Genomic DNA, 144,179 nt, shown 5'->3' on the forward strand with positions numbered 1-144,179 from the left:
CATGTGTTCGTTGTATGAATTGGTAAATAACCCTTTTTCAAATCTTTATAGGAACTATTCTCAAAACTCGCCAGTGGTACCAAAGATGAATGTTGGTGAATCCTCTCAGTTCGGTGGAGTTGATCATTCTCCACACTATGACAGTGCTTATGAACAACAGTAAGTTCATCACCTTGATATTAAATCATCTATATATATATATATATATATATATATATATATATATATATATGTTCCGTGTAGGAGGAGGAATGCACTTGATAATGAAGATTTTTCAAATTATTATGAGTCACCATCAAGTGATGACGATGAAATAGCTAATAATTCAGAGGTAACTGATGATGTTGAAGTTGATATGACCAACAATATTCCTCAAAGCCAAAACCAACAAGAACCAATGCATCACCACGTGCCACCAATGATGGCGGAAAACCCAACTTCTGAAAGCCCAATTCAGTGGCATTCTAACAATATTTCTTATCTTGACAGCCTGCAAGTTCGTGATGATGCATTTGTCTTCACAAGAGAAGATGATCACAGTCGCCTAAAAACCTGGATTGAACCAAAGGATCTCAATAAAGATCCATGCTTTCTTGCAAAAGGAATGTTGTTCGCATCCAAAAAGGCATTGCAACGGGCTGTCAAAATTTATTGTTTTAAGGGCATGAGGGAGTTTAAGGTTGATTAGTTAAACACAAAGATATGGAGGCTAGTTTGTAGACGACGGTTTCAAGGTTGTGAGTGGTTGCTTTGGGGAATTGTTAAGCCTGATGGTATGTGGGCTATCACAAAATTCCGCCAAAAACACATATGGAAGACAATCGAGCAGATCATTATAATTTAGATACAAACATGATTGCTCAAGTGCTACTTAAAGACGTTGCTGAAACGGCAAGGTAACTTATCCTACCTAGTACATTATATGTCTTATATCAGTTAAAAGATCATTACTAAATGTTGTTTGTTTAAACTTGTGCAGGATCCCCATCAAAGATTGCATTAGAAATGTTCAAACCGCATATGGTAAAACTATAAGCAACAGAAAGGGATTTCTCGGGCGTAGACATGCTTTTGAGATGATATTTGGAAATTGGCATACCTCTTTTCAATCGCTGCCAAGGTATATGGCGGTTCTACAACATTTTAATGCTGGTATTGTTGTAGAAATGGTGAAGAGAAAGCTGGACTATTCGGGAATTTGAAAATAGAATCAGCGTCTTCTTCTTTCTCTTCTGATTTTTGGGAGTTTCGAGATCGGGAAGTCCGGACTTAGAATTTTTGGGTTGTTGGTGTTTGAATCTGATTCTAGGTTGTTTAATTGAGTTCGTTTGTGTTGAATTCTAGGTGAATACCGAAGAAATAACTAGTTTAAACTCGTGAAACCTCTATGAAAACACTGGTGAATAGGGTATCATAGGAGCCGATCACCTCTTTAAATAAATTATTTTGTTCTGCTGTTGATGTTTGGGCGGCTGTAGGTTGTATAATTATGGTTAAAGGAACGCAATAAAGCTAGGTATGACACTATGACAGGATTATCCATTTTTGATATGTTTATAGTCTATACACGTAGCGTGTCACCTCAAGATTATGTGAAGTGCTGAGACAAAGCTACTAAGAGTTGTAATAGCAAAGCTATTAGTAGAAAATAAAAATTAAAGCAGCAAGTTGGTAAAGCTACTATAGCTTGAAGTCAAATATTGCTGAATTGGAAAACTTTTTCTTCTTGTAGCTAGTGATTTCATTTGATAATCTTATTGCTTATTGGCAACAAAAGATGATGTGATCCTTGTTTATATTCATTTGATTTTCCCATTTCAATAATAGATCTTAATAATATTCTGGATGCATGAAGTATTAATGGAATTCTTCCTATAAATAATACAAGTCATGGACATTGAGAGGAGATTAATGAGTGATTTAAATATAATGCACTTTTTCTTTTATTCTTAGAGTTGTGGCATGTTAATTTAACAATGTGAAAGCAGTTGTGTGATGTCTGTGTAGTGTACTAGTGTGTACTCTGTCCTGCCAGTTTTGAGATTCCTTAATTATTGTATTCTTGTTTATTTTCTGCAGAATCTTGTTGGCAATCATTTTATATGATGCCTCCTAAGGGCAAAAAGCAACGTTTACCTCGTGATGTACTGAGCAACCTTCCTGAGAATGTAATCGATGACAGTTTAATGAGTTTGCCTTTACGAGATGCTGCGAGAATAAGCATCTTTTCGAAAAGGTGGAGGTATAAGTGGTGCAGACTTCCACAGTTGATGCTTGATGATACTGTTTGGGGAACTACCAAGGATGTTGTAGTTTACTGTAATGGCTTCAAACTAGTTTCTTTCCTATATGATGTATAATGAATCACGGGAAACAACCATCCAAATAGAGGCAAGATTGACGTCGTATTGTATTATAGGAATATATTCCAAATATATAGTATTTTGCATAGGTTCTTTTATTTTGGAATGACTATTAATCACTCTACTCTTTTCCATATATATATATATATATATATATATATATATATATATATATATATATACCGATTGATTGCTAATTTATTATTTACTTTCCAACTTATTTATTAAGCACATAATATTTGCTCCTTTTTAATTTTTCTGCTGATTCATTATATTATACTAGATGGCCTATGCTCGTGCTGCCCAACACTTCGGATTATAGTGTATCTATGTATATGTAGTTGTGTTTAGATAGTGATAATATATATATATATATATATATATATATATATATATATATATATATATATATATATATATATATATATATATATATACACTGCGTTCAAAATACGATTAATATAACATTGTAGTTTGTGCTCCGTATCTAAAACTTTATTATATTTATGTTTGCTACGAAAATTTCTTAATACTTTTTAAAAGAGAAGAATCGTTTAAAAGAAAACTATTTTCCTCTCTTTGAGATAAAATAATAGCAATATTTAAGCATCAGTTGATACTTTCAATTTTAATTCGATTAATTTAAAGGTGTAAAATACTTATTATTTTTTATCAAATTTTGACTTGGATAGTTCTAATTCAAATTATTAAATTAAATTGATTTTCTATTTAAACGAAGAAATGCTATTTTTTAATCTTTGGTAAATATTCTCGGTTTAGCTCATTTTACTTGTCATGTTGTCTTTTACATGGTTTTTTAAGGAAACGTGAATTAGAATTATAATTTGACTAATTTACCTTATTCATTATTTGATCTTCATTTGATATTAATTTCTTTTCACATTTATTAGAGTAAGAATGAAAATAAAAAAGTAATTAAATTGTATCTTATTTTTTAAATATATAAATTTTAAGTATATTTATTTTAGTAAACATAACAAATAAATGACATGGCGGAATAGCAAATACAACAATTAAATATTTCGAAGAAAAGTAATAATATGGGGTCCATGTTTTTTGCTTGCAATATAATTTCATTTGCTTCCACTAATGGGTTAATATGCATGTGGCAATGAACCCACTATTATTGACTTGATGGGGATACTTTGGGAATTACATGAATATTGTTTGATTTTTTAATATATGAGGTGCACGTTTTTTTTTTTTTTTTTTGACGTTGCCTTTTTTTAAAAAAAATATGGGATCCACTTTTTTTTCATGAGTTTGGAGAGGGTGGGGTCCACCTTTTTTTTTTAAGAGTGACTGACGACGAAGCATGGGTAAACCGATACTTCTATATAGTAGAAAAATAGAAATATAATAAAGTATTTCTATCTACCTTTTAGAAGAGTTTGTAATATAAAATATAAAACATCATTTTTTTACCCGTAAATAAAAAAGTGGGTGGGACGACAAAGGATTTTTTTGCCCTTAAATAAAAATGTAAGACCGAACACGGACGACGATCTTGCCTCTATAAACCGGCTCTTCTATATAGTAGTAATAGTAAAGTAATACATATAATTTTTTTATCAAATTTTGATTTGAATAATTCAAATTCAAATTATTATATTAATTTTACATGTTTAAAATGAAACAAAGTAGAAATTTGATTTTCTATTTAAATGAAGAACTTCTATTTTTTAATTTTTAGTAAATATTTTTTGTTTAACTCATTTTACTCGTTATGTTATTTTTTTACACGATTTTTTAAGGAAACGTTAATTAGAATTTCATTAATTTACGTTATTAATTATTTGATCTCCATTTAATATTATTTTTTCTTTTATGACATTAATCTCTTTTCACATTTATTAGAGTAAGGGAAAAATGAAAAAGTAACTAAATTCTATGTTATTTTAATATATAAGTATACGTATGTTGCTATACAATAATTTTATTTGCTCCCACTAATGGGTTGATAAGCATGTGGCAATGAATCCATCATTATTGATTTAATTGTTTGATTTTCTAAGCACTTTTTTTTTAACATTTTTTGTTTTTTTAATATGGGATTCACCTTTTTTTTTTTTTTAATCTTGCTTTATTTTGTTAATATGGGGTCCACTTTTTTTTCCCCGTGAGTTTGGATGTGGTGGTGTCACGCCCCGAACCATGGCCTGGGCGTAACACGACACTCGGGCCTTGCTTACATGTGTCCGAGCGAACCTCATGGCTTGCTTGTCAACATGGGCATCAAAACAATATAATCTATATGATGCAATTTAAATAAATCATGAAAATGTAATTTGCGGAATAAAGTCTTGAAATTATCTCATAGCATGAAATATCATGAAAACACAATAGTTTGCAAACATAAAAGCATAACTGACTCTGTGAACTAACATCTGTCTATGAAACCTCTAAAACATGTCTCAATACTAACTACCAGGACATGGCCCTGGACTACCATAAACTGAATACTAATGCAGACTCCATGTTGAACCCCGAGAGAAGTGGGGCTCACCAATAAGCTGATATCTGAAGTGATCCTACTACGCAGATGTATGCTCCTGAAAACCGGTATCTGCACCGTGAAGTGCAGGCCCCGGGCAAAAGGGACGTTAGTACATAGTGAATAGTACTAGTACGTAAAATCTGCTGAAATGAAGAACATGGCACAACATAGATATAGGATATGAACTGAAACTGAATGTAACTTGAACAAGAACATGAAACGTGAGTGAAGTCTTCAAACAGTAATCAATAGAAATACTTGTATATAAAACTACTTGTAACGTGGGGAATGCTATAGTATAACCGACAACATGGTCTGCTACTTGCGTCCTACCAGCAGAACACTCACAACCTTGCCAGGGTTATGAGATTTAAGTAATAATAAGCATGTAAGGATCCAAACTGCATAATGAAGGTGTTGTCTCCTTGCTGACAACCCTTATCCTACGGTGGCAACGTAGTTTTAGGCTATCTGAGCCTTCTCGGTTAACTAAGCAATTCCCAAAAACATGAACATGATATAGTTGGCTAAGAAGCCCATAATTTTTGTGAAATAACTTGTAATCATGATTTCACGAAATAACTTGTAACTTGGTTTCATGAAATATCTTGTAATATGGTTTCATGAGATAACTTGTCATAGTCTTGCAAATATGTTCTTGATTCATGATTAATAACAATAGTTCATAATTATATATATATATATATATAATTGACTTGAAAACATGCTTGTAACTTGCTACATAAAATCATAAAGTTTCATATAAACATAATGAGAATACATGAGGAAGAATTCATGATTCATGGATTAAGCTAGGGTTCCTAATAACCGTAATGGAAGATTAGAAATACAATAACGAATATAGATACAAAATTCATGTACATAAATACATAAATACGGGCTACCAATATGTTGGGTTTAATGCCCTAGGGTTTGAACTTCATGGATATCAAGAAACGGAGCATGGGGAAGAACGTAGAGATTTCCACATGTGGATGGAAGTTCTACATACCTTAATTGCTCCAAAACTTGAATTAAAAACTTGAGCTTTGAAGAAGATTTCCAAAATCTTGAATTCTTGAACCTTGAGATGGGTTTTCTTGAAAACCCTAGTTTTGGAATGATAATTTCTTGTTTAGATTACAAGGATAGGTATTAGAATCGAGTTGGAATAATTAGAGTAGGCTTACCTTGGTGTTCTTGATGATGGGAGAGGGTAGGAAGTCGTTCTAGGGCTTGAAGGAATGAAAAATAATGAATTGAACTGGTATGGACGAATATATACTGTCCTGGGAAATTATAGTTTACGTCCAGCACAGTGCTGGCCGTATTTTCAGTTTACGGGTCGTAAACTGAAATACGGGCCGTATTTTGCAATACGGACTGCACTGCGTCTCTTCAGTAAAATGGTCATAACTCTTTGTACAGATGTCTGTTTGACCCCCATAATATACCGTTCGAAAGGTATTTCAAAGCTCTACAACTTTTATCAAGGAAGTTTTCCAAAATTCCAAATACGTTTTGAAATACGGGCCGTAAACTGAAATACGGTCCGTATTTAACCATGTGACGTCAAAATGCCAAATTCCAGAATGTTCAGAAATTCTTGGTTTCAGTTTACGATTTGAAATACGGGCCGTATTTAACCATATGACATTCAACTGCCAAATTCTAGAATGCTCAGAAATCCTTGGTACCAGTTTACGACTTGGTTTACGGCCCGTAAATTGAAATACGTCCACTGTTCATGGGCGTAAACCACTATCTCACAACTGAACAGGAAATTTCCAATTCCCATATTCTTTATCTGATTTTCCAAGTCTAGGATCATGGTTAAAGCTTACGTTAAAAGTACGAGGTGTTACAGGTGGGTTCTACTTTTTTTCTGCTTTTTTTTTTAATACTGGTTGATGTTTAATATGGGTCCATGAAGAACTTCTATTTTTTAATTTTTAATAAATATTTTTTGTTTAACTCATTTTACCTGTCATGTTATTTTTTACACGATTTTTTAAGGAAACGTCAATTAGAATTAGAATTTCATTAATTTACCTTATTAATTATTTGATCTCCATTTAATAGTATTTTTTCTTTTATGACATTAATCTCTTTTCACATTTATTAGAGTAAGGAAAAAATGAAAAAGTAATTAAATTCTATCTTATTTTAATATATAAGTATTTTAAGTATGTTGTTGTACAATAATTTCATTTGCTCCCACTAATGGGTTGATACGCATGTGGCAATGAATCCATCATTATTGATTTAATTGTTTGATTTTCTAAGCACTTTTTTTTTTAACATTGTTTGTTTTTTTAATATGGGATTCATTTTTTTTTTTTAATATTGCTTGATTTTGTTAATATGGGGTCCACATATAAGTATTTTAAGTATGTTGCTGTACAATAATTTCATTTGCTCCCACTAATGGATTGATACGCATGTGGCAATGAATCCATCATTATTGATTTAAAAAAAAATATTGCTTGATTTTGTAAATATGGGGTCCACATATAAGTATTTTAAGTATGTTGTTGTATAATAATTTCATTTGCTCCCACTAATGGGTTGATACGCATGTGACAATGAATCCATCACTATTGATTTAATTGTTTGATTTTCTAAGCACTTTTTTTTTAACATTGTTTGTTTTTTTAATATGGGATTCACTTTTTTTTTTTAATATTGCTTGATTTTGTTAATATGGGGTCCATTTTTTTTTCCCGTGAGTTTGGATCTGGTGGGTTCCACTTTTTTTCTTCTCTCTATTTTTTTTAATACTGGTTGGTGTTTAATATGGAGCCCAATTTTTTTTTTAATATTAGTTGTTGTTTTTTAATATATATGGGGCCCATAATTTTTTTTTTTTAACTTGGAAGGGACGACGAAAAAGGAGCTGGTTGGACGACGAAAAAGGAGCCCAACCGGCTCTTCTAAATAGTTAGAAAATACTACGTGTCCGTTTGGATTGGCTTATGGCTCACTAAAAAAAAAGATATTTGGCAACAAATATTTATTTGTTGTCATAAATTGATTATTGTTGCAAAAAATATTTTTGGTAACAAAAATAATTATTGCATAAACTTTTCCCAACAGCTGTTATTGCAACGGCGTGCAACAACTTGTTGTCAAAAGTACTTTTTGCAACAAAATTAAATTGTTTGGCAACAAAAAAGTTCATTTGCCAACAATAAAACTAAGTTGTTGCCAAATATTAAATTTTTTGTTGTCATTTTTATACTTTCTTGTAGTGGCTTTTGGTTGTTTTGGCTTAAAACAAATGCTTAAAAATATTTTTTTATTTTATCCAAACACTACAAAAATACTTAAAAGTTATTTTGGCTTAAAGCACCTAAAATAAGTCAATCCAAACAGGCTCTACGTGAGGTGATTCCCGTGCTACGCATGTGTCCGAGAATTATTTTAGATTATTTTATAAAATCGCAATATTATAGACTGTCAATGATTAAGCATGTCAATTTTTTATAAATATATTCCTAGGGCACGATTTAAATTTAACCTACAACTGCGTGACTATGCCGAGACAGTGAGAATAATGATTTGACAATGATAGATCGACAGTGGAAGTGGTATAATAGTCAACAAAAATGCGTATATAGAAAAACAAATATTCCTCGTGTGCATCTCGATTACTCAATCCGAAAAGATTATACCTTTGTATGTTAAAAAGTACTTCCTATGTTTCAATTTATGAAAACATATTTGACTGATTATGAAATTTAAAAAAGGTTTTTTTTTTTAATTTATGGTGTTAAATGAGTTACATATATTTTGTGTGACTATAAATCATTGCATAAAGGTAAATTATTTTTAAATATAAAAAGAGCTCATTTTTTTGGCATGAAATATATAATAAGGAAATTGGTTTCCATAAATTAAAACGGATGGATTCATTAACTTTAAACTTCTTATTTTTAGTATTCTTAATGAAATGATTTATAATTAAACAAATATCTAAGTATAATTTATTTGAGGCAACAATTTTCGTAAAGAAAAAATCTTAAATATCATGTCTGGTCAAAATGCATCACATAAAGGGATGGAGGGAGTATGTTTTTTGTAACCAAAATCAAGTATAATAAAGTCTTATTCAATTTTCAAAACATATCTATGCAAGCCTGACAACCGTGTAAGTAAAATGTATATTGTTGTATTAATATGCCAACTTGTCTAGGGTCCTAACACGTGAGATTATCCCCAGTCTCGACACCAAGTTGTTGACAATACTGAGTATAATACTCAATCCTTCTAGCAACAGTCTGAGGGTTGCCACCATCACATTCAAGCTGACCGTTAATGGCTCGAATAGTTGGGCCAAAACCTTGGCCAGAAGTAATGAGAGAATGACAATTGTTCATCCAATACCACAAGGCTGTCTTGAAGGAAATAACACCATCTCTTGCCACTATGTCAGGGTCATTTAGGCCATCGAATCCAATGGCTTTTCCTGCAGGTCCGTAGTTGAAGTTCCATGATAGTTGAATGGGTCCTCGACCATAGTAATTCTTGCCTGAGACACATGGGTACTCTGTGTTGTTCTCATCACAATAGTCGCCTGAAGGACCATTTATCTCATTTATGTAGCACATGTCTGTGTGTAAAACGAAACACATAATTAGTCGTACGTTAATTAAATTAAAATAAAAAGTATGGAAAATGGTTCATAGATACCCTCCCTTCACTTTTTGGTCTAAAAATACCTCCAAGTTTAGGGTGGTCTTTAGGTATTCCGTCTATAAAAAAAGGTTAGACTAATTTGCATGAAAGTGTTATTTCGGGAGGTGAAACTCTGTATTAAAAATGATTTTGCAAATGTATAAGCCAAAAATTCAAGGAGAATGCGCGAAAAATTAAACAGTAGAGAAGCGGGTTTAAGTCATTTTGTCTCAAATTGATATTTTAACTTTAAGTCTTCCCAGACAAATGAAATTCTCCTAGGTAGGATTTAGACCTCATACTATGTAAATTTTTTTCGTATTGATGCGGCTTTGGTCTCTTCAACTAATCCGGAGTTATTTGGATTATAAGATATTGTCAGGTTGTTGGGACAAACAAGAGTTATACTGCTGGACCGGTAAAAATTATTCCGTAGTAGGCTTGAAACTCCTTAAAAGGAACGAGATATCTGCGCCTCAGCCTGAATATTTATTTATATATTTATTGTTCATTTTATATTTTCAACTATATTTTATTGTACTTTCACGAGCAAATTTTACAACAGGAATTAATGGAAAAGCAAGTAAGAAGCTTACGTCCAGTTTCATGGGTGACATGAGCAAAGAAAGCAGCAATCTCACGCTTAGAATCATCAGTAGAACCCACAGTTCCAAAATTAGGATAAGATTTAAGAGCTTCCAAGAACCTAGTCCTTGTATAAAACCCTTTTCCTTCACAGTTAGAAGCTGCTTGATCAGCTATTCCATTAAAGAATGCATCAGAGACAATATCAGAAACTGAACCTCCATTGCTTGATGGTGAAGTACTAAAACAAGGCCCTCCTTGACACCCTTGTCTACAATAATCATTTCCACTTCCACAATAACCCCATCTACTGCAACATAAATTTTCTGAACAGCCACAGTTTTGTGCCAAGATTAATCTTGGAACATCAATTACTATAGCTAATGCAAAAAGAAAAAAGAAATATGAGTAATGTTTTCTTGATGAAGAGAAGTTCATCTTTGTATGAATCAGTTGACAAGTGTGGAGGAAAGTCTAATAAGGCAAAGATATTTATAGGTGAGAAATTATTAGTAATTAATTATAGGCAAGCCACTATTGTTGAAATGTTCAAAATTATATTGGCCAAACTTTTTTTTATGGGCTGACTTCTGACTTTTTTGAGTCAAAAGGTCATTAATGTTAAGGATAGCTTTTTCTTTAAACTAGACGGCCTATGCCTGCGGCCAAACACTTTAAATTATAGTGCATTTATGTGTATGTAATTATTTTTGAATAGTGATAATATATATATATATATATATATATATATATATATATATATATATATATATATATATATATATATTATGTTCAAAACACGATTAATATAACATTGTAGTTTGTACTCGGTATCTAAAAATTTATTATATTTTGCTATGAACACAAAATCGGCAAATTTATTAATATTTTTTAAAAGAGAAGACTTGTTTAAAAGGAAACTATTTTCTTCTCTTTGAGATAAAACAATAGCAATATTTAAGCATCAGTTGATACTTTCAATTTTAATTCGATTAATTTAAAGGTGTAAAATACTTATTATTGTTTATCAAATTTTGATTTGGACAATTCTAATTCAAATTATTAAATTAATTTTACATGTTTAAAACGAAACAAAGTAGAATTGATTTTTTATTTAAACGAAAAATACTATTTTTTAATTTTTAGTAAATATTCTCGGTTTAGCTCATTTTACTTGTCATGTTGTCTTTTGCATGGTTTTTAAGAAAACGTCGATTAGAGTTATAATTTGACTAATTTACCTTATTCATTATTTTATCTGCATTTGATATATTTTTTTTACGACATTAATTTCTTTTCACATTTATTAGAGTAAGAATAAAAATAAAAAAGTAATTAAATTCTATCTTATTTTAAAATATAAATTTTTTAAGTATATTTATTTTAGTAAACATAACAAATAAATGACATGGCAGAATAGCAAATACAACAGTTTAATATCTAGATTAGATCTCAGGCTAATATAAAAAAAAATTGTATGGTTTGATTACTTAACCTTTTGAAGAAAAGCAATTTGATGGATTGACACGCACGTGGTAATGAATTCATCATTATTGACTTAATGAGATACATTGGAAATTACATGAATATTGTTTGATTTTTTAATAGGGGGTGCACTTTTTTTTTTGGACATTATTAATTTGCACTATTTTTATGCATATATATATATATATATATATACTATGTTCAAAACACGATTAATATAACATTACAGTTTGTACTCCGTATCTAAAACTTTATTATATTAGTGTTTACTACGAATACAAAGTCTACACTTTTTTTTTTACATTATTTTTTTTAATATGGTGTTCACTTTTTTTTTTTATATATTACTTGATTTTGTTAATATGGGGTCCACTTTTTTTTATCGTGAGTTTGGAGATGGTGGGATCCACTTTTTTTTTTTTTTTTATATATTGCTTGATGTCATTTAGTATGGGGTGCACTTTTTTTTTTTGACATTATTAGTTTGTATTATTTTTATGCATATAATATATATACATATACTATGTTCAAAACACGATTACTATAACATTGTAGTTGTGCTCCGTATCTAAAACTTTATTACATTAGTATTTGACACGAATATAAAGTCTGCACTTTTTTTTTTAACATTATATTTTTTTTTAATATGGGGTTCACTTTTTCTTTTTTTTATATTGCTTGATTTTGATAATATGGGGTCCACTTTTTTTTTCCCATGAGTTTGGAGATGGTGAGTTCCATTTTTTTCCCTTTTTTTTATTACTCGGTTTATTTAGTATGGGGCCCACCCCCCCCCCCCCCTCTTTTTTTTAAGGGACAACGGACGACGAAGCATGAGTCTAAACCCATGCTTTATATAGTTTCTTTTTTATTTTATTTTATATTGCTTGGTGTTGTTTAGTATGGGGCCCACCCTTTTGGACATTATTAGTTTGCACTATTTTTATGCATATAATATATATATATATATATATATATATATATATATACTATGTTCAAAACACGATTAATATAACATTATAGTTCGTGCTCCGTATCTAAAACTTTATTATATTAGTGATTGCTATGAATACAAAGTCTGCACTCTTTTTTTTTCACATTGTTTGTTTTTTTAATATGGGATTCACTTTTTTTTTATATTGCTTGATTTTGTTAATATGGAGTCCACCTTTTTTTTCCCAGAGTTTGGAGACGGCGGGTTCCACTTTATTTACTTCTTTTTTAAAAAAAAAATATTGGTTGGTGTTTTTTTTTATTTTTTAATATTGGTTGGTGTTTAATATGGGGACCACACTTTTTTTTTAAATGCTTAATTGGTTGGTGTTTTTTTGAATTTTTTAATATTGGTTGGTGTTTAATATGGGGACCATACTTTTTTTTTAAAGTATTTTAAGTATGTTGTTGTACAATAATTTCATTTGCTCTCACTAATGGGTTGATACGCATGTGGCAATAAATTCATCATTATTGATTTAATTGTTTGATTTTCTAAGCACTTGTGTATTTTAAGTATGTTGTTGTACAATAATTTCATTTGCTCCCTCTAATGGGTTGATACGCATGTGGCAATGAATCCATCAGGCTATATGGGCCCACAATTTTTTTTTTCAAAAATTGGAAAACGGATATATATATATATATAAGTATTTTAAGTATGTTGTTGTACAATAATTGCATTTGCTCCCACTAATAGGTTGATACGCATGTGGCAATAAATCCATCATTATTGATTTAATTGTTTGATTTTCTAAGCATTTTTGTATTTTAAGTATGTTGCTGTACAATAATTTCATTTGCTCCCTCTAATGGGTTGATACGCATGTGGCAATGAATCCATCATTATTGATTTAATTGTTTTATTTTCTAAGCACTTTTTTTTTAACATTCTTTGTTTTTTTAATATGGGATTCACTTTTTTTTTTTAATATTGCTTGATTTTGTTAATATGGGATCCACTTTTTTTTCTCGTGAGTTTGGATGTGGTGGGTTCCACTTTTTTTCTTCTTTTTTTTTTATTACTGATTGGTGTTTAATATGGAGCCCACAATTTTCTTTTTAAATATTAGTAGTTGTTTAAAATATGTGGGCCACAATTTATTTATTTTAAATATTAGTAGTTGTTTTTAAATATTAGTAGTTGTTTAAAATATGTGGGCTCACAATTGTTTTTTTAAAATATTAGTAGTTGTTTAATATGTGGGCCCACAATTTTTTTTGGGCCCACAAACGGACGACGAAAAAGTGCTTTTTACCTACCTTTCTATATATAATAGATGGCCTATGCCCGTGCTGCGCACGGGCCCAACACTTCGGATTATAGTGTATCTATGTATACGTAGTTGTGTTTAAATAATAATAATATACGATTAATATAACATTATAGTTTGTGCTCCGTATCTAAAACTTTATTTTATTCGTGTTGGTACGAAAATGTATTAATACTTTTTAAAAGAGAAGATTTGTTTAAAAGAAAACTATTTTCCTCTCTTTGAGATAAAATAATAGCAATATTTAAGCATCAGTTGATATTTTTAATTTTAATTCGATTAATTTAAAAGTGTAAAATACTTATTATTTTTTATCAAATTTTGATTTGGATAATTCTAATTCACATTATTAAATTAATTTTACATGTTTGAAACGAAACAAAGTAGAAATTAATTTTCTATTTAAACGAAGAAATGCTATTTTTTACTTTTTAGTAAATATTTTCGGTTTAACTCATTTTACTTGTCATGTTGTGTTTTGCATGGTTTTTTAAGGAAACGTGAATTAGAATTATAATTTGACTAATTTATCTTATTCATTATTTGATCGTTATTTGATATTAATCTCTTTTCACATTTATTGGAGTAAGAATAAAAATAAAAAAGTAATTAAATTGTATCTTGTTTTTTAAATATATATATTTTAAGTATATTTATTTTAGTAAACATAATAAATAAATGACATGGCGGAATAGCAATAAAAAAGTAGGACCGAACACGGACGACGATCTTACCTCTGTAAACCGGCTCTTCTATATAGTAGTAATAGTAAAGTAATACATATAATTTGTTTTATCAAATTTTGATTTAGATAATTCTAATTCAAATTATTATATTAATTTTACATGTTTAAGATGAAACGAAGTAGAAATTTGATTTTCTATTTAAATGAAGAACTTCTATTTTTTAATTTTTAGTAAATATTTTTTTGTTTAACTCATTTTACTTGTCATGGTTTTTTTTACACGGTTTTTTAAGGAAACGTCAATTATAATTATAATTTCACTAATCTACCTTATTAATTATTTGATCTCCATTTAATATTATTTTTTCTTTTATGACATTAATCTCTTTTCACATTTATTAGAGTAAGGAAAAAATGAAAAAGTAATTAAATTCTATCTTATTTTAATATATAAGTATTTTAAGTATGTTGCTATACAATAATTTCATTTGCTCCCACTAATGGGTTGATACGCATATGGCAATGAATCCATCATTATTGATTTAATTGTTTGATTTTCTAAGCACTTTTTTTTTAACATTGTTTGTTTTTTTAATATGGGATTCTTTTTTTTTTTAATATTGCTTGATTTTATTAATATAGGGTCCACTTTTTTTCCCGTGAGTTTGAATGTGGTGGTTTCCACTTTTTTCTTCCCCCTTTTTTTTAATACTGGTTGGTGTTTAATATGGGGCCATGAAGAACTTCTATTTTTTAATTTTTAGTAAATATTTTTTGTTTAACTCATTTTACTTGTCATGTTATTTTTTACACGGTTTTTTAAGGAAACGTCAATTAGAATTAGAATTTCACTAATTTAACTTATTAATTATTTGATCTCCATTTAATATTATTTTTTCTTTTATGACATTAATCTCTTTTCACATTTATTAGAGTAAGGAAAAAATGAAAAAGTAATTAAATTCTATATTATTTTAATATATAAGTATTTTAAGTATGTTGGTGTACAATAATTTCATTTGCTCCCACTAATGGGTTGATACACATGTGGCAATGAGTCCATCATTATTGATTTAATTGTTTGATTTTCTAAGCATTTGTTTTTTAACATTGTTTGTTTTATTAATATGGGATTCACTTTTTTTTGTTAATATTGCTTGATTCTGTTAATATGGGGTTCACTTTTTTTTTCCCGTAAGTTTGGATGTGGTGAGTTCCAATTTGTTTTCTTCCTTTTTTTTATTGCTCGGTGTTATTTAGTATGGGGCCCACCCTTTTTTTTTTAAGGGACAACGGACGATGAAGCATGGGTGTAAACCCATGCTTTATATTGTTTCTTCTTTTTATTTTTATTTTTATTTTTTATGTTGCTTGGTGTTGTTTAGTATGGGGCCCACCCTTTTGGACATTATTAGTTTGCACTATTTTTATGTATATATATATATATATATATACTATGTTCAAAACATGATTGATATAACATTGTAATTTGTGCTCCGTATCTAAAACTTTATTATATTAGTGTTTGCTAAGAATACAAAGTCTGCATTTTTTTTTGACATTGTTTATTTTTTTAATATGGGATTCACTTTGTTTTATATATATATTGCTTGATTTTGTCAATATGCGAAACTATGTTCAAAACACGATTAATATTACATTGTAGTTTGTGCTCCGTATTTAAAAATTTATTATATTAGTGTTTGCTACGAATACGCATGGTGTTTAATATGGGGCCCACAATTTTTTTTTTTAACATTGTTTATTTTTTTAATATGAGATTCACTTTTTTTTTAATATTGCTTAATTTTGTTAATATGGGGTCCACTTTTTTTTTCCCGTGAGTTTGGATGTGGTGGGTTCTAGTTTTTTTTTTTTTTTAATACTGGTTGGTGTTTAATATGGGACCCACAATTTTTTTTAATATTAATTGTTGTTTAATATATATGGGGCCCACAATTTATTTATTTTTACATTTTTTTTTTAATTATGGGCCTGTTTAATATGAGGTCCAAAATATTTTTTTTCATGGGAGGGCCCCACAACGGACGACGAAAAGCACCCAACCGGTGCTTCTAATATAGTAGTAAAGTAGTAATAATATGTTCCTCGTTCATTTCATGTTGAAGTGATTACTAAAGAATCGATCTCATCTCTTGTGAGATCGATTGCCCTGGCTTTAAAATTTTATCACCTATTTAGTACTGTTATTAGCATTTTTTGAAGAAAATATTTTGTAAATCCAATATATCTTCTAAACCAATATGCCAAATGGGAAGTACAAATTTCTTACCAAATCTGCATCAATTAAATTCAATTTCTCGGACTTCATAAGTAGCAAAAGTTTCGCCATAATGGTTGGAATCAAAGTAATGAACTTACAAATGTGAATCTCCCCAGATGGTGGAATAAAATTAATAAACTTAAAAATGTGTAAACTACTGTTTGGTTATTATTAATTTGAGATATAGATAATTTATTTACTTAATTTATTTTTTAAAATTAATTTAAGGTATAAAAACCCTCGTCCTAATTATATTCTTTTCCTCTACTATAATATTCTAGTTAGTTTTTCCATTAACTGATTTATCTATAATTCAAGATTTGTCTTAATTCCCAGGACATTCAATTTATTTACCTAAATATTAAAAAATAGAGAACATTTCCCACAACCTTTTTCCCGTCCTCTGTGAATTCCTCATTCCAAAAATTCGAAAACCCAACACATTTAAACAACCTTTTTCCCGCACTCGTTTGAATTCTTCAATCCATTTTTTTTTTCAAAGTGGAAACGATTAACCGCGCTATGAAAATTCCTCGACCCCGATTTTATCACTTTTTTTTATTTTGAAAAAATACAAGGAACGAGCTTAAACACATCACCGTAAACTTGCAGATTTGATCATTTTACTTTACATCTCCTCTCTTTTGAGGCCCCCAAAACTTTTACCAATGAATTCCATGGTTTAAGTTTCTCTTACATAATATTGAAAATTGTAAAAAGAAGTACAAAAAAAATTTAAAAAAAAAAAAAAAAATATATATATATATATATATATATATATATATATATATATATATATATATATATATATATATATATAAAGAAAGAAAAAACACTATCTGTGTTTTAAGAGCAATATTTTAAAACTTTGAACTAAACTACTCAAATATTCATATTAGTAAATAAAATTTTTACAATAACATCCTAGGTAATGTCTTTAAAACACATGGCTAATATCTTATTGACTTGAATTGATCCTCATTAATATAGATACTAATGTTACTATATGAAGTAAAAGACAACAAATATGAAAAATAAAAAAGACAATACTAATTTTTTTGTATATGGACTATACTTAAGGCCTCATATTTTATATATGTATATTTAAATAACCATGGGGCTTACGCCCTGTGTCTCGGGGCTTACGCCTCGCTGAGTCAAATGTGAAGCGCCCCGCCTTACACCCTCGACTTTTAAAACACTGTTGTCAACTTATTAAATATAAAAAGAGGCAGACATAATCAAAATAAGAAAATTTTTAACAACAATTGAGAAATTAAGGGGAAAAATAAGAGGAAAAGAAAAAAAATGGAGACTCACTAAGGAGAATCGCAGTTAGGGTCGCAGTATCCTTTGTAAAATATACAAACCATAAAAACTAACTACATTGAGTAACCAAAAATCATGTTGAGCCCCGTGCATTACACAGGCATAGTTTGTCGGCCCATTAAAGATATAGGAATTATTTCAATCACACATCATCTGAAGCATCCATGTTATCAGGTGCATCCACAATTCGACCGCGAAAACCATTCAACCAAATTCTTCCTGAACCAACCACTGCTGGAAGAGATGCCATTCCAGAACTCAACAATTTCCACTTTGCAACAAAATTATTCCAGCCTTCACTAGTAGATCCAGTAAATGCAGGCCTCATACTCTCACAGAAATTCAAAACCTGGTCCGTAAACGACATAAAATTCTTAATCATGTCCTCAAACAGAAAAGGCCTTCTACTAGTGATTTTCTCAAGCAGAAGACCATTAGAGAATATGGATCATGTGGAAAACGTATAAATGATTTGCTAAGGTATACCTTAGCAAATCATTTATACGTTTTCCACATGATCCATATTCTCTAATGGTCTTCTGCTCAATTAAATTGTAGTTGATCCAATCAAATAAGCTAGCATTTTATTCGTAACAAATTAAAGGGGAGAAAATGGCAATTGGAATTTAAAAAGATTTGGTAGATAACTTTGTCTTTCTATTTATCATTTTTTGTTTTAACTTTTGTGCTTTCTTCTCAATGCTTCATAAACACGATGAGTCTAGATAACAAAAATTCCAGAGGGCAGCGAAATATCAAAAGGTTGTATGTAGGGAGGTAACTAGAATCATGAAAAGTAGATGTTATGTTTCTGTAATTCCTGTTATACCCTATTTTAACCTAAGTCAAAATAGTTTACAACATTCCGGTAATTCCGGGGTTAATTAAAGTTGGGAGTCGCCACCTAATTATTTACGGTGAATTAGAGCACCTAAAGTTTATTAAAGTAACTATCTAGAGTTGATTTTATTAAAGTCTACGAAACCAAAAAGATTCTAGGTACGGGTTCAACTAACCAAGAGAGAAGGTATTAGGCATCCTCTAAATTCCATTAATAATGGTTAATCCGACCAGACTTATGATTAATTAGGCTAAGATGTAAATATAATATTTTGAATGTTTGGGAAATAGCTTATAAATATTGCTAAAGTTTTAAAGGAAAATGTAATAATGTTATTAAAAATAAGACCTGTAAAATATAATAATTTGTATGAAAAAAGATTTTAAGTATTATTGAAAGCGAATTTGAAAAGGTAAAGGTTTTCATATAGGCAGTAAGTTTAGCGAAGTTGAAACTTTGGATAAAATTGTGTTAATATAACAATGCAAACAAAATCTAACTTCATTTTTTATAAATATGATACAAAGGACATGAGTTTTCTTTTTATTAACTCTATTTAATTATATTCGGTTAAAAGTATGCATAGTTGGATAAATCATAAAAATAATGTTTATAAAGTATACTTGAATTAATATTTACATATTAGTGACGTTTTGAAATTTTTAAGATAGTAAAGTAAAGCATGATTCCTTTGACTCAAAATATATAGTCATGCCGTTTTGAAAATCAATTATTCTAAGAAAGATAAATATTAGGAGTATTATAAATAACTTAATATAAAGAGAAGAAAAAAAATGAAATTTATGAAATTAATTATTGGTTTCTATTTTAGACTAACCACCCATTATACTAACATTAACCTACTAATTCTACTAAGGTTCATTCTAGCTAAGAAAACTAAAACAAAGTAAAATGTTAGTTGTGTTGTAAATTAAGCTAAAAGAGTAACATAGTAAAGGATGAAAACAATAGAAATAGAGGGACAAGAGAGGAGAGATTTCTTATTCATCCAAAAATGTGTTCAAGTCCATTCCATATGAAAACTTATGCCTCTATTTATAGTGCTACATATGCATTCAATATATGAGATAATGGAAGAACCATTAAGATGGTGGAAGATCCATTAAGATGGTGGAAGATAATGGAAGAGGCATTATATTTGTGTAATGGACATCCATACTCTATATTTCATAACACTCCCCCTTGGATGTCCATATATGTGCCTCGTTACTCATTATTTGCTGCCTCGTTAAAAACCTTGTCAGAAAAACCCAATGGGATAAAATCTTGAACAAGGAAAAAAGAGTGCAGCACGTATTTTCTCCCCCTGATGAAAAGATCACTTTAATTCTCGAAGACGACGCATTCCAATCTTGTATATAAGCTTCTCAAATGTCGAGGTTGGTAATGCTTTAGTGAACAAATCCGCCAAATTATCGATCGAGCGAATTTGTTGAACATCTATCTCACCTTTCTTTTCAAGATCATGAGTAAAAAAGAACTTTGGTGAAATATGTTTTGTTCTATCTCCTTTAATGTATCCTCCCTTCAGTTGAGCAATACATGCAGCATTATCTTCGTACAATATAGTTGGAATATCCCTTTTCAAAAGAAAACCACACATTTCCTGAATATGTTGAGTCATTGATCTCAACCAAACACACTCCCGACTAGCTTCATGAATGGCTATTATCTCCGCATGATTTGAAGAAGTGGCAGCTATTGTTTGTTTCATTGAACGCCATAATATAGCTGTACCTCCATATGTAAATAAATAGCCTGTTTGAGATCGGGCTTTATGTGGGTCAGATAAATATCCTGCGTCTGCATAACCGATCATATCTGACTTGGATTCATAAGAATAAAATAATCCCAGATCAATTGTTCCTTGAAGATATCTGAATATATGTTTAACACCATTCCAATGTCGTTTTGTTGGAGAGGAGCTGAATCTTGCCAATAAACTTACTGCAAAATTTATATCTGGTCGGGTATTATTGGATACATCAATGCCCCAATTGCACTGAGATATGGAGTTTCATCACCAATGAACTCTTCATCATTATCCTTAGGTCGAAATGGATCTTTATTTATGTCAAGCGATCTCACAACCATCGGGGTACTCAACGGATGTGATTTATCCATGTAAAAATGCTTTAAAACTTTTTCAGTGTATGTTGATTGATGGACAAATATTCCATTTGTCAAATGCTCAATTTGTAGGCCAAAACAAAATTTTGTCTTACCTAGATCTTTCATTTCAAATTCTTTATTCAAACACTCTATAGCTTTTGAAAGCTCTTTAGGAGTGTCAATGATGTTCAAGTCATCAACATACACAGCTATTATGACAAATTCAGACCCATACCTTCTTATAAAAACACAAGGACAGATAGGATCATTTTTATATCCTTCCTTTAGCAAATATTCACTAAGACGATTGTACCACATCCGCCCTGATTGTTTCAATCCATATAAAGATTTCTGAAGTTTTATTGAACAGGTTTCCTGCGAACTTTTGTATGCTTCGGGCACTTTGAATCCTTCAGGGATTTTCATAAGAATATCTTGGTCCAATGAGCCATATAAATAGGCTGTGATAACATCCATCAGTTGCATATCAAGCTTTTCACGAACTGCCAGATTTATTAGATACCTGAAGGTAATTTCATCCACCACAGGAGAATATGTCTCCACATAATCAATGTCGGGCCTTTGCGAAAATCCTTGTGCCACAAGTCGTGCTTTATATCTTACGACTTCACCTTTCTCATTTCGTTTTCGCACAAACACCCATTTGTACCCCACTGGCTTGACGTCTTCAGGTGTTCGGACTATTGGTCCGAAAACTTCACGTTTTTCAAGTGAAGTCAATTCTGCTTGAATTGCGTCCTTACATTTTGGCCAATCATTTGTCTGTCTACATTCATCAACAGATTTTGGCTCAAGATCCTCATCTTGTTGCATTATCTCAACAGCAACATTATATGCAAAAGTATTGTCGACCACAATATCATTTCGGTTCCACCTTTTCCCCGTCGAGACATAACTTATCTAGATCTCTTCAGTATCATTATTTTGAAGTATCTGGACCTTCTCTGTGGGCTTATCATTTATTATGTCTCGGGCCTCTTCTTGAGCAATTTCCCTCACATGATGATCATCTTGATCATTTATTTCTTTTTTTTTCGAGGATTTTTATCGTTGGAACCGATTGGTCTACCACGTTTCAGACGTGGCCTGGACTCATTTGCATTAACCGTTTGTCCTACCGGGACATCAACTCGAACTGGAGTATTTGCAGCTGGAATATGAGATTTAGTAACTCTTGGAAGATTAGTAAATGCATCTGGCAGTTGATTTGCGACATTTTGCAAATAAATCATCTTTTGAACCTCTTGCTCACATTGATTTGTTCGAGGATCTAAATGAGATAGTGATAATGCATTCCAATATATCTCCTTTTCCAACTGCTTATGTTCTCCCCCTAATGTTGGGTATACTGATTCATCAAAATGACAATCAGCAAATCTTGCTATAAATAAATCTCCAGTCATCGGTTCTAAATATTTTAAAATTGAAGGAGATTCATACCCAATATATATCCCCAACCTTCTTTGGGGACCCATCTTTGTGCGTTGTGGTGGAGCAATTGGAACATATACCGCACATCCAAAAATTCGAAGATGGGAAATATTTGGCTCCTAACCAAAAGCCAATTGTAATGGGGAGAATTCATGATAACTGGTTGGCCATATACGCACAAGTGCTGCTGCATGCAAAATAGCATGTCCCCATACCGAAACAGGAAGTTTTGTCCTCATTAGCAATGGTCTAGCTATCAATTGTAGGCGTTTAATCATTGATTCTGCCAGACCATTTTGAGTATAAACATGAGCAACCGAATGTTCAACTGTTATTCCCGTGGTCGTACAATAATCATTAAAGGCCTGAGATGTAAACTCACCAGCATTATCAAGACGAATTTTCTTTATCGCATTATCTGGAAATTGTGCTCTTAACCTTATTATTTGAGCCAACAATCTCGCAAAAGCCATATTGCGAGTTGATAATAAGCATACATGTGACCATCTTGTAGATGCATCAATCAAGACCATATAATATTTAAATGGTCCACATGAAGGGTGAATTGGCTCACATATATCACCATGTATACGTTCCAGAAATGCGGGGGATTCAATCCCAACCTTAGTTGCTGATGGTTTAATAATCAATTTTCCTTGAGAACAAGCAGCACAAGAGAATTCCTTAAATTGAATAATCTTTTGGTTCTTCAAAGTATGCTCATGTGAATTATTAATTATTTTGCGCATCATACTAGAACCGGGATGGCCCAACCAGTCATGCCAAATGATAAAATCATTAGAATCATTAAACCTTTTATTTACTACAACATGTGTTTCAACCGCACCAATACTTGTATGGTACAACCCGGAAGAAAGTGCGGGTAATTTTTCATGCATAAACTTTTCCCCAGCTTTCATTGTAATAATATAAAGGTACTCAACCTTTCCTTCATTGGCAGTCTCAACATGATAGCCATTTTGGCGAATAACCTTGAAACTTAATAAGTTTCTTCGAGACTTGCTGCAATATAGTGCATTACTAATGGTCAATATTTTTCCTCCAGGTAGTAATAAGGTCGCTTTTCCAGAGCCTTCAATTAATTTTGAACTACCAGATATTGTATTAACACAAGCCTTTTTCATAACCAAATGAGAGAAATATTTCTTTTCTCTTAATATAGTGTGAGTTGTAGCACTATCCAAAAGGCACATATCTCTATTACTCATCTTGGATCCAATTAAAGACTGGGAATTTTATTTATCTTCATAAAACAAAAATACATCGTAAGAAATACGGAAACTAACAATATAAAACTTAATTACTAATCCAGAAGATAAAACAACATAGAGAACTTAAGTACTTCTCGAAAATAAAACAACATAAGGACAACTTAAAACACATAAATAAAAATAAGAACATAACGCATTCCCCAGTGAAACGATCAAATCTCAATTTTGATCTCCAAAGAAGTCTTCAACTTCCAAATGAGTAATATCATCAAACCCATCAAAATCATCATCTTTCAAAGCCAAATTAGCTTCAACATTATCATTATATTTTCGTGAAGGCCCTGCCTCATTGTTATTTTTAAAAGTCATGTGTGACTCCACCCGGGCATTAGCAGAAGAGGCACCACCTCTATTTGCCTTTCTTTTGAAGGAATTTTGATAAAGCCTGACAAAATGTTCAGGCGTCCGGCATTCATTTTTCCAGTGACCTTTCAAACCACAACGATGACAGTTGTTCCTTGAAGGATTGCCTTGATAACCCATATTGTTCTCCCTTTTATGGTGACCACCATAACGACGATTATTATATCGTCCCCTGCCCCTGCCACGCCCACGCTCATTATTATGGCCCCGATTATTTTGTCTTCTTTCAGTTGGGCCATGTGTTGCTACCACATTCGCTTCCGGGAATGGAGCAGTTCCAGTGGGACGGGCTTCATGATTTTTCAATAAAAGGGTATTGTGCTGCTCAGCTACAAGAAGACATGATATCAAATCAGCATGCTTTTTAAAACCCCTTTCACGGTACTATTGTTGTAATACCAAATTGGAGGCATGAAAAGTCGTAAGAGTCTTTTCCAACATATCATCGTCAGTTATATTATCCCCACATAATTTCAATTGGGACGTAATTCTATAAACAGCAGAGTTATAATCACATACAGTTTTAAAATCTTGTAACCGTAAGTGAATCCACTCATAACGAGCCCTGGGCAATACCGTTACCTTAATGTAGTCATACCTTTCCTTCAAACCAGTCCACAATTCAAGTGGATCTTTCACTGTCAGGTATTCAACTTTCAATCCTTCATCCAGATGATAACGAAGGAAAATCATTGCCTTCGCTTTGTCTTGACTCGATGTTGTATTATTTTGAGTAATCGTGGCACCAAGACCTTTGGCGTCTAGGTGCATTTCAGCATCGAGTACCCATGATAGGTAATTATTTCCGGAGATATCAAGTGCCACAAACTCAAGCTTTGACAAATTCGACATGATGATCAAAACTATCATAAAAATATTTGAGTTAGAAATAAAATAACATAATCTCAAAATAGTATTTTTATTTCCACGAACCAATAACCCTTTTTCTTCCACAAACAGTATGCACAACCAAAAGTAAAAATTACTCGTACAGTTAATATATCATGTGTGTTTTAATCCTCATAATCATTTTGCAATGTCTGCTGAAAAACATTGAAGCTTAGATATTCTCGATGCACAAACATCTTCTGTCCTATCTAAATAAATTAGGTGGGCTAAGTTTAGACGGGCTAATCCTTTCATTCGATTTTTTTTATATCGAAATGACTTCTTACTGCTTATTATTTGTCATGTGATATATGTAAAGCTAGTTATGTCCCTTGATGTCATCTTATAGTGATGTTGCAATTATCAGTTTTAAAATTGTCATGGTGAAGTGCTGGCAAGCCCGTGCTATGATATGTTGTCCATTCTGCATTCTCTATTAGTTTTTCTGTCTACTTTGACATTTCTTCTTGGCGTGGTTTATCTATATCATCGAGTACGGCTGTTGTTTTTAGATGTTCTAGTCACTGTTAATTTTCTTAGCTCAGTCTTGTCTATGTCACACAAAGATCACAAGCCACAAACCAAGCCACAAACCAAATGTAAGTATGTTTAAAACAAATAAATCTGCCACTAAATATTTATCGAATCTTAACAGATAAATAAGACTTCACCTGGAAGAAAATTGAACTCGAACTAACGATGCAAATAGAATTAGAGAACTTCGTGCTGATAACGTGTTGTAAATTAAGCTAAAAGAGTAACATAGTAAAGGATGAAAACAATAGAAATAGAGGGACAAGAGAGGAGAGATTTCTTATTCATCCAAAAATGTGTTCAAGTCCATTCCATATGAAAACTTATGTCTCTATTTATAGTGCTACATATGCATTCAATATATGAGATAATGGAAGAACCATTAAGATGGTGGAAGATAATGGAAGAACCATTAAGATGGTGAAAGATCCATTAAGATGGTGGAAGATAATGGAAGAGGCATTATATTTGTGTAGTGGACATCCATACTCTATATTTCATAACAAGTTGCACAATACAAGTTAGACACACAAAATAAAATAAGAGAGGGGCAAATATAATTAATGGGTTCAACCCATTTTGGAACTGCTGCTGCGTGTCACTGTTGGGCTTTGGCCCAGTTTCGTCCCTTTTTTTTTTTTTGCTGCGGTAGAGATTGACTCGAGAGATGCGTCGGGCTTTAGCCCAACACCGGTTGCGGAAAACGGTGAATCCCCTCAGACTCATATGCGATGTTCATGCATAAAAACAAAAGAAGAGGAAAGAATTAGTGTATGATGAGTAGGTAAGGCTAAAATAATGTAAAATCCGAAACAGGCAAATCAGCAAACTTGTGTACACATCTGAATATACATTGTTTCATACACATATATATATATATATATATATATATATATATATATATATACGCATAATTGAACAACAACACATTTGCAATGTAAAGTCGCAAAAAAAATGGACAGGCGGACACCCGAGATGCTTTACCGATCTGGTCTATACGACTAGGTCTTACACGTAGCAGTTCAAGAGTAGAAGACAGTTATTCAAATCTCCATAAGATATGTGTCAAGTATAGCAATCTATTAACCACTTAATAGCTTAATTAACAGTGAACTGCTTTAATTATCATATTAACAGATTCCTGAACAAATAGCTAGAAGAAGGAGACTTTCAACAAATGCAGCGGAAGTCATTTCATGTATACAGGACATTGTGAAAATTCAAGGTAACAGTGAATAGTGAATATATCTAAAGAGGCAGCAACTGAGGGACGATAGATTATCGTCATTTGTTCAAAAGAGAAGCTTCAAACACAAAGCAGGGCAGAGCAGAATGTTCATCAGGGAATTTGTAAGATGTTACACTGAGCATAAATCGTTGGCAAACTTCATTTTAAACCAACATTTAGTAACTACAGATTCAAGGAAAACTAAAAACACGTTTGCTCATTCTTTAACTGGATAAGAATAAAACCAGTAATAAACCAAACTAAAGAGGTAACACAAAGCCAAATTCATGTAGTTGAAATAGATATAGGACTAACCTTGGAAAACATGTGGCAAACAAATAAACCAAAAACTTGATCAAAGTACGTGAAAGGAGACTACTGTCTATTCTAAATTCGAGATCGCACTCGTAGTCTCAATTAACAAACTCACTCTATAACTGAAACTCTGCCTCTTCTTCAAACAGGATCTCAAAACAAAAGGGACCAAATTGATATTCAACTTAGAATTCTCTAAACTCTTGATAGTTATCAACCTTAATCGAGCATTTCTAAATCAAAACCAGAGACGCGTAGCTAAACAACTTAGACTAAGGCTAGCTTAGATTAATGAATCAAAAGTTTTAAAGCTAAAGTCGAAAATCAGCCCAGCCAACATGCCATAGTAAAGATGTCATAACAGCCACTCAATCACATTTTCAGTCGCGATTTCAACCAAACTAATAAATAACGCATATTTCAGTTGGAATTTCAACCACATAAAACAACAAAAATAAAATTGACGAAGAGTAATATTTTTAGGCTAATAACAGTAAAATAAAATCGAAGAGAAATGAGAAGTGATTTACACGAGAAGAACTCTAATTCATGATTTTATTCAAACGACAGATTCATTATACTAACAGTACCAAAAAATGAAGCTTCAAGTTTACCAACCTTTTGTAGGTGCAGTGAACGGGGTTTCGAGGTCTCGGATCTACGTTCGAACACGACGAACTCAACTTGAACAATCGAACTGAAACAGAATCCAATTTGAACAGAATCCCAGATTTAGAATAAGAAAGAAATAGAAATGTTAAGGGTTGTGAAGTATCCTTTCTGCCCTCCTTTTCCTCTTTTTCTTTCGGCTAAGAACTTAGCGATCTATTTATAGGCGAAGTCTAGGGTTTTTGATTTTGAATTTCACGATTTTTTGGCTCCAAACAGAAAACTAAAGAGCCGTTTGAATCCAACCATCGAATTTCTAAAGTCGATTTTGTTCAGAGAACTCAGAAAGTATGTTTCGGCCATTTGTGTTGACTAGTTCAATGAAGATGAGAGAGGAAAGGGTTTGCACAAAAATGAAGTGGCAAGGTCTGCCATGGTGAAAGAGAAACTGTCCTTTGCTAAAAATGGGGGAAAACGACGAGAGAGGGAGCAGAGGGAAAGAGAAAGAAGAGAGAAGGGGAAAGGGGTGCGGCTGTGTGGTTGAAAGAGAGAGAGAAGAGAGAGAGGGAGGCGTGTATTTTGTTAGGGCTAGTGAGAAGTGAGCACTGGGCCGGGTCGGGCAATGGCGGGTTTGGGCCGGAGCGGGTAGAGTAGAAGGGATAATGGGCCAGTCTGTTGGAATTGTTTAAGGGGTGTGGGCTGCTCCTTTTGTGCTGAATTGGGCTGGCCGATTTAGGCTTTAGCCCAAACGTTTCTTAAGGTTAATTACGGATTAACTTAATATTTTGGGCTTCTAAATTAGATCAAATATCTTATGTAGTAATGACAATAATAATAACGATAACAACAAAATTCCATAATTAGCGTTAATCTAGTAATCTTATCATTAGTGTATAAAATGTAAGTAAAGTATCAATAGAGTAAAATATTACTAGAGTTATCTCTTATGATCAATAGATAAGTAGCGATGTACGACATATTAATACTTAATAATATTAATATAGTAGTAGAAATTATAATAAAGTAAGGGTAAAAATAAGATATTGATTTATTAATTGGAATAAAGGAGGGGCAAAATTGGGTGTCAACAATTCCTATACCCATAACCATAGGCCTATACCTAAATAAACTTAATGAATTAATTAAGAAGATTCTTAGATTTGAATGGATCACGGTCAAAGCTGTATTTAGTTACCATTTAATTCAAAGGTTCTTTGTATTAATACATTCTTAAAATCCGAAAAAAACCGCAAAAATCGAACCAAACTGATAAAACCGACATAACCGAAACCGATAGAATTTATACTATAATGATTTGGTTTGGTTTGAATATTAAAAAAAACCCGACTTAATTGGTTTGGTTTGGTTTTAATCAAAAACCAAGTCAAACCAGACCATGAACACCCCTATTCTTCACTATGGCCCCAACTATTAATGATTTCATGTGTTTGAACCCTTACAACTTGTTTTCTTGTCGATCTAATATGACATAGAGATATAATGTACACACCAAGGGATGTCGAATAGGTGGGTTAGGTAAATTGCGACAAGTAAAGTAGGCTGAGTTAATAAATAATCGGCTTAAGATACTTGGGTTAAGATTGATCTGAACAATAGTCATAACTCAACTCGCTCAATTTTTACTGAGTTTTAATTTTATTGTTTCTTTTCTTACATGTTAGGTAAATACCAAATATTTTTTTTCCCTTTATTGTGTTTGTATCTAACATACGCAACTAACCCAATTGCCCTATTTTTAGATGTGTTGAATCGGGCGAGTCAAAATGCGCTGAGTTAATAACTAAACGTGAGAGTGGCAAATTGGACGAATCATGTATGTATTGGCATTTTATCATGTGTATACACACCTTATGTGGTGGGTTGCACTAACCTGGTGCAGCTTTTAGGCAACGAATTTATCCAAATTCAATATTATTTGTCCACTATGTACGTGTATTAGTATATTAATAATAAATATTAGATCTGAATAATTAATTTCAAATTGCAAAAGAAGAAATATAAAACTCGAATTCATGAAGTTTAAAATTTAAATTGAGAAGTTGCATCTTGCTAGACCAACCTTAGTGTAAGGACCCCAGGAGGGCCACCCATGCCCAATAATGGTGCGGAGCCAAAATAGCTTATTTTTGCAGCCATTAGACCAAAATAGGCTGCCTTTTTTTTTTTATACCACAATGGGTATTTCGTTGGTTATCCAACGAAATACCCACACAAGGCACTGTTCATAGCTGGATTTTTTGTTGCATTTCGCTACACTTGTAGCGAAATGCAACAATTTTTTTTTATTTTTATTTTTTGCATTTCGTGAGTTAATCAACGAAATGCAACAATTTTTTTATTTTATTTTTTTGCATTTCGTAAATTAATCAACGAAATATGTGTTTTTTTTTTTTTGCATTTCGTGAATAAAAAAACTAAATAGGAAATTATATATATATATATATATATATATATTGCATTTCGTTGGTATATCTACGAAATAGTAAAAAAAAAAATTGTATTTCGTTTATTAAAAAACGAAATATGAAAATAATTTTTTTTGGATTTTTGGATTTTTGTATTTCGTTTATATAAAAAAATAGGAAAATAATTTTATTTTCATTTCATTTATATAAAAACGAAATAGGAATACATACATATATATATATATATATATATATATATATATATATATATATATATATATATATATATATATATATATATATTTTGTATTTCATTTATATAAAAATGAAATAGGAAAATAATTATTTTTTTTCGTTTATATACCAACAAAATATATATTCATATAAAAAATAATATTTTCCAATTTCGTTTTTATATAAATGAAATACAATATATATATATAGTTTTTATATAAACGAAATGAAAATAAAATTATTTTTCTATTTTTTTATATAAACAAAATACAAAAATACAAAAAAAATTATTTTCATATTTCGTTTTTAGATGAACGAAATAAAAAAAAAATCTTATTTCGTTTTTTAATAAACAAAAAAACAAATAGTTGTAAAGTCAAGACATAACTTTATTTTGAATATAAATATAATTCTAAAAAATATAGGGAGAAAAACTAGTTGTAAAGTCGTCAAACTTTAGATGGTTATAACTTTGCGCTCGGACGTCCGTTTTACGCGTTTTTTTTTTTTAACTTGCGTATTTTTAAAAAACAGCTTTTATCCCATTCAATTTCAATTTTCCCCCAAATTGGCGTGAAATTTTCAGTTTTATTTACTTATAAGATGATGATACGCAATAGATTTCAACGTAAAAATCTCGGGGTAATGTAGCTATGAATGTCAATTTCACTTCTGCGGTTTCAATTTTTGAAAATAAAGCTGACTAATTTTCTCGACATATAAAGTTGACTAAAATAACCTTACAGTCAAACACTAAGTTTTTTCAAACAAAACTTACTTCGGCCGCCTTTTCAACACCTAAAATGACGATCCGAACGTCTACGTATCCTTGATGTATTGGGCCTACATTACTGTACGCAGAAAAAAATATCAAGTTCTATATAAAATATTGACGTTTCGGAGTTTTGACACACGACTAATGATTGGTCAAGGTATGGAGAAAAACATTAAGTGTTGCAAAAAATAAAGTTGGCCAATTTTATTTTTTTGTACTGTTTATAACACAGTATTTTACTGCGTTATAAATATATATATATATATATATATTCCAATTTCGTTTTGATATGAACGAAATAAAAAAAAATTCACATTTCGTTTTTTAATAGACGAAATACCAAAATATATATATAATGAAGTCCGACTTCATTAAAAATATAAACGATATCTTATTAATGTAAATATTCTAATCTTCGTCAGTCTCAGGAATGACGCTAATGCTATCGTATTCATCTTCATCCTCATCTTTCTCTCCATCTCGTCCATCTTAATTATCGAGTGAGCGATTTCCCCCTCCCATCCGAGAGCGTCGTAGTTCAAGCCCCACAGTTCACAGTGTCGTAGTCCAACTCCCCTCTCCTTTATGTTTTTTTTAAAACCATCCGCTGAAAAAAAGTTTTTTAGACATTAATGAAGTTAGTTAGTTTGAGATTTAGATAATCGAATACGATGAATATAAACGAAATGCAAAAAAAAAAAATTATATTTTCCTATTTCGTTTTTGTATAAACGAAATAAAAAAAAATTATTTCGTTTATACAAAAAACGAAATTAAAAACAATTCCTATTTCGTTGGTAGTCCAACGAAATAGGACAAAATTTTTATTTTTTTTTATTTCGTTTTTTTTTATGAACCAAATAAAAAAAATTAATGCTATTTCGTTAGTAGTATCACGAAATACAAAAAAAAAAAAAAAAATCCTATTTCGTTTTTGTATAAACGAAATTAAAAAAAAATTATTTCGTTTATACAAAAAACGAAATAAAAAAAATATATTATTTTCCTATTTTGTTTTCATATAAACGAAATAAAAAAAATTATTTCGTTTATACAAAAAACGAAATTAAAATAAAAATAAAAATTTGTCCTATTTCGTTGGTAGTCCAACGAAATAGGACCAAATTTTATTTTATTTTTAATTTCGTTTTTTGTATGAACCAAATAAAAAAAAAATTTAATGCTATTTCATTAGTAGAATCACGAAATACCAAAAAAAAAAAATTTGGTTGAAATTATTCCGGCCATGAACAGTAAATGCTGGGTATTTCGTTGGATAACCAACGAAATACCCATTGTGGTATAAAAAAAAAAAGAGCAGCCCATTTTGGGCTCTTTGCTGTAAAAATAGCCCATTTTGGCTCCGGACTCCATATCTAAGTCAATCCGCAGATATTTAAGGAATACCAACTACAAATCTGATAATTTTTTGAATAATAGTAAAATATACAAATGGTATTTCTTTTTTCATTTCATACAACTTAAAATTGCAGTGATACGTATTCCACTTTTGTTTCTAAAGCAAGGAATGAACTATTATCCACTACTTTTACCACATGGATACTAATTAAGATTTATACTCATCTAATAAACGTACAGTGTGTGTTTTAAAAATAAATTGTTAGCACTTAATTATAAATAATAAACTTCTATTGTTCCTATAATTTTATCATATGGAGGTCGAGGATTAAGGTAGAATGTTAGAAGGTAATTAAGTGTTGTCGACTTGTGTGTGGGGAGGGAGAGGGCGGGTCTCCTCCTCTCCTCTTTTCCTTTTAGTAGTAGTATATCGGTATCACGTAGTTTCTTATTCCTTGATGTGTATTATTATCTGTTGCCACATACGTTCTGTATTTTGTTATTTTGCTATCTCTTTTCTCACATTATTGTATCAGATACTTTTTTCTGAGACAACCTCTCTGCCTTACAAAGGTAGGAATAAAATCTGCGTACATCCTACCCTCTCCAGACCCAACCTGCGGGATCACACTGGATTTGTTGTTGTGGTTGTTAGTTCCTATAATTTTATCACTAATCATGGTACATTAATGAAATTTAATGTGTGGATTGGATTAGGATCCAAAATCCAAGACTGAGCAATGTTTCTAAAACAATGTTTCTAGGATAGAGACTGACCATTTTCCTGATGCCAGCAGGTTATTCTCAAATATATCATCACAAAACATGTCCGCCGACCTCTCACTCTGCAAAATGTATTAAATGGAAGTCAATCATTAGATAAAGAGCCCGTTTGGGTTAGTTGAAAAAAAGTGGTTTTTAAGCATAAGTGCTTAAAGTACTTTTAAGTGCTGAAAGTTATTTTATAAATAAGCAGTTACGTGTTTGGATAAAAATGCTTAAAGGATTTTTAGAAATGAGGGTAATATTGAAATTAACAGAAAATAGAAAATATAAGAAGTAAGCATAAGTGTTTGGATAACTTCAGTGTTTGCAGTTTTTAAGTTTATTTGAGATGAGATATTGGAGCTTTCACAGTGACTTTTGGCTGAACTTCTATTTAAGATGTATAGTAATTATGTATAATTATGTCTGGGATGGTGGGATAGGAACAATGTTCAGTAAAGAGCAATGAAGGACTGATGTTTTCTTGCACTGGATTAGTTTAAAATTTTACTTTGACAAGTGCGACTGGTGATTCTTGTATCCGAAGTAGTCCTTAAACGTCAATCACATCTGAACAAGTTATGACAAGTGAAGTGCAAACGTATTTGGAACTTGTCAAGTTTACTCTAGCACAACAACAAACATCAAGTTCACGTGTCTCATCATTTTTTTGTTATATATGGGTCAAAGAACCATGAAGAGAGTCTAGAGAAGAAAACTTCAATTTTATGTGGTCCATTCACATCTGATAAACCAAATTGGGGTGGGTGCAAACACCTCAAAATGCACACTTGCAAGGGTTGGTAATCATCTGAAGGGTTGCCAACAACCTGCGTCAAACGTGGGGGAAATTGGCTTCTTCTCCCCTTGATAAGTGCTATACGGGGTAGGTAGCTAAGAACTTAGCTCTAATTTTTAGCTAATTCCTTGTTGTTCCAGTACTAAGCACTCGTTCCTTGCAGCTCGAAATTACTGAAATAGGATAGTCTTTACATGCCAAGTTCTAAGAGTAATTCCTCAACTTCCTGATTCGATATGTGGTCTCCAATTTTGTGCCAACCAACCAACATAATTAAGCTGATGAGCTACGCTCTAGATAGTGCTTCGCTTCATGTGTGCTGCTATGGTGTAGGTCAAGTGGACTTGGATTAAATGGGGTTGGACGTTCGTTAACTTTGAAGTCTTTAAACTATAATCATGATATCCAACTTAGTCACCTGTTTTTTTTTTTTTTTTTGATAATTCGTGTGGTTTCCATTGATTGGTTCCGGCGTTCCAGTTCTAGTTAATAGCATTTCTGATTTTATAATGCTAGGAAGCCGTGGTTTATGATATAATGGTACTGATCTAATCTATCTCACATTTTAGTTTCCTTGAATGAAGTACACAAGGAGATAAAGTTTGTTTTTCTTAACTCATCATCCTATGTAACAAGAATCCAATGGCAAGTGAGACACATGCGAACAAGATTTCTTTTGTCTCTAATGATGTTTAAAGTCCAACGGAGATGCAACAATTATCTATGCTTATCCACTATAGATAAATTCTCTATATTCATTCCACTCCATTTGGTTTTAAAGATGACTCGTCATAAATTGACCAGTTTTACCCTGGTCATCAACCTATTGCAACCATTATCCTTTATCCGGGTTCGGGACCGGCCAATATGAGCTCACATAGATACATAAGATCATCCAAATGCAATAAGAGATGCACTTCGTGAGCCTAAAGAAATAATCGTTCTTGGCAGGTATCTGTGGGAGTTTATCCTTGAGTTTACTTAATGTAAGCTTTCTTTGGATTTAAGATTGGCTTGCTTTCTGGTTGGTATTGGAGGTATTAGTTTTGGATTTTTGGAATGTGAATTTGGATTTGGTTTTGAGAAATATTTGTTCTGAAACATATCACTCAAAATCTCAAACACACATTTTGAATGCTATCACGCTGGAGAAGACATAATTAAAACCGTCTAAACATTTTTATTTTTTACTAAATGTACTTTCAACTATCTGAAAAAAACAGAAAGAAAGAGAATTGCCATAAACAAGGCAAGCATCATGTCACTTTGTTTCCGGCCTTAGCCTGGTTTTTGGTTTTGACCAAAACCAACTAGAGTTGGTTCCTAAGGTCAGCTTTCCAAAACCATTGCGCCTGGTTTTAAAACTAAACACAGCATAACTCTGTTTGCTTCGCCAATGTTTCGTGGTCAGATGATTCCACCGGGATTGGATGGGTGGTACCCTTAATCCTTTGTCTTACTCCAAGATATTGTTTTTTTTCTCACATTTTCATCTACTACACGATATAGCATGTAATCTTGCTAATTTACCAATATGCTTCATCAAGCACATTATTAACTGGTTATCCCTTTGAGCTTTCCTCTCCTTTCATAATTTTTTGATTCTCTTAAAACCCGTGTATCTTATACAGTCATATCCTTGAACTGGAATGGCCGTTGCCTAGTGGAAAGTTTTTTCTGTATATTTCCCTTCTTTCATGTCTTCAGTTTTCTCCCTCTCTTTCTTTATCTTAGTTTTTGAGTTTACGGTACGCTAACTGTTGGTAGAAACAGATAGAATAGCTACTGGAATTGCTTCTTTAATCATGTACAAACGTCTGACTCTTATTTTTGGTTATGTACTAAGACCCTGCTTTGAAGTTTAAACCTAAGCAGTATATGAAGTTTCATGATGACTCTTTTGAGACCCCTGTTTCCTCCACTGCCATTTCCTTAAACTGGAAAGGCTACTGCACACAGAAAGTTTTTTCTGTATATTTACCTTATTTTCATATCTCTAGTTTCTCCCACTTTTTCTTTATCTTTCTATATCATTTTACTATAATCAATACTATTCTTCATCACTCATAAGATAAACAACACCACATGATCAGCAAACATATTTATTTTCTCCGTGCACTTTTACTTATTCACTTTTGACTTTTCACATTCTTTAAAAATTAATAAATGAAGTACTCCCTCGGTCCCATATTACTCGGCCACATTACTTAACTTTTTACGTTCTTTAATAAGAATTAATAAATGATTGTGGAAGAGGGACCAATACAACATTGACTGCTTGTACCAAAAGCTTTATAAATTGTACTGGCAATAAATGCTTGTACCAAAAGCTATATAACTTGTACACTTTAACCAACTATTTTTTTTATCCCACGTGGACATATGTCATAGTAGTTAATATTTATTCCCTTCTCATGTATAGATGTTTGCACTTCTTTTAATTCTCCGACACATATTTATTTCCTCTGTGCACTTTTACTTGTTCACTTTTGACTTTTCACGTTCTTGCTCAATATCTATTCTCTTCTCATGTATACATGTATGCACTTCAATTTTAATTCTCCGCCACACATTTACTTTCTCCGTGCACTTTTACTTGTTCACTTTTGACTTTTCATGTTCTTTAAGATTTAATAAATAAAGTACTCCCTTCGTCCCATATTACTTGGCCACATTACTATACTTGACTTTTCACGTTCTTTAAGAATTAATAAATGAAATACTCCCTTCGTCTCATATTACTTGGCCATATTACTAAAAATATATGTATATTTTTCTATTCTATATTTTTCTTATTATACATAAGCGCCTAAGGTGGACGAACGCAGCAACATTAAGTTGTACAAAAAGCAACTGAAATTGTACTCTAAGCAGGGACAAGCATGTGTACATTTCAGAAGTTGAACATTAATTCTACCTCTTGTGTGTTTACTTTTTAAGTCATCACGGGTTTGCAGTGTCTTAATTATCCTTTCATTTCCTTCATTTGGCATATACTCCCTCTGTCTCAATTTAAGTGTCTACATTTGACTAGACACGGAGTTTAAGAAATAAAGATAGACTTTCAAATCTCGTGGTTCTAAATTAAAATGTGTATAATATAATAAAATATCCTTTAATTCTTGTGATTATCAACTTGTCATGTCGGATATTTGAATTGTCAACTTACCAAATATAAAAAGAGTCGGACATAACCAAAATAAGACAATTTTTTTTTAACAACAAACCCCAAGGTGGACGAACACAACAACAATAAGTTATACAAAAACCAACTGAAATTGTACTCTAAGTCGGGACTAACATGTGTACATTTAAGAAGTTTAACATTAATACTACCTCTTGTCTATTTACTTTTTAAGTCCCCATGTGTCCGCAGTGTCTCAATTGTCCTTTCGTTTCCTTCATTTTGGCATATACTTCCTCTGTCTCAATTTAAGTGTCCACGTTTGACTAGACACGGAGTTTAAAAAATAAAGATAGACTTTTGAATCTTGTTGTTCTAAATTAAAAATGTGTCTATATCCTTTGAATCTTGTGATTATAAACTTGACATGTAGGATAATTGAATTGTCAACCAATGTTTTAAAAGGCAGTTTCAGGACTCGCCCCAGGGCGAGGCACTGGCAAAACGCCTTGGGGCTCACGTGCGGGGCTTAGTTCCTGTGAGGCTTACGTCCTAAGCGCCCGAATGTACGCCCTAAACACACCTAACGCCCAACGCTCGAGGCTCGCCTAACAGTTCTTACACAAATTATATGTTAAATTCCTTAATTATAATCGCTGACCCTCGTAATTCTTTAATAAATGAATGATACTTAATAATTTTTCACATATATAAATAAGAAGATTGGGTGTAACTCAAATAATAAGTTGTAGTATTGCATATTTACTATTTGAGAACATCATGAGGGTGGATATCACTTAATATTTCTTTTAAAAAATACATAGCCGATTTGTACATTTTCACTTGTCATTGGTCTTTTGTCCTATGTATCAAAATTATCATATTTTACTATTTCGCTATTTGAAAGTAATTTTAATTTTATTCATGAAGCAATTACGTTTTACTTATAATATTGATAAAGTTTATTGATATAAAATGAACAACATGATAGTAATATTGTTTTGAGAAATTGTAATTTTTTCATTGTTTGAAAGTTAAGATGTCATAGTTGATTTGTATTCCATAATATCTTTTATTTCATTGTATTGTTTATATTTGTAAAATTATGTTATATATAATTACAAATTGTAAGTAAGGGTGACTAGAGGGTGAGGCTAGTAAAACTTTTTCTTTAGGCCCCTAAACTTTTGAGGCGCCCAAAACTTTTACCAATGAATTTTATGGTTTAAGTTTCTCTTACATAATATTGAAAATTGTAAAAAGAAGTACAAAAAAAAATAAAAAAAAATAATATATATATATATATATATATATATATTTTAAGAGCAATATTTTAAAACTTTGAACTAAACTACTCAAATATTCACATTAGTAAATAAAGTTTTTACAATAACATCCTAGGTAATGTCTTTAAAACACATGCTAATATCTTATTGACTTGAATTGATCCTCATTAATATAAATACTAGTGTTACTATATGAAGTAAAAAACAACAAATATGAAAAATAAAAAAAGGCAAAACTAATTTTTTTGTATATGGACTATACTTAAGGCCTTATATTTAATATATGTATATTTAAATAACCATGGTGCTTACGCCCTGTGTCTCGGGGCTTACGCCTCGCCGAGTCAAATGTGAAACGCCCCGCCTTACGCCCTCGACTTTTAAAACACTGTTGTCAACTTACTAAATATAAAAAGAGGCAGACACAACCAAAATAAGATAAATTTTAACAACAATTGAGAAATTAAGGAAAAAAATAAGAGGAAAAGAAAAAAATAGAGACTCACTAAGGAAAATCGCAGCATCCTTTGTAAAATATACTTCGTAGTTGATCCAATCAAATGTTGTGCTGCTGCAACAGCAGCAAATTCTGCCATAAGTTGATTAATATCACCATCATACTTTGAATCTATCAAACTTTTAAAATCAATCGCAAAATCTTCATCTAGGATCGTATTCCAAGGAATAGACACCTTAAACAGACAAGGCATTCCATCACAAGCAGCTGGTGAATTAGCAGAAAAGTATGAACAAAAACAACAAGTCATTTTTTCAGAAAAATTATTTTGAAATATGAGACAACTGCTCTTGAAATTGGGAAACGAATATTTATAAGAAACTTAAAGTGTCTTAACTTGGAGAATAAGCCACATAGTAAATCACGAATTTGAAATGGGACTGTATTGTCTTCAAATTTAGCTCTTCAAATGGGCCCAAATTCAAGACCAGCCCTCACGATGGGCAAAATTTAAATAACAGCCCACTTGAAAGGAAAAAAAATAAGACCCTCCATTTGAAGAGCAAAAAATTAAAGTCCTGCCCATATTATGTATAAAAAAATGCAAAAAATCCAGATCATATTGAACAATTATTTATAAGAAACTTAAAGTGTGTTACCTTGGAGACGGTCATAGTAAATCACGAATTTGAAATGGGACTGTATTGTCTTCAAATTGAGCTCTTCAAATGGGCCCAAATTCAAGACCAGTCCTCACAACGGGCAAAAATTAAATAACAGCCCATTTAAAAGGGAAAAAATAAGAACCTCCATTTGAAGAGCAAAAATATAATGTCCAGTCCAAATTATGGACAAGAGTAGGATTTTTATAAGCACTGAGAAAGAAAAAAAAAAAAAAACTTAAATTTTAAAAAAAATATATTTTTTTTAAAAAAATATATTATAAAAAATGATAAATGAAGATTCTTATATTTTATAGTCTTAAGTTTTGTAAATAAGAAAAAGTATAGTTATGTAATAAAGACTGGTAATTTATGTCATTTTTTCAATAATGAATGGATCAATTTGGGCTAAAGTAATGGACTGATTTGGGTTATGACAAATGGGTTAAGTTGGGTTAGCCCAAACTTAGCCCATTATAATTGTATGCCAGGCCCACACCCATGAAAATCTGGGCGGGTTGGGCGGGTCAATTGGGTTTGGGCCAAAATTGCTACCCCCAGACAAGAATGCAAATGACCCGGAAAAAAAAAATGACAAATGAGTATACTTAAGTATTATAAAAAAAAATCAAGCAATGGAAAAACTAAAGAAATGAAACAAAAAAATGCAAAAAATCCAGATCAAAGTAGATGTGAAATTTCTTGTGCATAAACCATTCCTCTTCTATTAAATGTACATAACTCAAGAAATGAAACAAAAAAACATGTACCAAGTCCAGATACAAAAAGATCTTAAATTTCTTTTGCATATTCGTTTCTTCTGTTATTAAATGTATATGACAGAGGATTGAAAGAAGTACACACTTTGAGAAATACAAGAAGATCAAGAAATGAAACAAAAAGCCATGAACAAGTCCAGATCCAAAAAGATCTGAAATTTCTTTTGCATATTCCTTTCCTCTGTTATTAAATCAATATAACAGATGATTGAAAGAAGTATATGCTTTGCTAAATACAAAAAACTCAAGAAATGAAACAAAATAACATGTTCAAGTCCAGATCCAAACAGATCTGAAATTTCTTTTGCGTAGTCCATTAGTCCGTTATTAAAAGTACATAACAGAGGATAAAAGACGTATATGCTTTGAGAAATACTCTTCTATGGACCACACTAGATTTTTACTTTTTCACCGGGGGTGTTCAAATGAGACCGAAAAATTGATCCGAACCGGTAAATCAAGTCAAACCGACTTAATAAATCGAAAATCGGCTTGGTTTAACTTGATTTGGTTTTAAATTTTAAAAAATCGATAACATTTGGTTTGGTTTGGTGTTAAACCAAAAAAACCCGAACCAAAATCGAACCGAACCGATAGATACAAACATATTTAAAATATTATATATATATATATATATCTTCTTAAAATTTTGGCTCATTCCAAGTCCAATACAAATTCAAATAATTAGAAAGAAAAGTGTAGCCCATTTAAGTTTAAGGTAAAATAAAAAGAAATTTGCTAAAGGTAAAATAAAAAAATTTCCTCCCTCTTTTACATGCCATCTGAATTACTACTAATGAGCTAGCATTTTATCCGTAACAAATTAAAGTGGAGAAAATGGCAATTGGAATTTAAAAAGATTTGGTAGATGACTTTGTCTTTCTATTTATCATTTTCTGTTCTAACTTCTGTGCTTTCTTCTCAATGCTTCATAAACACGATGAGTCTAGATAACAAAAATTCCAAAGGGCTGCGAAATATCAAAAGGCTGTATGTAGGGAGGTAACTAGAATCATGAAAAGTAGATGTTATGTTTCTGTAATTCCTATACTCATAACCATAGGCCTATACCTAAATAAACTTAATGAATTAATTATGAAGATTCTTAGATTTGAATGGATCACGGTCAAAGCTGTATTTAGTTATCATTTAATTCAAAGGTTCTTTGTATTAATACATTCTTAAAATCCGAAAAAAACCGCGAAAACCGAACCAAACCGACATAACCAAAACCGATAGAATTTATACTATAATGGTTTGGTTTGGTTTGAATATTAAAAAAAACCGACTTAATTGGTTTGGTTTGATTTTAATAAAAAACCGAGTCAAACCGGGCCATGAACACCCCTATTCTTCACTACGGCCCCAACTATTAATGATTTCATGTGTTTGAACCCTTATGACTTGTTTTCTTGTCGGCCCTGCCCTGGTCGGTCACTTTTCTGGGCCGGGATCGATAAGTGAAAGTCATAAAAAAGAAATCTTTCTCTTCGCACCCCCAACTATCAATGATTTCATGTGTTTGAACCCTTATGACTTGTTTTCTTGTCGATCTAATATGACATAGAGATATAATGTACACACCAAGGGATGTCGAATAGGTGGGTTAGGTAAATTGCGACAAGTAAAGATCCGGCAAAAAATTAAAGATCAGCCCATTTGAAAGGAAAAAATTAAAGACCAGCTCATTTGAAGGGAAGTCCAGCCCAAATTATGGACAAAAGTGCAAATGACTCAGAAAAACAGTCAAATGAGCATGGTCTGAGTAATATTTAAAAAAAATCAAGAAATGGGAAAATAACATGTAAAAGTCTAGATCGAAATAGATCTCAAAATTTCTTTTGCATGTGTTCCATTCTTCAGAGGATTAAAAGAAGTATCCAAAAAAACTAAAGAAATGAAACAAAAAAACATGTAAAAATCCATATCAAATTAGATCAAAAATTTCTTTGGCATATTCCATTTCTCTATTATTATATGTATATAACAGAGGATTAAAAGAAGTATATGCTTTGAGAAATACAAAAAAACTAAAGAAATGAAACAAAAAAGCATGTAGAAGTCCAGATGAAAAAAGATCTGAAATTTCTTTTGCATATGCCATTCCACTGTCATTTAATGTATATAATAGAGGATCATCAAAAGAAGTATATGCTTTGATAAATGCAAAAAACTCAATAAATGAGACGAAAAAAAAAAAGCATGTACTAGTCTAGATCCAAAAAGATCTGAAATTTCTTTTGCATATATTCCATTCCTATGTAACCTTGCTAATTTACTAATAAACATGCTTCATCAAGCACATTATTAACTGGTTATCCCTTTGAGCTTTCCTCTCCTTTCATAATTTTCTGATTCTTTTAAAATCCGTGTATCTTATACAGTCATATCCTTGAACTGGAATGGCCGTTGCCTAGTGGAAAGTTTTTCTCTATATTTCCCTTCTTTTATGTCTTCAGTTTTCTCCCTCTTTTGAGACCCCTGTTTCCTCCATTGCCATTTCCTTAAACTGGAAAGGCTGCTGCATACAAAGTTTTTTCTGTATATTTACCTTATTTTCATGTCTTTAGTTTCTCCCACTTTTTCTTTATCTTTCTATACGGTAAATGTTGGTGGAAATAGTCTGAAATTGCTTCCTTATTCTTATATAAACATCTCCTTGCATGAAATTTTCGTATTTTGAGTGATATTGTTATTACCATAAAGACTATTCACACTTCGTGGTCATTTGGTACGCAGACAAAGTTATGCTGGAATTGTAGTCTAGTTCTTTGTTTGGTTCATTGGATTAAAGGTGGAATATATCATTAATAATCCAAAGCATGTGTTTGGTTTGAAATTGGATAGAGCTGGATAAACTTTTCATTTCTAATTTTAACCTTGATATTCCAATGGCTTATTGTGCATAAGTAGAGTTTTGGGTTAAAATTGTCCCTTATCTATGGGAGTAGGTTCATTTTGGTCCCTTAAATATTACCCTGAGTATATTTAATCTCTTATCTATGGGAGTAGGTTCATTTTGGTCCCTCAAATATAACGCTAAGCATATTTAATCTCTTAACTATGCTAAAGTGGGGCACTTTTGGTTCCCCTAATAGAACCCGTTTAAAAAGTAACGGTGTTAAACCCATGTGACACTCACGTGACTCGTAAAAGACTAAACACATCGGACAAAATGCAAAGCAGAGTAATGGCATTTCTCTAAAAAATGCAACTCATATAAGATATTAGCAAAGCAACTCATCAAATTTGGATTATATGGTTGGTAACCAACTCTTAAACGGTAATCTCGCAACACACATGGAATCGTTCCACTTATTTTGGAAGCATGTGAATATAAAGTTATTTTTGTTAAATATTAAAAAAAAAAAAAAACTTTTTAACAGCTGTTATAAATTATCTTAATTGGTAGAACCGCTCCAATTTTTTTCGGAAGCATGTGAATGCAAATTTTAATATATTAGATAAAGTTTCTGCCTGTTTTAAAAAATCAGCTTCTTCTTCTTCCAGCTAATTGAAGCTTTCTACAGAGAGGCTAGGGCTTTTTCCGGTGAAGTGTTTCTTCATGTGAAGTTGGGGAGAAAGGCGAATGAGTTTAGTATTTTGTCCGATGGGTTTAGCCTCTTACAAGTCACGTGAGTGTCATATGGGTTTAGCACCGTTACTTTTTAAACGGGTTCTATTAGAGGAACCAAAAGTGCCCCACTGTAGCATAGTTAAGAGATTAAATATGCTTAGCGTTATATTTAAGGGACCAACATGAACCTACTCCCATAGGTAAGGGATCAAATATGCTCAGGGTAATATTTGAGAGACCAAAATGAACTTACTCCCATAGATAAGGGATAATTTTAACCCAAAACTCTGCATAAGTTGTACAAAACTTATGCAGAAAAATGCTGGAAATGTGCAGAAAAATGCAAAAAAGTGGGCGGAAAGCCAGAAACTGTGCAGAAAAACGTAAAAACAACTGCAGAAAATGCAAAAATTGAAGCCAAAAAATGCAGAAACTGTGCAGAAATTGTGCAAAAATGAGTACTATGCAAAAAAATGAAGAAACTGTGTAGAAATTGTGCAAAAAAGAGTGCAGAAATTATGCAGATAAATGCAAAAACGAATGCAAAAAATGAAGCCAAAAAATGCAGAAACTATGCAGAAAATGCAGAAACTGTGCAGGAATCGTGGTTAAGGGGTAAGATGGTCATTTAGAAAAGTTATCCCAAGATTATTAATACCGGTATTAGTTGTACCACCTTTCCAATGGTATTTATACCGGGACTAATTAATAACTCAAACCAAACGTGGTACAAATTTAATCCAAAAATTTAGTACCGTTATATCCTGTCTTATACCCTCTACCAAACGACCCCGAAAATGTTTTGGATATTTTACAGGTGAACGTTACAGCAGATCACCGAATTGTTCATGGGGCGGACTTGTCTGCATTCCTTCAAACATTTTCGAAGATTATTGAGAACCCAGAGAGCTTGACAATGAAGATGGAGAGTTCAGATTAACAAAGTCAAGAAAAATCTATACCTTTTTTGCGGCTAAGACAGGCTGGTATGCTATTGCAACCGATAATGTTAGACAAAGTCATTCTACATGTGCTAAAAAAATTGTAGTTGTTCAAAGTGAGTCTAAGAGTGCAATTCGGAACTTTCGGAAAGGCTCAATAAATGCCTTTTCATTTGCTTATTTTTTCTTAAAGAACTTGTATTTTGCTGGATTGCGTGAATTAAGCATGTTTCATGTATTCGTCCACACATGATCTATTTTTAAATAGTATTCTGCTATGGTTTATTCGTGCCCATCATTTCTTTTCCATACTGCTTTGCAATATTTGTTCTTATGTCGATGGTCTATCAAGAACAACCTCTCTGCCTCCCAAGGTAGAGTTAAGATCTGCGTATACTCTATCCTTCCCTAGATGTGGGATTTCACTGGGTATGTTGTGGTTATTGTTGCCTCTAATGCAAAAGCTTGAATTTCTTCATGCGAAAAGAGAGTAAAATGCAGTGGATGGTGAGCTCTTAGGCTGTCTATTGGAATTATTCAACAAACACATCTCTGCTGTAAAACTGCAGGGAGAACGCATAAAGAATTGTACAAGACTAGAAGCAGAAAATCTCAAGTTACATAACAAGGTTTCTGCTAGGAAAAAAATCTCCTTTTTGTTCTCATTGAAACTTCAGTTGTAGTTTCAAGAAATAAATCAAATCACAGATAGTAGTTTTGTGAGAAAAGGACAAAAATGGTCCCTTAACTATGATAGTAGGTTCAAAATAGTCCATTAACTATGCACTTAACGGTTTTAGTCCTTTAAGTTTGTTACAAGTTAACAAAAACGGTCCCTTAACTATGAGAGTAGGTTCAAAATAGTCCCTTAACTATGCACTTAACGGTTTTGGTCCTTTAAGTTTGCCATAAGTTGACGGTTTTAGTCTCGACAAAATATTCATCGAACTCTATTTGTTAGATTTGACGAGAACTATGAAAAAAAGGGAAAAATTAGTGAGAACTCTAGATCGGTCAAATAACTCGGGACAAAACCGACGGACGTTAGTCGGTTATAGGAAAAAACTGAGGAAAAACCTACAGACTTGATAATGTAAAAAAATAGTGTCTCAGAGCACAAAGACCGACGGATTCTGTCGATTAACATCGAGGGAGTTCATTCGCTAAGTAAAATACACTAGATTCGTTTTTACTGAAAATTAGAGAAAACTAAATACTTCCAGTGTAGTGATTCTTTTTTTTTAAATAGTTTCCGCACATTTTTCCTCAAAAATAACCGATGGACTTCCGTTGGTTTTCGTAAAAAACAATAAAAATTTTAAAAAAAAAAAAAAAAAAAAAAAAAAGTGTCCCTCGATTTTATCCATCGGTTTCCGTCCATCGTTTTTTTCGCTTGTTTTTTGTAGTGACAACTTTTTTAGTTTCTGCTATTTCTAATTTATTTCTAAAGTCTAGTGTATTTTATTTAGTCGATGGATTTCCTCAGTTTTAATCGATAGAGTCTGTCGGTCTTTGTGTTTCAAGACACCATTTTTTGACATTATCAAACCGTTAAGTGCATACTTAAGGGACTATTTTTAACCAACCCTCATAGTTAAGGGACCATTTTGTCAACTTATGGCAAACTTAAAGGATCAAAACCGTTAAGTGCATAGTTAAGGGACTATTTTGAACCTACTCTCATAGTTAAGGTCTCTCATAGTTAAGGGACCATTTTTGTTAACTTGTAACAAACTTAAAGGACTAAAACCGTTAAGTGTATAGTTAAGGGACTATTTTGAACCTACTATCATAGTTAAGGGACCATTTTTGTCCTTTTCTCTAGTTTTGTCAATTAAAAGTACAATCTGTTAGAAAAAAATGTTAAGAGAAAGAAAGAAGATTATGCAAAAACAAAGAAAGCAGGAAAAAAAATGCTTGAGGCGTGTGGAGTACTTTCTCAATATATTGATATCCTGACTAGTCACTATGGGGTAAAGATGTATTTCTTACAATTGCACCACCAAATCTCAATGGCCATTTGTAAAGTGAGATTATTGCTTTTTCTTAATTTATTACATAGGTATAGGGAAGGAAAATGGGAAAGGAATTACAATGTGGGAATTCAAACCCTCACAAACAAAGTGAACGTTTAGGTAACCAACCAACTGAACTACTCGATCCCTACAGTGAGATTATTGCTCATTAGTTTCTTGTTATAGTTTCTAGAGAAAAGACATAAAATCCTCCCTTAATCTGCACCGAAAACTCACTTTAGCAATTAAATTTTACTGACAATTCTTTACCCTCTAAATAACTTATATGTGAATTATACTCAACCAGCCTTTGTCCAGACCAGTTGAAAGCATGATGTTATTGAGCCACTCGCCTTGTGATTCGTCTATGTCATTTAATGAGCTTTTTTTTTTTTAATAATTTCGTCCAAACTAAAAAAACAATTATAAAATTAATAAAACCCCTCAATCCACCGTTGAAATTCCTCTTAGAGAGTGGAAGACTCTAATCTTTTTCTGGAAAAACAAATCTTTTCCTTTTATCTCCTTTCACCTCAATCTACCACTAGCATCCCCACCACTTCCCCGCTGTAACAACAACCTCCACCAGTCTACATCCCAAACCACAACAACGAATTTGACCCAACAACAAAACATAAATTTTATTTTAAATGCTTTATGAATTATGAAGAAAACTAATAAAAAGCCTATGCGAAAGTTACAGTTACGAGCCAATTCGACATGGAGCCACCACTTTATAACTTACATTACATCTTTTCTTAAAAAGCCACATTAAAAAGGTTTAAAGAATTTTTTAGACTACCTAAACTTCTTACCGTCATCGACTACTTGACCAGCTTGAGAAGGCGAAGGTCATTAACCTAATCACGGGATTCAAATTTCAACTGATGAAACCAAAATTAGGGTGGGGTGGGGTTAATGTACTAATGGGTTCGATAAATAACTGTGAAAATCACTAGGTGATCAAAGTAGAAATTGTTAAAAAAAATCTTGCTGAGGAAAGATGTATGCAAATGGTGCATCGTACCAGCCAGTTTTTGAGTCTGTCAGAGAAATAACAGGCGGATCTATGAAGAAGAAAGATGGAGAAGTCAGAAAATATGGAAAAGGAAAGAAAGAGAAAAAAGAGAAAGAAGAAGAAAAAGAAAAGAAAAAAAAAAACTACAAGGAAAAATGAAATATTAAAAAGGTATAATAAATTATCATCCAATTAGAAGAGGACATATATACAGCTGAGATCATTTTTTGTGTTTTTCCTCCTCCCACGTGCTTTTGAGAAATTAATCACACTTTCTTGCCATATCACCCGTTAAGGGGGTATTAATTTCACTTCAAATTAGTTTAGGGGGTAAAGAATTGTCATTAAAGTTTAATTGCTAAAGTGAGTTTTCGACGGAAGTTAAGGGGGATTTTATATCTTTTCTCTTTTAAATATTATCTTATTTAGATGCAATGCACATGCCTTAATTTTTAGATTTACTTTGAATACCAATTGATAGAACGCCTCTAATTTAGCAAACAATTGTTCTTAAATGAGAAAGGACAAATAAATTTTCATTCTCCTGATCTTTCTATAATCAAATAGGTTCTTGATGCAGACCAAATACCATCTGCACAAAAGGCTAATTAGTTCATGCATCTAGAGGAAATTAACAGAACCCCAAGAATAACACTAAACTCAAGGCGGGGTCAATTGAAAACTATTGATGCATAATTTTAATACTACAATTTTTTAACCTCACCTTGAAAAAACTCGGGCAACTTGCAAGATTGGCCTTCGCTGAGGGTGGTCTTTAATTTTTGGCCCTCAAATCGGTGGTCTTTAACTTTTATCCGTCGTTAAAAATATTTTAGTTGGATTCGAACCGTCACTCAGTCAAAAATTAAAAAAAAATCACAAGATAGAGTTTGGATTCATAAGGCAGAATTTAAATGGACAGAATTTTGTAAAGTTCTGTCTTGCAAATTCAAATATATGTCTTGCTATTTTTTTTACTGAACTAGGGTTCGAACCCACAACCTTGAGTATTAGGCGAAAAACAAAACTTAAAACCGTCAATTTGAATGACAAAAATTAAAGACCACCCCAAATGAAGGCCAATCCGCGCAAAAAAATGAAAAAACTCCTACAACCCGACCAAGATTTTCAACAAGCCTTTCGGAATTAGAAGAGCACCAAATAGAACTATAAGAAAAATTTCTTTTTACTCTCTCTTTCCCAAAAATATTGTCCTACGTTCCTTATTAATTTGTCTTACAAAAATTGATATTTTTATATATTTAGAAATATTTTAACTTTATGATGTAATTTATAACCACACAAATATTTAAAATTTATTTTAAATGATACATTTTAGAAGTCCTTTATTTCTTAAATTACGTGTCAATTTAAATAAGGACCATCTTTTTGGACGGAGGGAGTATATGTTTGCGAATAGAGAGTCTTTTCGAAATTCTTCTAGTTCATATTTTGCAGTGGATTTATGACCATCAGCATTCTCCATGGGCAAAGATGCTCAAGTCTTCTTGTCTATCTTACACCGAGGTTGTCGCTCCGTCTGCTTCAATGCCACCAAGTAAATGGTAATTTCACGTGAGATAAATTTCTTAGTCCAACAACGTATCGTAAAATAATGATCTCGAATAATGAAGGTTTTAGCCGTAGAATGGTGATGGAGGGCTTTTTTAGAGGGATTGTACGTGACTCTTAAGATGTAAATTGTCTTTAAAGCAACAAGATTATTTTACATCATATCACATGGGTGTGTTTGGTTTGAAAGAAAATGTTTTCTCGTGGGTTTCTTATTTATTTTTTAGTGTTTGGTAAGTAAGCAAAAAAATATTATCTCTAGAACATTTATATGTAATTTAGCAAAATAATATAAGGATGGATGCGGAGTGTGGGTTTCGGGGGGGGGGGGGGGGGGGGGGGGTCAATTGGTGGGGTTGGGGTATTGGGTGGATGAGAAGGAGATAATGAACTTACAATTTTCTCTACTCCCATTAGGGAACTCCTTTTTCTCATTTTTAAGGCATTTGTTTTCCTAAAGAAAATACTCTCCAAAATATTTTGACCCAAACATGAGAAAATTAAAAAATATTTTCCTCCATACCAAACACACCTTAAGAGTTTATGGACAAGTGCGTTTAGTTTGTTATAGAATAAATAGCTTTAGCTTGACTATGTGTTCTTTTTAATAACCGTGGTATTCGAGCCAACTTGCATGAACTTGCACAGGGTAACTTGCTACCCACCCGCCAACACAAGTTCCGAATAGCTCTATCCACAAAGGCTTGGATAGATTGAACTGAGACCTCATGGTTCTCAACACCCTTCTTTTAACAACTAGTCTACTCGCTTGAGTGCACTATGTGTTTCTTTCTTTATAAACAATTTTTATTTCTTCTTCTGGTTATGTGTCACTACAGAGTAAAATTTGCACTGGATGATAAACAGTCTTATTTGCATCTGGTGGATATATACATATGTATTCTTGCCAACACTAAGGTTCTTCAACTATATTGATGATTAATCTATAAAACTTATTCACAATGATCAACATATTGCACCTAAGAATCAAAGCAATCCATAGTTAGACAACATCAAGCCAGAATATCTTGAAATTTGTCTTTTCTCATTTGCAATATTCTGAATTCCTCATCCTTTTTCTTTTCCACAATAATCGTAAGACTGTTACCCCTTATTTAAACTCAAGGAAAGCCTCGGTCGATATGAGAGAAATACAAGGGCTTCCTATGCCGTAATAAACAGAACAAGTGGACATAAAGCATGTCCTTTCCCTAATTTTACCTAGCGGGAGAACTTATCTTAAATGGAAAAAGGATTGGAAAGTTCATACTAAGGAGGTGAAAAGGCCCTCGAATCAAAGGACTATTCTTTCTTCCATTTAAAAAGAAGCGTGAACGGTGAACCGGGTCCAGAATTCGGACTAGGAAGTGCTATTTTATTCTATGCTTTTAACTTTTCTAGCTGAAAACTAAAATAGTACTCAAAGAAGGTGACTCATAGTCTATCTTCGAGTATAATCATTCAATGCACCATTCCAAGGGTTCTCTTTGAGCAACTAGATGAAAGTAGGTCCATAAGGAAAATTAAGAATGAGATAAGCTATTATTTCTTTCTTTTTTAATTAGGAAGAATGAGATAAACCATTCTTTGTCCAAAAAAATTCTCTTGTTGCAATGCCCACTAAAATAAGTCCCATTTCTACTCAGAGTAAGTTTTGGAACTAAAACTGAGTTGGTGCACTTTAATATGTTGACATGTGGAATGACTTAACCACACAAACCTGCAAGGAAGCTTTATAGCTCCAACCTAATCAAAGGGCCTGATTCCCTTTGTATCGGCTGGGTTGCTGGATATTGGACTAAGTATTTTTATCAATGTGACAAGTTGTTTGGTATTATTAAGCGGATTCATAACTGTCTTCTCATTTCGGCATAACTTTTATCCATTTGCATTATGTTATGCTGAGCCTTGATAGTCATACCTGGAGTTGTGTGGCGACCTTGAAATGTCTATTTTGTCATAACTTTGACTATTTTGCCAATTTTAACTTAATAAATGAAGTAATTGATAGTGCTCTTTGTAAAACTTCAAATCTGGTCTTTATTCTGTTTCATAAGGTGATTAATTGCTTAAGTTGAGGATTTCCCTCAGGTTATGCTAACCTGTCAAAATCAATCATCAACTATAGATGTTTGCACCCGTTTCTCATATTCTTAAGATTGCTGACTAGCAATTTCATTTGTATAACCTATTAAAAGCAGAATTAGAATAAGCTAACTAAAATTAGACATATTGATGGTATTAGAAGGTTCACAATTTCAAATCAAAAGTTAATCTACCTAATGGTCATCTCTTATCTCAGTCATTTCTTTTATACATCTCCCTAAGACCTTACGTTGTAATTAGTATCTGACAGGACTCAGAAGAGTAAGGATAATTGGAAGTCATTGATTACTTTATCTAGGAAGGGATATCATTCTTCTAATCCTACTACGAGGGTTTAAAAGAGTTAATGTAGAGGGACGAAAACCTTGTCTTTTATTATCCTATTTTAACATGTCAATATGGCCTGCAAGTATCACGCCTACTAAATAGATTAGCAGAAGTTTCTGTAAGGACAAACTTGTTTGTGTAATATAAGCAGATAGATCTCCTCTGTAAAATGAAGTTCATTTTTTATGTGCAAAACATATAGTTACTCTTAAAAAATACCAGTTGTTTCTGAATACCTTGCTGGTGTGCCAAGAGCCCAAGAGCATGGTCACTCGTGGCCTTGATTCTCAGGAGCTTTCCTCAGATCATTGAAATAAATTCAGTATTAGGCTTATCTACATGACAAATACTAAAATCCTTCCCACCTTTCTGATTATCCCTGTTCTTTATCACATGTTGGCTTTCTCTCGTGGTATTTTTGTTAAAACATTACGTAACCTATCTGATCAACCAACTATACCCCTTCACTAGAAAAATAGCACATTTCTCCTCTTAAAAGTTTTTGGGTTGGGGTTCTGATGTGACTCATATAATATTGATTGCATCTTACGGTAGCTTGAGTCATGGTTCTAGGGATGGTACATCTACTTTTTTTATGTAGTTAGTTTTCTCATTAGTCACTGCAATCACTTTTGGCCTAAAAAATGTAAACTGTTACTGCCCATTTGCTGTAATGGTGGATTCAGTATGAGACTTCTAGTACCGACAAGCTCTGTAGATTGATTGCGTCTTAAGGTAGCTTGAGTCATGGTTGTTTGTTGCTTTCTGATGTTTTTCAAGTCAGGGATAGACTCCCTTTGGTGCCCTTTAAAACTTCTTATTTGCAGCTTTGATGTTATTAAAAAAGATTTGGCTGAATTAAGAACTTAAAAGCTTTTCAATATATCCAATAAAAAGGAAAAAGTTCTTTCTCTTCTGTTGCTGGTGCCTTATGGCAAAAAGTTCTTCCCTGTTTCGCATTTCAGTTTTTCATGCTAACTGTCATGGGCGGCTTTCCAGCCATGCCCCATGACCCCTTGGGCGCGCCCCATGGCGCCATGGCAAGCCTCTCAGCGCCTAGCGCCATGGACGGCCCCGTGGTCTCGGACGCCCCAAGTGACAAGGTTGCTTCTGCCTATGTCGCCCCATCAATTTCCCTCGCGCGCGCCCCTGTGCTGGCCGTGCCCCAACGCGTGCCCAGCGCCCAATGTCAGTGCAGCCCAGCTACAGTGCCAGCGCCCAGCACCTAGCGCCCGCGCCCCAGTGCGCGCGCGCACCGTGCCCTGCGCGCATGACAGTGCCCCGACCGAGGGTGCACATGGACCTGCTCTAGTTAGGTCTCTTTTGTTGTAATTATAGAGTAGTTTACTTTATGTAATTTTGGTTGTGTTTCTCTAGCAAAACCATGTCTAGCTCTATGACTTGGGTTTTTATTTTTAAAGCATTATTAGGGGGGATCAAACAATCAAAACTTTCAAGCAAGCAATCAATTCTCTGTACTGGTGTCTCTCCCCCTCGACACCGCTTGCTCTCATTGTAATCAATTTTCATTAATGCAAACAAGCTCTCTTTCTTTCTCATTCTCAATTCACTTTTCTGTTCTCTCAATTGTTCCTGACATTGGTTTTCCCACACGGCACTGACAGTCTCGTCTAGCGTGCGGAGGGGACCCCGGTTGCCGGATAGCAACTTTGGAATCTTCGGTTGCTTAGCCTTACGTCGCCCTTCCAAGAAGTCTCAGGAAGGCGCCGCGTAACAGTTGGTATCAGAGCTTAGGCTCGACATCGGACGAGGGAACACGTTGCTATTGTCATCATTTTCTGACCATGGTGAACCATGGAGACCGCCTCTTGATTTTGGAAACGGCGGTCAACAGATTTCGACCCGTGCCTGAAAGGGTGGAGGACCTGGACCGCAGGATGCGGCAGGCCGAACAAGACATTGTAAACATTGCTACTGACACTGATGCAGCCGCACAGGCGGCCGCCACACAAAGAGATGAGGACCTAGCCCATAGGACTCAGGAGGCAGATAGACTGACTGCCATGCAAGTAACCATCGACAATTTGACTAATCAGATCAATGTTGTCAATGCTGCCTTACAAGGCCTACTCCGAGGAGGGGGCAATCCCATTGGGGGCGCGGCAAACATTGCCCTGGCACCCCAGAAACTCAAGATTCCTGAACCAAAGCCCTACCAGGGTTCTCGAAATGCCAAAGAAGTGGAAAATTTTATCTTTGACATCGAGCAGTACTTTGACGCTGTGGGCGAACTGGAAGAGCCAAAGAAGGTCGCAACTGCTGCCATGTATCTACAAGGCGACGCCAAACTCTGGTGGCGTGTTAAATATGAAGCCATAAAAGCGGGCGAGGATGCCCTTGAGACATGGGAAGAACTAAAAGCAGCCATCCGCTTACAGTTCTTCCCCGAGAAGATCGAGTATAATGCACGGAGGAAACTTCGGGAGCTCAGGCAAACGAAGTCAGTCCGAGATTATGTCCGCGAGTTCTCTGCCCTCATGCTGAACATAAGGGACATGGGCGACAAGGACAAACTTTTCACGTTCATGGAAGGCTTGAAACCCTATGCCCGCATGGAAATACAAAGACAGAGGGTGGATACCTTGCCCAAGGCCATCCAAGCTGCGGAATGCCTCAGTGACTATCAAGTGGATGCTCGAAAAGATAAACCTCAACCACCAGCCCGTGGGGGATTCAAAGGGGGCCAATCCTACAATGCTGGCCCCAGCAGAAGTGGGGGAGATCGTAGTGCGACCAAATCAAAAGGTTCTTCCTCAGGCAGCAATAGTGCTGCGTCTCATAATAATGATCGGGGGCGGAAGCCCCCCTCAGGATGTCATCATTGCGGCGGACCACATTGGAACAATGAATGCCCACAGGCACAGATGAACGCCCATCAAATTTTGGATGATGGGACGGATGATGAGGATGATGCGGATCAGACAGAACCAATAGGTGCCTTCAATGCACTTGTTTGTTCCATTTCCAATGCTGTAGAAGGCACCAGTGCCGGCATATGCAAAAAGAAAGACCCAAGCTCAACTGCCAAGAAGGGAAAAGCAAAGGCAGGCAACGGGCCTCCTCCCAGAAAGGAGAAGACCCTGATGTTTGTCGACTTGAGAGTAAATGGCAAGCCTATTAAGGCCATGATAGACACAGGTGCTACGCACAACTACTTGGCCACCACAGAAGTAGAACGCCTTGGTCTAGTTGTTGGAAAGGGTAAGGGTCGTGTCAAAGCTATCAACTCGCCACCCCAATTGGTGGGCGGAATAGCCAAAGGAGTGCCGGTAAAGATGGGTCCTTATGAAGGCAAGTTCGACTTGCGGGTTGTGATCATTGACGATTTCGACTTGATAGTGGGGTTGGAATTCATGAGGCAAACTAACATCATTCCCATACCCTATGCGGACATGCTTCTGATGATGGGAGCAAACGGGGCCAAACCTTGCATTGTCCCGTGCACAACCATAAAGATGGCATCAGGAAATATCTCTGCATTGCAATTGAAGAAGGGGGTCCATCGACAAGAACCCACGTTCCTGGCTACCCTTTGCAATGAAGAGATTGAGTCTTCTTCAGGCCCCATTCCAACGCCTGTGAAGGAGCTCATGAAGGAGTTTGAGGATGTCATGCCACAAGACATGCCGAAGCGACTCCCGCCTAGGCGGACGGTCGATCATGAAATTGAATTGGTGCCTGGCGCGAAGCCACCTGCACCCTACAGAATGTCACAGCCCGAACTCACCGAGCTTCGGAGACAATTGACGGAGATGCTGGACACGGGGATCATCGTTCCCTCCAAATCACCTTATGGGTCACCTGTACTATTCCAAAAGAAACATGACGGTACCCTAAGGCTCTGTGTTGACTATCGAGCTCTCAACAAGATCACCGTGAAGAACAAGTATCCCATACCACTAATGGCGGACTTGTTTGATAGATTGGGCGGAGCCACAGTGTTCACCAAAGTAGACCTGAAGACAGGTTATTGGCAAGTCCGCATTGCTGAAGGAGACGAGTCCAAGACGACATGTATAACCAGATATGGCTCGTTCGACTTCCTGGTCATGCCGTTCGGCTTGACCAATGCTCCGGCCACGTTTTGCACCCTAATGAATCAGGTCTTTCGAGAATACATTGATGAATTTGTGGTAGTATACCTGGACGACATTGTGGTGTACAGCAAAACGTTAGGCGAACACCTGGAGCACCTGAGGAAAGTCCTAACTCGGTTGCGAGAGCATGAATTGTACGTAAAGCTGTCCAAATGCTCTTTTGCCCAAAAACAGATTGACTTCCTCGGGCATGTTGTTGAAGAAGGTCGCATCAAGATGGACCAACAAAAGATCAGGGCTATCACAGATTGGCCACCACCCAAGGATATCCATGCCGTGAGGGCTTTCCTTGGCCTATGCAACTTTTATCGGCGGTTCGTCAAGGACTACTCCCTCATTGCATTACCACTGACGGAACTCCTCAAGAAGATCACACCTTGGGATTGGTCGCCAAAGAGAGCAGACGCTTTCAATTCACTAAAAGCGGCTATGTCTAGTAGCCCTGTCTTGGCCTTGCCTGATTTGACCAAACCTTTCGAGGTGGAAACGGATGCCTCCGACTACGCCTTGGGCGGAGTCTTGCTACAAGAGGGGCACCCGGTGGCCTACGAGAGTAGAAAGTTGAAGGATGCAGAACGGCGCTATGCGGCTCACGAGAAAGAATTATTGGCTGTTGTCCACTGCTTGCGCCTTTGGAGGCACTATCTTCTGGGATCCCCATTTGTGGTGAAGACGGATAACACGGCTGTCAGTCACTTCATGACCCAGCCAAGTCTAAATGGCCGCCAGGCCAGATGGCAGGAGCTCCTAGCGGAATTTCACTTCAATCTGGAATACCGAAGTGGGAAGACCAACCATGTTGCGGATGCACTTAGCCGAAGGGCCGATCTAGCATCGGTATGCTTGCTCGCCACCCTCAGGGGGAGCGAAGTAGCTACCACCATAAAAGATCAAATCCAGGATCTTCTCACCAAAGACCCTTCGGCACAGTACTTGGTCGACCTAGCAGGTCAAGGGAAAACTCGCCAGTTCTACATGGAGGACGGGTTCTTGAAGGCAAAAGGAAACCGCCTTTATGTTCCTAAAGGAGGAGATTTGCGGAGAACTCTCCTAATGGAATGTCACGATACTCTATGGGCAGGCCACCCAGGAGAAGAGCGTACCATGGCACTGCTACGCCGTGCATATTATTGGCCCCAGATGGCAGATGATGTCGCTCAGTATGTGAAGACTTGCCTAGTATGCCAGAAAGACAAGTCCGATCGCTTGACACAAGCGGGCCTGTTGGAGCCATTACCTGTCCCAAAGAGGCCTTGGGAAAGCGTCTCATTGGATTTCATCACCGGCTTGCCCAAGGTTGGAGATCTCACGACTATCTTGGTCGTGGTTGATCGGTTTTCCAAATATGCTACTTTCATTGCAGCACCCAAGTATATATCAGCAGAGGAGACAGCTCGACTCTTCTTCACCCATGTTGTCAAATATTGGGGTCTGCCCAAGGATATTGTTAGCGATCGTGACTCTCGCTTCACTAGCAACTTTTGGACCCAGCTCTTTAAGTGCTTGGGGTCTAAATTGAGTCACAGCTCGAGTTTTCACCCACAATCCGATGGCCAGACGGAGCGGTTCAATGGCATGTTGGAGGAATACTTGCGGCACTTTGTTACCGGCTCGCAGAAGAATTGGGTGAAGCTATTGGATGCGGCCCAACTGTGTTTCAACTCACAAAAGAGCTCTAGCACAAACAGGAGCGCTTTTGAAATTATTACCGGGCAGCAACCGCTACTCCCACACACTGTGAATGCCCCAAACATGGCCAAATCTCCACGAGCAGCTAGCTTCTCGAAAGAATGGAAGCAGAATTTAGAGATAGTGCGGAGCTATCTAGTGAAGGCACAAAAGCGGATGAAGAGGCATGCAGATCAAAATCGCCGCTTTGTGGAATATCAGGTTGGGGACAAGGTGATGGTGAAGATCCCAAAGAGATACCTATTTGCAGGGGTCCATGACCCCCGCCTGTTGCAAAAATACATTGGCCCTCTGTCCATTGAGAGGCGCATTGGGAAGGTAGCATACCGGGTGGATACCCCAGCTTGGTGGAAGATTCATCCTGTGTTCCATGTCAGTCTTCTAAAGCCTTTTCGAGAAGACAAAGAAGATCCTTCACGTAGCCAGCTCACAATACCCAGTATCCGAGGCCCACAAGCAACCGGAAAAAAGATAGTAGAAGCCATCCTCAACGATCGAGTCATACATGCCTCAAGAAAAGATCACCAAGAGTTCCTGGTGAAATGGTTGGGATGTGATGCCGAAGAGAATACATGGGAGAGAGGCACCAGCCTCAAAGCCTACAAGCACCTGATCGATGACTATCTTGCAAACAAGGCGCCGAGGACGTCGCCAACTCAGGTGGGGGAGAATGTCATGGGCGGCTTTCCAGCCATGCCCCATGACCCCTTGGGCGCGCCCCATGGCGCCATGGCAAGCCTCTCAGCGCCTAGCGCCATGGACGGCCCCGTGGTCTCGGACGCCCCAAGTGACAAGGTTGCTTCTGCCTATGTCGCCCCATCAATTTCCCTCGCGCGCGCCCCTGTGCTGGCCGTGCCCCAACGCGTGCCCAGCGCCCAATGTCAGTGCAGCCCAGCTACAGTGCCAGCGCCCAGCACCTAGCGCCCGCGCCCCAGTGCGCGCGCGCACCGTGCCCTGCGCGCATGACAGTGCCCCGACCGAGGGTGCACATGAACCTGCTCTAGTTAGGTCTCTTTTGTTGTAATTATAGAGTAGTTTACTTTATGTAATTTTGGTTGTGTTTCTCTAGCAAAACCATGTCTAGCTCTATGACTTGGGTTTTTATTTTTAAAGCATTATTAGGGGGGATCAAACAATCAAAACTTTCAAGCAAGCAATCAATTCTCTGTACTGGTGTCTCTCCCCCTCGACACCGCTTGCTCTCATTGTAATCAATTTTCATTAATGCAAACAAGCTCTCTTTCTTTCTCATTCTCAATTCACTTTTCTGTTCTCTCAATTGTTCCTGACATTGGTTTTCCCGCACGGCACTGACAGTCTCGTCTAGCGTGCGGAGGGGACCCCGGTTGGCGGATAGCAACTTTGGAATCTTCGGTTGCTTAGCCTTACGTCGCCCTTCCAAGAAGTCTCAGGAAGGCGCCGCGTAACATAACATATGCATGTGTGTAAGCATATCGAGTTCGTTAATCTAAGCTCATTCGTTTACCCCGCGTAGAGTGCGGAGTACAGTGTTGTTTGGTTATATATGCATAAATTATGTCAATATTCCAGCTAACCTGAGCATTTGAATTTTGTAAAGGCATGTCTGCTGGACTTCCCAAATATGTACCTGTGAACTTGAAGGACATAGAAGAGGCAGGATTTCAAGAAGGGGAAGAGGTGTCACTTGAGCCCCTCAAGCAGAAGGGTTTAATAAATCCTTCAGGGAGAGAAAGGAGACTTCCACTAAAGGTACAATAAACATTTATCTTTCTTGCATGTTGGTCCCACAAAGAAGTTGTTCGTCATTTAATTGAATGCGGATCCAGACTTTTGCATTTATAGGTTTGCATTCTAGGCCGCTTGGTTCTGGATAAATTATTTATATATATTAATAAGTAAATTTCTTAACATTAATATAGAATTTTGGCCAAAAGTACTGAGTTCTGTTAAACCCATAATCGAAATTATCAAATTTTGTTAAACAGGTTACGTACTCTAAACGATAAACAATATGTTCATTTATCTAGGTCTCATGTAGCATGAATTCAAGAACTGTCTACCTACTGTGGTCACTGTTTACAAAGGCTAGGAAAAACACTTTGAATGTACCTTTGTAAAAACACTCTTTGAATGTATGAAATATTAAACCTTCTCAAAGGGGGAAAAAAATCCTGTTCATTTCTATGCGACACTGTTCAGAAGGAAGAAATCATTATAATGGGTATTTAGCATATTCCTAGATTTATGGGTTAATATATAGATAAAGGTGTAGTGCTTTCTTTAAGTAAAATAACTATAAAAGAATCAAGAGTATAAGTTATTAAGTCCTCTCTTGATGTGATACTATGTACGAATATTTTTTCAAGTTTTCCCAAACCATAATATCCATTGAACAATGTTGAGTTTCCTCTCATTGGTTCTCCTAGCTTAAGAGAGAATGAGGTATTGATGCTTCCCACAATAGTCTATTTCTTTAGTTGACCTGTTATTCCGCTAAGAGTAAGCTTTTAGTCATTTTTTTTTCTTTTTAATTATAAATAAAGTCATAATATTTCATATGAAAAACAATCACTTAACCACCCCTTGCCTGGATTTTGCAAGATAGAATTGTATACTTTCTTTGACTGTTAGAGCTCTTATCAATTCAACTCCCTGAAACCCTATGTTTCACCTAAAAGGAGATTAAATAACAAACTATGATGATTTGTAGGTTGTATAACATAGTTTCCGTCAGTCGAATGACACTGTAGTTCTATCGCCTATGAGCTACATTGCTTAGATTCTTAAAAAATGTCTCTAGGTGCCTATTGGATCCTACGGTGGGGCATGATTTTCAGAGAGTCCAAGCAATATAACTGATATCTAATAACTTCTATAATATATCCGGTTTATGTCCGTTTGCAGATCTTAGGCGATGGCGAGCTAAGCGTGAAACTCCACTGTAAGGCCCGCGCCTTTTTGTTAGCAGCAAAAGAGAAATTAGAGGCTGCTGGTTTTTCCTCGACTGTTCTACCAGGTAGAAAGAAATGGGTAAAACCATCAGTTGCTAAGAACCTTGCTAGAGCTGAGGAATATTTTTTGCAAAGAAAAGAGCAGCTGCATCTGACGTAGCTAACCCCTCTTCTGCTTAAGTCAAAACTTTTGTCAGCCACACAATTTTTGTTTATGTTGTCACCCCAGAAAGGGGTTGTAAAGCAACATTCAAAAGGTTTTGGATTCTTTTCTCTTTAAGGTTTCCAAAATGTGTTCTATTCTATAGCTTTTATTCCGGTATCGGACTATGATAATTTGTTTTATTCAAGCATTCAACATTATGACCTAGTGCTCACTGAAATGGGTGCAAACCAACACCCAGGGCAAAAAAATTACGTGTCGATTTCCTCTCATCTACCTATATCTTGGCGAGCAGAGTTATCCAATACATTTGTTGTTGTGAAGTATTTATTAATATCATGTATAGCTATCCTATGGTGTTGCTAAATGGATATCCTATTAACTTTCATGAATGATAAATTATAGATGGAACTACCAAATCGAGAAAAAAAAATGAGTGCTATCAGAAAGATTTGTATAATAAGTTCACGAATTGGAGATAAGTGGACTCGAACCAATGACATCAACTGCGTATAAATCACTGCCTCTTAGGTCCCCGCTTGATTCTACCATAGAGGCCAACGATGGACAGTAACTCCCCACAACCCACCTCCGAACATAGCTTTCAACTTCCATCGTAGTTTACTCTTCAAAGAGCAATTCTTCTTAAAATTCCACTCAAGGTGCTGAGTTGGAATCCCATCCTAATTAAGGAGATGGTATGGTCGAGATGCAGTTAAACTGATTGGATAATATTATTACAAAAAAATACTCCGGCCGGATCAAAAAAAATTCACTTAGCCATTTGTGCACCCCTTAAAAAAATACTAACTCCTAGACAAAAATAGATAACTTGACTAAATTATCCTTAATTAAATAGGCATTGGGATTTGATCTTATAACACTTAATAAGGACAAATATGAAAAAACAAAATTAGTTATTTCTTGATTTGCTAAGTGAACTTTTTTTTATCCAAAAAAAAAAAAGCTAAGTTGACTCTTTTTTTAATCTAGAGAGAGTAATGATTATTTGTTTTATTCAATATTGGCATGGTCCAGATGATAGGTACTGGTGAAAATGCAACCTTTCAAACTTTGGGAATATAATAATTTAACAGTATTAAAAATAGAAGTAGTTTTCTGACTGTTGCTGTCACAACTTTCATTTTCCTATTGTTTTTAATATATTATCTTTGCTTAGATGCAATGCACATGCCTTAATTTTTAGATTTACTTTGAATACCAATTGATAGAACGCCTCTAAACTAGAAAGCAATTGTTCTTAAATGAGAAAGGACAAATAAATTATCATTCCTCCTGATCTTTCTATTACCAAAAATTGGTTCTTGATGCAGCCTATACCATTTGGACAAAACGCTAATTAGTTCATGCATCTGGAGGAAATAACAGAACCCCAAGAATAACACTAACTCAAGGTGGGGTCAATTGAAAACTATTGATGCATAATTTACTACTACTGTCTTTTAACCTCTCCTTGAAAAAACTCCTACAACCCGACCGAGATTTTCAACAAGCCTTTCTGAATTAGAAGAGCACAAAATAGAACTACAAGAAAAATTTCTTTTTATATGTTTGTGAATAGACAGTCTTTTCGAAATTCTTCTAGTTCATATTTTGCAGTGGATTTATGACCATCAGCATTCTCCATGGGCAAAGATGCTCAGCAGCACTTAAAGTCATCTTGTCTATCTTACACCGAGGTTGTCCCTCCGTCTACTCCAATGCCACCAAGTAAATGGTAATTTCACGTGAGATAAATTTCTTAGTCCAACAACATATTGTAAAATAATGATCTCTAATAATGAAGGTTTTAGCCGTAGAATGGTGATGGAGGGCTTTTTTAGAGGGATTGTACGTGACTCTTAAGATGTAAATTGTCTTTAAAGCAACAAGATTATCTTACATCATGTCATTGGATGATGTGTTTTAGTTTCAATTATTTTGTTTTTCTCTTTGCCCTACACTAGAAGAAAGTTTGTTAGGAGTTAGGACATTATAGTCATGCCCACCAAAAGATTTATAAAGGACATAAATTTGTAGTGGCCAAACTTTGATAGCCTCATCTAACTTTAATAAATGAATAGGAATTGAAAATTGCACATTTAATTAGACTTTTTTTAACCTAACAATAAGGGGGAAAAAAAGGGAGCCAAACTTTATGCTTGCCTTGTTAAGGAAATTAAGCATGACTCAAAGGCAATGGCATGTGATCATTACTAGGCTATGTCCTTTCCCTCACCTAATCAAACCAGCAAAGGGCCAGACAAAAATGGCTCCTTTATCATCACACTCTCTTTCTTTATTAATCATTGGAATTTTCTTTTTGTCAAGAGTCTGTTTGAATAGGTATAAAAAATAATTTTAAGTTCTATGTTACTCCATATTTTTTTGAGATTTTTATCCTAGATAGCAGCCCAACAAGGTCTATAACTTAAAATAATTTTAATTTTTCTTTTTTTATAGATTTTAGCCAGTGAAATCTGTGTATGATTAGTGTCTCTATATTATACATTGACCATACATTATTATACACTTGTTATGCGCTTCCGATATTTACTTTAAAAAACTCTATTGGTGCAATCTTTAGTTTTATGATTAATAGTAGCATTTTTCTAGTGGAAAGAAAGTTATAGTTGATACTAACATCCTGAGCTTTACTTATTTCTTTATTTCAAATTTTTTGGATTTCATATAGAAGATATTTTGATATATTTTCTTAATTTTCCAGATCATCTCACTTCTTTTGTGAAGCTTAAATACTAAACTTAGATTTTATTTAATCATAATTTGGCTGGGGTAGAGTGACATAATAGGACAAATTTACATTGTGTTTCTCTTTTTTCTTTTTTGGTTGGAATTAAGTGTGACATGGTGTATCGTTGAAGATAACATGATAATGACTTAACATTTAAAAATGAAACATGAAAGAAACCACCAAAGTAAAATTTAAGCTTCTTGGCAATTTTTTTTTCTACTAGTTTAGATTGACAGTTCAAAAACAAACCGTTCACGTTGAGATTACATGAGGAAGAAAATTCAAACGTAATATAAATAAGAATTGAATTCTAAACCTTATCAATAAGTCCCATTTGCTTAGCCACGAGCTTAACAGTAGTAAATATAAATTTTAGGAAACAGTAATATACTAGTGTATTTGACTTACTATAGATACCAACAGTGCAAAAAAGTTACTAATACACTTCTAATGTAGTTTGACCGGTTAAAATAGTTACTCACCATCTTTTTCAATTACCAGTAGTATAGTTGTCAATAAAATAACATTCAACGACAACTATATGAATCCTCGTCCTCACTGACCATGTTACTTTATTTATCAACTTATGTTACTGGCAAATAAAAATAAAAGTGAAAAATAAGTTACTAAGCATATTACTCTATTTAAGTTCAACTTATGTCATCATCATATCAAATAAAAATGAAAAGTAAATTATTAACCATGTTACACCATTTAAATTCAACTCACGACATCAATGTACCAAATAAAATAAAAGTCAAAGTTAGCAGCGACACAGCAACAACGATAGAAAATAGGCGTTACTTCATCTTTACATAGAACGAGTTGACCAGTTCATTCAATATCCGAAGGACTCTTACCGCTAGGGCTGAAAATGGAATTGATGCCTGATTCATTTCTCACTCACAGCCCCTTAAGGATTCCACTCTCTTTGTATAGAAAAAGAAAGAAATTACAGCGGCAATAGTACTCCTATAAAAGCGATACATTCAAAATTAACGTACGATTAAAACATATTTTTGAATTATGTAGATATCACATACAGGGGTCTTTTTCTCTATCATGCGCTATCTTTACTAAGTTTGCATTAATTCCAAAAGTTGTAGATCTTTTTAAGGAGAAGATTGAAAAAAAATGTTGTACTCTCACCATCGCTTATTTAAAAGAATTGAATAGTTTGATAATTTGCATATACATAGATACCTTCCATATCAAAAGTATTCTTTAATTTTTTAACTTTATGCTCAATTAATAAAACAAATTCACATAAAGTGAGATGGACTAAAAGTGATTAAGGCCTCATTTGTTTTTATTAAGATTAAGACATTTGAATCTAGATATAAATCTGAGTATTAAGATATGTTTTAAGATTTAAATTTTAGGATCTGAATACACATCTGAATATTAAGTGGTGTATTAAGATTTGAATACTAAATAATTGAGACAACTTATTTTTTCAACATCTAAATGTATAAATTATTTCTTCGTTTAAAAATAATAAATATAAAGTTTAATAAAATACTAAATTAGTCTAATACTATATCAACATAATATTTTTTTAAAATTATATGACGGTTTGCGGTGGTGATGACTAGTAGTGGTGGTTGTGGTGCCGAAAAGGGAAGATGTTGGTAATGGTCGTTTTGTGCTAGTAGCTAGTGGTGTGTTGGCTACAGACCTACAGTAATGGTTGATGGTGATAGTTGGTGGTGTCGATCGACCTATAGTTATGGTAGATGATGGTGATAGTTACTGGTAGTGGTTATTGACGGTAGTAATTGGTGGTATTTATGATAATAGTGATTGATGCTGATGATTGTAAATGGTGGCTAATGGTGGTGACAGTTGATTATAGTAATAGACAGTGATGATGGTTGTTGAAGAGTGGTAGTTGATTATGGTGGGCGGCTGCGAGAGGAGTTTGATAATGGTGGCCGGTGGCGACATTAATTGGCAATGGTTGGCGATAGTGGTAACGATGAACGGCCGGAATTGGTGAACTATCATCTTTTGTATAAATTTTAGAATAGACATATAAAGGATATCAAGACTTTATTACATATCTTAATCATTCAGACTCACTAAATAATTATAACATTAAAAATTTAAACACAATTAATGATTAAAATTCAGACCTAAAAAATAAATAAATTTAAAATTGAAATCTGAATAGCTAAAAATAATATCCATATTTAAATGTAAATAAATGAGCCCTAACTAAGCAGTTACAATCGAAAGGCAGATCCCATGGACCACTATGGGGTGATGGCCCTATAGCACAGAGAGGTGTGCTTAAATTCCAAGATTTAAGAGAGGTCCACACACACCACAAGCACCAAAAATGAGTGCTGGAAAATGCAATTTGCTAAGAATGATGACTAGGTTTCTATATCTTCTTCTTCTTGTTTGCTGCCATTTGTACTATACTTTTCCATCAAAATGATAACAGGCAACAGAACATGTTCTTTAAGCTTTTTGGGGGCTCCCCACAAATCTCATTCTGATTTGCTTCCAAAATACTTCATTATGGGGTCCCATTCCTCATTAAAACTCAGTATGTTGCCTCTTCTAAGCTATTTATAGTATATTATATTATATTATATTCGAGGTGCTAGAACATAATTAGAACAAGTTGTTTTAACTTTATGCGAATAGGGGAATATTATAAAGTTATTTTAACATTTTTAGTCAACCAGTTGAAAAAAAATTCACTTGACAAGCCGTAATAATTTGTAACTTTCGTGTGTATATCAAGTGTACACATTGATTGTACACTAGTTATACGTTGGTTATAAAGTGCATATTTGCGAAATTTGTAAAAGTAAAGATAAAGGTTATTTTTCCTGTGGTCTTTGTTGTGTTGTTATGTAGTGTAAAATTTTCTTTTTGTTTAACCATCTAATGTTGAAACACATCGGTTTAATTATTTTGCTTTTACGTCACGTAGAACACGCCATTAAAGAGGAGACAATCCCTACTAGGAATTTATTTGTTCTTAGGGCTCAAATACAAATTATTTAATTAAGGATAACAGAATCACATCCATCCTACTACACCTTTTGATGGTGGGAATTTTGGATTTTTTGTCTTTGGACATTTTGGAGAAATTTTTATAAAAAAAATTTAGACAAAAAATATTTAAAAGTTTTTAAAAAGCCCAAGCTGTTTTTTTTTAATTTATTTAACTAGGTTTTTTTACATTTTCAATGCAAATCAGAAATGTAGGAAGTTCTTGAAATACATGGGACATCACACATGAGATAAGCGTTAAAGTGGGATTCGTCTAAAAGATTGTTTCTTTTTGAGTTAATAAATTGAATATAACTCGTTTTAGCAAGATTTGCCAAAAAAGAACTTGTTATTTTTATTTCGTATCATAATTATTTAAATTGCTACTTATTATTCATAATACAGTTAAATCATTGGAGAGGTTATTTATGTAGATTTCCCCCACATCCCCTTCCGCGAATCTACAAATAAAAAAATAGGTCAAATTCTTTCCTAATTTAAAATTTGTGCAAAGTTAGACTTCGCGAATTTAAAATTTTATTTTGACTTCCAAATTTTCTTTGATGTTTGTGCGCCATCAGCTAATTTCTAATTCATATAAGTGATTAATTAATAATTCTCTATCATAAACATGGGTTCACGTACTATGGAAAACTTGATTATCTTTTTATGTTTAGATCTAAACCAAATTCCATTAAATCAGGCAATTCCTATAACAGGTCCCAAACATGTTAGATCTCTGCTAGATTTAATTAGACATAATGATGTAGGCTTATATATAATTGCACGGTGTAGGAATTGAATAAACATTATGTAGTTTATGTCTAATGTAGATACAATCACACAATTTGAATAATTTGCCAACTTGCCTCACAGTTTTAGCAACTTTTAATATTCAAAATTTTCAATAACCAAATTTATTTGAATATTTGTTGTTCATTTCAAGTACGAAGACAGTCGTAAACAGCTCTACACTAAAGTTAATGGTCAATTAAATTGAATCAACTTGTAGCATAATAATTCTCTTCACTGTCCCATTAAAAAGAAGAAATAATTAACCAAATGAATGTTCCATGGGGTTACTATTTACTACTCTATTATTCTTTTCAACTACTAATTACCTCTACACTTCCATCATGAAAGCTAAAACGAAATATAATTCCTTTAACAAGTTATTTTTGTCGATGTTAGTGCAAATAAATCAGTTTAAAGTACTAAAAAAAATTATATTTGAACCCTTTAGCATTGACGTTCTATTTATGACTTAACTAATTGGAAACATTTCCATTATCCCTTTTTTCTTTTTGTTAAAAAGATTAGATAATTTTGTAAAGTCATTTTAAAAGAGTTAAAAAGATTTTGATAAGGTAAGAGACGAGAGGCGTTAGAAGAAAAAGCAAGCACAAGTGCCACCGAAGCAAATATAATGAGAAGTTTTGAGCGTTGTAGTTTGATTGGATATCAATTTTTAAATATAAAAAAGAAAATTATAATCTTAAATTTCATATGCGCATGACATATATAATACCATTAGAGCCTGTTTGGATGGACTTATGCCTATAAGCTGCAAACAGCTTAGCTAAAAAAAATAAGTTGGGGTAGTCTAACTATTTTTTTTGGCTTATAAGTTGTTTTCAGCTTATAAGTTGCTTTAGATAAGCTAAGTCAAATGGGCCAAATTATTTTTCTGAGCTTATTTTAAGCACAAAATAACTTTAAGCTGGCAAGCCAAACACTCAAAAAAACTGAAAACAGCTTATAAGCAACTTATAAGCCAATCCAAATGGGCTCTAAGCCTAAAGGGGTATATATTCTAAAACTGTTAAATACTTAAGAAAAAAGTGAGACGTGTGGACATAAAGATAAAGTGAAAAGGTTTAACTTACCCTAAACTTTGAGAAATATTTCAAATTTATCCTCCATTAGGAGTTTGTTTCAAATATACTCTTGACATTATAAAATTAGTCTAAATATGTCTTAATTTACTATGGGTGAAATCTATCCAACATATGACACTTTTTGTTATAAGGAAAATAGGTCAAATTTGCTTTTGAATATTAATTGTCAGGATATGCTTTTACCTGGTTCAAGAATAAATTTAATCATTTTCCTTATAAAAAAGTTTCATGTGCTAAAAAGTTTTTTACTGTGAGTAAATAAAGGTATATTTAAACTAATCTTTTAATGGTGAGATTATGTTTGACCTCAATTAATTAACAGGGAGTAAATTTGAATTTTTTTCGCAAAATTTAAATGTTAATTTAAACCTTTTTCCCAAAGGGAAAAAAGATAGACGAAAGACTAGAGTTGCAAAAAAGAAAAGATTAAAAGGAAAAAGAAGATTGAGATAAAAGATTGGAATTAAAGGGAGTGGTCAGTTTATCGTAAATCTAAGAAGTGGAGAAATCGAAACATGGCAAATCCAACGGCGTACACAGAAATAGAAAGAGGAAAGAAAAACAGCGTACAGCACCAAACATGTTCTTTCCTGATCCCCTTATGCCCCTCCACGTGATCCTTCTTTGTTTCTTTTTTTTTTTTTTTTTTTTTTTTTTTTTTTGATTTGATCCTTCTTTGTTTCTTCTTTCGTCAATACACCTAAGTTTTTTTTTTTTCCACTTGATGTTCTGATATCGGCGTTGGAGTTTGATTAAATTTGAATTCGCTCTGCGTAAGAATAATTGGAGGAACCGTTTTCTGTCAAGAATTTTGTCAGATCCAAAACTCGAATCTGAAATTTTGATTAACAAAAGAGCAGCCTTAATCGATGCACTACATATTTTTTATGGTAATTACACCTAAGTTCCATAATCCTTTAAACAAAATATCCAAGATTTAATAAAGTAAACTCAAAACTGGGAAGAACGTGGAGAGAAGTACGGTCCAAGCGTCTCATTTTGGAAAAAATTAGCTAACAGGATTTGTTGTTAAATAGTTTGAAGCTAACACAATCTTTTAATAACCCATCGCTAATTTGCTATTAATGGAACTAACGAGAAACTTTTTGTTGTTTAGGAGCAGAAATAATTTGTTCCTAATTTTATTATTTTCTTAGTTAAATCCCTTTTCATTTTATTTAACACTCGCCTAAATTGGATTATGCTACTATATGAGTAAGTTAACCTACTTCCAAATTAAATACATATCTTCATCATTAACTTTCACTATGAGATTTTTATGTACCCACTGGATCGCGGTGAGACGGATAAGATCTCTTTATCCTTAACTATGGGTTTTGAGTTTAAGCTTTGGATATTAAAAGAATCTTGTTAGAAAGCGCTTTCATGTTTATGCGACCCTAAACTGAATTAGTTGAAGCCCCAATGCAAATACGAAACGACGAGTGAAAAGAAAAGAAATTTCTATTTTCTGAGTCTGACTATTAGACATTTGATGTTCAGCTTTCATATGTTGACACTAAAAGCATTTTGCTAAGAACTTGGTGATATCTTACATTTTGTTCTTCCACTAGTAACTTCTATCAAGTTGTTGGTGAACTTTGGATGCACGAAATATCTTGAATTGTGCTTTTCGGTCATAATTAGATCCGTAAATCCTTCCACGTTAGGAACACATGCCGGCTTGGAATCTCAAAGTATTATCACCCCCCACTAACTATAAAATTATGTTTCTAAATTACGTCCTTTAATTTTGAAAGATGATGATCCTCAAAAGGATCATATAAATGATCAGTAAATCCTTTGCACAAATGAACCCTCAATGAAACGATTTTTCAGCCTTCACATTTTATGCTGAGATCCCAAGTCTCAAAGTGGACGATATTTTCTTTTTTAGAAAATTCTGCGTTCATCCATTCCGGTTTTGACATTAATAGGGAAAAGTCTTGCCTTATACAAGAGTGCTAGGAAAGAGATTTTGGTGGTGATCTTTCAATTGTTTTATGTGCAGTGAATTTTGGTTTCTCAAAATTGACCAAAACATTTGTACTTGCAAAAAGATCTTTCCGATGGACGGAAAGCCAAAGCCATAATGCAAATATAAAATTGCTGAATTGAGAAGTGAATTCATACATATTCTAATACATTATTCTGTCTGTTCCGCCATGTTGAAAGGGCATTCAACGGGAAAATTTATACTCTTCTTGTAGATTCGTGCTGTTAGATTGTGCATTTAGTGTGTACGGTACGAAGGAAAATGATTTTTAAAGAAAAAAAAGTAAGAAATTACTTTCTCCGTCTCAAAATACATGTTACTCTTTTTTTGGGGGAAAGTTAATTTGACCAATTTCGAAATTAAATTGGATTAGATTAATTCGGTATTTTAACATTAAAATTTAGATATCTAAATACTATACATGAAGTATTATAGCAAGTATAAGTTACAATTTTTTTATATCAATATGGTTAAAAAATACATTTTAAAATATTGATCAAAGTTCACATATTGAATCTCGAGAAATGAAAACTTTAATTCGGGTGGAGGGAATACTTATCTTTTGGTAATTGATAAGTAAATGGGAACTAGTAAACTATGTTCGTGTGATGCACGGAGCCCAACATAATTAATTTAATTACTCACTTTAGTTAGTTTTTATGGTTTGTATGTTTTGCAAAGGATACTGCGATTCTCCTTAGCGAGTCTCCATATTTTTTTTTCTCTTCCTCTTATTTTTACCTTTAATTTCTCAATTGTTGTTAAAATTTGTCTTATTTTGGTTTTGTTCGCCTCTTTTTATATTTAGTAAGTTGACAATTCAAATATTCTACATGTCGAGTTTTTTATAATCACAAAATTCAAAGGATATTTTATTATATTATACACATTTTAAATTTAGAACCACAAGATTCAAAAGTCTATCTTTATTTCTTAAAATCTGTGCCTAGTCAAACGTAGACACTTAAATTGAAACAGAGGAGTATATGCCAAATGAAGGCAATGAAATGATAATTGAGACACTGCGGACACGTGGAGACTTAAAAAGCAAACACAAAAGAGACATTATTAATGTTAAACCTCTGAAATGTACACATGTTAGTCCCGGCTTAGACTACTATTTCAGTTACTTTTTGTACAACTTATTGTTGCTTTGTTCGTCCACCTTGGGCGTTTGTTGTTAAATAGAAAAAAATTTATCTTATTTTGGTTATGTCCGCCTCTTTTTATATTTAGTAAGTTGACAATTCAAATATCCTACATGTCAAGTTTATAATCCCAAGATTCAAAGGATATTTTACTATATTATACAGATTTTTAATTTAGAACCACAAGATTTGAAAGTCTATTTTTATTTCTTAAATTCTGTGTCTAGTCAAACGGAGAACTTAAATTGAGACAGAGGGAGTATATGCCAAATAAAAGAAATGAAAGGACAATTAAAACACTACGGACACGTGGGGACTTTAAAAGTAAACACACAAGAGGTAGAATTAATGTTCAACTTCTAAAATATACACATGTTAGTCCTTACTTAGAGTACAATTTCAGTTGCTTTTTGTACAACTTATTGTTGCTGTGTTCGTCCACGTTGGACGTTTTTCTATTTTAAGTAATGTGGCCAAGTAATATGGGACGAAGGGAGTACTTCATTTATTAATTCTTAAACAACGTGAAAAGTCAAGTATAGTAATGTGACCAAGTAATATGGGACGAAGAGAGTAATTCATTTATTAATTCTTAAAGAATGAAGAGAGTAATTCATTTAATAATTCTTAAAGAACATGAAAAGTCAAGTAATGTGGCCAAGTAATACGGGACGGAGGAAGTACTTCATTTATTAATTCTTAAAGAACGTGAAAAATCAGAAGTGAACAAGTGAAAGTGCACGGAGGAAATAAATATGTGTCGGAGAATTAAAATTGAAGTGCATACATGCATACATGAGAAGAGAATAAATATTCAGTAAGAATGTGAAAAGTCAAAAGTGAACAAGTAAAAGTGCACGGAGGAAATAAATATGTGTCAGAGAATTAAAATTGATGTGCATACGTGTATAAATGAGGAGAATAAATATTCTATATTGCATATGTCCACGTGAGATTTATGAATTCTTAAAGAACGTGAAAAGTCAAAAGTACACAAGTAAAAGTGCACAGAGGAAATAAATTTGTGTAGGAGAATTAAAATTGAACTGCATACGTCTATACATGAGAAGAAAATAAGTATTCAGTAAGAACGTGAAAAGTGAACAAGTAAAAGTGCACGGAAAAAATAAATGTGTCAGAGTATTAAAATTAAAGTGCATACGTCTATACATGAGAAGGGAATCAATATTAAGTACTATGACATATGTCCACGTGTAATAAAAAAGTAGTTGGTTAAAGTGTATAAGTTATATAGCTTTTGGTACAATTATTCATTGCATGTACAATATCTAAAGCTTTTGGTACAAGCAGTCAATGCTATGTTGGTCCCTCTTCCACACTTATATATAATAGAAATATTATCTCAAAATATTTATATATGATTTTAGACAACAGGATGAATATGTGTGGTGGAATGGGATTTCTTTTCAGATCAAATTTGGAAAAAACTGTTGTGTTTTGGAAGGACGATGAGCTTCTTTAGACTTGGACAAAAAAGGGTTATTTAGATTAATTTTCAAATAAACACATGCAAAAATAAGTACCCTCACTGTTATGATTTAAACGAGTACGAAATTTAAGATAAAAATGAATGACTATATATATATATATAAATATTTGAAATATGCGATAACATTTGTATGATTATAAAAAATTCTCATTAAAAGTAACATGAGAAATATAATTTATTATTTTCAAATTTAGAAATATGTATTCTTTTTTAAACAGATTAAAAAGAAAGTGTATCCATACACTTAAATGAAGGGAATATTTTTTTTTCTACCTTCTTTGGTATAAAAAGAGAATTTCCACATCACTCTAATTTAATCCATTACCTACTAATCTCCAAATGGAAGTTAGAGAAAGCTTTTTCATTGCTCTTTTGATATTATCTGACCTGGTTTTGAGTATGAAAGGGGAAAAAAGTGAAAGGGGAGGTTGTCTTTAATTACTCCTTGCGGTGTTAGCTAAGGAAGGATATTTTTGTCATTATGTTAATGACGTAATAGGAGTGATTACTTGTTTCCTTTCCATATGTAAATGTTCAAAAGTAAGTGATGGGACATTATTACTACTGAACTACTTAAAGTAGTATTTATTTAAATCAGCAAATGTTTGTGTTGCAATTTTGTTTTTCTCCCGACTCGTGTTGATTTAAATTAAAATTTTGGTATTTAAGTTGATTCAACTACTAAGATAAGAATAAAGAAAATTCTAAATTTTGGAAACATATCTCTTTGGGCATCAAATATTACTTCAGCATTTCAAATGCTAAACTTCAGTATTTGTAAATTGCTCATCAAAAATTGCGAATACAAGGCTTTCGGGAATATTTCAAGTGAAATAAATGTTTTATTTCATAATCACAAAATTTGATAAAGAATATTTTTCTCTTTGATGAACTCTAGACGATGCATACCCAAAGTAATTATGTCAATTGACTACACCGGGGCTAAACTCCAATTATCCTAAGGGAGCGATATTTTTTGTCTCACAAGTAGCGACCTGCCCGAATAGTGTAATGATTGTCTTCTTGTCTCCGAAATGAATTAAAAAATAACTCCTCAACCTTGCGATTTAGAGCAAATATACCTCATGTTACAAAAGTGATGTATATATAACCATACTGTTCCAAAATGGTGCAAATATACCTCTGCCCTTATATAAATAGTGCAAATATACCATTTTCGCTAACGGATTTTTTTTCTAAAATCAGCTATCTTATTTTAATTTTTTAAAAAATGCCACGTGGCTTTTAAAAAAAAATCTACACATTTTTTTAGTATAGACATATTTTTCTAACACCATATGATAATATTTTTTTCTGATTCGTCGGGTCTGGTTCATTTAAAAAAATATCTCCGTGGCTTTAAAAAAAAAAAGTCTACTCATTTTTTTATACGAATCAGACCCGACCTAGCAGAAAAAAATTATCATACTGCTTTAGAAAAATATGTCTACTAAAAAAAATAAGTAGACTTTTTATTAAAGCCACATGATATTTTTTAATTAATAATAAAATAAATGATTTAAAAAAAAAATCGTAGCAAAAAGGGTATATGCACCATTTTATAACGTCAAGGGTATAGTTATACCACTTTTATAAAGGTTTATATTTGCACATTTTCCCAATTTTCTATGATGATGCGAAGTATCAAGACGGTAATATCTCATGCGCTTTAACTATAACTGCGACCTAACGTAATCGAATGTACAAAAACAATAAAAGGGGTAACACACAATGATCTATTTTGAAAAACCACTCTCATTTAAGAAGACCTAACTGCCATACTGAAATTTAGGGGATGGTGATAAAAAAAATTACAAAAATTTACTGAAGTGAAGGTAGGAAAAACAAAAAAGAATACCTACTAGCTTTTCAATTATTACTTCAAAAGGTCGATCTAAAACAGTTGGATTTTGTTAGATCTTCCGAGTTAAATAGGTGGATAGTTCCATTGTGCCGTCCAATTGAGTTTTACCATTTCGTTATTGTAGGCTATTTCGAACCTGTGGTAACTGATTAAACTGTACTTCATCTCTTTCTACATAAAAACAAAATTATTTACACGATTGTCTAGTGGATCCAACCATGTAATCATTTATTCTGCCGCATATTATTTTAGCACAACTTTTTAAAATAGATGTACACAATTATTGCTTTTTAGTTTAAGTCACAAATTATGAAAAAATGGGACTATTTTTTTTTTTTATTTCTTACCCAGTATCCGGTATATGCATTAGGGCCCAATTCGGATTGCCGGAAAGTCCCACATTGGGGTAAAGCGTTTCTTAAAAAAGATGATTACGTATCCGAGAGACTAGTTAAGAATGAAACAGTACTTACCACTTCACCATAAACCTGCTAGTAAAATTGGAGCAATTAACTATGTTTAGTTGTCATATTTTTATTTATTCTGTTCCCTGCATAATCCTAATAATAAATTTGACCAACGTAATAAAGCCTCAATTTCAATGCCGGTTTGCTAAAACGAACTGCCGGCCATAAACGACGTCGTAAGACATGCCACGTGGGTTCCTCTGACAGAGAGTACAAAGCTTAGGTACCCGTTAGCGGTTAGAATTGAAGTTAGGAGTACGGATAGGTTAGCTAAAAGGTTGATAATAAGAGATATATTTTTAATTCCTTTAAATATCAATAAATTTTAATTTTACTTTTATAATATTTAGTTAAATACAATTAATCAGTTTTTCTTGGTTTTGAAAGGGTGTCTTCACAAATCTCAATTAATACTCAAATAAAAAACGTGTACATCAGAAATAAAAAAAATGACGGGATATATCTCTATTTCATCGAACCACCAAAAAAAAGTCGTTCTATCTAAAGTGTAACCAGCTTGATTAGACATAATTAATCTTTTAGTCAAACGTGCACTTCTAATTTCTTTGCTTGTGAACATTTATACTTTTATCATTATTATTAACCATTTCAATGCTTAATTACTCATATATTATGTTAATTTTGTGTTATTACTTCATATTTAAGGGTCAATAGTTAGAGAAAAGTCTAAATACTACATATTTGTACGACTAAAAACACATATTTTAATTAATTGAATGTTAAATATACTTTCTCGAATATCGCACGATCAAAATAAGAATTTACAATAAATGAAAAAGGAATCTTAATAATTCACTGCTCGGGATGGCAAAACGAAGCAAAGATTAATTTATGTATTTTGAGATCTGAGAAGTCACGAGTTAACCCTACAAATGAAATAGGGATGGAAAGATAAAATATTCGCCCAAGTAACTAGAAAAACTACACTTATTATCCTCTTTTTAAGTTTTAAAATTTAAGTCGATAAGAATAAATGAAAAACAAAATAAAATTTTAGGTTAGGAGTGGGTACGAAAAACGATGAGATTTCGTGTGGGAGGCACCGCCTGCATGACCCATTAAAATATTATTAAAATAAAAAAACTATTTGTTTTTAACTCTGCCTTTATTTCCTTTTTAAAAACATTTTGCAGGTGTTGCAGATCTTGCCTCCCCATACGCTTCTTTTTTTCTTTAATAATAAAATAAAATAAAATAAATATTTAAAAAATTAATGATATTTTTCTCTCTCTCTTTCGTGTGTATATAAAGTGAAGGAACCCTTCCTTATCATCCTTCGTTGCTCGTCTAAAAGACTGACCGTTTCTTCTTTATCTCTCTTTAATTAAATTACAGTAATTAATTCTTCTTTGAAAATCCTCTTTTTAGAGGAACCAATTTTTTTTTCACTTTTCTGTATAGCTTGCTCAAGTAAGTTTCTCTCTCTTTGAAATTATTCAGTTTCGTTAATTTGAATATTTGTTTTTCTGACTTGCTTTTTTCGCAATTTTTTTTTTGTCTTAGTTGAAGATTTTATGATTTTGCTGAAGAAATTGCTTTTCATGTGTTGTATGCGTTTTTACGATTTTTTCTTTTTTGATACAAAAATTGCTTGTAAAATATTTGGAAAATTGAATAGTTTGAGTTGTTTTTCCGAAGTAAATTCAGCTGATGTTATTTGTTTTAAGAGTTTATGAGTTTTTTTTTTTTTATGATTTTGCTGAAGAAATTGCTTTTCATGTGGTTGACGCGTTTTCACAAAAAATAAAAAATAAAAAAATACCGGAGCTTATGTTTTGTTGCAAATATTGCTTTAAAAATACTTGTAAAAAAATGGAAAATTGAATAGCTGCGAGTGTATTGATTTTTATCGCAGTAATTTTTTTTTTTTATGGAAATTGCTTTCTAGGCTTGATTTGTTAAATTGAAAAAAAAATCAAAGAGTAAGCGTAGATCTGTGAAGAAATTAAGAAGATTTATGATTTTTCCAGTTGAATACATCTCTAATTCATCCTCAAAATTTTGAATTACTTCTCAAAACTCGTTTATACTCCATGAATTTTAGGTTGTTTTTGCGATTTTGATCTTCTTTTGAAGTAGCAATTAATTAATTAATCACATGTTTCAATATATCTTTGATTTTTCCTTTAATTTCTATTTTTGCTGGATTTTTCTTCGCTGTTTCAACGAAAAAGTTAAAAAACCTTCACTTCCGTGACTCCGTCTCACGATTCCTTTAATTATTTGTCCAGATCTGTATAAAAATAAAAAAAATAAAAAATAGAAACTTCAAATAATTCGTATAATGAAATTTATAGTTAGTATGTTCTTTTTATTATTAGTATTTTAATTTCTCTATTACTTCAGATCTGTAAAGTTTCTTCAAATATTACGTACTATAGAATTCATAATTAGTATTTTAATTTTCGTTAAGTCTCTATTACTTCAGATCTGTAAAAACAATTCTATGAGCTCTTACTTAGAATTTCAATGTTTTTTTTTTAATTTGAAACAAGAGAGATGATTTATAAATCTGTAAATTTTTTCTTCAGATCTATAAGAAATTTCTCTGATCTAACCTAATTTTTTTTTTCCAGAAACAGGCGTTTTTTTGTTCTTTTCAATTAGATTTTATATTATCAAGCTAGAAAGAGGAGGATGAATCACTGTGCAATTCAACAAGGTGCTTTTGCTGCTTGTGAAGATATGTGGAGTTCAATTTCTGATACTAAAAAGGATGCTCTTGTTTGCCCTAAGCCTCGACGTCTTGGCCTTTTAAACGCTACCATAAACGAACCTATTCGACCTCTCAGATGGCATGTTAGGTAATAACATCTCTATCCCGAATTACTTTTAGGGGTCGTTTGGTTCGCGGACTTAGAGCCTGTTTGGATTGAACTTAGTTTAACTGCTTTTAAGCATCACAAAGTAAGCCAAAACTTATATGAGTTTTGGTTTGTGAGCCATAAAGTTATAAGCATTCAGGGATTATAATCTTCGGACTAATTTGTTCCGCCTACCGTGTGGGTTAAAATAACACCAAGTTTTGATGAAATAAGGTGTGGGGGGATATTCCATGATTAAGTTTGGGATCTAATTTATACTTTGTGTGCTTGAAGGTATAAATTTATCGTGGATTTGTTGTAGTTTCAACCAAACGGAGTATTAAATCTAATCTCAAACTTAATTCAAGATATCCCAGCTTATCCCATGAGCCAAAAGACCCCTAAAATCACATATGTTTTCTACTATTTTTTATTGATTTTTTTAGTTCTTTGTTCAACAGCCATCAACAAGAGCTATGTGATTCAAGAGCTGGAGCTGATCTATTGGATATCATCCTCGCAAAGGTAGGTTTGGTCATTGCTTTTCAATTATTTGTGTAATATAATGGTAGTTTGGGGACGTGGAGTCCCATCTATTTGACAAAAATGAAGGGGAAAAAATTAAAAAATGAATGGGAAAAAGAGAGCCTTTTGTTGACGTATGTTTAAGGGCTTTTGTCCAAGTGTGTGGGCACCATGTACTTGTCAGTGTAAGGTGTTAGATTGGTGAATTTCATCTTACTCTCTAATTGAGTGGCGTAGAATGAATTGACATGTGTTTATTAATTTTGATCAACAACAACAACAAAATACGATCATGGTAGTGTGTACGCAGATCTTACCCCCCTTGGGAGGTAGAGAGGCTGATTCTGGTTGGCCCTTGGCCCGAAGAAAAGCAAATTAGTGTTTATTAGTTTTGATTAACTTACAAAAAGGCTTTTCAACTATTAAAACTTATGAGTTGTTTAAAATCAGCTAACTATCTATGAAACATATGCTGATTATTGGTTCTGAAAATTGTTACAGGGTGGTGGTGGTGCGGATCAATCATCTGCTGCACAGGTAGCCTCGTCGCCCCCATTTTTTTGTGGGTCACCGCCGAGCAGAGTCTCTAACCCATTAATTCAAGATGCGCGATTTGGGGATGAGAAGGTCACCCCAGTTTCACCTCGGGCAATTCCTATACCGTCCGGAATGGCTTCGTCCCCATCTGCATCAGCCAGGAAAGGCGGATGCGTGAGGGCGAATTTTGGCAACAATCCGGCTGTTAGAGTAGAGGGCTTTGATTGCCTTGACAGGGATCGTCGTAACTGCAGCATCCCTGCCCTGGCTTAATCGAACCCTTCAAGTCCATTTTCAACACTCAAGAGAAAAGTAAATATAGAGGTAATTTGAAGTTGTTACACGAAGGAGAGTAATCAAATCAAACTTTGGTTTTAGCATCAGCAGCAGGAGAAAAAAAACAGGAATTTTGAACATTTTCATCAACAACCTGAGGAAATGAGCAAACACCCTTTTGCCTAATGTAAATATGTTTAAAGGGTCTGTAATGAGTAGTAGTACTACGGTGTGTCTTGGTGTCTGTAAGTAAAATGAGAGTTGTGTTGTTATTAACCCAAGTAAGTAAATAATTATGAGATAAAATTAGGTGGTGGGTCATGAGGGAAAAAGCCCTCTTGAAATGGTGGTTGTAAGTAAGTATGAAGTTTAGACTTGGAGGAGGAAATTTTTAGGATTTGTGTCCATTTTGGGGTGGTTAAGAAATGTCAATATGGACAAGCTATGACGAAGAGATTTTGTCTTAGAAAAAGGAAAAAACCTTTAGTTGTTGAGTGGAGTCATCGTTGTAGTCGATTCACTTTTGTAAATATATGAAATATAAATATCCTTTTTACGGCTATATGATATATGATTATTCTGTTGTATAATTGCGTATGTCGATTTGATTTTTCTTCCATCACTTTCATTTAGTCGGTTAAATGCTGATGTTGTAGTGTAATATGAATGATGCTTTGCTTGTTGGCTACGCGAAGGACAGTAAATTATTGGTTGGAAATGGGCTGTTGGACTAGGATTTTTGTTCATTCTGCTTTTAAAGGTTATTATCTTTCTTAGATTTTTACCTTGGAATATTTCTTGTTTTGTACTACCATTCAGAAGTCGGTTTTACCTAATTATAAGTTGACAGCTAGATAGATATTTGGTATGTGTTTGGTGGAGATTTGAAAGAAAATGAGGATCCGTTTGGGCATGAGAAATTTTCAGTTTTTCCCAGAATTTTTTTTCAATTTATTTGTGAAGTTGTACCCGAAATTTGGGAAACACTTAAAATTTAATTTTCCCTTTCATCAAGTTCAAATAACCTAATATTGTCTACAAAAACTATAACAAAATATAACTCCATCTTCAAAATTTTAAATTTGAAAAATATTTGATTTTCATGGCCAAACACCTACTAAGATTTGAAGTTGAAGGTGAAAAGTGTAATTGAAAGTAAAAAGTATTCAAACATGAAAATAAAGTTGAAATCTGATTACAAAGTTGAAAAATTCTTAAAATATAGTTCTCAAATTTCGAATTGTTAAAAGGATATATGACGGTATGCAATACCGCCCGGTCATTCTCAGTTAGAATATGCTGTAACAAAAACAAAACAAAAAAACCCAGAAAAGCACTTTAACTTATACAAAAAAGAAGACAAAAATAAAGAGATTAGTAAAAAGACGGAAAGCGCTTTCTTTTTCTTTCTTTTTACGGACAGGCACTTGGTGTTGATATGTTTGCTAATCAAATACTAATTTATTCCAGTTTCAGAATGATTAAATACCAAAAGGTTTGAATTAGGACAATACTAAATCAGGATCATGCATTATCATCAATCTAAGCTCCTACTAAATTCAAATTAGGAAAAGAAAAGAAAAAAGCTGCAGATTCCCACTAAAGCATTGACAGAATAAAGTTAAAATTCGTTGAGAACAAAAGTTGAAATTCTTCTTCTAGTGGGGCTGGTTATTGGGTAAAAATGTCCAAAAAGTAAATGTGGGATAAGACCTTTGCTTAAAGCATTGATCCTTACGATTGCAGTTGGTGATTATGACTTCCAAGATTAATTATAATCTTTTAAAAAAGGAGTAATTGGGAGCATTGAAGTCAAAAGACAACTGAGGTGTGTGTTTACATAGAAATTTCAAACAAAAGCGACAAGTCAAATGGTATGAGGTGTTGTGTTTTGTGTGGTTGTGCGTTACAACTAAGACATTATCAAGTTGACCAAGTTCATCAAAGACAAAAAAGAATCTCCGAGTCCCAACATATTAGGCAACAGCTTGCACGTTGTAACTAGGTTGTAACAAAGAAAAATCAAATTAAGTGAAGGATTAACAATCCCATTTAGAATTAAAAAAACCATTTGGCCCGATATGTGCTTTAATCTATATTAATTTATCATAATTAGATAGTAATGAATTATTCATATATCCATTAACAATGATTAAATAAAACATCATATGCAAAAAACATATGGCATATAATTATAGATTTGATACAAGAACCCGATGTGTTATCCTTTCATACTATTAGTCGCAGTATTATTTTTGTAGTTCCTTGTCCTTCCATTTCTATTAGTTATACTATCTGTTGTTTTTATACTTGTATGAGATTTCACTGAGTATGTTATTATTGTTGTAACCTCATACATGTCATTTAATGGCCTTATAGGTAAAAAGTAAACTAATGGATATACAATCGTAAAATCGAAAGAGAATAGAAAAATTCAAATTTATCGGACAAGTAGATTCTGAGAAATGAATGATTGAAAAAACTTAAAATTAAATTATCGAAATTACTTCGATCAAACATTTCATGACACGAGTTGATGATTAGTTGCCCGCCAAAATCCTTCGATTTTTTTAAGCATGTAGGGTTGATAGTGATGCTTTTGGATTATTTCATGTGATGTATATACTAGTAGAATTATTTAGCAACTTATGACTCAAAATAGTCAATATAGTTGCTTGAGGTAGAAATTAGCTAAAACTGGTTTTTCAGTTTGTCAAATCATGAATTATAAACTATTTAATTTCATATTTTCAAGTGCTGTAGCCAATCAGGACACATTATGTTTAACAAATAATAGATGATTTTAGAAAGATAAACGAAAAGCCAATAGCAAAAATACAAAAAAAGGTGGCTGACGAGGTGGTCAACTTCTTTCTATCCTCTCCCCTCCTCACCCCCCAGCCCCACCCAACACCCCGAACCCCCATATTTTATTTTATTATAATATTTCTTGAGAAATATAAATGAAATGAGTACGACCCATATCGAGAAATGCTACCAAAATCTAACATACGACATACTTTCTTTTCAAATTAAATGATCTATCTTCAGTTTATACTAGGATTAATATTTTAAAAAGTTTCCACTGAGTCGAGAGATTAATATCTTCAGTTTATACTAGGATCACTCCACTTTCAATTAAGATTTCAAGTTTGAGACTTGAAAATGAAAAACTTCTTGGTAGGGAGCGTTTTACTCAATGAAGAGTTTACTTAACCCAAAACTGAAAACTGCCTACTGATCACATCGACCAATAAGACCCTTAAACACCCAGAAGCAAATAGGCAAAAGTTTGAACTCTAATAGGACTAGTACCTCAATAAATAGAAGAAATTGCACGTTTTTCCCTTAAAATGGGCTGGTCCTTAATTTTTTCCTCTTCAAAATCGAACTTATGCCTATCGACAGCATAAGTTTTTTAAGAACACGAGCATAACTTGTGAGATATTATAATGTGAAAATATAAATAAAGACCAACACAAGATAGGGAAAAAGTGCAAATGACCCCGATAAATGGGGGAGAAATGGAGAAGTAGACACATTTTAAACTGCTAACCAAGCATTAGGCAACATTTTAAAATTACTTAAACTTTAGCCACTTTTTAATAGTAACATAACATCAAAATTTTACTCAACAAGCTTATAAATCTTTGATAGGTGGTCGACTATATCTGATAAGCCCAACTTGCTGTGAAAACGACTAGGGCGGCCCAACTAGATGGACTTGAAATTAATTAATTGATTTTTTTTATATGATCATTTGATATTAGGTACACATAAAACTTTAATTGGATGATCAGTTTCTATCTTGCTATTTAAATCATATTCAGTTTTTTTAATATTTAACTTGTAACGTGTTGACAAACTTCAGACAAAAACATTCATGCACAATGAGTTAATTTCTTTAAGAAGAATTTTGCATTGACATAAAATTGTTTATTTCCTGCATGGTTATTTATGTTCATATTTTTGTACAGCTAAAGACCTTTATGTTGGCCAATTCAAGTCCAAATCTAACGGGAAGGATTTTTAATTGTTGTCAAACCAACGGAAAAAGAATCGATCATTTAGGTATGAAGTTAGGCTCGAAAAATTCAACTTCACATATACATGTTTAAAGTTAAGCTTTATCAAATTTGGAGTAATATGTCAACATCCGGAATACATTTATGAAGTTGAATCCTTTTTCCCCCTTCCCTTTGATCCTCTTGCCGGCTCAACTTAGCGCCCCCCACCCCCCGCCCCCTCCCCCGCCCCAAAATTATTGTTTTATATATGATTATATATCATAAAAGACATTATTAATAAAAGATATTAATTTTTAAAAATGTGATAGAGGGTTTGAAGATAAATAACTCAAATTTCATAACAAACATGTGTATATAAAAATGACTAATTTGATGACCATATTGATAAAAAAAAAAAAAGTCTTTTGTAGTATTTTTTTTTTTAGAATTGATTATTTTAATTTGAAGTACACAACTGTTAATGAATTTTTTTTTTATTAATTAACTTAAGGCCTCTTATTATAGTTTGGCTTTAGGCCACAAATTATGTTGAGCCGCCCCTAGTTGGAGCTATGCTCCTTTGGTGATTCGAACTCACGATTATGGAATTGTAGGTGGAGGTGCTGACTATTTGAGCAAATCCCTTTTGTCCCCAAGTTGAAACCTTCAAGCCTAAATTGTTATTCATATAACTAAATCTGTTAGCAAGCCCAACTTCATCTTTGTATATCTGAAAGTTCTTAAAATGAAATTAATTTTAAAGCGTGTGAACTTACAAAAACGACTATCTTTGTACATCTCATGATAAACAATAATCACGATAATTCATATTTGGATGCGTAAACTCATTAAAGGATTCCTTCTAAGTAGGGGGGAGCTAGTGCTTCGGTTACGGGTCCAGATGTATTCAGTAACTTTAGTTAAAACCCTATATTTATCTTAAAAATCTATTAAACATATACGATAAATTATTAATTTAAAACTCAGTAACTTATATTAGAATCCCGAATCTATAAATTTCAAATAATGACTTTTCCCTGCTTCTAGGGAGAGAATTTTCTATTTTTAAGGCTCAAATTTGAGATTCAGTCATTCTTTGAAATTTGAGATAAGAATTGGAAATCTGAGATCTATATTTCAGTGCAATATTTGTGGTCCCATGTACGTAGGAGAAAGAAAGAAGAAGCTTCAGATGCGTTTTGCCGACTTGGCTTAAAATATGTCAATTGTCCCACTAGCCACAAATAACACCCATTTTTTGCACAACTGTCACCAGAACCCAGCTAGCGGAGCTTATCCGGGGTCCGGAAAATATGTCAATTGTCACACTAGCCACAAATAACACCCATTTTTTGCACAACTGTCACCAGAACTCACTTAGTGGAGCTTATCCGGGGTCCGGAATCAAAATACCTCAGAAAAAAAAAAGGTACAAAAGTAACTTTAACGCATGATTTTCATGGATTATTGGATTGTCTTATTATTTTTTATTTATTTATTTCTTTCTTTCTTTCTTCCTTTCTTTCACACCTTTTTACATACTTTAGTCATAGATTAATCATGTTTCGAGACTACAAAACTTGAATATTTTATATAGAACCCTATTTATTTTTGTGCGATTAATAAGGTAGGCTCAACACATCGAGGATACACAAAACTTCGGATTGTCGTTTTACTGGTTGAAAAGTGCTCGAGATCCATTTTTGTTTGAAGACTTGTTGTCATTAGCTTTAAATTATTTATGTTTTAGGGTTTCATGTTATTTTTATATTAATGCGTAACTTTATTTTGAAAATTTCACAAATAAATAAATTAACAATAATAAAAAATTAACAAATTAATAATCCATAATCAATTAACAAAATATTAATTCATAATCAATTATTTCTGTGTTTTTTTTTTTTTTTTTTTTTTTTGCGTTATACCCTTCGACGCCCAACTAATTGGAGTCCGCAACTTAAATAACTTCAAAAGTGGGTTTGAGTACCAAAATAATTCATTAACGAATAACGAACAATAAGCTAAATCCCGAATAACGAATAATAAACTAAATCCCGAATAACGAACGATAAACTAAATCCTGAATAACAAACGATAAGCTAACATTAACAGAATTTCCGAAAAGGATTAGTTAGTTAACATAATTTTTTGACGAAGGATTAGTTAGTTAAAATAAAATTTTATTCGTTATTACTTTAACTACATGAGTTAAGTAAATTATAATCAACAATACAATATCATGGATTATTCAAATAACTAATTAAATCCTCCATAACTTATCCTAGTTAAGTAAGTTCTAATTAGAGAATTTTTTTTAGTTAATTTCAAGAATAATGAATAATTTAATTTTTACAAATACGGCACCTCCATGGATCTCCGTTAATTATTTATTATTATGGCATTGTTAATATTTGTTAATTATGTCATTGTTAATATATTTATTTCTGAAATTGTTTTTCCCATGTTAATTACTTGTTTATCCCATGTTAATCGTTAACTGAATTAGTTCGTTTTTTTACTAATAATATCTTCTCAACGCTCCCGCCGAGGTTTGATCTCCGGTGGATGAGATAAAAAAAAGTCAAAAGCCAAAGGCTTTACCACCAAGCCAAGTAATTAGACACTTTTTATTATTTTGTATGTTCACTAATGCTATCTAAATTGTTTTCTTAGATTGAATTTGGAACCTTGAAATTGACATTGAAAACATCATTATCACGGGATTATGGAATTGAAATATATTTTTCGCCATTAGATTTAAAAAAGAAATAAATGAAAATTGTGCACGAATTTGGGGAAAATTGAAATTGAATGGGACAACGGACGTTTTTGGAAAATTTGGGGCGGGCGAACAACCTTGCGGCAGTTTAGATGCATAGATCTCGAAAAAATACCCAAAATCAAAAAACAAATCGCATCAAATGGACATCCGAGCGCAAAGTTATAACCATTTAAAATTTCACCAACTTACAAATAAATTAGTGAGCAAAAGGTTTTTTAATGGGTTATTTTGGTACCCAAATCCACTTTTTGGGTTATTTAAGTTGCAGACTCCAATTAGTTGGGGGTTGAAGGGCATAACGCAAAAAAAAAAAAAAAAAAATTACACAAAAATAATTGATCATGAATTGATATTTTGTTAATTGATTATAAAAATAAAGTTATAATCACTAAAAATAAAGTTACGCATTAATATAAAAATAACGTGAAACCCTAAAACATAAATAACTTAAAGCTAATGACAACAAGTCTTCAAACAAAAATGGACTTCGAGCACTTTTCAACCACTAAAACGACAATCCGAAGTTTTGTGTATCCTTGATGTGTTGAGCCTACCTTATTAATCGTACAAAAATAAATAGGGTTCTATATAAAATATTCAAGTTTTAGACTCTCGAAGCATGATTAATCTATGGCTAAATTATGTAAAAAAGTGTGAAAGAAAGAAAGAAAGAAAGAAAGAAAAATAAAAATAAGACAATCCAATAACTCATGAAAATCATACGTTAAAGGACTTAACGGGTCCGTCTCCGTTAAGTCCTTTAATGCATGATTTTCATGCGTTAAAGGTACTTTTGTACCTCTTTTTTTTTTCTGGGGTATTTTGATTCATACCCTTTTTTTTTTGGGTTATTTTGGTTCTACACTCAGCTTATCCGCCGCTCCTATGTAATAGTAATATTTGGTAGGATTTTTGTTAAATACTCATAAGATAGTGTAAGTATTTCAATATACAAATATATCTAAATTTCTGACTCAAATTATTTCATTAGGAGGTGATTTTGTCTATTTTACCTTTATTTATGTCTTAAAATATAATCTCTCTTTTGAGGGTTTGTATCAGATTACATGAGCTGTTTGGTGTAATTTATTCTTTTATTAATATGCTAAAAAAAACACATATTGATATTTAGAAATTGCTTGATTTTATATCTCCCACTCCCGTACAGTTAGCATATGTTCCTATAGTTACAAAAATATCATGACATGCCCATCATTGCATATTCTTAGAGTATATATATATATATATATCACTTTATGTGTTATATTTTTCTTTTGAGCTTGTTTTTAAAATGAATGTCATATATCTCTATTTTTGTGTGTACATAGCGAAAGATTAGTGCACCGGATTATTCATTTTTTTTATTTTTTATTTTGACATTAATTAAACGCTCTATTACGTCATAGCTCGTTCTACATCATAAATTTTGAATTTTTTCTTATATTTCATACGCGATCAAACGGATAAATTGAGACAGATGATGTATAAAATATGTTTTATCACAGATATTGTAGAATTTAGTACGGTTTTATGGCATCACGCAATAAATCTCATAGGTGGGGAACACTGATTCCAAGAAGCCGTAGGTGTGACCAAAATTAAAACGGCCACCCTTTCGACAATAACAAAATGGGAGCCCAATTTGCCTTCTTGTGACTCCCAAATGACACAACTTGGTACTTTGTGTGATCATACACCACCCAATCACCAAATCTAACCAATATAATAAATGCTTTACTTTTAGTACATAAAGCTCCGACCAAACCCTCAAGAAAATAGATTAAGGTGTTTTTTTTTAGTCCGTCTAAAAAAAGTTAAATAAATACTTTTTAGAATTAATTTGACGTTAAACATTTGGTTTTACAAGACAAATATTTGTGATTTGTTTTAGATGCAAGTTTTAGAAGTTTTTTTTTTCTTCCTTTTTTAAACTTTGTTCCAGTCAAATACTGACAAATAAATTAGGACAAAATGAGTATAACATTTTCTGTTCAGTGTAATGTGACAGGATCTTCTTATTAATCTGTTCTAAAAAGAATGACGTATTTATATTTTGAAATAATTTAACTTTAGACTTTCAATTGCTTTATTGTCATGCTTATATAGCCATAAAAACCGTATAACACGTTTAAGATAACAAGTTTTAAAAGTTTTTCTTTCTTAAATTTCGTACTCAATCAAACTATTACAACAACAACATAGCCGGTGCAATCCCAAACTTTGGATAAATCATTTTTTTATCTATTGTGATATTTGTACTAATAAAAGATAATAAGTACCCGATAAAATAATCGAGATGCAGAAAAGATATTTCTTGGGTCGACAGTCGACACTTGCGACCTCGGAACGGGTCACATTCAATTCAACTTGATTGTTCATTGAACTTTTACCACACAACCATCTACTTGTTAATGGTCCAATACATAGGACTCTCACGGCCCCCCAAAAGTCAATTATCAACTCTTTCACGTGATCTTGGGAACTTGCAACTTTCCTCTAGCCCATTGTCACTTGTTTAATTTTTGACCAACTTGCATCACCTCTAATTTTCTCAACATCTATAAATAGCAAAATTTTCCTTCCATATATAACAATGCAACACAAAGTTGGTATAAATCAAGAGCTAGGTCATTAATTCTTGTTTAAGGTTTTTTCGGGCCGGACGGAGATCGACCCTCCAGTACAAAGGCAGAACGGAGTTTGACTGTAACACTCGATATAAAATGAAGAGGCAAAGAGGTGGTAAGATGATAGCAAATAATTATGAGGAGAAGAAAAAGGCCAAAAGGGTTGTTGAGAAACAGTGTGAAGAGGTGAAAAAAGAGGAAGAACAGAGGAAAAATGGTGGAGGAAATGTTGTGAAGGAAGTGGAATTAATGGCTGATCAGTGTGATAATAATAATAATTGGATTAATGAATGGCTATGTTCATGGAATATGGGGGATGAACAAATGTCATGGGGAACATGTTGGTCACCTATTTGGGACATGGAGTTCTTGGGAGAAGCTTATAATAACTTGTACAATGATGTTTTGTGGGATGATGATGTTTGGGATTTGAAAGCCATCAAGGAAGTTCCAAGTTCATAGAGAGAAACTTCAAAATATAACTAGAGAGGACATCAATTCTAACAAAAATTGTCAGCAGATCATCTTTAGCTCCAAATGATCAATCAGTTATGTGATAGTAAAGAATGTATTGTTGTTGTTTTTTCCAGAATTAGTTGTAATAGGCTGCAAATGCACATATATGTACAATGTGTATGATTACTCGTAATTTGTTAGATGTGCGTGAATAAAGTTTCATAGGGAAAGTAAAGAAAACGAAGCTAACTATAAGTGGATATTCTTTGGGTAAAAATTTATCTCCACCCAGCATTTATACGAAACTAACTAATAGATGCATGACATGTGTTTGCACATAGACTGTTAACACTTAATCATATGTGGTTACTTAACATACATTTTCACCTTATTAAATCACTTAACTATAGTAGATCTATATAATTTGGTGTAAACACCGGGCGCATGTAAGTATTTGCATATTCTTAATGTTGGGATACTTTTTTGAAAAAAAAATGCAATATTGGCTTAAAATGGACAATATCAAGTCATGTTAAGAATATCTTTGAGATAACTTAACCCAACAATTGGTACCAGAGTCAATGATTTGTCTGGATGAATATGGAGATATATAGTTAGAGTGATGGGGTAGGGCTCTGCTTATTGGCTTGGTCTGTCTATGAGCCGGTTTACTATCTTTACCTGTAATTTGGAGAAACACACACAAGAAGAAGCATGTGGAGCTTGGTGGCCATAAATGCTTGGATGATGTGGGTGACACACAATTAATCTCTAAATTAGTCTGTGAATGATAATGGGTCATGTGAAACTTAGTCTAACACTACTAAAAAAAATAGGTATTTTCGACCTGGAAATTTCGACCTCACTTTTGGTAAAAAAAAAATCGACCTCATGTGGTCAAAATTTTCAAATTAATTTTTTTTTATTTTCTTTAGGATTTTGACCACATGAGGTCGTTTTTTTACGGGAAAATATGATTTCGACCTCATGAGGTCGATTTTTTTTTGTACAAATAATAAATGAAAAAAATCATTTTACAAAAAAATAAATTATATAAATATAAAAAAATTAATGATATTTTTTTTAAAAAAAAAAATCAAATTTCGACCGCATGAGGTCGAAAAAATTAATTCAAATCTGATTTAATTTTTTCGACCACATGCAGTCGAAACAGTTCAATAAATAATACACCCACACAGGCCGTTGAAAATATTTCATCTCCCCCCAAAACTTTCTCTTCTCTTTCAAAAAAATTTACCCTCTCTAAACTCATCTTCCCGAAAATTCCCACCACCCCCACCAACATCTCCCCCCAAAACTGTTTGATGTTCCTAAAGTGAAACTATGTGCGCCTATTTCTGAGTATGTTTTAGGTTAGCTAAATTAGTATTATATAATTAAATGAATTCGCTTAGAAATTTGGTATGTTGAACTTGGCACTTACTTTTTTTTATTTGAAGGTGGGTTTGTTGATTAGCTTGCTAGTGGCTTGTTGAAGGTGGGTTTGTTGATTAGCTTGTTAAGCAGTCCTTGTTAGCACCGGCGTTCTCCAAATAGGCGATGCCGTCCAGTTAAACCACCGGAGTAGTCACCAGCCGCCGCCGACTGAACAGTGAGCTAGGTTAGTCCCTTTTTTTTTTGGTTTTTTTTTTTCAATCTCATTTTATCATTATTAGTTGCATTACTTTGTATAGTTGTAGTTTAATTAGAAGATTTGTTAACTTTATTGATTGTTCAATGTTTGTTTTAGGTATTAAAATGTTATCTTTATTTTAGGGTTTCGAAATGAAATTGAATGTTGTTGTTGTAGTATTCAAACTGAAATTCCAATTAATTTGGTTTAAAGATAGCATTTGTGTTTAAAGATTGCATTTGTAGCTATTTTGTTAAAATTTTACCAAGTGTAAATTGAAATTGAAATTGAATGTTGTTGGTGTTGCATTTGTAGCTATTTGTTGTTGTTTTTACCAAAATTTGAGAATTGTTAGAGCTAGGGAGACTTATCCTTTATACTTGTGATATGCTTCCAGCTTCTCTTTCAACCAAACTCGTATTTGACATGTTTGTGCTACTCTGACTTATGTAAAATCATTTTCTTATTGTTTAACTGTTTGACAAAGTAGTCAAGGGATTTTGTGAAACTCGTTCACTTGTAAGTTGCAAAGCTTAAAATTCGATATTAAGATTTTTTAATTTTTTTCTTATTTTTGGAATAGGTTGTCAATTGCCGGAGTTAAGGAAGATTTGCTAGATACAAGAAAGTAGCAGCAGAGGTTAGGTTATTTACTGCTTACAGTTCATCAAAACTACATCAGTTACTTTTATTTATCTCTAGAAATAGATTGTTGTCTGCTATCCACAAGCCTTTTCTGTCTTGATATATTTTTGTTTTCCTGATATATTTTCGTTTTCCTTCTTTCTCTAACAAGTAGCCCATGTTTTGTTGAATCGTTCTCGTTTTGGTAATGGATTTGATGAAATCGCTTGTGTTTTCTATAGCAACTGATGTCATATGTTAAGGTGGCTGATCTTGGATCCTTTTGGATGATGATACTTTGAATTATGGTTTTCCTTGACTTTATTGAGCTTTCCTTTTTTTTTTTTTTTTTTTTAGTTCTTGTTCTTGAGCTAGAGTCAGAGGTGTTATTTTGGTTCTTGATGAGACAAGGTGATTCTAGATCTCTTTCTATGTCAAGTGGCTGTGCCAAGGATAAAAAAAGACTAATTGGTTTGATAACCTAACACTTCTTGATAAAGCTCCGTCTTTAACCTTTTAGTGAAGCCTTGAAATTGAACTCACTTTATTTATTTGTTGAAAATTAAAATAAAAATGTGTTGAAGCCACTAACAACTTCAGCAAGGTGAATAAATTGGAAGAGGTGGAATTGCAAGTGTATGCAAGTGGTTTGCTTTCATGTTTATTTTATTCTCCCTACAAGAACAACGTTCGATACCAAACAAGTTGGGGTCGTAATTAATCTTCACTAATCATGTTCAATTTTGAATTTATAGATCTCATCTTAAATATCTTCACTAGTATGAAAGAAATAAGTAGTAAGTTAACACTGATTATGTTGTTTAATTGGACAGCTACAAGCAAAATAACCATGAGGATTAATTTGTTTAGCTTTGGACAACTTGGTGCTGGTGTTGTTTTGATTTGCCTTCTTCAACTAGTCATGGACATATTTTTCTGTTATTTATGGTCTTTACCAGTGTTCTGTAAAGCAGTATGTGGTGTACTTTCATATGGCTGTTGGTGGTGTTTTTAAGGATAATGCTTCAAGCGTTGAGTTTAGAGTTGAGTCTTGCTTTGGCATTGTTTTTAGTATGTTTTTGTGGGTTTCTGCAATATAATTATCCCTCCACTAATGTCTTGCAGTTTCAAGTAGTTTATTAATCTCTTTTTTTTTTTTTTGGTATAGAAATCTATGTGGATCAGTTTGCTTGTGATTTGAAACTTGATGGATATTAGATCTCTTCTACTCTTTTTTAACCGACAGTATGGTTCGAGCACACTTGGAGGGCCTGCTTTAAAATCTGCCAAGCATATATGTTTGTTTCTCTTCTAAATTATAGCTTCTTCTTTGGTTTTCTTTTCAGCTTACTCAACTCGGGGCCCTCTCATATTCCCCCGTGTCCCGGGGATGCTCGTAGGTCACAGCCCAGTAGACGACGTAGGTCACAAGACAACGTAGTTCATGCTCTTGTTGATGAGGACAGTGGGGAGGAATTGGATCATGTCTCTAACACCTAACGTTGACTTTTTTGATTCGTATACTTTTGGATTGTAATATTGCTATGTTTTCTTGGATATGTATATTTTTTTATGATAATTTTAATTCGAATTAGATGTACTTTTGAAGGTGAATTGATTGTAGGAAGTAGTTTATGAATATTTTAACTTTACGATGTTTAAGTGTTTGAATGTAGAAAGTAGTTTATGGTTGTTTAACTTTACGATGTTCAAGTGTTTGAATGTAGTTTTAAGGATATTTAGAAGTACTTTAAATTGAAACTTGAGGTTGAATTTGATTTTAGAATGTGAAGTTTATGATTGTAGAAGTACTTTGATGAATTGGACGTGTTGATGAGTTGCATTGTTGATTTGGTTGATGAGTGTGATTGGCAGGTGGGCTGCTGTAAAAGCAGCTGAATGTTGGAATTTTTTTTCCAGATTTTCGACCTCATGAGGTCGAAAATTCATCCAGATATTGATAATTTTCGACCTCATAAGGTCGAAATTGTATTCAGAAATTAGAATTTCGACCGCACGAGGTCGAAAATCTGGGCAACATTTTGAATTTCGACCTCATGAGGTCGAAATCTGGCAACAATATTGCTAAATTTCGATCTCATACGGTCAAAATTCTGAAAATATTTTTTTTATTATTTTTATCTTCTTTTATTAATATTTAAATAAAAAATAACTTTTTCGACCTCAGGTGGTCGAAAAATTTATTTTCGTAATTTAGGTAGAAAACTTATTTCAACCGCGTGAGTTCGAAAATTTCCGACCATGTGAGGTCGAAAAAAATTTCACCCTAGCTGTTAGCGACCATGCCTTGCGGTCCAAAATTGGCCTTTTTCGACCTCGTGTGATCGAAAATTTTGATCGAATTTCACTGTTTTTTTAGTAGTGTAAAGGGAAGATTGTTGCGTGAGTAAGAACAACATCCCACATGAAAAGTAGAAAAAGAAGAGAAGCTATTTAAGTGGATAGTTTTAATGGTGTAAGACATTTTGATAAATATCGTGTGAGCTTTGTCCAAAGAGATCAATATCACGTTATTTTAATACTATTTTTAAGTTATTTTAGCCAACATAATTAGCAGTCAAAAGTGTCTTTTTTTTTTTCTTTTTTTTTGTTGTTGTTGTTGATACAATTTGATTTCAATTAAGCAAAAAGCGGTGACAGAGATTTTAAACGTCATTTTGTCAGCTTCATTAATTGGTGTACAATTCACAAAATTGAATTTCCTAGTTTAGCAATTGCAAGTGTGACAACCTAGTATACTGGTCACATAATGAGTAGACATTGGAATGGGCTTAGGCATTAGAAGCAGGCCTACCATTAAGATTGCTGAAATAAGCCTATTCAAATTGAGCAGGCCAAATTATTGGGTTCTAGGGAGCTCATTCGAGTTAGTTCATTTTTTTGCGCGGATTGCCCTTCTTTTCGGTGGTCTTTAAATTTTGTCCCTTATATTTGTGGTCTTTAAATTATGCCTCTCATATTGCTGGTCTTTAATTTTTGCCCTTCGCATTGCAACTCTGAGCGTTCACGCAAAAATCATGAGGTTCTGAGTTCGAACCCCCGCTCAAGCATAAATTAAAAAAAAAATTGCAAGGCAAGGTTTGGGTCGCGTGTATGCCGGACCCGACATACTCTTGTTGAGGAATTACCAAATTTATGCCGGACCTGGCATACTCATGCCTTATGGGCAGACTTGGCATAAGTATGTCGGGTCCAGCATAACTTTGGTAATTCCTTAACAAGTTTATGCCGGTGGGGGCATACTTTTAATGGGCAAATTTTTATGTCGGGTCCGGCATAAACTTGTGAAGGAATTACCAAAGTTATGCCGGACTCGGCATACTTATGCCAAGTCTGCCCATAAGGCATAAGTATGCCGGGTCCGGCATAACTTTGGTAATTCCTTCACAAGTGTATACCCGTGGGGGCATAGCGAAACTTAAACTCTGTCGTGCAATTTTTTTTTTTAAAATTTTGACTGTGTGGAGGTTCGAACCCGGAACCCATGGGTTTTAGCCGAAGGGCAAAATTTAAAGATTTCAAATATGAGGGGCAAAATTTAAAGACCACCCCAAAAGAAGGGCAATTCTGCGAATTGCCTGAGTTAGTTTATAAATTTTGCACGGATTGTACCTAATTTAGAGCGGTCTTTAATTATTGGCCTCAAACAAGATGGTCTTTTAAGTTTTGTCGTTGCTTCTCATTTAATGAAAATTTGGGCCAAAGTCCCTTACTTATGACCTAATTTGGCAAGGCATAAGTTTAGAGAACTTTTGTCTTGTCCGGCATAAGTTCTTAGGAATTAAGTTATTCAGCATAAGTTCTCTGTACACCCCTACCTGAAGCTCACACAAAATAAAGAAACGGTTTGGGCAAAATAAAGAAACGGTTTGGACGATACAAAGTTGCGACCAAGTTGGACCCTGACCGTTTTGATGTGTGTGATATTTGTAAGTATTTAGAAATTAATATTCCCTCAGTCTCAATTTATATAAGGATTAAATTTATTTAGAGAGTCAAATATTTTTTCTTTGACTACAATTTCAAATATAGATTTTTTAGTACTTTATAATAAAATTTACGTATTTAAAAACTAAATAAAAAGTAGTACTATAAGCCTGCATAATTAATAATTAATAATATATGATAAAAATTGAAAAAAATAATTGTCAAAGAAAGAGCTAGTTATATTAGCTCTTTCTTTGACAATGATTTTTTTCATATATTATTAATTATTAAGTAGAGGAAATTAATTAAAAGGGGTCTTTACAAAAATAAACAGAGATATACCCTCGTATGACCCTCTATATACATGGATGATATCGACATAACACAAAGACGATATGTTATATTTTGCAGAGGCTCATTTAATCGATTCACCCTACCCCTAAATGATACTCCCTCCGAATTAAAAAAGGTGTTCACTTTAACCCTTTTTTTTTGTTAAAAAGAGTATCTACTTATCAAATCAAGAAATAATTAATCTTATTTTTTTAGATTTGCTCTTATTAAGTGTTATGTGATCGAATCTTAATGCTTTTTTAATTAGAGACAATTTAATCAAATTATCTATTTTTATCTAAAAATTAATATTTTATTAAAGGTGTGCAAATGATTAAATGAAACTATCAGCGGAAACAACTCAACCTGTTATTACTCGTCAATTTAATAATTTTAATACAGTAAGAAACTTGACAAATTATAGGCAAGTGTACAAATTCAAGATCTTGTCATCTTGTGGGACCAGCAGCTCGACAATTTTTAGCCGCCATTTATTTAGGCTTCTTATTCTCGCCTACCCCTTAAGGTTAAGGGGTTGCACAACTGAATATCAAAGTCTATAACTAATTTGTGTCAGCAATGGCTTCTTCAGCTATCGCTTCAACTTCTACACCTTTCATTAATAAGGTTTGTTTCAAAATCAACATTCTTTTTTCTTTTTGAGTGAATTTACACTGACCCTTTTGCTGATATTTGTTTTATTTGGCTGTAGAAAGATGTTGGTCTATCTGCTTACTGTTCACAACCTTCATTTTCCATTCAAACAAGTGGAAAAAGGGTTTCCAAGAAAATAGTTTCTGTGATGACACCACAACAGACTGAAAGAAAACCTGCCACCACTGGATCAGTTAGTTTGTATTTCTCACTGTTTTAATGTTTAAGTTTTTAAGTATTGGATTGTTGAGTTTGCATAATGTGTATGTGTTTTTAGGTAAAGACTGGGATGACTATGACTGAGAAGATATTAGCTAAGGCTTCTGATAAGCCTGAAGTGAGTCCTGGTGACAATGTTTGGGTCAATGTTGATGTTTTGATGACACATGATGTTTGTGGTCCTGGCTCTATTGGAATTTTTAAGAAAGAGTTTGGTCAGAATGCTAAGGTATGTGCTGCTGCCAATAGAGTAACTTTTTTACACTTTGTTTGGATAGTTGTTATGTGTCGTTTCATAATGTATAGTATTACATTGTATTGTATTGTTTTGATGAATGCAATGTTTGGATAGTTTGTATCTTTTCCCGTCGTTACATAATGACACACATGTCCACCCTGCTTTGATTACACTTCTTTTGAGCCGAGGGTCTATTGGAAATAACCTCTCTACCCCCACAAAGGCAGGGGTAAGGTTTGCATACATCCTACCCACCCCGACCCCGCGTTGTGGGTTTAAACTGGGTTTGTTGTTGTACATATTACATAATGACACACATCAACAATTTGATGGACAAACCTACAAGAAAAGCAGGGTACAGGGTAGAGCTATTATAAAAAGGTAGAGTAAAGGAAAAATAAGATTATTACGTAATAGGCAAAGATAAAATGAGAAGAAGAAATAAGATAACAACGCGATCACACCAAGTCGGTCGTTACTTAAATGAGACTTTTCATCGTTAAGTAACGATGAATTTAAAGATGCGATACAATAACATTTAAGTAACAATCAAAACAAACATTGTATTTAAACTCACAACACAAACAATAGGTAACAACCGACCGAACAAGTCGTGCAAATTGGCTGTGTTGCAATTTTAGAGTAATTTGATTTTGGTTCGACTACTTGAAACTGATTCTTGATTTGCTACTTTTCTTCAGTACCCCGTTATGTAGCTCTACGCACAGACCAAAATTTCCTTTTTTTAAATTTGGTTGTCCGGTAATAGTGTTATGAAATGTGGAAATATGTGAATCAGCAAGTGAAATTATGTAAACTATGCCATTGTGATCTTTGTAGTTAGTTTTAGGTTCATTTGGTTTCCGGTGTAAGGGAAAATAATCCTAGGGATAAAAGCCTGCCTAGCTTTTTGTTTGCAGCTTAAAATCTGCATTACTACCCTGATCTCTGCGTGTGACTGATACAATGTGTAAAGCCTTGCATAACTAATGCCAAATTTGGTTTTTGGTACTCAAACAATTGTATTAATAATAGTTTAGTAGCGGCATAACTGTCAATGTATTTATAAGAATACATGTGTTAGCAATACCTAGGGATTAGAGTATCTACTAACAACAATGCTCTTAAACTAGGCAATAACTACATGATAACGTCTGTATTAATATTCTTTTTGATAAGGGTTATCTGTATTATTATTCACTGAGTAAGTATCTCTGTATTGTTATTGACTGCAACAATCCCTAAATTATTATTCACATTGTAGCATTCCCTGCATTATAATCATTGCATCTAACTTTGGATTTATTTGAACTCGAGTTAGAGTTAGTCTTTTGTTTACCTTGCGGAGTTTGAAGATTAATCTACTAATAAAAGATGTTTCAAGTCTAACCTATTCCGGAGATGTACTACATTTTTAAGAGTGCTCTAATCATGTCATGGTCAATTTGTATAAATGGCTTTAGTGATAGCTTATTTCCTTTCTTTTCATGTTGTGCATCTATACTAATTTCCTGTTATGACTAAACATCTCACTTTTATGAATTGGCATTGATTAGCTTACTTGATCTTTATTACTACTTATTATCAAAGCAGGTCCTTATAAAAAAGTTAAGTATTACTAAGCAGGTTAATCCCTTCTTGCTTTTAGCAGGTGTATTGTAATTAATCCTGTATTTGCTTTCATTCTGTCATTGCTTTCAGCCATCTAGCCAGTTGGAGTAGAAAACTTCTTCTCCCTTTTTCTCTTCGATAAGGGAGTACAATATGATCATTGATTATGCTGAATAGACTTCATGAATGTCTTCTGTGTGATAAAATTAATGCCATGGGCAGTAATTGGTACTCGACGGCAATTGGTAAAAAATGTACTTAATGCGATGCTTTTTAAATTCTTTATGAACTAAAAACTATGTTTCTAATTTTATGAACTAAAAACTATGTTTCTCAGGCTACAGATTATTTTGTTGATTAGACACATTTATTCGAATTATATATCTAATGGATGTTTCCTTATTTCAATATCATAGGTCTGGGATCGTGAAAAGCTTGTCATTATACCTGACCATTACATATTCACAACTGATGAACGAGCAAACCGTAACGTGGATATCTTGAGGGATTTCTGCACTGAACAAAATATTAAGTACTTCTATGACATTAAAGATCTGGGGAACTTCCGCGTATGGCTATTTCCTCTATGAATAACTTATTACGTGTTCTACTGAAGTTTTTACTTTGTTTGTCTGCTCTTAACAAATGAAAAACTAAATCTGTGATACCTACATAGGCTAATCCTGATTACAAGGGTGTTTGCCACGTTGCTCTTGCACAAGAAGGTCACTGCAGACCCGGAGAGGTGAATAATTTATGCCAATATCCACTCTGTCGAGGATTACTTCTGTTTTAATTTTAAAAAAAAAAAATCCAGTCTGTCGAGGCGTTTTAATATGTATTGTGTGATATGCTTAACTTTATGAAATCCTTATGTTTGTTCCCAGGTTTTGCTGGGTACAGACTCCCACACATGTACTGCTGGAGCTTTCGGGCAATTCGCCACTGGAATCGGAAATACCGATGCAGGTTTTGTGTTGGGTACTGGCAAGATTCTGCTCAAGGTATGTGATTCTTGCCTTTATGGGATGCAGGTCTGGCTTCAAAGTTGTGTTGTTTGATTTTATTGCCAATATGAAATTCCTAATTAAATATCCAGAGGAGCTTTATCTACATTATTTACTGTTGCATAGAGGTGTTACTCACTTTCTCTTTGTTGTCTCTTACCAAAGACTTGGCTTTTTTTTCCTTAAGACAATAGATGATAGAGCTAAAAACTTAGAATAGTAAATGTTATATAGAGCATGTAATGAGCTTGTTCTCCTTTGCATTCACAAGATGAATGAGAACAAGTAAATCATAACACTTTCTTTTGCTTGAAGGTTCAAACCATTTACTTAAACGCTGTGCAGTGCATGTAAAAGAAGAAAAAACAATATGCAGCAAAAAATGTATTAAAGAAACATGGTGTAAACTTTATCATTTTCTATTTGAAGATTGAAGGATGAACAAGACTGAGAGGCGCATGCCTCTTCTACATTTTCAACTTTTCATAGTTAAATAACTTCTCTTTCTGCTAATGTGCATCATCTATGAAATTTAACATCTATATGATGCAGGTGCCTCCAACTCTGAGATTTGTAATGGATGGTGAAATGCCCGATTACCTGCTTGCTAAGGACTTGATTTTGCAAGTAAGTTTTGTTAGATGCTCTTTACTTCATTTTCTGTGCTGTTTTATGTGCATAAATCTAGCAGTAAGTGATTTGTTATATCTGTTATTCTGTTTCTCTACAACATTGCTGGATTGAGAAGAATTCAAACTTCAAATTCTTGTCCTTTGCTTAAAAAATTGCAGATTATTGGTGAAATTTCTGTGGCTGGTGCTACTTATAAAGCAATGGAGTTTGTTGGCTCGACGGTTGAAAGCTTGACCGTAAGTGTTTTTTATATTGTTGATGGGATTAACCAGGTGAGATCTGTAAGTAATTATGGCTCTTATTTTTTTAATAGATGGAAGAAAGAATGACATTATGCAACATGGTTGTTGAAGCTGGTGGAAAGAATGGTATCGTCCCAGCTGATAAAACGACATATGACTATCTTGAGGTAAGTGGGGAAGCTAGGGACCCAACTTCACCTCTTTTAAGTTTTTCGACCTCCCTTGTGAGCTTAATATCATCTGAGACATGCTGCCAAAAAGATCTCATAACTTTACATTCATGGGTGACTGAATTAAAGACCCGCTATTCAGCTAATGCATATTTTTTCCTGCTGTCACAGGGCAGGACTTCTGTGCCCTATGAACCTGTTTATAGTGATGAAGGAGCCAGGTATTTAACACCATAGAATATTGTAGCGACATCACATTGATTCCATATTGTTTTGGTGTGCACTTGTCTCATGTCAAATTGAATTTGCTACTTCCTATGTTGGTACATATTTTCTTTATTGTTACTTTGAGCACTTCAAATGTGGCCAAAATTAGGTGATGATTACTGATCATTCGTCGTGAATGTACCAATTGAACTAATTTTCTGGAAGTATTTAAGTTTTAAAAAGTATATGAGATCATTGTTGCAATTAGAAGATTTCAGTGTGTGTTCAAGTCCACGAACAAGGTTGAAATGCTTAAAATGTTTTGGTTAAAAAAGTGGGGAATTAGTTGATGAGACAAATTTTTTCTGCAGTAAACTTTGTAGGAATAATTTCCATATTTCCTGGAGGATGGGGTGACACATTTTGCCGGTAAAAAAGGCCTTCTTGCTATCAGTTTCTTGTAATTGAAGTTAGTAACATCAAAAGTAAATAAAGAATACGAAGGAGGACTAGGTGTCCTGAAAATTGTCAAAATCAGAAAATATTATTAGAGTGCAGTCATTAGCTATAGATTCTTGTTCTAAGGCTTATTATGTGATTCAATAATGGAAATCTGGCCCATGATGAATGTCTGGGATATTCTGTTTATTAGATGAAATTTTGGGCTTCCAGCATGTAGTGAATTTTTAACTGATAAACATTGGGAGATCGGTCACCTAAAAGAATAAAGACTGAGCAAGAGTTTTCCTAATGATATGGCGGATATAATTGACCGCCATTGCCTTCTTAAGACTAAATGCTAGTAGTGAGACTTCTATTCGTCCGCCTTCTAATTTTCTGTGGCAAAATGTTTTAATGGCCATGGAATGTTTGATTTAGATAGAGCTAACACCAGAATGGTCTGAGATTGGTTTATTTTCAAAAAATCTTTGGGATATAGATGTCTTTTAGTAAAGCAGTAGCCCTCTTTCATGAAATCAACTTCTTCTATTCCAACGATGTTGTAGGATTTTGTTTATTTGATGCAACTCTTTCATAAGGTTGTACACTTGTAGTCATCTTCCTATAACCTTCTTCTGTTCTCTTGTCTCACCAAAAGAGTATTAGGGTATCATTTGTGAGTTCAAATTGCTATGACTTTAACATTTACACGTTGTTTTTTGTATATCTAGATATCTTAAGGAGTACAGATTCGATGTTTCCAAGTTGGAGCCCTTAGTGGCTAAGGTTGGTTATGTTCTAGCCTTTTCTCTTAGGGATATTCAGCAATGGTATACACTGTTCAGTTATGTGGATATAATTTATAAGGTTGGCAAAATTCTATGTTGCCCGGACTTTCTAAAAATGCGGGGTGCGTGTGGATAGTTCAAGAGTAGTGCATTTTTGGAGGATTTGACACGGGTGCGGCAGTATTTGTGGAGAGTCCAGGCAACATAGGCAAAAATTGTGCTTAATTTTTATGTCATCAAAAGATCAAGAACACTAGTACAACACTCTTTGCAGAGCTTTAAGCTAGTCTTCTTCTTGTTTACTCTGGTTGTATTTTCTCTGGTGATGGATTTTAAGTCATATTAAGTACTGCCTGTTCCAAATGTTCTAAATCTTCTGTGCATCCTACAGCCTCATTCTCCTGATAATCGTGCTTTGGCAAGAGAATGCAAAGATGTCAAAATCGACAGAGTATATATTGGTTCTTGTACTGGTGGAAAAACAGAGGACTTCATGGCTGCTGCAAAAGTTTTCCTAGCTTCTGTAAGTTGTTACTCCAATTTTCTATTTTGACCATGTACGTGTTAATTTGGTGCACTCAGGCCAGCAAAATACTTCTACTATTGTGATCTGGTTGCACTTTTTTTACCCTCTCGCGCTTCTCATTGAAGTAGGAGAAAACAGCCTACTTCTAATCAACCATTAGGGTTGAATGTGGCAAAATAGTCAAACATCCAACAACTCACCCCAGTCCACTCAATTTATGTCAGTTAGTGACTGATATCTTCGTAGTATATATTTTCGTTCTTACCTACTCATTTTTATGAGAAATTGATAAGCCAATAAACCAATAATTACTCATTTTGACATTCTTTATATCAATTTAGACAACATCTATAGCATGTGGACTTTGCTATGAGTGTGGGATACATCATACATATATGATTTTGACAGGGGGATGTTCAGTTTCTAAAATTTTACTCCTGAAGGATCCAGATGAAGTAGCCATATCCTTGTCATGCTCATTTGATGAGTGCATCAAGGCAGCTGAGGGTTTTCACAATGTAGGATTATAGCCATTACTGAAGACTGTTTCTTAAAATAGTTACTCACAGTTGATGGCCTCTACTGCCTCCAGATGACACGATGTTCTAGAACTTATGACCAACAGTCTTGAATAATGTTTTTCTTTTCTTTAGAAAGTGATTGAAAAGAATAATTTTCATCCGGGATAAACTGAAAAATTATACTTTGGCATGTTGCAATCGGTCAATGGTTTTGTTAATATCTCCCAGTTTTACCTGTTTTCTTGTATGACCTATGATCTCTCGCTTCGAATCTGAGGTTGAGGTTGAGCCTCTCTCTTTTCAGTGGAAGTTGAGCTCAATCAAGGATCAATATAGCCAATATCAACTAGACATGAGTAATACTTAGATGTTGTTGACTTGGTGTCATACTTAAGTCGGTCTGTGGTTTGTGAGGAATTTTTTTGTTTTGGCAGAGTTTTTTATGGCCATGTAGACATAAATGTTAAAAGACAAACTTCTTATTAGTGGGATTGAAATTGGCTTGAATAGAGTGGAATGAATACGGAGGATTAATATAACTGAATTGGCTTCTTACCTTCACGATTTATCCATTTTGTCTTCTGAATCAGGGTGTGGACTAAACAATTGAGGTGCATGATGTAATATCGATTTCCACATTAGGCCACTTGTCTTTTCTGCAAATATATGTCTTTGTTCTTGTTCTATATTGGCGGATTACTATATATGTATGCAGTGATGCCTCACATGTTTCACAATTATCCGACACTATTCTGCTTACTTTCTCGCTTCTTTTGTGGCAATTTTAGCTCTTTTATTTCTGCTCCCTTTCCCGCGGGGAGAGGAAATACTTATCATTTTTCATGATTAAGTCCTAATTTTTCCCATGTTTGCCATGTAATAAGACTCGGCATCCCTGTATTAGATCTTATGTTATGTTCTTCAATTGACTCCAAATGTCCAATGCCTTATTTCCTTTTTAGCTAGCTCAAAAAATGGAACATTCAAGTTCTGCAATCTACTTCCAATTAAGCAGGATATGTTAGATGTTTCAGGTTTAAACAAATAACCATATCTTATGCAGGGAAAGAAGGTAAAGGTTCCAACTTTTCTTGTTCCCGCTACACAGAAGGTTTGTAATCCCTTTTTTTTTTTTGTCCTGCTACTATTGGTACCTTAGCTGTAGGGGTGGCAAAATTATCCCCATGAAAACATGACCCACCCCACCCACTCAAGTTTGGGTTGGTCATTGACAAGCCCGTTTATTAGTTCAGCCCATTTTAGCCCATTCAAAAATTGGGCTAATATGTAGCCCAAACTGACCCATAAAAACCTTGTCAAAATATTTTCAGAAAAACATTTTTTTATTTGATTTGTTGCATATACCCAATTACCATAATAAAGAAAAGAAATAATTGCATTATGCACTTAAAAAAAAATTATAAAAGAACAAACAAATAAATTAAAACTTAGTAAGAATTGAGCGGGTTGGGTTGTGACCCGCTTTTAACCCGTTTCAGCACAAGTCCCATTTATTAACTCCGCTATTTTGACCCGCGCAAATCCAGTCCACCCCGCCATTTGATACCCCTACTTAGCTGCAATATCATTGCAGAAGTACCATATTATGTAAATATTTGAAACTGTTTCAGGTATGGATGGATGTATATAGCCTCCCAGTTCCAGGATCCGGCGGCAAAACATGTTCCCAGATTTTTGAGGAGGCAGGCTGCGATACACCTGCAAGTCCTAGTTGTGGTGCTTGTTTGGGTGGCCCTAAAGACACTTATGCACGCATGAATGAGGCTCAGGCAAGTCGTTGCTTATTTTGTATGAATAGTATGTCTTATTAATATTACAAAGTGACTTTTTTATAGTAGAAATAAAGTGATTTTTTTGTGATTTATTTCATCAATACATATCTGGGCTAGCTTGCCCGTTGAGTAAGTCATACTGACCCGCAGGAAGTCAGCTGACTTGGTCAGCCGATAATAATCACCCAAATGGCGGAATGAGTAAAGAATCAAGCTACAAGTCTTGATCTATACGTGATACAAAACAGACTGGTCTTTTTTCTTTCTTTTGGTTTCATTGATAATAGAAAAGACTTACTTTTGACTTTCCATTAATATGCTACTGTGTTAGGTGTATTCGACTCTCGAGTAAACATATTGGTTTGTCTGTGACAAATAGGATATGTCATAGTGGAGTTTCCCTGGACCAGGAACAAGTAGATTCAATCTTATGCCACCTAATTGAAAATATGCATTTGAAATTTGATGTATTCTTATCATAAACTCTGTAGGACAGTTATAAAAGAAGAAACAGTTATAAATGAAGAGAACTTCAGAAGTATTTACATGAAAAACCTCCTGTGATTAACCCTTTCCTAGAAACTTAACCCTTTCCTAGAAACTTTATTTTTTCCTCCTGCATGAAGTAGAAATCCATACAATCTCTTGCCATTTTTTTCCGGACAAGGTAACCGCTTTCTATTTTGAACCATTGGTCTATGTGCTCTATATCTTGATACTAACCATAACTGTTGCTTATGCATGTACCTCCAAAGCTTAAACTTACCATGTGGTTTGCAAAATCTAGAGACAAGCGGGTCGATTGGTGCAATTTATGGTGAACAAGCAATAACATTTACGTGCATATTTTCGGCTCACCGTAGCATGATTAATGTTTTCCAATTTTCTCATGTTCGGAAAACATTTCCTCTAGGAAAACAAGTTCCTTAAAAATGAGGAAAATGACTTCCCTAGTGGAAGTAAGGAAAACAAGTTTCATAAGTGGCGTTCCACATTGATTGTGTCCTCCCCACCCTCCAACACACCTCATCTTCACCCCCGTCCTATAGCCCCCATCCCACCACCCCACACCTCTACCTCCCCCCCACCCCACCTCCCATAGTATTGTCTATGATTATATACAAATGCTTTAGGCTATATTTTTTGGTTACTTACCTAACATAAGAAAATAAGTAAGAAACCCACTTATTTCTGAAAAGCATTTTTCATGGAAAATAGTTTCCTTCATACGGAACACTCCCTAAGGTTATTTATAGGTTTACCCTTGCTCCATATTGATGGACCTGGTTTTAGTGAAGGACTTACATTATTAGATAAATTAAATCAGCTTCCTCAAGTGTCTGATGCTGACCCTTGGATCTTTTTGCTGCATTAATCTTGCTGTAGAGCTTTGAGAAAAATTCAACCAAGAGTTCAAATTTTCTCATCGTGACCTGACTCTACGAATTGTTGTTTGTTTTGCAGGTCTGTGTATCAACCACGAATAGGAACTTCCCTGGTCGAATGGGACACAAAGAAGGCCAGATATATCTTGCATCGCCGTATACAGCTGCAGCATCAGCATTGACCGGTTATGTCACTGATCCCAGGGAGTTTTTGCAGTGAAGTGCTCGGTTAACTCGTTTTAGGAGTTGGGAGTATGTTGTACACTCACAGATGACTGAGCTTTTAAGCTCTTATGCTTATGTATTCCTGAAAAGGCCTGCGGCCGATGTGTTCTCCTTTCTCTTTACTCCAGGAAATGAATGTTTCACAATAAAATGACTCCAAATTTCTGTCTTCTTTGTTGTATTATTGGAGTCTTATGGTTGATGCATCGAAAAAAAAAATTTGCTCTAGGAAATATCGCTGGTTCATGTTTCACTAAAAGCTCAAAACGGATGAATATTCCCAGTGAGTAGTTCTTTTACAAACCTATTCACTTTGGAATAGACGTTCTGTCATTTTTGCTTGAACTATAAACACATATAGCCAAAGTTCATCCATTTATTCAATCATTTTTGCCTGAACACCGCCATGTCTAAAGTTATTACAAATGGATAGACATAAAAATAATACAGATTAAATGACAGTATCCAAATAAGGTCCTAGTGAAATTTTTTACGAGCTCGTTCGAGTTAATTTAGCTGGACTCTGAAAATGGGTTTTCTGGTTGTGGATCATTTGCAAAGTTCATTCCTTAATCTTCCCAAAATAAAGAAGGGACAGTTATGTATATATACATCTTATGGAAAAATATTTACGAAACGTGACGATAGTTTTATATTTACAAAATATAACATTACAAACCCTATACAAAAATGCTTTTTAAAATATATATATATATATATATATATATATTTATTTATTTATTTATTTTTTTAATTTTTTTTTTAATTTTTTTTTATTATTATTTTTTTAAAAAAAAATTTTCGCTAAAAAATTTATGTATGAAATGTGTATATCTCACTCAAGGCTTAAAAAGTTCGCTCAAAATTTAGTGTATGAAAACGGTATGAAAAATGTATGAAATGTGTATATCTCGTTCAAGGCTTAAAAAATTCGCTTAAAATTATGTGTATGAAAACAGTATGAAATTTGTATCTCGCTCAAGTCTTAAAATTTCGCTCATATTTTCATATATAAAGTTCATGTTAGATTTCTGTAAAATTAATACAACTACAACAACATTATATACAACTTTGATACAACATTCAAGACTTACAATAATCGCTCAAATTTTTGTATATGAAATGTGTATATTGTGTATATATCGATCAAGGCTTAAACATTACGCTCAAAATTTTATGCATAAGAACGGTATGAAATGTGTATATCTCGCTCAAGACGTAGAATTTCATTCACATTTTTCGTATATAAAGTTCATATTAGGTTTCTGGAAAATTAATACAACTACAAAAACATTGTAACAACTTTCAAACAATATTCAAGGCTTAAAGTTTTCGCTCACAATTTTGTGTATGAAAATTATATTAAAAATTTCGCTCACATATACACATTTCATACATGTTTCATACAACTTTCATACACAAAAAATTGAGGTAATTTTTTAAGTTTTTTAAATTAAAATATTTTTTTTAAGAAAATAAAAATTTAAAATTTTAAAAATAATAATAAAAAAAAATGAAAAATATATGAAAATCCGTCATGTTTCGTAATATATCATTATGGTTTGTAAATAAGAAAAACTATCGTCACGTTTAGTAAATATTTCTCCTTAACATGTATATATATATATATATATATATATATATATATATATAGATTTCCCAATAAGTAAAGGTGAATGGGCTTTGGGCAATACAAGGTTGCAACTTGGTTGGACCCTAACCATAATTGAATTGGATTTATTGTGACATTTGTATATTTAATAACCAAATTTTAGTATTTCACATGTCCCAACGTCATCAAATCACACTTTTTACTTCCTTAGGTTCAAATAAAAAATAATCGCTTCTAGTTTAAAACATATTATTTCATTTTTTCGATTTCAAGGTAAACTTCGATATATAATATTTTCTGTAATTCTCTCTTTTCTATCACAACCTACAGTTTTGCTTTCTACTTGGGAGTGCCTAAAAACTATTGAGAGAGCAATGCGTAACACTTAAAAAAAAAAAAAAAAAAAAAAAAAGGATAATTCTCTCTGAGTATATATTTTAATTGAATATTTGTCTAAAATGAAACATGAATAAGCATTTTGACGCAAAAAGGAAAAGGGAAAGAACGTCGCTGCCTTTTGAAAATAAAATAATTACATGTTCATACCCATTTTACTTTCATGCCGGTGAAACTATTTACCTAAAATGCCCCCAAAATTATGATACTAACATAATATATAAATATACTGAAATGGTATCATGTTCATTTGTTTAAAAGACCCACTTTTCTCAAAAAAAAAAAAAAAACTTCTATGATACCATCATCTTATATACGTATATTGTGATGGTATCGTGAGGACTACTTTAGTCCTTCAATGAGACGCTCCTTAGTCCTCTGTGATACTATCATGGTACATAAATATACTGAAACGATATCATAGAGGACTGCTTCAATCCTTTAGTCATTTATAATACCATCATGATATATAAATATAGTGCATGGTATCATGGATGAAGGATTTTGGGCGAGAGGGTACTTGGGTAAATATTTTTGGCTGATTGGGTAAGAAGCAAAATTAGTTTAGGAAGGGGCATGGGCGGGTAAAATTTTGCATTTTAAGGGTATTCTGTGTTTTTCCAAAAAAAAAAAAAAAAGGATTTGTTTGGCTGTGAGAATTATTTGTTTTTTCCGATTTTTTTCCCCTTTTATTTGAAAATCGGTGTTTTGAATTCAAAACTCATCAAGTTGTATTTAAAATTTGAAAAACACCTAAAATCTTATTTTTACTTTCAATATACTCAAACAATCAAATATTCTTTGTAAAAAAATATAACCAAATAAAATTTCAAAATAAGAGGTGAAAAGTATTTTGATCTTCACGGCCAAACACCTACTTTAAACATTTGAACATGAAAAAGAAAAAAGGTTAGTAGAAAGTTAAACCGGAAAATGCATGGGTGACCCACCACAAAAGACGAGGACGCTCACATGTTATCATTTCCCATCATCAAATAAATGTAATCCCAGGCGATTACGACACAAGTCAAATAACAGCAGACCAAAATCCCCACAAAACATACCCGCGTATTCCAAACACTCCTTCACATCGCGGGAGTCACATATCCCCACAAATAGCAAATACTCTCTCCGTCTCATAATAAATATAATCTTAACTAATTTTTTTATTCCATAATAAATTTCATTTTAAGAAATCAAGACACAAATTGATTAGTTTTTCCAATTCTACCCTTAGACAATACAGTAACATCTAAATGATAGTAATTTCGTATTGTTAGATTTCTAATGTCAAAAGGTTTACTTCTTGTACATATTCTAATAAAAAAGTAAAAGTAATTTAATTTTATTATATAGGAATAATTTGATAAACTTCACATTACATTATTAATTTTTTAATATGCATATTTTTAGCTAAGGTGACACTTATTATGAGACGGAGGTGTATCTAAAATGAAACAGAAAACAACAATTTTTACCGAAAAAAGTTGAACATGAAAAAAAGGAAAAGTTGAGATGACCCACCACAAAAAGATGAGGACGCCCGCTCCCTATCTTTTCCCCATCAATAAATCTAATCCCAAGCGAGTGAGACACAAGTCAAACAAGCAGCAGACCAACATCCCTAGCGCGTATACTAAACGCTCCTTCACATCGCGTGAGTCACATGTCCCCACAATTAGCATTCTCTTCTTTCTTCACTGCCTTTTAATTTCCCACTTAAACACTGCTCAAAAAGTACTCACGCAGTTCTTCATCAGTAACAACACCACACGCAGTTCATTCACGCATTTGAAAGCCCTAATTGGAAGGTTCTGGAAGAAATGGCGGAAGGCAGAGGATCTTCATTAGTTCATCTACTTGTAATAATACTCAGCTTAATCGCTTTCGGTTTCTCCATTGCCGCCGAACGTCGTCGTAGCACTGTAATCTCTTCTACTCTCTATATATATATACACACCTGCTTTTGCCTTTTATATGCGTTTACTGTATATATATGTAGCTTTTGTGTGTGTATAGGTTTATTATATCTGTGTGTAGCTCGTGACAATAAATTGAGCTTAAAGTTAAGTAGATCCAGTGCGAATTGTGTGTTTTTGTGTTGTGCTATTGAATGATTTGTTTTTCTTAAGATCTGAAATGCTGCATTTGTTAAGTTAATTCGTGTTGTGCAAAGAGTGTTTACTGGATTATTAGTTTACGGTACACGCAGTAGCGATGATTTTTATGTTTAGAGAATTTATCGGTTTGGTTAATGGATAAGTGTTCATTATAGAATTGAGTAGTGGTACTTGTTGATTGAAACTGTGTTGTCGATATCCTTTACCGAAAATGAGAAGAGATGTATGGGGATTACTATTACACAAATTTATAGAATGTGTATAGGTTTATTATATCTGTGTGTATTTATGTAGATCATGAGTATGAATTGAGCTTAAACTTCGGTAGATTCAGTTTGCAAATTGTGTGTTTTGTGTAATTTGAGTTGTGCTATTGAAGGATTGCTTGTTTAAGATCTGAAATGTCGAAATTCTTTATATTTTGCCTTTTGTGTGAGTTTTTTCTTTTTGTGTGTGTATAGGTTTTTTTTCTGTTTATATATGTAACCCGTGAGCGTAAATTGAGCTTAAACTTCGGTAGATCCACTGCGAATTGTGCATTTTGTGTACTTTTTTAGTGCTGTTTCTTAGCTCTGAGGTCTGCCATGATACTTTTTTTGAATTTTCAGTACTCTGATGGTTAATTCGGTCTTAGAAAGTGTTATTATATGTCGGAGAGAGTGTTTTGATTGGAATTTGTGACACACCAACAGAGAATCAAAGGATGAGAAGTGTTAATCTAGGAGCTAGGGCTCGAAGAAGATGGTGCTAAAACGGGGAAACCGAGCGTTTAGCTAAGAAGAATATGTAGAAAAGAGGAGAAAGATAGATCTTATTTCATGAATAGTCTCAATGTACAATTAAAATCCGTACTTATACACAATTGAAATGAATCGATTACAACTGGTGCTTACACAGTCGGCTACTAACTAACTTTGTGAACTGTAACTACCTAACTAACTAACTTTGGGACTGCAACTTCAACTAACTCGAATCAGCTCTTCATTCATCTCCTTACTCTAATTCGTGCATCAATTTGTGGTTATAGTTAATTGTAGGCTGTAGCTTTGCTATTTGTATGTTGAGCCAATACGTGCATCAGTTTGGTTGATTGATACAAGTTCATTCACACTACTCGGCATACTGTTGGCATTTGTAAAATACATCTATGAAATGATAGTTTATGACAGTTTAACACTCAAATCACTGACTTGGTCTCAGGGTGTTTTGGGGGGGGGGGGGGGGGGGATGAGTACTATAATATAAGAGTGACAGGCCACGTGATCGACATACCCAGTGTAATACCATAAGTGGGGTCTATTAAAGCATGACTAGCTCTGTTAACATAATTCCTCTATGTCCTCTACTAAATTATGAGAAATTGTCAATATCCCCTCGCGAATATCCCTGTTGAACAGCATTTCACTTTGCTGATCAATTAAAGGCAGAAATAGGAAAGGAAAAGATGGCAATTGTTCAGATGAGGAGTTGTAATGGAAGAAGTAGTCTTAGTGAGTCTAGAGGTATGAAGTGATTATAACTGTAAAGTTCTTTTTCCTTAAGAGCCCGTTTGGATTGGCTTATAAGCTGTTTTCAGCTTTTTTGAGTGTTTGGCTGGCCAGCTTAAAAGTCATTTTGTGCTTAAAATAAGCTCAAAAAAATAATTGGGCCTATTTGACTTAGCTTATCTAAAGCAGCTTATAAGCCAAAAAAATAAGTTAGACTACCCCAACTTTTTTTTTTTAGCAGCTTATAAGCATAAGCCCATCCAAACAGGCTCTAAGTTGGTTTTGCATTCTCTCATGTCCTCGCAGCAGTTGCATGAACCCGTGTTTTGCATTCTCTCGAGTTCTTGCCGCAGTTGCATGATTCTATGCATTTCTTGTAGTAGTCAGCAGGGTTGTGCAATAAGATAGAGCTTGTTAAAATAGTTGTGTTTTTAAAACATAGGGGTTGGCAGAGAATCCGCCTGTGTGAGCTCGCTCACATTGCCGGTCCCAAGCCCGGATAAAGGAGGAGGGTTGCCGAGGGTCAATCGGAAACAGCCTCCCTACCCTGGTAGGGGTAAGGCTGCGTACATCTTACCCTCCCCAGACCCCACTATTGTGGGATTACACTGGGTAGTGACCAAGACCAAGACCAAGGGGTTGGCAGAGAAGAAAAAGGAAGTACCAGTGATGTAGGTGCAGAGAGAGGGGGAGAGTTTCTGTAGCACGTGAATAGTTATTTCCAGAGTCATGATGATTCTTTTCGTCTAATACCTGTTAAGCAACAGGCCAAAATGATAGTATCGTCTAGTAAGGAAAGATACTATATGGAGGTTGAGATTTAACCCCAAAGAATAATTATCTTTTTGGTAGGATTAGTGACCTTGAATTCTCATCTGATGTTGATTGTTGAGGATCATTATAAGCAAAGATAACTTCCGTACTATAATGCTAGAGGAACCCTTATTATGAAGCCAAAGGTGATATAGAGGGGTTCATTTTTTATTCTGTCTGTACTTCACTGTACATGAGTTAGTATCATTGCATACAGAAACAGAAGTACAATCACATTCTGTCAACTGGCTGATAAACCAATAATGCGGAACTTGATGTTAAGCCCCTACAATTTGGAGTTAGGGGTTTGGAAATAGATCTTTTTTTTTTTTTGGATAACTAAGGGGGAGGGGGAATGGTTTTGAGAAAAAATCCCTTTCCTTTTCCTCACTGGAGACTGGGAACAAAAGTTCCTTTTCCCATTTCCATCTGGCGTGAGGTGTATGGAATGATGACTTGTATTATCTGACTGGAGTCTATGAGGTTGTGATGAAGAAATTCAGTTACGCAAAATAGTTATGCTTGCTGTTTCTTGCAAATTTAAAATGAAATAATTGGATGTATCACTTGTGAGTAGACTTATGATCCTTCTATTGTTAAAGCAGAAAGGAGAGAAAAAGATGATGATGCCTCTCATGGAATTATTTTGTAAAAGTGAACTTCAAAATAATAATTAACCAACGATGTTTTAGAAATTACATGAGCAGAAAGATGTTGAGCGAATGAGTGTGTTTATGCATACATGATAGCTGCAGCTTTTGATGACTGTGTATCCATGTATAATAGTGCAGCTCATTATATGACATTATAAGGTGTTGCCAATATAAAAGGCAAAAAAGGAAACAAGAGATTAAAGGTATTAAACCCCAAATTAATTTCTTGGTTCAAAATTAGGAATTGTAGACTGATGTATTGTCTAGTTGCCTTGCTTTCCATGGAAAAGTTATATTAACCTCGGTAACTGTATCAAGAAACTTCTTGAGGAGCTGCTAGTAGGATGGAATTGAGCAGTGACGAGAAGAAAACTCGATAAATCAATCAATCTTTGCAGGCCAATTAATTTAGAAGATAAGCACTGAGACAGGCTGTTATGGCAATCAACTCTAATGGACTACGACTTAAATTACCAATCAATTCTGTGATTTCAACCTTGATAGAACGAGCTCATTAGCTGTGTATTTTGGTTTCTTTTGACAGGGTACTCTGCATGATGATATGGTTACCAATCGTACATACTGTGTTTACACCTCAGACGTTGCCACTGGATATGGAGTTGGTGCGTTCTTGTTTCTTCTCTCTGGCGAGGCATTGCTTATGGGAGTGACAAAATGCATGTGCTTCGGAAGACCTTTATCTCCTGGTTCAAATCGTGCATGGGCCATCATATACTTCATATCGTCATGGTGCGTGTCTCATCATCACTCTTCTTTACCACATTTTATATAGAAGTAAAGTCATATGAACTATATTATTACGGTCATCCAGTCATCAATCAGCTCTGAACTATCTTCTGCTGGCACAATAGTGTACCAGTTTCAAAAAAAAAAAAAAAACTATCTTCTGCTGGCATATAGATATGCATGGTTTTGTCCACAGACATGTTATTAGGTTTTGGAAAGAAAACCAAATCACATGTTTATTATTTGGGAAAAAAGATTCCAGTTATCTGAACTTGTCTCAAATTAGAATGCTGATGGTGGATAACCATTAAACATTTGCACTCTTGATTTGTTATTATTGCAATCACCATCTTGCAAATCATTTCTGCCATTTATTCTTAATGCTGATGATATCTTTTGAACTGCACTTTTGTGGGTGATCCACATTATCTATGAGCAGTATCCTGAGATTTTACTATGTTTTCTGTTACTATATGTGAAGATATCTTAAAAGGATTCATCCTACGATGTACTAAATATCTATACATCTGCAGGCTGACATTCCTGGTTGCAGAAGCATGTGTTGTTGCTGGAGCAAAGAAAAATGCTTACCACACCAAGTATCGGGATATGCTCTTAGCAGAAAACTTTTCTTGCGAGACACTAAGGAAAGGTGTCTTTATTGCCGGAGCGGTCTTTATCGTTGCAACCATGATCCTGAATGTTTATTTCTACATATACTTCACGAAGGCTACTACTCAGCCAGCTCATAAGACAAAACGTACTAGCTCGAACGTTGGGATGGCTGGTTATGCATAACTTTTACAGAAGAAACTTTAGCTAGGCTCTATATTACCTACATCATTGGCACTATGGTTTGTATAATGTACTACTCCATATAGTTCGTCTATGATATGAAATCTGGTTACTGTTGGTTCTTTTTTTGGGTACTTGCATAGTGATAGATTACATAGATGATAGAAAAACTTATATACGTTTAGTGATGAAAAATGAACTATCCCCCTTTTATGGCAAAGATAACGTGCAGTTTGCAAGAGTGAAATAAACAAAAAAGACTATAATTCATGGGATCTAACTTGCATTTGCAAGAGTTTGAAAAAGAACAATAGTGATAATTTGATTCTTCGATGCATAGTAAAAAGGAGAAAAATATTTGTGGTTCTTCGGAAACCTTTACCAAAAAACAAAAAGCCTATAAGCCCATGACATAATCACTTGAGAAAAGTCCATTCCAAGCCAATCATTCATTCGATTAGCTTAACCACAAGGAAAAAAAAAAGTGCTTGGTCCTGAGCATACCAATATGTCTATAACTAGACGGAAAAAAAGTCTACAGCTACGTCGCATGGTGATACGTATTTAAGTAGGAAATTATGGATAAATATTTACTTTGTTTAGAATCCTGTACATTAAGAAGTAAGAGATTGTAATATATTATGTACAAATCTATTCAATCCATGTCAGAATCTGGAGGAATTTCCATAATTATTAGTGGAAAGTCAACATGAGAAATCAACGAAATTCTAATAACCTCACAGAAATAATCCAATTGTAACAATAGCATACCTAGTGAAATTCCACAAAGTGCGATCTGGGGAGGTTGTTCCCGGTAGACCCTCGTCATAAGGACAAACAATCCCAAGCAATAGAAAAGGAAATAACGGAAGTTAATAAGCAATGATAGAGAAAAAAAAATCAAATGTATTAATAAAAATACTATGCGCTATTGTTACGAGAGTTGCAAAACCTATTTGAACCTAATGTTACTGCAGAATGGAGTTTTATTTGAACCAAAGTCACAAGGCCCAATAAACATTGGAAAGGCCCAAGGTAATATGGGCTGGAAACTCCTTCGATACTCTTTTGGGTTAGTGTGCTAAATGCCTTGCTAGAGGAGCCCATCTTTTTGTGTGCTCTATGTTTTTTCAGGCTAAATTTCACATATAGCCGCTTGCTCGTTCAGGTAATCGAAAATTTATCGGTATCATTAAAGTTAAAATTCCAAACTGTAGCTATGACATTTCACGGCAGCCTGGTGCACTAAGCTCTCGCTATGCGCGAGGTCCAGGGAAGGGCTGGACCATAAGGGTTTATTGTACCTAGCCCTACCCTTCACTTCTGCAAGAGGCTGTTTCCACGGCTCGAACTCGTGACCTCCTAGTCACACGACAGTAACTTTACCAATTACACCAAGGCTCCTCTTCAAATTTCACTGATTGTTACTATTTTTCACATACTAGAAGTGATTAGTGAATACTATTTCAACCTCTTTCTCTGTGTTTTAACCTCTTTTTTTGTTTACTTTATTGTTTCTTTTGTGTGAGAGAGAGTTCATTTTTGTTTTTATTTTTTAAAATAGCAAGAACCGGTCGTACATTAATCAGAGCAGGTTGTAAATGCTGGTCAGGGGGAGAGGATGTCGACAACAAGGGCGGCATTTATAAACAAAAGGACTACTATGAACATCAATTCCCTTTATTAACACAGTCTGTCATGACAATGAAACTATCAAAACTTTGACACATCATGCAAACTTACCTTCAATTGATCTTTTTTCTCTTTTCTTGGATTTTCTCCTACTGTTCCTAAGCCGCTTTCAGGGGCGGATGCACAGGTGATGCTGTAGGATTGGTTGAATTCTGTAGCTTTGATCCAAACCCTTAATGTGTACAAATTATCAATTTGGATCTCAGTATTTCCAAAAATATGGAATTCTGAACTCATAGACCTCAAATCAAATCCTAGATACGCTTCTTCCCGCTTTGGTGCCTCGGCTAAGACGCATTTAAAGAGGAGAAGTACTTCTTACCAAGATTTTTCTTATTCTTGGGGTTCGAACTGTGACTACTGGTGAAGAATGGAGGGGTCTTTTCCATCTACTACGATCCTTGGTGGTAGCTTGAATTAATCAAATGTTACGCAGGCATAAAAAATTACGAGGAAATGATGTTCTATATCAGTTAAATTTCGAATTGAAGGAAATAATACTGATTTCCTGGTTATACTTTATGGATTTTTTGAAATTGAATATATAACTAAAATAACATTTATATTGGCATGGAAGTGATCGTTCCGCCATAATATATAATATATTCTAGTATGTAAGTATTTTGATATAATAATTGGTTGGCTTCGAGCCACACGAAGTCCATATAGATGTCCGCTCCTATTTTCTCCAAATCTCTTCCTGTGGGGAACACAATCAGTCCATCCTCCACAAACAAGCAGAGCCGACACCGAACTACTTCCTGCCTTTTTCATTCAAACGGGAATGACTCCACTCTCATAAATATTTTGATATAACAAGTGTATCCCTACCTTGAATTTATTTTTGGTTGGTATATGTACCTGGAAACTTATAATGACTAATTTATTTTGTATCTTCCTGCCAAACGTAGATTTTAAAGTTTCCACATAGAGCCTTTATTATTTCATTCTAATACCGCCTACCTCTTTGTATTCAAATATATAGTACTATAAGAAAATCTCGTTCAGAGGAGAAAATTCGACGCGTTGGCTAAATGTGCCAAGCTAATTATTAAACCCATCAAAGCACTTAGTACTAGCAGATTGATGCTGGCTTTTCTAGTTATATATATATTATTTTATGGTCGACCTTAAAATGGTAAATCTTGATCAACTATGATTCAATCGAAGAAGGCCAAAGGAAAATGTTGTGAACATGGTAGATGTACATATTTGCAGGTGGTGCAGTCGCATTAACCACCTACTTCTCAAATTATATATACTATTGGAAATTATGAAAAATATATACTCCTATTTATTACTATTTTTCATTTCAATTAATTATGTTGCGATATTTGATTAGACACATAGTTTTAAAAGTACTTTTTTTAAACAAAAAACTTGGGCAAAGTACTCTCCTTCGGCGAGCGGCCAATTCTTATTGCATTCAACAAGATAATTTTGTTTGCTTTGAACTCTTCCACAAGTATCTTTTCATAAACCCTGCTCTTGCACACCTAAATTTCATATCTATTACTTAGTCAAGTCCTTAACTAACAAGAAGGAATTGCTCAGACGGTAAACACCCTCTACCTTCAACCCGAAAGTTGTGGGTAGAGGTGTCAAAATGGGTTGGCCCAGCCCAACCCAATCCAACCCTAAGGGACAAAGAATTAAATGGGCAAGGACGGACTGACCCTTTTAATTGAAGGGCCTGTAAAATGGCAGCCCAACACAGCCCTAAACGGGCCGCGGGCTAGGACGGGCCAGCCCTTTAAATTTTTTCGTCTTCCCAAACAACATCTTTTAAGTGATTTTGGTACAATTTGAACATGAAACTTTTGCAATATGAAATAGAAGAAATTTTTGCAATATGAAATAGAATCTTCTACCACACATTCTTGCGCAAATTCATATCATAGAAGAAAAAAATTCAAGAGAACAAATATAAATTATTATTTTCAATCACTAATTTGAATCGCGGTCAAAAGAAATTAAACATAATATAAATTCTAAGACTAAAAAGTATTACTCTAGTTTCTAATTACTACTTAGTAGCAAGTACATTTTTTTTCTCATTACTTTTTATCTTTTTGTTTAATTCACTTATATTTTTTTTAAAATTAATTAATTTTTTATTCTTTTCTGACCTTAATTAAGGGCTGGCCTCAACCCAACCCTTGAGGCCGGCGGGCTAAGAGAGACTGAGCTTTTGAGCCTCACTTCTATATGGACCAAAGAAATCTTAGCCCAACCCTACTTAAATAAAGGGTTGGGTTGGGCCGGCCTCGCGGGCCAAGCCCATATTGATAGCTCTAGTTAGGGGTGTACATGGACCGGGTTGGTTCGGATTTTTTAATCACCAAACCAAACCAATTGCGTCGAGTTTTAAAATTTATACACCAAACCAAACCAATAAAATTCGGGTTTTTCAACCTCGGGTTTTCTCGGGTTGTTCGGTTTTCTCGAATTTTCGGGTTTTTTTTCTGAATAGTCTTAATACAAAACATATAACTTTTACTTTAAATATTTCTTTAGTCCTAGTAAGATACAATTATATAATTGAGGCGTTTCTTAAGAAAATAACACAAAATGTGTGAAGAGTGATGACATTGCATTAAAATATTCAACAAAAGCTAATATAATCGATTAAAATAAATATTGCTAATTAACAAGACATAAAAGAAAATGACCATAATCTAAAAATACTAAGTCATGCTAAAATAAGTATTAATTATATGACAAAGAAAAAAACCTTAAGTTATGTATTTTCACTCTCTAAATCAATTATGCAAAACTAAAGAATAGATATCCAACATTATTGTCATTTCTAGTGGTAAATTGAATTTCTTTTGTTAGGATTATTGTTGAGTTGGTTTTGGTTTGGACTTTATTTGAGTTATTAACATCCATAGGATATAAAACTTATTGACATTCAAAATTCTAAGTTCAAGCTTGAATAATATGATAATAGATAAAAAATTACGAAAAAATTTAAGAAATATTTATAAATTACTTTACAAATAAATATTTTTATGTATAAAATATTTTAAAAATTGAATACATGTAATGTCGGGTTGGTTTGGTTCGGTTTGATTTTTTTTAGTTAAAACCAAACCAAACCAATTATGGTCAGGTTTTTTTTTCCAACACCAAACCAAGTCAAACCAAACCACTAGTCGGGTTTTTTTCTCGGTTTGACTTGGTTTATCGGTTTGGTGCGGTTTGTCGGTTTACTTTGTACACCCCTAGCTCTAGTTGTGGGTTCGAATCACCAACTTGAAAACAAAAAAGAGAGCTCGTGGGGAGAGGGATAGAAGAAAAACAAAGTCAAGCTCTTAACTAATTTTATATCTTGCTATTTGTGTAGTTATAAATAATCTTATCAAGGATAAAAGAAAAAAAAATGAAAATTAAATTATTTTTAAAAAAGAAGTAATTCTTTTTCGGACGGACGAAAGAGAAGTATACATGTAAGTTGGGACATATGAAGTAGTAAGTTTGTCCATAGAGTACTTATTTGAAACAATAATATTAGGAAAAAAGGGTCAAATTTTCCTTATAATATAAATTCGAGCAACTTTGTCTTCATATAAAGTGTTTCAATCCAACACTTCCGACTCTATTGAGGCTAATGTATATAACTAAAGGATGTGATATTTTTTAAGTGGTTTACTTATCTATGTAATGGGCGTTTGAAAACACATGCATAAACTTTTTCAAAATTTGAATCGTAAATGTCTAATAGGAACACTTCACAATGTGTTTGGGTGCTTAATTGAAACACACAATAGTTTGAGTAACTAAATGGAATATACTGAAAAATTTAAAAGGTTATCAATATAAGCCATTTTACAATGTATTCAGTGGATTAAGATTTTCAATGAACATCTATTTGAGAACTACATTATTCAAAATTCTTAAATTCAGCAGACCAAGTGGCCCTTTGGTTCGGTCACAAAAATTAAGAAAGGAATGTCACATTCCAAACATTTATTAAAAATCCTTTGCCAATGCCATGCATATGCCAGCCCAAACCTCATCATGGACAATCAATTGGCCACATCCTCTTTTCTTTTAAAGAGTCATAATCTAATTTTGTCCCTTTCAATTTATTAAAAACTTTAACAAGTCCCATATCCCTAATCAGAAAGAGAAAGGGGAAAAAGGCAAGAAGAAAGTGGCCAAAAATGAAATAAAATCGCTAGTGATGCCAAGAAGAAAATGGTAAAAAGGATTTAGTAAAAGACAGCCCCAGAGGTTTAAACTTTAATGTGATGTTAGAAAATGGTCCAAAATGAATAGTAAAAGACACAAAGAGAAGAACAAATCCAAGGTACAAACTTAAAAGGGGTTTAACTTTATTCACATCCAGAAGATCAGAAACTGCTTTTTCAAAAAATGGGAACTTTAATTTTGATATTCAGTTCCCTTTTTTTATATTAAAAGAAAAATCAGAGTCACATACAAACAAAAGGCACTTTTCTTTAATCCCTTTTTTTTGGGACAAATCCGACAATGTTAAAAAGTTTTGGGCTACTTTTATCAAAGTTTTCTCATAGTTCAAACTCTGATAAAAAGTGGTTGATTATTCCAATACACTGACACGTGAATATTTTTCACACATTGCCTAATTAAGCTTAATTAATATATAGTCCTTAACAAATGCTAGAAAACTTGTCTAATTATTAATTATTATTTATTTATTGTCGTTCAAATATTCATTGAGGGACCTAGTTTGCTTGATTTTTGTGGATTTGTCTGATCGTACAAGTAAATCTCTGTTTTTTTCTTCTATTAATTCTTTTTTGGAAAATTTCTAAACAGTAATATGTGTGGTCTTGTGAATGTTCATGGATTTGACAATTCCTCGAGTAGGTCGCTCCAACCAGTAAACTATGGCATTTTCTTTCCTTTGGGAAAAGAAAAAATAACAGCATTTTTTAAGTTCTTTTTTAATTAAAAAAAATAAAAATACTATGATAACCTAAAACGTTAGTAGTACAAAAAGATAAGTTATCTTTTATAACCCACTAAAATAGATTAATAATAAAAGTTCTTTACATATTGGTGTATATATTACTACAAAAAATAGAAATAATTACCAATGAAGTTCGTCGTTAATTTTTCAATATATTACTCATAGCCACGGATTTTCTTGACACTTCGTTGCTAATTCGCCATTAAATAAAATTAGCAATGATTTTTTGCTGTTTAGACATAATTATCCATGGGGAAGACCTATTTTTTTGTAGTGTATATATAGTATAAGTTTGTTTTCTTCTAACTGGTGACTGTAGTTAATGGTGGATTAACTTCAAAGATTTATAATAATTACTGTTACTTTCTTTGTTTCTCTTTGTTCTTTTCTTCTTTCTAATGGAATAATAGCACTACTAACTATCATGTTTTTTTCTTCGTTTTAAAAATTCTGAACTTGGCTTAGTCAAAAACACGAAATCTTGAGGCATAGGGCACGAAAATAAAGTTGATGATATTCTTGCACCAGTGATGGAAGTAGAATTTTCATTTACTATATATACATATTTTTTAATCTTGTATAGATACTTATATAGTGTGCATTTTTTTATGAAGGCGCTTCGGATAAACCCAACCCCCTTTCCGCCCCTCTAGCGTCGTTCCTGCTTTGCCAATATAAAGTAACGAGCCAGATACCAATCATTAAAAAGAATTATGGAGAATTAATTATATATGTAGCAACAGCATGAATATAGAATGCAAGAAATTATTTTGTCCACAGAACAGATAAACAGGAAACTCTAGTTGAATTGAATTGAATATAGATGAATATTTGCAAAAAATTATGTGTATAGTTTAATATCAATATATAATGACATTAGGTAGAGCCATCGACCGGCCTGATTTTCGTGGTTTAGGTAAACAGAATATTAGCAACCTGTTTAGCTTAAATTCAATTATGACTGACAAAAAAACGAATGGGCCAATGGCGTCATCAAATTGATCAACGAATGGTAGCAAGAATGTATATAAAACTCAAAGTAGAATTAAATTATATTGGAATGTCGGAATGAACAACTTCCAAGACCAAAATGTATTTAGAAAAATGAGGGGTAATTATGTCTTGACAAACATCAAAATCATAGGCAGTGGCGGAGCCAGGATTTCCGCCGAGGGGTTCAAAATATAAAAAAAGTAAACATACGAAGAAGCCTAAGGGGGTTCAACACAACTATATATACATAAAAAATAATATTAAACTTGTAAAAACAGTGTTTTTTCCGCTGAGAGGGTTCGGATGAACACCTTCGGCTTTACGTGGCTCCGCCACTAATCATAGGTCCTATGTGCGAGCCACGGATCAGGCACTGATGCTTACATCAAGTTAGATTGCCTAATTTATCGTTCTTGGAGTGTGGCTTTTTCCCGAACCCTACATGAATGGAGGATGTTTCGTGCATCAAGCTGCCATTTTTTCTCCTTAAATCATCAAAGTCGTACATAGATTTGAAAATATACATAAATTTGATCACGTTATAGCAAAAATTCCTTTTGTTAGATTACTTTTATTCATGGAAATGATGGCATAAATAAGTCAAGTCGTTTTAATTAGAGATAGGCAAATATAATTGGGTTCTAAGGATAAATTCTCAATTTCGCAAAATTGAGCCAAAACTCAACTGTGTTAATACAATATGTCTTAATTAGTAAGCTTAAAAATGAAGAGAAAAAAACTTAAGTGTTTCTAATTAAAAATTTATATATTAACTTAATTAGAGATTTTAATCGAATAATTCATTTTTGGTTCTCTTGGAAACATGTACTGATTCGTAGTACACTCGCAAAACACACCATATAGCAATTTGATTCTTTATATTAAATAAAACAAACGAACAAATTATATTAATACTTGAAAATAGGGTTCACAAGTTCACTTAATTAGCATCAAAGTTAGCAAAATGAACAAATGTGATTGTTTTAGTGTCGTACGAACCTATTTCTCCACAAAAAAAAAAAAAAACAATTTACTAAACTACATGAATTGTTTTATTATTAATTGTAATTAGTCACTTAGAACGTTAAAAAACAAAATTCTTTCTTAACACAATAGCGAGATTCCCGGTCAATTTAACCTACCAAAATGTAGCCTCATGTTTTTGCTAATTCTTGTCTTATTCCTACTCTTTTAATACATATGTTGAGTACTTTTTCTCTTCTTTCTTTTTTAATTGTACTTTTAATCTTAAACTCTTAATTAATAAAAGTTTTAGTAATTGGGCAGAGTCATCTTTCATTCAAGTGATTATTAATATGTAGCATAGCACCGACATTCAATTCTTCAGATTTTGACATATATTCAGTCAAACGTAATAATTCTATGATGTTTTAACAAGTTCAAAAACTCATGATGAGTAAAAGTAATATATGTGCTCTCATTATCTTTCTCTTTCCCTTTTCCTTCATTTTTTAAATTTACAGCTGGAAATTTATATATGTATCTCCAATGTCTTACGATTGATATTCTAATTTGGATATTCTCTGATGTTCAATAAAGTTTCAATAGCAATAAACGGTTTTGAGCATATCAAATTCTATAGTTCTTAGAAATATTTTGGAGTTCTAAAAATCAGATGATTAATGTTCAATGTGACTCTAGTAATTCGCTGCGAAATCCTTAACATAGTAAAATCCCTCAACGTATGAATTTAACATCTCTACGTGGATCTTTTCTACAACAAAAATATATCTATACATGGATGCTTATTATTTTAAATTATTTGTCTTATTTTTTGAGTTAGCAGATTACTATTATCAACAATTACTGGTGAGTTGTTATTTATTTTTGAATTTAATTTCAATGCACTATCCACATAAAAGGAATTTTCTCACTTTCAGCTCACCTAAAAAGTAGGTAAGATAATTGTCCATAAAAAAAGGGATTAAACTAGAAATACAAAATATGTTACCAGCTACAATATTAAAGTAGTAGTGTAAATTTTATATACTAATACTATATACAAGTTAAATTCCTTTTGTTATTTTTAGATGACCTGATAATACAGACATTATTATTGGTGTATAATAAAAAGTTAAAACTTTCATCATCGTGTGGTGAGATAGATGAGATTTTTCATACTTAACTAGAGATCTTGAGATTGAACCTGAAATGGAGAAACACATGGTTAGTGGTAGATTTAGTGCACAAGCTCTGAGGTTCAAAGGAATGTAATAGCTTTTACAAAGAGCCTGTATATATATATACAATAATTAAGATATTCACCAAATATTATACTTATAATTATATTAATATGACCTCAATTATTATTATTAGTCTGTATTAACTTAAAGATGCTATAAATTTTAAAAATTTCAAATCTTAAATTCGTTTCATGATAACACGCAACACGAACCTAGATTAATCGAACTTTTAAATCCGGCGAATGACATTTTAAATTCCAACAACAACCTCATACAAGAACACACCCACTGCAGGTTTTTATGTATGCTTTCATAAGTGGGGCCCTTCTCTTTGCATGACTACTACCTTTGTCCCCCCATCCCCACTTCCCCACACCATTTTTTCCCTTTTTCTTTCTTTCTGTGTCTCTCTTTATGTACAACAGTCTAAGCCGTCAACTCATTCTTGAGTAGTTGAAAAAACCACACTCGAAAACACATAAAAAGAGAGAGAGAAAAGGAGAAGAGATATATATATATATAGAGAGAGAGAAAAAGAATTAGATTCATTGTTTAAATTCTCTCTCACTTTTGTTATACATTTTGTGTTTCTTCTTTATGTGGGTGTTTTTTACTTACTACTGGCCATGTCATTTTCCGGCAGAAAAAATAGAACCCAAAAAACCATGTGTTCTTGGTCTTCTTCTTTTGTGTTTCTTATTCTCGTGATTATCGTCATCCCATTATATTTGGGACAATTTGTAGTGGCAATCCGGATATTTCCAGCAAGTACAGTGGCAATAGTGGAAAAGAATTCCAACATCAAGAATCAAACGGAGATGTTTCAAAAGTATTTTCACGACCTCAACAACAGCAGCAACAACAACAATAATAGTACGAGAAATGGTACGTTATTACAGGACAACAAAAGAAGAGTACCCAGTTGCCCAGATCCTCTTCATAACTAGTAGAAATTAATTCTCTTGAATATTTAGGTTCTTGATTTTTTTTTTTGATTTTTTTTTCTTTTGTTATCCAAAATACCCACGTTTTTCTCAAAACCCATAGTGATGATTTTTTGTTTTTTGTTTTGTTTTAGGTGAATTAATTGGGTAAAACCGTGGGTATTTTGGTACTTGGGAAATGCCTAGCTAGCTAGCTATATTCTATTTTACTTTAAACAGATCAAGAGATTGATGATGATGATCATGATGTATATAAAAGAGCTGAGATTTTGATGAAACTCATATAGTTCATTATAGTGAGCGTTTCCCAATGCTTACGTCTTACTTTTCATGTTTAGCTTTTGGTTCCTGCATTTCTGTTTTAGGAACAAATTCACCTATATCTCAATGATTATATATTCCTAAGCTCAATAATTCAGTCAATAATACAACTAGTAATAATAGAAGAATTACAAAAGAAAATGGCATCTAAACCTTTGTCCTCTCCCCCTTCTTGACAAAGATAGGGAGAAGAAGAGAGTGCGTGTGTGGATAACTTGAAGCTAGATTACAAAATTTGAACTTATTTATAACCTGTTTTTCAAATTCATCTTCATAATTCCAAATAAGATGCTCTCTTCTCTTCTTTACAAAAAATATAGCGTAACTAAATACAACACGATCTTCAACTCAAACTTCATAAATTTCAAATAAAGTGAATTTTTTTTAGAATCTATGGTCAAATGCCTACTAAAAGTTTAAGGTATCTATATGCATCAACGATGCAGAAAATATTTATGCAAGGTCATTTATAAAGTAATTATAGGTAAATTTTTTGATAATGGTTATTGGTAATTTGGTAAGGGTTGAAGTAATACTCCTATATACACCCCATCCGCCAATGTAAGAAATCCTGTACACCATCATGTCACTTAAAATAATCTACGAATAAGCCTTTTTAAATCTGATTTTTTTTTTATATCATCAGGTCTTTTTATCTATTGTTGCAAGTAATTTATCTTTTTTTTTTTTTTTAAGATTACAAATCCGACATATCATAGATATACTTTGATGGCTTGATAGTGTATTTTTTTTAATCACATCTTAAAATGAACTAATAATGTAAAAAAATCTCTGCACTTTTAAGTGAATATAACATAAAATCTTTGTTTAAAGTTAAAAACCTCGACATTAAATATGAATATAGGATATATTGAGGTAGTTCTGTAGAGGAACCTTTTTTCTGATTACAGAATCAAAAGTAATATTATCTACTAGTAGCTATCAGTGTCTCCGAAGATTGAAACCTATTAGAAATCAAGTAACAATAATTTACACCTTTTGTCTGTGTTCAGAGATCAATATGCAATTTTTGGCATTTCTTAAAAGTATTAGCTTTTGTTCACAAATAGCAAAATCGCAACCTTTTGATGTAGAAATACGTACCCAATTTTTTCCATAAGTGGTAAATCTAGATTTTGTTATCACAGCTGTTTTTCTATTCTTCCAAAGCACTTTTACAAATATTTACAGAGTGTACTATCACCAATCCAATGTGATCGAAAATTTAAAGTTTTCATAGGACTTTATCATGGACAATATCTATTGTGATTGATGGGCTTTTTTTCTTCTGATGTTTGGTTGACTCTTTGATTTTACACTATCAGATCCTAATGCCTTATCATGCTGCAACATTTTTTTATTTCATTTGACAGTAAAAACAAGATTTGCCAAATCTATTGTGATTGATGGGGTTTCTTATGTTTGCTTCCAAGTTATTTCTTATGTTGTAGTTGTAAAGTACCAAAAAGCTTGACATTGCATGATATTGGAAGGAGGGGCCTGTTTCTTTTCCGTTGATACTTGTGGCAATAGTGGTCGGAGCTATAATTGAAGTTTGTGAATTCGGTAGAATCAGCAGCAGAACTAGAAATTTTATCAAGAATATTCGAATTTATATAATATATATTAAGGGGGTTCAATAGATTTGGCTGAAATTTTGTATTTGTGTTAAAAAAAATTCACTTATATATATAATAATTTATTCAAAATCAGTAAATAAAAAATATTATGGTAATTAATAAAATGTTAGTTACCAAAAAAAATTATGGTCTAGATCCCAAAAATTTGAAATTCCAAAATCTGCCTCTCGCTTGTGGCGTATGGTTTGAATTCCCTTTGTTAATGAGCCCCCCGTTATCATTTTCCTCTTAAATATCAAGTTTTTGTCTGCAATAATATAATAAATTCATATATCACATGAAGTGTTCTTACCACTAAACCAAAGTCGTAGTCATAGCATTCTTGGTTCTTTTTTCGATTTAGCAATTTAAAATTGACAGTTAATTTTATTTTGAAGAGATTTCCTCTCAGAATAGCATTAGAAATAAGTTAGAAAGAAAATTAGCCCCTCTGATCCACTTCTCACCTAGTATTTCATTGGTTTCTCAAGATAAGTTTAATTAGTGACCAAGTATGCTATATAGGAGTATATAATATGCTACTGTATTTTGTAGTTGACAACTGATTGGATCTAAAATCTAGAATATCTAGTTACCTGCTTTTATAATGCTATATAGTTCCAGCTATTATTTGCTGTACTTTTTCCCTCTTTTCATCTTCATTAAATAATTTACTTATTAAGGTATCATTAGTCAAAGATCACTCACTTTTAGGGTTGACCAATTGCTTGGTGTAGTATAGGTCCCTTTTTTACCACATCCAGCACATTGAAACATCCAAGTCAATGAAAAGATGCTGCTACTAACTACCTAGAGTATCGGGGCATTTATTGTATAAAAAAATAAGTTTTTATAGTCCTTTTAAATTAAATATCAAGAACCAGAAAGAACAAAGAAATGTGAGTGTTATGTATAATAGGTGTAATGTGTGAGTGTTATGTATAATAGGTGTAATGTTCTTGTGAAGCCTCTGCCAGTTGTAGCCAAGTGGAAGATAGGTACTGGCTGTCTATTGGCAATCACCAATTAGCATCACTCAGAATATAGTTTGTAAAAATATTGTGCTTTTCCATGCGAGCTTCTATTGGAGACCCATAAAATATTGGAGAGCCATAAAATATTTAACGTTGTTAGAATATGACTAAGAAGAGCTAAATTTAATTTTGGGCTAAAGATCAATGGAAATGCGAAAAAATCATGGAAAATCAAATTTAAAATTCAACAGAAACGAAAAAAGCTTTAGGTAAATTTTTTTAATTATATTTTGCAACCAAACCAATTTTTTAATTATATTTTGCAACCAAACCAAACAATCATATGAAAATTTTGTGAATATACACCAATAGTCTCAAAATAAATTCTCTAAAATGCATTATATATCGTAGTTAAATTGTGACTACTGACTAGGATATTTTGTTGGTAGATACAAAGACATATTTAGGTGAGATTGTACTTATTGTACTCAGTGTAGAGTGTATATATATATATATATATATATATATATATATATATATATATATACGTGAAAAGTTTTTATAAAAGATATATTTATACTAAGTTGGCATTAATATGGTCACAAACATAGTGACCAGTGGAGTGATACTTCAAATCGCTTGGCTAAAAATTCTAAATTACCATCGAAAAGGACATGCTTATATTTTAGGGAATTGATTTTTTTTTTTTATGACGGGGAAATCAATTTAGAACTAACCCTTAGAACCAACTGTAGTTTTTAAAACTCAGGGATAATGAGCCAGTGCATCTACTGTTTTCCACTTAAAATTAATTTTAGTTTGCATGACGTTAGGCTCGAACCTGGACGTAGCAATTTACAAATCTTTCGACCTTTTGCCAATTGATCTAGCTCCAGGACAACTTTACTAAATAGAAATTTGATGGCTAATGCAAGAAAAACAAGCAAAGGATCTCCAACAGTTAGGTGGAGGGGCTTGATCATTAAAAGTTAGGGGACAGTGATTTCACAGAACAGTTAAAAACAACTTTTGTCTTAAAGGAAAACACCATAGCATAACGTTTACCTAATACTACTAGCACAAAAAAGGAAAAAAGAAAAAACCTACACGAGGACAAAAGACATGAAAATTATCAGCAAGTGAGAAATTTATGTAACATCATGTGTCAGGCTTATTTCGTCAGTTAATGCATGCCCATGTATCACAATCACTCTTATAAATACTGGGCCTAAATACTGTAATATAAATGTTAGTATGTTGTTTGGAGACGTTATAGTCTTTGTTAGAGAATTCATTTGTCCTTCTTAGAAGTATAAAATTTTCTATATTAAAGGGGTTTGTAGTTCATGCACCACCCCATGTGTGTTGTCTTATACTTTTGAATTAGTTACTCAAATTTGTTTACGTGGTATTAGTGTTGAGCTTTGATAAGTTTGTCTGTACAACCTTTTTCTCCTTTCATATTTTGTCGTTCAAGACTCTCTCAACTCAACTCATAAAGTTGCTGTTGATTTCTCTCTATCTCTCAATTTGGCGAGCCAGTTGAGTTATTAAATTGCTCTCTCTATCTCGAAGTTAGCCAATCGAGTGGTTAATTAATATTCTTGCAAGCCCACTGACCATTAGCCCGTTGAGTTGATTATGTCTCTCTCTATTCCATACTCATTTTAATTGGGCTTCCTCCACTACTTAACCTAAAAAAATGAAAGAAAAAAATATTATTCTACATGTCAATCTTACCGGAAGCAATCCAGATTATTGAGTCTGTGAGTTTCGAATACTAGAAAAGATATCTTATTGAGTTTTGAATAAATTATTTACTATACATACTCAGTATATTTCTTAATACAAATTAAAAAATTTAACTAAATTACTAGATTCTGCAAAACTCGCGTAGCTAAAACTCCAGCTCCATCTCTAAACTCTACAATTTGGTTACACGTGGAGGTTGCAGATTAAAAAATGCAACTAATTCTCATTGATCGTGTAAGAGTTTTTAAGGAGTTTATATGATCCTTAGCCACTTCACCTATTAGTTTAAAATTTTGAGTTGAACGAGATTCTTTACCAAACTTTGTCTCTTTTTAAAAAAAAAGGTTTCTTTAAATTTCAAACTCGAAAAAAGAAAATTAGAGAAACTAAAAATTAATGTTTTAAGGGGGTGAAGTGGCAGAGAAATCGATGTCTGGCAAAGTGCCACGTATTGTGCGGCTGAGTTTGGATTTTGTTTGATAGTAATTTGGAATGGAATCAAATTGACTTATGTGATTCTGTCTTTATTATAACACTCATCTTAAGTCCACTCATTACCCTTTGTTTTGCTCTTCGATGCGTACCTCTTTCTCATTATTCTATTATTACCCCTCTACTGTTTGCATGATTAATAATTTGGAATATTTTATTAATTGATCATACAACAAGATACTTGATATGATCATTTTTCTATTTTTTTTTGTGTTTCCGGTATTCGGTATTTGTAGTGATCGATGTTTCGATTAATTCAAATTCATGCCGCATAAAACTCTTTTAAACTCTATCGAGATTTTTTCATACTCAAAACTCACCTCCAAAATATTTTATTAAACGTGGAGAAAGTTTATTCATCGCATCACAATCTTTTGTGGATTCTTCTAAGTCAAAATATATGCAATAGAATCTTTGTTGTATTCGGCTCAATCCTTTTAGATATTATTACTACTTAATAGTAATTTCTTTCCCTAAGTCCAGATATAATGAGTAAGGTGAAAATTGATATTATGTTGATTGATGGAAGCGGAAGCAGAGTTATGATATGAAGCTTATGGGTTAACTAGAACTGTCACCGACTCATAGTTCATCTTAGTTACTGGGTTCACAATTAAGTGTCTATTAATGAATTTTCTAATCCAAATACAGGATCTAAGCAAAAGCTATTAGGGTCGTCCGAATCTGTAAGCAATACTCTACCTCCGCTCTAGATGGAAGCCTGGAGTTGTCCAATTTTCACTTACAAGAATCTGAAAAGACTATAGGTAATCTATATATAATGTATAATTTTCGTTAAAAATGTTCAAAATCACCTCTCGTCGGCTATAGCTCTATCTTCTTTTAAAGTAGGGATGATTTTATATTTTCTTTGAGCAAATAGTTAAATTTTTTAGGACATTAAGCACATGCAAGTAACGATATAAGGAGTTTATAATAAATTTTTACTAATTCTTTTCCAGAATCTTGATTACATAGAGGGCCAGCTAAAAGAGAGCAATTTGCATCAAGGATCTAATTAAAGATTAATTTATTGGATAGGATGATGTCAGATTTTGTAGAGGAATTGCATTGCATGGATAGTAAGAAAGAGGAACTAGGTACATTCATTCTTTTGATGCGTGATTTTTTGTTTTATTTTAAGTAAATTAATTTGAAGATGTTTAAATCGAGGATAAAGCCAGTGCAATACTGCAGCTTTACAAAGCCTAAATCCAAAATTTTGATTTCACTGCTTAACTGAGATACTGTCTCTATGCCTCTTGCAGATCACAGGCCAGTTGACTCTACTAATTCATCACCCTACTACCCCCAGTCAAACAAACATAAAAGATAAAGTGTTCACTCATTAATTTGAAAAATCTTTGGTGAAATTTTTTATGATGAAGGTATTGTAGAGATTAATTAAATTAATATGTTAAACTCTATATTCGGTCAATGTATCATGTGAAATGACACCTAATGAGATGTATATCTTAAGTTAATTATACTCGTCCCCTAGAAAAGTTTTTGAATTGTTGGATATAAGTTGATATTCATATCCTATGAATTTGTAGATACTGAGAGTGTGATAATTTTTTTATATTATTAATCAAATTAAACTTATTATAGTGGGCCAGTTACCATTTATTATAAGTTATTAATCGATGTTTTTAAATAAAATTATCTATCTATAATCACATTATAAGTGAACTAATTGTATAAATATCTTTTATATATCCGTGTATAGAATTTAAACTCGAAACATATTTCTTGAATCTTGGGTACTAAGCCGTTCAGGTTTAGCCCATAATTGGCCCAGTTATAGTTTTGGTCCTTCACCGATGTTGGGCTTTGACATCTACTAAGAACTTATTAGGCTGATTTAAGCAAATGTTGCCTTTTTAGGCTCACATTCAGATTTTCAAGTTTTTCGCGAATTGTTCTTCATATGGACTGGTCTTTAATTTTGTCCCTCAAATCGTTGATCTTTAATTTTTGCTCCTACATCTTATTTAATGAAAATTTGTGGCCTAAAGTACCCTTAAACGAAATCAAAGTTTCTGGGTTCGAACCCCATCAAAGTAAAAAAAAAAAAAAAAATCGCAAGACAAGGTTTCATAGAAACTATGCCTATTCGGAAAAAGTTACATTCCGGCATAGTTTCTGTAGAAATTAGTTTCTATGTCAATTTGCCCGAATAGGCATAGTTTCTATGAAATCTTGCCTTGCGAAATTATATATATATATATATATATATATATATATATATATATATTTTATTCTGATGAGGTTCGAACCCAAAATGACAGGGGTGTTTTCTCCCACTCTTTTATTACTTAAAGTGCAGAAGGGAAGAAACTAAAGACCAACGATTTGAGGGACAAAAATTAAAGGTCACTCCATGATAGGGGCTTGCCCCTAGATTTCTTTTCTTAATTTTAAAAGTTGTACAATGTAGCATTTAGAAAATTATCCAAAAAACAATAATAGGCTCGATTTAATATTTGGTCATAGATTTTTTAATCATAGTAGTCTAATGTTTGCAATAACTTTTATATTTTTGGTCTGTGGTCGAGCGTATCATCATTATTAATTTGTTCAAAAGGAATCTTTAGACCATGTCTTTACAAAAAATTCATAAATTGCAAGAGAAATAAAAACAGAAGGTGCAATTGATGAAAGTTGCTGGAGAACTTAAATTGTTTTGCATCTTTCATCCATTCCCCTAAATCTTCATTATTCTCGTTCGAAACTTGATTGTCATCTTAATGGACTCAAATCAATATTTGAAGAAAATCCAGTTTTTTTTTTTGGGCTTGCAAGTTACATTTATCCTTGGGCCAACTTTAGCATCTTCAAAGGTAATGTAGTAATAGCGTGGAAAATTGCCACTTTCATAAGGTTCAAATTCTACAGGTTAAACTTCACAGGCGGAATTTAAATCTACATAGCAGTTGCTATTTTTCAATTACATAAACTAAAAGAGTGGTTATTTGTGAATCGACAATTTATTTCAACTGACGAGTTCATTCGCAATTGAGCCACAAATGCAATCTCAGAAGTAGGCCGTAGTTTTGAGTCCCAAAGTTCCTCTCTTTTAATTCAGAAAGTTTTAGGGATGCTTACACTGTCTAGCCATTCACCATAAAAAAAGTTAGCAAATATATATTTTTTGAGTACTATATATAATACACATATAATATTTTGGCTGAGCGGCCAAATATGGTAAAAGCCCAAAGTATTATCGGGTGTCTCTTTTCTTAGCCGGTATTTATATTTTATTCCATTTTTCAAAAACTCCGTAATATGCTTACCTTTGTTGAAGGTAACGAAGGGATGCTAATATTTTCACCATATTTAATTAATTTTTTAAATGCATAAAAACATATATAGAGGTTGCGGATTATGCAAACAACAAAGCAAATGTTTTGACCCATATGAGGAAATGGACGTTGGTCTAACTCAATCTCAAAATCTAACTCACGAAGTTAGAATTGCTCTAGGAATGAATAAATTCTATTAGGGAGCGTTTGAATTAATCGAACTAATGAATTTCAGAATTCGGATACCAAACGATTTAAAAAAAAAAAACAAGTACCATAACTCGAACTTTACAAACTTTGCTTGAAAACAGTTGATAGTTTATAGTTCACATTGAGGTTTTAGAGACTTTGATATCATTCAAATGATAAGATATCATATAAAAAGGAAATTTCGTGGTAGTTAAATTTGTATACGGTAAAAACCGGATGCGAGGCAAACCGGTGGAGCGAGGGGGCCGACTGATCTGCCTTCTTCGTCATTCGAACGACCAAGCCCGGTGACCCGAGCATTCGCGGCTGTTGGTCCGAGTAGCCGTTGGTCCGGGTGGCCGTTGCACGCGGGTCAAGCTCCAGTAACGTCCTGTCCTGGTCAACTACCCACCATGCGTGTGTCAGACGGCGCCGTCAGTCTAATCCCACCAAATCCGTGCAGAGTTGTCGTTATTGCTATTATTTTATTAGCTCACATCATATGAGACCCATGGAGGTCACACTATAAAGAGAGCACATCCCCCTCCTTTGTAAGGGCTGGCTCCCTGGGATCAACAACATTTTTGTACTAGAAGATATATACAAATCTCTCTCTCAATATTAGATTTTGGTCCGGAATCACTGTGTTCATCTCTATTACTTGTTCAAACAAATAATACTTATATGTTAGTAGATGTATAAATCCACAGTGGTCCTCTAAGCATCATCGTTTTCTTCACATCTTAACCATACGAATCTTGTATCCATCAAATATATCGAGATTCAAACACATATCCTATACCCGCGTACAAATTCAATTGATTTACCAAATTCGGGGTAAACAGTTTGGCGCCCACCGTGGGGCTAGGATAATAGTGGTCTTTGATCTTGATCTCTATCTTACCCATCAAAATCGGAAACATCTGCTGTCCGTCTCGGAAGAAACGGACCAAATGGCTAACAGTGGGCAATCTGGTCACGTCAACAACAACGAGATCGTGGCCGAAAATGAAGGCAGCGGGCCGCGAGGATTGCCAAACCCCACTGACCCTTTAAATACTAACAATTCGATTACTTTGTCCGGGACACAAGTCCGGAAAGAACCGGATACCCCGAATGATAATATTGACTTGCGTTTAATTTTTGAAATGTTGCAGGAACAGAGAGCGGCGATTGCTGAACAGGGAATCGCAATAGCCCGGTTGCAAAATGGAGGAGATGAAGCGACCCCGGGGAAGACGAAGGGTGTTGTTGAAATCGGAAGAAACGAGCCACGGATGGTCGAGAGTAACGGTTCCGGAGCCGGTTCCTCCACCGAGGTTCTAAAGATGCTCGAAACTTTGGCAAAACGGGTAGACTCGACCGAAAAGAGGGTCGAGACGTATAACTCCCGGGTGGATCAAATACCGGGGGCTCCACCTTTGCTAAAAGGGCCAAACTCGAAAAGGTACATTCAAAGGCCTTTTCCTCCGAGTGCGGCCCCGAAATTGATCCCGAAGAGGTTCAAAATGCCGGATATCAAAAAATATGACGGCACAACGGACCCTTGCGAACACGTGACCTCATACACCTGTGCTATAAAAGGCAATGATATGGAAGAGGATGAAATCGAATCCGTGTTGCTGAAAAAATTCGGGGAAACTCTGGCAAAAGGAGCATTGACTTGGTACGATCATCTGCCCGAGCATTCAATCACTTCTTTCGAAACGCTCGCCGATGCCTTCATAAAAGCACACGCCGGAGCCAAAAAGGTGCAGGCTCGGAAGGCGGATATTTTCCGAATTGCCCAAAGAAACGATGAGTTACTGCGTGAATTTGTCAGCCGGTTCCAAAGGGAACGAATGGAGCTTCCCCCGGTTCCGGAGGAATGGGCTGCACAAGCTTTCACAAAAGGGCTCAATGTTCGGAGCTCGACGGCTTCGTTCAAATTAAAGGAAAGCTTGGTGGAATACGAGGCTGTGACATGGGCAGATGTCCATAATCGGTACGAGTCGAAGATTCGGGTGGAGGATGACCAACTTGAGCTTCCCCCGGGGCCCGTAAATATGAACAAAAGTCTGGAGAGACCAAGGAAGAATTACGAACCAGAGGCCAGATCGTCGAGGGAGAGGTACCAGCCATATTCTCATCCGGAGAAACCAAGCTTCAGGTCGGACTAAGGTATGGACTCCTCGTGTTTTTCTATTGACCTCTTTCTTTTTTTTGCAAGAAGTCAAGTACCGGATAAAGTTAGAATCTAGGTCTGAAAACACGTGTTGCACTCTTTTCCTTAGTACGGTTTTGTCCCAAAATGGGTTTTCCGACTAGGTTTTTAATGAGGCAACAAGTACAACGTGTTACTCAACAAAGATAAGGGACCAGCACCCGGAAACTCGAGGTCACACCCTCCGAAGTGGGGGCTTGATAGCACTCACCCGACCTCGCAGCTCGGATAAATACTAGGGGACTTATACCCACATCGAGGTTTACCCCGGTTAGTGGAAAACGGAGGGGCTCAATAAGTCAAGACCGGACCAAACGATCATAATGAATCGTGTCCCATTCAACATTTGCTACGGCAAAACAAAGGCCCGGCCACAGCCTCCGATGTAAGGACCAAATGATCATAATGAATCGTGTCCCATTCAACATTTGCTACAGCAAAACTACGGCCCGGCCACCGGCCATAGCCTCCGATGTAAGGACCAAACGATCATAATGAATCGTGTCCCATTCAACATTTGCTACAGCAAAACTACGGCCCGGCCACCGGCCATAGCCTCCGATGTAAGGACCAAACGATCATAATGAATCGTGTCCCATTCAACATTTGCTACAGCAAAACTAAGGCCCGGCCACCGGCCACAGCCTCCGATGTAAGGACCAAACGATCATAATGAATCGTGTCCCATTCAACATTTGCTACGGCAAAACTACGGCCCGGCCACCGGCCATAGCCTCCGATGTAAGGACCAAACGATCATAATGAATCGTGTCCCATTTTTCATTTACTACAACAAGGCAGAAGGAATTAAAATTCTCATATGTACAAACATTTTGCAAACACAAAGTCATCAAAGGCTGGTATAACAAAATCTTGGGTGTCTTTCTGTTAAAAGGACTTCGCCCCGATGGTAACCGCCGTATTCCGGCACTGCCCCACTCACATACTCTATATCGAGGATTGTGCCCGAAATTCGACAAAGGCGACAAGGTCACAATGACCCAAGCCAAAGCTCGGCAAATTCTCCCAAAACGGGGATTGCTACATCAAAAACTTTGCCAAGGTTGAAAAAATTCCGACCCTGAAGAAAATGCCTATCGTAATTCGGAGACATTTGAACTTATGAAGCATCGGATAAGTCCCACGGGCACGGTGAATTAACGACTATGAGTCGACCTGTCCTAAAACGGACCAACGATCATGACCAAAATAATGGCAAACATTCAAAACGAAGAAATAAGAAGGTAACGACGAGCTGACAGGGCCACCGGTTTCGGAAGTTATCCACTCCCAGTTACTCCGATAGATCGGAGATCCGGGAAGTGTGGGGCTATCTGTATACGGTAAAAACCGGATGCGAGGCAAACCGGTGGAGCGAGGGGGCCGACTGATCTGCCTTCTTCGTCATTCGAACGACCAAGCCCGGTGACCCGAGCATTCGCGGCTGTTGGTCCGAGTAGCCGTTGGTCCGAGTAGCCGTTGGTCCGGGTGGCCGTTGCACGCGGGTCAAGCTCCAGTAACGTCCTGTCCTGGTCAACTACCCACCATGCGTGTGTCAGACGGCGCCGTCAGTCTAATCCCACCAAATCCGTGCAGAGTTGTCGTTATTGCTATTATTTTATTAGCTCACATCATATGAGACCCATGGAGGTCACACTATAAAGAGAGCACATCCCCCTCCTTTGTAAGGGCTGGCTCCCTGGGATCAACAACATTTTTGTACTAGAAGATATATACAAATCTCTCTCTCAATATTAGATTTTGGTCCGGAATCATTGTGTTCATCTCTATTACTTGTTCAAACAAATAATACTTATATGTTAGTAGATGTATAAATCTACAGTGGTCCTCTAAGCATCATCGTTTTCTTCACATCTTAACCATACGAATCTTGTATCCATCAAATATATCGAGATTCAAACACATATCCTATACCCGCGTACAAATTCAATTGATTTACCAAATTCGGGGTAAACAAAATTAGATGCTCATTCGAGAGAACAATCATCTCGATTACCTAATTATCGATTAATCTCAACTGAAAAAGAGGACAAAGTATATAGCTTAACCACTTTTAATTCTTTTCCCTTTTAATGAAAAGTTTCTCAATTTACTCAGAAGAAATAATGGAATTTTTCCATTCGTGCGTTCGAATGTAGGTTGAGCTTCAACTCTCGCTTTTAATTTCAATGTTTATATATAGTAAAGTCCTTTTATTTTAAATAATAAAACTTTAAGTCTTACTTCCACTTCTTCTGCACACGAATCCAGCATTAAGTAGCTATATAATATATGGACATTAGTCATATTTGTCACTACGTACTCAATTGATCTGCGTTAGTACATTAATTACACGAGTGATTAAATTGAATTTATCACGCAAATGGATTGTTCTTGAGTTTATGATAGTCTGCATTCACACTACAAGTACGGCAAACTAGAGAAGGGGACATTTAGGGTGTGTTTGGTAGAAAGGAAAATATTTTTTGTGGAAAACATTTCTGGAAAATAAGTGGTTTTTTTTTTACACTTATTTTTCGTGTTCGGTAAGTAGGCAATTTTTTTTTTTAATCCCCAAAACACTTATATGTAATTTAAAAAATCACTTTGTCAAGGGGTGGCGGGTTTGAGGGCATTGAGCATAAAGCGGAGAGTCGACAATGAATTTGGAATGTCACTAGTGGAACTTGTTTTTCAATACTCTCACTATAAAAGTCATTTTCTTTATTTTCAAGCAACTTTTTTCCTGGAGAAAATATTTTGGCCAAATATTTTCCTTCATGCTAAACACACCCTTAATCGCACATAAATATATAAAATGATAAACGTGCTTTCACTAACTTATGGGTTTTCCATGACCCACGGCAACAAACAAAAACAAAAGTTTGAAAAGCAATAGACTTCATTTGGTATCATAAATAATCAAGATTAGCATAGATAATCCAGAAAACAATGAAGCTATTTCCACTTGCGACCATAGGAAAAGCAAACCCAACTCCTTGTAAGCTACAATTTAGTATTGATAAATGATAATAAAACACTTAATGGAGTTTCTTTAAGTTACGTAGAAGAAAAAAAAAACACCTACTAGAAAGAGGAAATCTATAGTCTTATCTTTTTGATTTAAAATAAATGCAATACACTGTGGTTATATATTTGAAGTTATAATCAAATAAATAAGAATTAGTCTATATTTACCACGCAACGTAAATATCCTTAGTTTTTCACCGTCTATCCGTCATTTTGTTAAGTGTTTGGCTTAATTTACTTATCATGTTTAAATTTTACTTTTTTGCTTTTTCTTTTTATATTTGAATTGCTCATGATATGTAAGTCAATTGATCAAAGTATATTAAATCAGTACTTATGTCTTTTTTGAAATGTTTTTCTTTATTTTCTTATTCATTGTCGTTCGAGTTTCACTTTATTAGCTTTCACATGACACCATATTATTTCAATCGCAAGATACCGATCATAAAAAAATCACAATCTCCAACTTTTCATTTCATTATTTTAAACGTGCTTTTTGGAAGTACGATTTTTATGATTCTTATCTAAATTTGAATTTCACAAAAGAAGATGAAATGGAACTAAGCATGAATTCATGGAAGATTAAGCAAAATAATGAAAGTATATTTACTTTAGGAAAAATAAGGGAGGACATTTTAATTTTAACTAAAGAATAAATGAAAGAAGGGCAAGTCCAAACAAATGGCATTTAGGATAAGCATTGGCCATTTATGGTATAATAAAAATAAAAATAAATGACTCAACTAATAACAACACTTAGGGCCGCCCACAGATGGGGTGAAAACCGTCTGATTGCTAATCCCGGTTTAAAAATAGGGAAAACAACATAAAAAAATATCACTAAAATGTAAAAATATATATCCGCCTATTGCCATTTCTAAATTTCGCTTTTATCAGTCGGCTGAAAATATTTATCCGAATACCTCTTGGCTAAAACCTTTCAGTATATTTATATAGCATGAAGTATTAAAAGAGTGTCTCATGATGGTATCATGAAAGACCGCAGAGTGTCTCGTTAAGGAATTGAAGCGCCATCTCACTATATGTATGATCATCATATCATAGAGACTTTTTTTTTTTTTAAATAAAGTATTTTCTGAATAAATAAAAATGATAATCTATGATACATATATAATACGCTGTTAATATATTATATATATCATTTGGATTTTATAGACAACTGTATATAAGAGACAGGGTGATACCATATTAATATTATAATTTTAAACACGTTTCGAGTAAATAGTTATGACGGCATCAAAATAAAGATGATTTGAGCGGATAATTATTTTGTTTTTAGGCATAGACGGTTTTTATTTTTTAAATAAGAGCCGGTTTTGTGGGAACAAAAATTCCTGAAAACGGGGAAATGGAGGTGGGGTCAAGGCCGTGAGGGGGTGTGGTGGTGTTTTACGTGACACTACGCGGCGAACCGCACGCTGCTTCTTTCTTCTTCACGTGGTTATCACGCGCTGCTTCTTTTTTTCAGAAATGGAATCTTTTCTTTTGCAACGTATCGATACCTCAGTTGCCCTTCACTATAGGTTCTGTTTTTTTTTTTTTTTTTTTTTTTTTTTTTTGTTAAAGTCAAATAATTTTTAAAGTATAATGTAAGAACCAGTCTGCCTTTTTTTGTTTTAGTTTTTGTTGAATCTTCGTCAGTGTCTCTTTCTAAATACGGCTTGAAAAATGATTGTGCAGAATTTCTTAAACTCTCTTTAGTGAAATTATTTATAACACACTCCTTTTATTTTTAATCCATTTTAAAAACATATTTCATAGTTGAGTATTTTTTCTTAAATATAACTAGTATATATCTAGTTTACGCTTAATAACATGTTCCTATAGATGATATGACATGTAACAACTACCTACACGATTTTAAGGATGGTTTTTAGTATGTTTAATTTAAATGACAAAGATTTACACTCTCTCTTTTCTTAAGCTTCGTGTGAATTAACACCTCATATGCATATATAATGAAATGGAGTAAGTAGTTAATATGAAAATCTAAATGTATTTGCCAAATGTTTGAATTAGGAAATTGCATTTATATTTCGGACTTGCAAAAGCAATGATCAAAAACTTGATATCAAACACTACTCGTGAAAATATTAGATTAACATATAGGCAATATGGGAAAGTGAATGCAGTAAAAAAAATCTCAAAACTTTAGAATATGGCTCAGAAATCTATTTAATTCTTACTCTTTTTATTTGCTTCCGCCGCCATTAATCAAGGATTATCTTAAATTATCCACTCATTGTAGAATAGGATATCACTTTTTCAAATGTTCTAGACATCATTAATCCATGTCTTAGCTCTGATATATGTTGAATAAATGGTAAATGTCTTACAATAAAGTAAAAACACCATTATTAACTGAAACTTTCTCAACAGGCCAAGCCTTATTTAGACGTGGAACCAAGTTATTTTGTATTTTAATGTAAACTAATAAACTATATATAAAGTTTTAGTAGTTTAAGTTAACTTCTGTTTTTTTTTTCTGAAGATGTGAGGTTATTTCTTTATTAGTTTGTAAAAAAAGTGATACAATTATATATTTTAAACCTTTTATTTTATTCTTAATAATAAGGTTTTACAACCACAAAAATATTATCTCCTATTTTCATACTTAGACCTTAAAATTCATATAGCAACATAAATACATATGGCACGTTAAAATTGCAAAAGTTTTCATTCCAACCCCCCCCCCCCCCCTCTAAATTTCATGCCAAATTAAACTGTGTTGGAGTACTATTTTTTAAAAGAACTTGTTGAGCATATAATAAACAAATAGATATTTGATTTTCACATAAAAGGAACAAATAGATATTTGATTTTCACATAAAAGGCATGCCACGCTAACCAAAAAAGAGGCCCAAAGCCCCAAATAATGGGAGAACTTTTTTTAAAGTACCAACTTGTGGATTCATTCTTAAAAAATAAACGGAGAAAGCAATTTATGGTTTTCAGGTATTGCTTGGTCACCCAAACATGACATAAAACCCCCACCCCCACTCCCCTTGCCCTTTTCTACGGGTTTTATTTTAGGTACGGTTTCAGTGAACTCATTAATTTTTGCTCATAGCTTATATAATTTATGAATATTTGATCGTGAATTCTGTTATTATAGTGATTTAATTATAAATTATTGTATGAACTCATAAATTTTAAATTTTGGATTCACACCGATTTACTTGGTCATCCAAACATGACATTAGCCTCAACCCCACCCCCCCTCTCAAGCCCCCACCCCCTTTCTTCATCTCTTCATTGATAAATACCCCTTTTCTCCATTTCTTCGCCTTCATTATAAACATTTTTCTCTCTTTTTTTCTTCATTTCTCTCATCTTTTTGTGCTTATTATTTTGAAGCATGAGAATGAGCTGCAATGGGTGCAGAGTTCTTAGAAAAGGTTGTAGTGAGAATTGTAGTTTAAGGCCATGTCTTCAATGGATCAGATCCCTTGATTCTCAAGCTAACGCTACTGTTTTTCTTGCTAAATTTTATGGCCGTGCTGGTCTCATTAACCTCATCAATGCTGGTCCCGATAATCTCCGCCCTGGTATATATTATTATCGTCTTCATTTTATATGACACTCTTTTCTGTTTAAAAAGTATACACATCTTGTATATTTTGAATTTTTTTAAAGTTAAATTACTTACCTTTTTTTTTTGTTTTTAATCTATTCTTATAGTCGTAAAATGTTATGGTACCTTTAAATCGTAACTCATAAGGTGTTAAAGGTGTAAACAAGTTTAATTTTCTTAGTTACTGCCATGTACTCCATTTGTCAAGCTTTATGTGATTCAATTATTATTATTTTAAAGAGTTGAATGAGTTTTCTTTTACTACTGATGCTTCTTAAATATTTCAAATTGTTAATTATTGCGATTTGAAATAACTTTTGTGTTGTTTCTAAATATTTTTTTGCTTCGAAAAATTTGAAGATTTTATGTTAGAATTCACACAAAAATTAGATCGTTTGACTCTAGGTCTTTGAATCGTCTACCATAAAGT

General features: G+C 33.5%; 9 protein-coding genes and 1 long non-coding RNA gene across 13 annotated transcripts in view; 7 read left to right on the plus strand and 3 right to left on the minus strand.

Moving 5' to 3' along the window:
• Positions 1 to 8,971: 8,971 nt before the first annotated feature.
• On the minus strand, positions 8,972 to 10,604 carry LOC132641771 (endochitinase EP3-like). Its single transcript, XM_060358860.1, has 2 exons — positions 10,155 to 10,604; positions 8,972 to 9,493 (listed from the first exon to the last, which is right to left on the minus strand). The coding sequence occupies exons 1-2, from the start codon at positions 10,579 to 10,581 to the stop codon at positions 9,081 to 9,083; spliced, it is 840 nt and encodes a 279-aa protein (XP_060214843.1). The 5' UTR covers positions 10,582 to 10,604; the 3' UTR covers positions 8,972 to 9,080.
• A 13,466-nt stretch (positions 10,605 to 24,070) lies between these two features.
• LOC132639880 (uncharacterized) lies at positions 24,071 to 25,126 on the minus strand. The gene is made up of 2 exons (XM_060356266.1): positions 24,794 to 25,126; positions 24,071 to 24,658 (listed from the first exon to the last, which is right to left on the minus strand). Exons 1-2 carry the CDS (start codon positions 25,124 to 25,126, stop codon positions 24,071 to 24,073), a joined length of 921 nt encoding a protein of 306 aa, XP_060212249.1.
• Positions 25,127 to 31,518: 6,392 nt separating this feature from the next.
• Positions 31,519 to 40,884, minus strand: LOC132642784 (uncharacterized). Its single transcript, XM_060359827.1, has 3 exons — positions 39,123 to 40,884; positions 33,420 to 33,487; positions 31,519 to 31,890 (listed from the first exon to the last, which is right to left on the minus strand). Exons 1-3 carry the CDS (start codon positions 39,381 to 39,383, stop codon positions 31,878 to 31,880), a joined length of 342 nt encoding a protein of 113 aa, XP_060215810.1. The 5' UTR covers positions 39,384 to 40,884; the 3' UTR covers positions 31,519 to 31,877.
• An 18,569-nt stretch (positions 40,885 to 59,453) lies between these two features.
• LOC132642785 (large ribosomal subunit protein uL15c-like) lies at positions 59,454 to 61,415 on the plus strand. Of its 2 annotated transcripts, none has more exons than XM_060359828.1 (2): positions 59,454 to 59,608; positions 60,764 to 61,393. In XM_060359828.1, exons 1-2 carry the CDS (start codon positions 59,459 to 59,461, stop codon positions 60,968 to 60,970), a joined length of 357 nt encoding a protein of 118 aa, XP_060215811.1. In that variant the 5' UTR covers positions 59,454 to 59,458; the 3' UTR covers positions 60,971 to 61,393. The 2 variants fall into 2 exon arrangements, 1 of the variants encoding a protein (XP_060215811.1); XR_009583333.1 differs by lacking the exon at positions 59,454 to 59,608 and adding an exon at positions 60,164 to 60,301 and having other exon boundaries at positions 60,764 to 61,415.
• Positions 61,416 to 76,896: 15,481 nt separating this feature from the next.
• On the plus strand, positions 76,897 to 80,345 carry LOC132641772 (uncharacterized). The gene is made up of 4 exons (XM_060358861.1): positions 76,897 to 77,051; positions 78,218 to 78,445; positions 78,907 to 78,970; positions 79,472 to 80,345. Exons 2-4 carry the CDS (start codon positions 78,279 to 78,281, stop codon positions 79,778 to 79,780), a joined length of 540 nt encoding a protein of 179 aa, XP_060214844.1. The 5' UTR covers positions 76,897 to 77,051; positions 78,218 to 78,278; the 3' UTR covers positions 79,781 to 80,345.
• Positions 80,346 to 89,142: 8,797 nt separating this feature from the next.
• Positions 89,143 to 89,848, plus strand: LOC132641773 (uncharacterized). Its single transcript, XM_060358862.1, has one exon. The coding sequence runs from the start codon at positions 89,296 to 89,298 to the stop codon at positions 89,659 to 89,661; it is 366 nt and encodes a 121-aa protein (XP_060214845.1). The 5' UTR covers positions 89,143 to 89,295; the 3' UTR covers positions 89,662 to 89,848.
• Positions 89,849 to 90,716: 868 nt separating this feature from the next.
• Positions 90,717 to 93,720, plus strand: LOC132641774 (uncharacterized). 2 transcript variants are annotated; one of them, XR_009582970.1, is made up of 4 exons: positions 90,717 to 91,017; positions 91,116 to 91,276; positions 91,872 to 91,928; positions 93,259 to 93,720. It is a non-coding gene; the product is annotated as an uncharacterized LOC132641774 (long non-coding RNA). The 2 variants fall into 2 exon arrangements; XR_009582969.1 differs by having other exon boundaries at positions 90,719 to 91,028.
• A 2,941-nt stretch (positions 93,721 to 96,661) lies between these two features.
• Positions 96,662 to 107,030, plus strand: LOC132641775 (3-isopropylmalate dehydratase large subunit, chloroplastic-like). Its single transcript, XM_060358864.1, has 15 exons — positions 96,662 to 96,820; positions 96,906 to 97,040; positions 97,125 to 97,295; positions 99,332 to 99,484; positions 99,592 to 99,660; positions 99,803 to 99,919; positions 100,475 to 100,549; positions 100,714 to 100,791; positions 100,869 to 100,964; positions 101,139 to 101,188; positions 102,347 to 102,401; positions 102,795 to 102,926; positions 104,514 to 104,561; positions 105,082 to 105,240; positions 106,708 to 107,030. The coding sequence occupies exons 1-15, from the start codon at positions 96,773 to 96,775 to the stop codon at positions 106,846 to 106,848; spliced, it is 1,527 nt and encodes a 508-aa protein (XP_060214847.1). The 5' UTR covers positions 96,662 to 96,772; the 3' UTR covers positions 106,849 to 107,030.
• Positions 107,031 to 110,538: 3,508 nt separating this feature from the next.
• Positions 110,539 to 115,599, plus strand: LOC132641776 (uncharacterized). The gene is made up of 3 exons (XM_060358865.1): positions 110,539 to 110,786; positions 114,479 to 114,684; positions 115,215 to 115,599. Exons 1-3 carry the CDS (start codon positions 110,685 to 110,687, stop codon positions 115,477 to 115,479), a joined length of 573 nt encoding a protein of 190 aa, XP_060214848.1. The 5' UTR covers positions 110,539 to 110,684; the 3' UTR covers positions 115,480 to 115,599.
• Positions 115,600 to 143,455: 27,856 nt separating this feature from the next.
• LOC132641777 (LOB domain-containing protein 42-like) overlaps positions 143,456 to 144,179 on the plus strand; it is a 1,694-nt gene continuing 970 nt past the window's right edge. Inside the window, exon 1 of one of the 2 annotated variants that reach the window (XM_060358867.1) lies at positions 143,456 to 143,723. In XM_060358867.1, the coding sequence (XP_060214850.1) occupies positions 143,534 to 143,723 (190 nt within the window). In that variant the 5' untranslated portion in view covers positions 143,456 to 143,533. The remainder of the gene's footprint in view (positions 143,724 to 144,179) is intronic. The other variant, XM_060358866.1, reaches the window with a different exon arrangement.

Source organism: Lycium barbarum, chromosome 5 (genome assembly GCF_019175385.1).
Source record: "Lycium barbarum isolate Lr01 chromosome 5, ASM1917538v2, whole genome shotgun sequence".
NCBI lineage: Eukaryota > Viridiplantae > Streptophyta > Magnoliopsida > Solanales > Solanaceae > Lycium > Lycium barbarum.

Coding starts and splice junctions, on each gene's coding strand:
- LOC132641771 (XM_060358860.1), bottom strand. CDS start 10,581: ATGAACTTCTCTTCATCAAGAAAACATTACTCATATTTCTTTTTTCTT. Junction 9,494..10,154: donor TGTCACCCATGAAACTGGAC/GTAAGCTTCTTA, acceptor TTTTACACACAG/ACATGTGCTACATAAATGAG.
- LOC132639880 (XM_060356266.1), bottom strand. CDS start 25,126: ATGTCGAATTTGTCAAAGCTTGAGTTTGTGGCACTTGATATCTCCGGA. Junction 24,659..24,793: donor GGTTACAAGATTTTAAAACT/GTATGTGATTAT, acceptor TTACAACAATAG/TACCGTGAAAGGGGTTTTAA.
- LOC132642784 (XM_060359827.1), bottom strand. CDS start 39,383: ATGACTTGTTGTTTTTGTTCATACTTTTCTGCTAATTCACCAGCTGCT. Junction 33,488..39,122: donor GGATGCTGCGATTTTCCTTA/GTGAGTCTCTAT, acceptor TACATTTTGCAG/AGTGAGAGGTCGGCGGACAT.
- LOC132642785 (XM_060359828.1), top strand. CDS start 59,459: ATGTCTGCTGGACTTCCCAAATATGTACCTGTGAACTTGAAGGACATA. Junction 59,609..60,763: donor AAAGGAGACTTCCACTAAAG/GTACAATAAACA, acceptor GTCCGTTTGCAG/ATCTTAGGCGATGGCGAGCT.
- LOC132641772 (XM_060358861.1), top strand. CDS start 78,279: ATGAATCACTGTGCAATTCAACAAGGTGCTTTTGCTGCTTGTGAAGAT. Junction 78,446..78,906: donor CCTCTCAGATGGCATGTTAG/GTAATAACATCT, acceptor TTTGTTCAACAG/CCATCAACAAGAGCTATGTG. Junction 78,971..79,471: donor TGGATATCATCCTCGCAAAG/GTAGGTTTGGTC, acceptor AAATTGTTACAG/GGTGGTGGTGGTGCGGATCA.
- LOC132641773 (XM_060358862.1), top strand. CDS start 89,296: ATGAAGAGGCAAAGAGGTGGTAAGATGATAGCAAATAATTATGAGGAG.
- LOC132641775 (XM_060358864.1), top strand. CDS start 96,773: ATGGCTTCTTCAGCTATCGCTTCAACTTCTACACCTTTCATTAATAAG. Junction 100,965..101,138: donor CGACATATGACTATCTTGAG/GTAAGTGGGGAA, acceptor CTGCTGTCACAG/GGCAGGACTTCTGTGCCCTA. Junction 101,189..102,346: donor TATAGTGATGAAGGAGCCAG/GTATTTAACACC, acceptor TTGTATATCTAG/ATATCTTAAGGAGTACAGAT.
- LOC132641776 (XM_060358865.1), top strand. CDS start 110,685: ATGGCGGAAGGCAGAGGATCTTCATTAGTTCATCTACTTGTAATAATA. Junction 110,787..114,478: donor CCGAACGTCGTCGTAGCACT/GTAATCTCTTCT, acceptor TTCTTTTGACAG/GGTACTCTGCATGATGATAT. Junction 114,685..115,214: donor ATATACTTCATATCGTCATG/GTGCGTGTCTCA, acceptor ATACATCTGCAG/GCTGACATTCCTGGTTGCAG.